The sequence below is a fragment of the Martes martes genome, assembly GCF_963455335.1.
Source record: "Martes martes genome assembly, chromosome: 9".
NCBI lineage: Eukaryota > Metazoa > Chordata > Mammalia > Carnivora > Mustelidae > Martes > Martes martes.
This window is the reverse complement of record NC_137896.1, coordinates 114,886,090-115,021,762: the sequence shown is the minus strand read 5'-3', so window position 1 is coordinate 115,021,762 and position 135,673 is coordinate 114,886,090. Positions and strand designations below refer to the sequence as shown.

The following is a 135,673-nucleotide window of genomic DNA, read 5'->3' as shown; positions in this document are numbered from 1 at the left end:
CCGATTCATTCCTCCGACAAACAAGCATGAGAACGCGCTCTCCTATGGCAAGCAGCACAGCTAGCATGCATTGAGAATTTAGAACACAACGAACCATACATCTATTTCTCATTTAATCTCTCCAACAATCTGAATTTGGTAAGTATCAATTTCCCTCTTCTATTGACAAGGAACCAAGGCTTCGAGGAAAGCCATTTGCTGAAGGCTGAATTCCGTTCCTTGTACGGCTCTAGCTTAGAGGGGCCGTAGCGAGCTGACCAGAAGACCAGCCTGTATGAGATTTGGAAGGCGGAAGGGCAGCAGTGGCCACTGATCCCGGAAGGCTGCCATGATGCCTGTGGTGTTGGACCAAAGCAAAGGTTCTAGCAGGTCCCTGCTCCTTCTCATTCTCCTTGACTTCCTGTCAGGTTTGTCACACGGCTTCGGATCCCCCGGACCAAGAGAGGCCCCACACCTTCAGCCAGAGTTGGTAGGTAGACAGAGGTGGCAGTTTCAACAGACCTCTCCACCCGTGTGCCCTGTCCATCCAGAGTAGGGGCTGGGTGTATGTGGTGGCTCGATTTTCTGGGAAGTCCAGGCTGGCCCCTCAGGCAGATGGGGTAGTGACTCTGATCCTCTGACTCCCCTTCCAGACATCCTTCTCACCAGCTAATGTTCCTTTCAGGCTGAATCCCTATAATAAGTCCCTTTGTCCTACAATCATTTTCGTGGCTCTGCGGCCCCACTTGAACCCTGACTGATAACAACCTCATAACCAGTGAGGAGATGGAAGAAGATGGAAGAAGATGGATTCAACCCCAGGCCCCTTGAACATCGATTCTGAGCTCCTAACCATTCAGCCAGACCACTGTTTTGGGTGTGGGACATACACACATGACCAAGACCCCAGCTCCTGCCCACACGGGGTTTACAATCTTGTAGATGATACAGAAACAATGTCTCAGTCATCCATGTCACTTACCCATGGCTCACCCCAAACGTAGCGGCTATGAACAATTGTTTTATTATCTCCCATGATTGTGTGGGTCGTCTGGGCTCAGCCCGGTCCCTCGTTTTCTCCATGTGATGTTGGTTGGTGCCTCTGGGCAGCAGACTGGGGGCGTCCAAGATGACTGGTTCACCTTGCTGGCAGCAGAGAGTGGAAGAGCGATGGTCAACTTGAGGGCCTACATGTGGCCCGCTCCACAGCCGGGGCTTCTCGAGGCATGGCGGCTGGATCCCAGGGAGCTCCCTGACAGTGAGCATGCCAAGAGAGAAGGAGCGAAAGGTGCACTTCCTGGAATGGGTCATTTCCTCAAAGTGGCCATGGGCCTAGCCAAAATTCCAGGACAGAGGACATAGGCCCTAGTTGTTGGCGGGGGCAGGGGTAAGCGTGTACAGGAAGAGGCACGATTGTTGGTGGCCATCTTTGGAGCCCAGCTGCCACACACATGAAATGGCGCATGGTAAGGGCCTGTGGAGACCATGGGTGCAGAGCCCTGAGGGGCCACAGAAGGGGTGGTCCCTGCTCATGCCTACAGTGGTTCTGGAGACAGAAGATGTGGCCACACGTTCCAGCTGGGTCTTGAAAGGTGCAGAGGGGTTTTCCAGGTAGAGGAGTGGGGTGGAGGAGGGGGAGTTGAAGGGGTGGAGCCAGGATTCAGGGAAAGGACAGAGCAAGTTCGCAGAGACACGAACAGCACTTGGAAGGGCTTCTGTGAGGCTCAGACACCGCAGAGGAGTTAAGGTTCCTCACTAACCACCACCGCAGGGGAAACACAAGGGTGCACGTTGTGATCATTATATTTTAGGTGGTGGCATGGGATCACCTCCTGTGGTCATCGTCCTGCAATATACACGCGTGTCTAATCATATGTTGTACACCTTCAACCTACATGTTGTACACCTTCAACCTACATTTTCATCGTACGATGAAAATACACGAAGAAAGTTTGGTTTCATACTGACCCAAAGCCCCAGGACCTTCAGCCCCACCTCTGCAGCGGAGGAGAACCCTTCAATGCTGAAGCCCAGACCTCTGGAGGCCTGATGCAAAGGCCCCCGGAGCAGCAGGGCAATGAACTTCCCAAAGCCAGAGTGGAAGAGAGGCTGGAGGACGGAAGCCAGGCACCCAAAGGGAAGTGCCAACCGGGCTCACATGGATTCCCTGAGGGTCACAGCCTAGGCCACCTCCATCCTGCTTCCCCTAGATCAGGCTGCTGTGAACTGGGGACCCCAGGTCCTGCCATCACCCTCCAGGAAGGGACAAGGCACAGAGCCTGAAGGCAGCAGCCAATGTCACCTTGGAGCTGGACTTCCAGAAACCCAGGAAGAATCAGTTAGGCCTCGATGACAGGAAGGCATCCATTGCTTCAGGCCATAGAGATGCTTCCTAACCTAGCCTCTTCGAGCTCGGCATGCCTCCGTAGTGAAGCTGGCGGTGTATGCTCAACATTTCCTGCTGGTACCTCCTGAGCTCGAGAAGTTAGGGCCTTGGTGACAAGAAGATGATGGACCAGGGGGAAGATGGTTAAAGTGCACACAAGGTCATGAAAGGTATGGTTGGATAGGGTGGGAGTAAACTTGCTTTCCAGGAGAGCCTGGAAAATAAGAGCGAGAGAAAATCAAAGGCTCTTTTCCAGGTCAGGGAAACAAGATTATGGAACCCATTAGACCATCTGGTCAACCAGGCTCCGACTCTGAGTGCTCTCAGAAAGCAAACTTTGGCTCTTTATGAAAAGAAATGAGGAAGAGCTCCTTTTATTTGAGGCCCCACGTTGTTTGACAATCATCCCTTGCTTTCCTTCCAAAGAAAGGTCCAGCCCAGGCCTGTGGTTCTTTTCATCTATGGTCCTATTTTAACAGAACTGTAGTGCCGCTCACATCTGAGAAAGGGCACCTGGCGAAGAATAAAATGGCAAGAAGGTGGAGAGGGGTGGCTGATGATGTCCGTGACTCCTCTGGCTTATGCAATGGTCACGGGCAGCATGCTGACCCTCCCAGAGTCTCGGCCACTCACAGCTCTATGTGGGGAACAGAGCCTAACATCACTCGCCTCCCTGAGGGTAGGAGGGGTTGTTCTGAGAAAACACCTGCCTCCCTCTGATGTGAACGCTCCATGCATCAGTCATTCCCACCGAGGGCTTGGGCAGAAGTATGCAGTCGACAAATAACAAAAACAGCTAATCAAGATCTAGAACATTCTTAGCTTGAAGTAAGAAATCTGCATAGACTATCGGCTTCCTCTGACCTGACAGCCGTTGTCCTGGGTGAGTTAGTTCAGGACACATGAGGCTCCTCTTTGGGTAGAGTTTTTATTAGCCCGGCGGGGAAACATGAAGCCAAGGAACACACATGCTGTTTGGATCATGAAGCTACTCCTTTGACACGTGGCCTGGGGTCCAAGTCGTGCCTGATCTGCCAACCTGCCCAAGGACTTTGGCATGTGGTGAGGGCTGGGCATTGGAGGGAGGACAGATCTCCATAAATCTCCTAAGCCTTGTGGGAACTCATGTAAGGAGTCTTTGAAATAGTAATCAAACCCTCTAATGTCATGATTAGGAATCCCCACCTACCCCCCACCAGAAGTTAGCCCCTCAACATCTGGGGAAAGAGTACCTCAGAAAAGACAAGGAACTTACCATGAGGGTGTGAGGGTGTGGGAGTGGGGCGTGGCTAAAGACAAGAGTCTCCCCTTGTTCGAGCTAATGACTTCTAACTTCCAACAAGAAGTTGGCTAAGTTCTTACTGTGTGACTAGAGCCTTGGCCTTGAAACCATCCAGGCAGGTGCATAGTTCCCATACAGGAAGGGTATGACTCTGTGAAGTTACAGAGCTTCTCACTATGGAGACCAGGGATTGTTTGCTGGGAGAGAAAAACTTCCTCTTAAAGCAGAAAGAACTGACAATGTCAAGGCTTAAGTCATGGAAGCAGAGCCTGGCAGCTGACCGTCTCCTTAAGGAGGAAGCTACAGGGCCTTGCCTTGACCTCAGAGTCCTGGTCCCAGGGATTGAGAGTGTTGGAGTCCCAAAGCAGATAATCCTGGCGGGACTGGCATCCTTCATTTGCCCTTGACTGGGTTGTGATTTCACGGTAACAATGAAACAGCCTCTTGGCCCAAAAGGAGGAGACCCCCATTTTCATCAGCCAACTCCACTGACCACAAGCTCGTGTGACTATTCAGGGAACCCCACAAAGCAGAAGTCCTCTCAGTTCCCAAGGGCACAAAGCCACTGGCCGGCTGGGCTTGAAAAAGCAGACTTCTCAGGGCATTTTTCATGTGCTTAAACTCTGCCCTCATCCCACCCCCCTGCCATCAGGCACTCAGCTAGCCCGCACCCCTGCCTAGCACCTACACACGAGCCTCCAACTCCGTGTCTGCTGTCCTTGTAGATGCTCTCCTCCCCATCCTGAGTTCTTCTCCTAAGACCTGTAGCACTTGAAGGGATGCTGACGGTTTCTCTCCCCTAATGGACTGTAAGCACCTGTGATGAGGACCCTGGCTGGCACCTTTGTCTTCTGCAGAGTTTAGTACCGGGCTCAGCACACAGGAAGAACTTGAAAAGAGCCTGTTGAGTGGAAGGTCTGAACACTGCTTAGCATAAGAGCATCTGCTGGTAGCTCCTGGGCCAAGAGACCACCACCAAAAAGAAACGATGGCCCCTGGCACCCATCAAGCCTTTCGCTTGGTGCCAGCACCATCTTTTCTCTCATTTCAATGTGAACCAAACCCAGGGGTGAAAGGGATCCCTGCAGGGGAGCTGACGGCGGGGGTGGGAAGGCGGTGGTGGGGGAGGGACGGCTCTGTGTCCTTCTAGATGCCAGTGTCTCGAAAACCAAGACCGGTGCAAACGGCCAGGGCCCAGAGCCCCGCAGTTCACACGACGGTGGACAGTGTGACCCTGGGCCCGTGTGCCAAGAGACGAAGCTCTGCTTCTTTTTTTTTTTTTTTTTTTTTTTTTTAAGATTTTATTTATTTGACAGAGATCACAAGTAGGCAGAGAGGCAGACAGAGAGAGAGAGAGAGAGGGAAGCAGGCTCCCCGCTGAGCAGAGAGCCCGATGCGGGGCTCGATCCCAGGACCCTGAGATCATGACCCGAGCCGAAGGCAGCGGCTTAACCCACTGAGCCACCCAGGCGCCCCGAAGCTCTGCTTCTTGAGGGCTCTCTGGTTCCACAGAGGGAGACCGCTGACCGCCATGCCACAGACTTCAGGGGACCTCTCAGACCCATATCCGGGGGCCATTTCTCATCCCGCTCACACCTCCGGGAAAACCAGGCCACGTTTTATTGTGTTCCACGTCCTGCCTTGGCTGCCCTGGCCCACATGCTCCGCTCGTCCTCTGTCCTCCGGGTCAGAACTGAGACGCGGGCTCATTGACTTGCATGAACTCATGTGCTCTCCCCGTTGCCCTGCACCTGCTCCTGCACCCTGGGCCACAGCAAACAGTCGTAAGCAGCCCAGAGGGGACCAAGACTCCAGGAGCAGGAGGAGGGCGAGGAGCAGGGCCAAACACTCCATTAAGGCCCGTCCTCATACAGATGTTTTTGGCCGTAAGCTGGGGGGAAGAGCAAAGCAAGATGTGTACCAGGTTACTAATGACGAGGCCTGGGCAGCGTGTGAGGGCCGCAGCGCACATGGGGACGTGGCACGTCCTGTGGCTGGGCTGGGGCTGAGGGCTGGAGGCCCCGGAGAAACTGTGTGTGTGTGTCCCGGAAGCAGACCCTGGACGTGCAGTGGGTCTGGGACGCCGAATCCCCAAATGCCCAGCCCCACACGGTGCTGTTCTTCACCTCTGACTGTCACAGTTCCTGAAATGTGTCTCCGCCTCTGACATGTTCCGGGTCTGTGACTCGGACCGTGTCTGTATCACAGAGTCTCCCCTCCAGCGAGGACGGGGGCATACACACGGCTGGTCACACAGGTCAGACTGTGTGTCGTGCAAGGACAGAGCTACAACACACAGGAGAGGCACCAAGGCAGAGAGGGACAGAGTCATCAGACTTGGGGCTAAGCAGTCGCAGCAAGGTGACCTTCATGAGTGGGGAGGATGTGGACGGACAGCAAAGGGGAAGCAGAGGACAACATGAAGGAAAGCGTTGGTGTGACGGGCAAGGCCCGTCTTGGAGCACGGTACGGTCGCGCCGTGGGCAGGAAGGACAGCCACCGTGGGAGACGGTTCTGGAAGAGGTGGGACACAGACAGAGGAAAGTCCGAAGTACAGGAATGAACAAATCACTCAGAGTGTTTCAAATGTGAATTAGGGACCAACTTGAATAAATCCAGGGATTTCATAAGCAAATCTGGTTCTCGTAAAAGCCCGGAAGGTCTGGTAACTTGAAGCCTTGGCTCTCTTGCCACTACCGTACCTGTGGCTGGGGGGTGGCTGCCTCTCACGGGGACAAGCATTCTCCAGGCGGCCTGAATCCTCGCCATTCCCTACCATGGCCCTTTGTCAACTCGCCCCCAGGCCCCTGCCCTCCCCGGTCGCCTGCCTGGTCTCCAGGGAAGGAGATGCCGGTGGAGGGTGGGGAATCGCCAGCAAGTGTGTTAGGAAAGTATGTTGAGGCCAGAGAGGAGAAGTCCGTAGCCTGGAGTCAGTGAGGGGTTCCTGGAAGAGTCCATGTGAAGGGCAGGGCAGGAGTGAGGGCAGGAGCCGGAGAATGGGAGGAAGGGCGGGCCGGGAATGAGGGAGTGAGGGAGTGAGGAGGTCCGTGCGGGATCCAGGACAGAAGGTCGAGTAAGTCAGGGGGCAGAGGAGAGGCCAGTGAGCTCTGCTGGGCTGTCCGAAGTTTGATGTGTCCCTGGGAGGTCCAGGCAGAGCAATGCCCACCACCAGGGTTTGTTTCTTTTTTTTTTTCCCCAGGCAGGGAGGGAATAGTGGGCGGGAGCCAGGCCAGCCTTTCTCTGCCTGAGTCACATGGAATAATTTTGTCTCTCGTTCCTCTGCAGCACTCCTGGGGGCCAGGGTGGGGTGGGGACGTGAGCCCTGTGAGTCCTGCCCAGCAGATGGCCGAGGGCCCTGACTCACAGCTCTCTTTTTAATCGGAAACGTATTAGAGCCCCGAAGAGAATGTGCCTGCGGCCAGGGCCGGGCGCCCAGCTTGCTGGTGGCCGTCCCTTAACCAATGACAGCCGTGGCATCACCGGCCGGGCCTCTCCGTTCGTTCAGTCATCACGTGTGTTTCCTCGCTGGGTCTCAGTTCCTAATCACACCTTTACTTGCGTGGTTATTTGGGGATCGTGTGCCTTAGCAGCTGGGCGCTGTGACAGAGGGGGCTGGGCTGGTTTTGTGGGTGCTGTATCCTTAGCACCTCGTCTGTTTGAAATGGATGAATGGACGAAGGAACCAACGAAGGAGGGAAGGAATGGCTCCATTTGGTGTTAACAGTTCATAGAATGTGTTTGCGTGTGTGTAACCTGTTGATACGCACGTGTATGCTGTTTTATGTGTGGGCTATCTTTGGAAAAATGAGGACACATGCGACATTAATACAAGAGCCTGCTTCCTGGACACACGGGCTGGGGAGAATTACCTGGGGTGATAAGAAAATTCATTTCACTTTATACTTTTATTTCTCTCCCTCCTTCGGTCTCTGTCTCTCTCTCCATCTTGCTTTTACAAGAAGCGGGAGAAAAGTTTACAAAGTGGGTCATATTAGTCACATTGTTCCGGAGTTCTGTTCCATGGAGGAACACATGGGGAACATGTTTGGTGTCTGTCCACACCATCTTGATCCAAGCGCTCTTGGAGCCTGCTGTCTGGGGGGCGGACTCCACATTGGGTTTGGGAATGCTGGTGGCACCCTTCACCTCTTGGGTATTGTGTTAGATTCTTGGGGAGACAAGAGGTCTGCCTGGCAGCCAGCTGGGGCTTAACCCCCAAAGGGGGAGAACAGAGGACGTAGCAGAGTGAGGGCTGTGTCTGAGGGAGGACCCCAGGCAGTTGGAGGACATAGTCAGCCTGTCATATGGGGTACACTATGACCTGCAGAGTCTTCTACTGTCAGGGTGCTGGCTGATCCTAGTGGACAGGGTTGTGGCTGCCATGAAGAAGGGGGACCCTGCCTGGGTGGGTCTTTGGGTCCCCTGGGACAAGAAATGGATGATTTTATTTCACTGGCTCTACAAATCCAGAACCCCCCACGCCTCCCACCTTCCTGCCAATTGTCCCTCCTGCAGAGGCTGGACAGCACCTGGCCAAGGGGGTTCCAAGTAGGAGGCAGGAGGCGGTAGATGTGTTAGCAAAGCCTTGCCTTGGGAGTCACAAGACTGGGGTATGGTTTTCGCTCTACCAGTTACTCATGCGATCCCTCCCAGCCAGAACTGACGTCTGTTTTATACAGTTTTAAGACATATTTACGTAATAGTTGTGCAAAGCAGTTTCACATGATTTTTGAATGTTCTCTTCCATATTTATTACCGTATTTCTTTTTTTGGTGTTTTTTGTGTGTGTGTGTCTTCATTTTAATTTTGCAATTAGGTTAGCTAATATCTTATATATTACATTTGTTCTTCTTAAGACACCAGCTTTTGGATTCATGGATGAGTTCTATGTTTCTCTGCCATCAAATTACTTTCTGTGTTTATATCTTCCTTTCTTCTGCTTTATCTTTTCTTTTTCTATCTTTCTGAGTGGGCTCTTAATTCACCTACTTTAATTATTTTTAACTGATAGATCGATCAAACATTATTCATTTTCCGCTGAGATCTGCTGTATTTGTGATTCCACTGGATTTAATACATGTGCTTTTTCATTGCCTTGTTTAGAATTTCTATTTGCAGTTTCACCTTTAGCCTCCGAGTAGTTTTATAAGGAGTTCATGAATTTCCAGAAGGAAAAGATCTTTTTCCCTGATATCCCTATAAATTCTTAGTTTTATTACACTGGGATTAGAGAATATTACCTATTCTATATACTGATGTTTGTGGCTTTATGTAAGATTTTCAGGAGTGTTCATACTGACTTGGGTATTGGAAAGAAGGTGTGTTCTCTGTGATCAGGGAACAGAGTTTGCCCCGTTGTTTAACTAGGGTTGACCATAACTGGATCCATTTCTTTTCAGTTGTTTTCTTGATCTTCCCAGGACTGAGATAAAAATACCCTCCTGTGTTGTTGTCCATTTCTCCTATTCCCTATAATTTTTGTTGTATGAAATTTTCTGGTATGTGGACGGGTGTATAAATATGACTAATCTGAGTGAATTACAACCTTTGGCATTACACACTAGCTCTCTTTGACCTGAAGCCTTCCTGTCCTAGTTTCAGCTTCAGGACCCTTGATTTCTTACCGGTGTGTGCCTGGCATAACATCACCTATTTTTTTTAATTTTCAGCCTTCTGGAACCACTTTGTTTCCTGTGCGTCTTCTGTATGTGGCACAGAGTCGGGTTCTGTTTGGTGCGCCTCTCTGAAAACATTCTTAAGAGGCGAGTTTAGTATGTTTGCACTTACGGACATGACGGTATACTTGCTCTGAGTTTTGTCATGCAATTTTATGTCACGCTTCTAATTTTTCCTTTTTCCTTTTATTTATCCATCTTCTGGTCTTTCACACACTGGCTTCCTTTTCTTATCCTTTCTCTTCTTGGTCTCGTTTTTTTTTTTTTTTTTTTTTTTCTGTCTGGTTCTTCTTATGTAAGAAAGGTCATTTGTTTATTTCTCTAGTGTTTATGATTAAAACTTTATATAGCATCCTTAGCTTTCTTTAGACAGAATATATTAATCTCCTTCTATAAACAGGAACACAACCTGTGTGCTTCCTCCTCCTTATCATCTTCCCTTTCCTCTGCCACATTGCACTGGTTAATAAAAGCCTCTCCCCGGGGTGCCTGGGTGGCTCCATCAATTATGCATCTGCCTTCAGCTCAGGTCATGATCCCACGGTCCTGGGACTGAATCTCGAAGCGGGCTCCCTGCTCAGTGGGGAGGCTGCTTCTCCCTCTGCCTGCAGCTCTCTTCTGCTTGTGCTCTCTTGCTCGCTGACAAATAAATAAAATAAAATCTTAAAAAACAAAAAGCATCCCCTGCCCAGTTTTATTGAGAACTGATACATATCACTGTAAGAGGCACACAGCGATGGTTTAATTTGCATGTATTGTGAAATGACGCCACAGTGGGTTTAGTTGATATCCATCATCTCCTATAGATGAAATAGAAAGATAAAAAAAAGAAAGTTCTCCTTGTGATGAGAACTCTTAGGATCTAATCTCTTAACAGCACTGCTGTCTGTCCCACAGTGGAGCTAGCTATGTTCATTGTGTACTATATCTTGGCCCTGGTGCTCAGTCATCTTATAACTGAAGTGTAGGCCTTTGGATCCTTCCTCCAATTCCCTCTTTTCCCACCCCCACTCACAAATCTGGTCTTTTTAAAATTAGTTTCCATATATAATAGGGATTGTATGATATTTGTCTTTTTCTGTTTGACTTCTTTCACTTAGCATAACGCCTTCAAGGTCCATCGTGTTGCTGCAAATGGTAGGATGTCCTTGTTTTTTAATGTCTGAATAATATTTCATTGTATTTTTTTTTAAAGATTTTATTTATTTGAAAGTGAGAAAGAGAGTGAGAGCAAGCATGAGCGGGGGAAGGGGCAGAGGGAGAAGGAGAAGCAGACTCCCCGCTGAGCAGGGAGCCCAATGTGGGGCTTGATCCCAGGACCCTGGGATCATGACCTGAGCCAAAGGCAGATGCTTAACTGACTGAGCCACCCAGGCTCTCCTCATTGTATTTATATACACAACTTCTTTATCCATTCATCCATCAATGGACACTTAGGTTGTTCCCATCTCTTGGCTCTTGTAAATAATGCTGCTGTGAACATGGGGGTGCAGATTTCTCTTTAAGTTGGTGTTTTTGTTTCCTTTGGGTGTATCCCCAGGAATGGAATTCCAAGATCATATGACAGTTCTGTCTGTAATCTGAGGAGCCTCTGTACTTTTCCATGGTGGCTGTGCAAATTACAGTCCCACCAACAAGGCACAAAGGTTCCCTTTTCTCCACATCGTCACTGGCATTAGTTGTCTCTGGTCACTTTGATGATGGCCATTTTAGGAGGTGTGAGGTGACAGCTCATTGTGGCTTTAATTTGCATTTTCCTAACAATGAGTGATGTCGAGCATCTTCTCATATACCTGTTGGCCATTTGTACATCTTCTTTGTAAAGAGGTCTATTCAGGTCCTTTGTCCATTCTCAAACTGATTATTATTTTTTTGCTGTTGAGTTGCATGAGTTTTAGAAGTATATTTTTGAACTTATCTTTGCCACATTAAATATGCACAGACTTCTACTGCTACATTTATTAGCTTTTCATAACCACAGGCGACAGAGTAGGCAATGAGCAAACTTACTCCCCTTTCAGTCTTTTGAACCCTTCCCCTTTCCTTAAAATAATTGTATCAGCTGTGTACTGTCAGGATATATATTACTTAAATTATGTTTTTTGGCTCAAATCTCTAATTATTTGAAATAGCGATTGCTCTAGGGTTTATCATAAACAGCTGTCAAGTAATAAACCATTACACAGAGAGTGTAAGAGGGTCACAGAAGACTTTCATTCCCCCTTCCCATCCTCGAGCTATTGTCGTCATGCATGTTACTTGTTGTGAAGGTATTAAAAATAAGTACAAAAAGTCTTATATTTACCCTTTACCATTTCCAGGAATCTTCATTTGTTTATTGAGATGTAAACTTCCATCTCATCATATTCCTTCGATCTGTAAAACTTCCGTAAACATTTTCATAGTGTAGATCTGCTGATAATGAACTTGCTGAAGTTTGTCTCAGAGTCTTGATTTTGCCTTAGTTTTCAAAAGATATTTTCCCTGCTATAACACTATGAGCTGACAGTTTCTTTTCCCCACTCAGTATTTTATTACTATTATTTTTTTTTCTCTTTTGAGGGGAAGGGGGCAGAGGGAGAGGAAGGGCGAGAATCTTAACCACGCTCTGCTCAGCATAGAGCCTGACATGGAGCTCAGTCCCACCAACAATGGTCACCAACAATGGACCCGGAGATCATGACCTGAGCCGAAACCAAGAGTTGGATGCTCAACCGCCTGAGCCACTCAGGTGGCCCCACTCCTCCTGACCCACTGCTTCAAAGATGTTTTACCAGCTTCTGGTTTTCCAGAATTTATGAAGACAAGTTTGCTGTAATTCAAATCTTTTCCTCCTGTATATATCATCTCTCTCCCCTGTGTTTGCCTACATCATTTTCTCCTTATCTTTGGATTTCAGCAGTTTGACTGTGATGGGCCTAGGTTTGTTTTGTTTTGTTTTGTTGTTGTTGTTGTTCACTTTGTTTTTAAATTTACCCATATTGTTCTCTGAGTTTCACAGAACTATGAACTATAGTTTGCTGCTTTTAACTAACTTAGGAAAATGCTTGGACATTATATATTCAAATACTTCTTCTGTCCCATTTTCTCTCTCTTCTGAAACACTGATTTTAGATCATTGATAGTGACATCGCCCACAGCTGTTGGATGCTTTCCTCATTTGTTGTTTCCATTATTTTGCCAATTTGTGTTTCAGTTTGGAAAATATCTATTGATTGAGCTATCTTTAAGTTCACTGTTTATTTCTTTTACCATATATAGTCTGATTATAAGCTACCAGAGGAATTCTTTATTTTTTTTTATTTTAGTATTTCCATTTGACTCTATTTATACCTTTCTCCTGGAATTCTCCCTCCCTTTGTTCACATATGTTGTCCACCTTTTCTACTAGATCCTTTTCCCCAAAATAATCATAATTACTTTAAAGCCTCTGATAGTCCCAACTTTTGTGTCATCTTGGAGTCTGGTTCTGTGAATTGCTTTATCTCTTGATGATAGGCTGGTATTTTTTTTTCTGGGTTTTTAATGTGTCTCATAATATGTGTGTGCATTTATAATTTTTAAATATATTTCAAACACTGTGTCTCGAATAGCAGTAAAGGCTGAGGTAAATAGAATTTATGAAGGAAGTAGGTGTCCCTCTTTTTCTGTCGGGCTGTCAGTTTGGGGTTTGAACCAAGTATAATCAGCAGTTGTGCTGAGCCTTAGTTTTGTAATTGTTATAGTTTACCTTGTTGCAACACAGACTTCAAATTCCTCCAAATTCCTCCAGTGGCAGACTGCCTGCTACCTTGCATTTAGTAGGGTGTCTGTGTGCTGTAAACTTTTTCTCAGTGTTCCTGCCAGCCCATATTTCAGGGAGTCCTACATGCCTGAATCATAGAGGGAGACTCTATACTCTTCCCCAGCTATAGACTGTAACTGTTCAATGTTGGGTGTGAGGCTCATGTTGGAGCAGATGGGGTTCCCAGATTCCTGATCATGCCTTTGTCCTTGACACTGTGAGCATTTGGCCCTCATTATTGCTGCGTCTCTCATTTGTGGAAACAAAGCCTTGCCTGTATTTGTGGGACATCCTGGGTGGGGAAGGGCTTCTTATGTCAACCCACCCCTTACCCCACTCCCACAGACAGCAGACCTCAGTTTTGTATCAGTGCAAGGTCCTGGAACTGAGTGCTTTCTTGCCATTCACCAGCACTAGACAGGGAACAGACAGGTTCCCTACCCTTTCTTCAATGTCAAATGGTTTTGTTTTGATCTTTTTCCAGAGGTCATGGATTTTTTTTTTTTTTTTGTCTAGATATTTAGTTTCCTGTCCTTCCACCGGCATAAGGCTCCTTTCTTATAAAAGAGTCCAGGATAAGCATGGGGTTCTGTGAAGGGCAGCAGATTACCTGGGTTTCATGCCTATCACTACCGATCTAAGGTCTTCTGCCTTTCCCCAATCTTTCTGAAAGCAGCCAGTGGAGGGTCATCGTAAACAGCATGGGAGTACTTCAAGACTTATTCAACAGAAAGCACCACAAATTAAATACAGAATAAAGACTCTACTTTTCAATGGTGTTGGAATAATCAGATATCCATATGCAAAAAGCAAAATCCAATCCATACATGAAAATTAACTCAAAATAGATCACAGAACTAAATGTAAAATCTAAAACTGTTATGTTTCGAGAGGAAAACAGGAGGAAATCTTTGTAAATTTGGGTTTGGCAAAAAAAATTTTTTAAATAGGACATTAAAAACATAACCCATGAATTGACACGTTTGTGTGCATCAAAATCAAATACTGTTAAGAGACTAAAAAGACAAACCAAAGACTGGGAGAAAATGTTTGCAAAGCATAAATCTGATAAAGGACTTCTATACAGAATAGAAAAAGAACCCCTGAAACCAGTAATAAGAAAACAACCTAATTTAAAAATGGGCAAGAGACTTGGACACTTCAACAAAGAAGACACATGATGGCAAACATATGAAAACGTGTTCAGCATCATAAGCTGTTAGGTAAATGCAAAGTAAAACAGCTACATTAAAATGGAAATGAAAACCACTACACCAAGAAACTACTAGCCATCTGTTTAAATGGCTGAAATGAAAAAGACTGATCCTATCAAGTTTTGGTGAAAATATGGAGAAACTGGGATACTACTAGTAGGAATATAAGATAGTACAACTACTTTGGAAAACAGTTTGACGATTTCTTAGGATGTTAAACCTACGGTTATCACGTGATTCAACCATTTTACTTTCAGGTGCTTACCAAGAAAAATTCAAACACACATCCACAACAAAGACTTGTATACAAATATGTACAGCAGCATTATTTGTAATAAATGCCCATCAACAAGTGAATGGATAAAGAAAGTATATCCACACGAGGGACTACTACTCGGCAAGGAAAAGGAATAGACATGAGTCAATCTCAAAATAGTCACATGGAATGAAAGAAGCTAACCCATACCAAGTACACAATCTATGATGACATTTACAACAAATTCTAGAAAGCACAAACCAACCTATAGTGATGAAAAAAACAGATCAATGGGGAAACTTTTTTAGAGATAGGGATTAGGAAAGGCAAGAAGGAGGAATTACAAACTAGAAACTTTGAAAGTTACGAGGACTCCGCCTTTGGAAATCTCTATGGATGTAGGCACTAATCCTGGGAGGGGGGAGGAGGAACCTGCCATGTACCCTCCTGCTCCCCCACAGTAGGAGAGGATCACATCGGTGGGGCACATGCTCCCAGAACACACCCCAAGACTCATCTCCTTGCATGGCTCCAGCAGTAGTCAGAGATGGTTTTGGATCCGCTGCTTAGCCAACATCAGCCCAGCCTTGGAACAGGCCAGCATCCTTGCCCTGATGCAGAAACTCAAGGACCCAGGGAATCTCTGACAATCCCCTAACCAGGGAGCAGGGGACGAACCTCTTATTGTTAGCTCCGCCCACCCACGGAAGCCGTGCCTCCCCCGCCCTCCCCCAGGCTTCTTCCTACACTGTTTGGAACCCCGGCAGGTTGGACGGGGAGAACGCGTGGTGTTTGATGGGACACAGTTCTCTTCCTGAGTCCAAGAAGGGGTTGGCACCACTGCAGGGGGACTTCTGACCCAAGAACATGGGATCCTTAGTGGCTTTGACCCTTAACTTTGGTCTTCGGCTGCAATTCAGGAACAAGAGGACAAACCCCGCTTGGCATCCTGTTTCCACCACCCGACCATGGCAGACTCATTCCCGTGGGCCTGCCTTGCCCCTCAGCTGTCACCTTTAGTGTCGACAGCGGGGTCAGCCTACGTAGCAGAAACGCCACCCCAGGCTTCAGAGCCTGGCTCTGCCACTTACTAGCAGATAATCATCTGCCCCCGTCCCCCTTAGATCTGGTAGGAGGACAAAATGAATTAGTATTTGTAAAGCACTTAAAGCAATGCCTGGCACACAGTGAGTGACTTTGGGAAGTTTGCTTTTATCTCTTCTCATCCCATTGAATAAGCCACCTGACGGCTCTCACACTCTGTGGGCGGCATCGGGGCGTTAGTGGAGAGCCCCCCCTCCCCAGAACCAGCGTGAAGCCCGGGCCGGCACACGTCTCCCTGGAAGCCACGGGGCTAGGAAGATCAGATCTAGACGTGGAGGTGAGGGGGCAGGACCATCTCTGCTTGTCTGAGCCAACAGGACAAACAGTATTCCCGCTCCCTAGTGCCTTCCTTCAGGGGGGATGGGTCCCGTGCGGGGTAGGGGGTGGGGTGGAGGGGGCTGGGGTTCTGGCCTCAGCTCAGCCTCTGAACCCTTGTGCAGGGTTTGGACAGGAGTCTGGGGCCTCTCTCGGCTGCTGCTGGGGTGGGTCAGGGGAGGGGCCCCTGGGGCTGATTCCAGGAAGCATCCGGTGCCCATCCACCTTCCTCTTCTCATTCCAGAGCTCGCTCTCGTCAGCCTTTCACCTTGAGAGGTTTGTGCTATGGGAGTTTGTCCTTCTCTGGCACAGCCCGGCGTAGTCATTCCTCCTGGATGCACTTCTCCCGGGGCCTGGAGAATGGCGATGAGATGACATCTCCATGGAAACCGGAGTGGATCCCTCCGTTGCTGAGCGCTGGGTGGCAGGATGATGTAAGCGGGGGCTCCAGTCAGTCTCCTTACGGGCTTGGCGTCCTTTGATGTGTCTACTCTTGGAGCCCTGCTGATGAGGTTGCTTCCCTTGCTTCTAGCCTTTTTATGTAAAAGGCAGAAAGAGCTGGAGATGGAGCTGTGCTGGGAGGAATGCTCTTTTTTTTTTTAATTTTTAAATTTTTTATTAACATGTAATGTATTATTAGCCCCAGGGGTACAGGTCTGTGAATCGCCAGGTTTACACACTTCACAGCACTCACCATAGCACATACCCTCCCCAATGTCCATAACCCCACCCCCTTCTCCCGACCCCCCTCCCCCCAGCAACCCGCGGTTTGTTTTGTGACATTAAGAGTCTCTTATGGTTTGTCTCCTTCCCGATCCCATCTTGTTTCATTTATTCTTTTCCTACCACCCAAACCCCCAAATTGCAGCTCTATTTCCTCATATCAGGGAGATCATATGATAGTTGTCTTTCTCCGATTGACTTATTTCACTAAGCATAATACCCTCTAATTCCATCCACGTCATCGCAAATGGCACTTCTTTTGATGGCTGCATAGTATTCCATTATATATATATACCACATCTTCTTTATCCAAGGAATGCTCTTGTAAGGAGAGCACTGTAGGGAGTCAGAGGTAAGATGAGGAAGGTGACGCGTTTCCCCAGAGACTCACAGGCTGGAGAGAGCCTTGGGCGCTGTGTCCAGGGGCATAGCTACCGACGAGGGGCCAGTACTCGGTGCTCCCCCCAGCCCTGAGGCTCTCAGGGCCTGCTCGCTCCCGAGCAGCCCTAGCATTTGGGGCCGGGAGAAGAGCACAAATGGAAACCTACACAGGAGATCTCCAGATGCTGACAATTCTAAGCCCAGCCAGCAGATTGTTAAATAGAAGACATTGATCTCCTGTAACCTTGGCAAGGCGGCAGATGGAGCAGTGGCCCTCCAGATGCCCACGTCTGAATCCCAGAAACCGGGGGGAGGGGCACGCTATGTTGCATTAGCCTTATGGACACTTAAGGATGCTCACGAGCTGACTTTAGGACAAGGAGACTGTAGGAGAGATGATCTGTGTGGGCCCCGTGGGGTCCCAGGGTCCTCAGAAGAGCAGGGCAGATTGGTGCCACGTGACAAACACCCGACCGGCCCCCGTTGGCTCTGGGGACGTCGATGGCCCTTAGAAGTTGGAGGAGGCAAGAAAACAGATTCTCCCCGCGAGCCTCCAGAAAGGAACACAGGCCTGTCGACACCCAGTCAGCCTTCTGACCTAGGAACTCTAAGACCATAGCTCTGAGTCAATTTCAGTCACTGACGTTGTGGCAACGTGCTAGAGCCCCAGGGAACTGGCGCCACCATCACACAGGGATGGCCTGCGGGGAGGGGCACAGCCAGAGGCTACCTCGCCCCGCTGCTACCTGGCATGGCCCCTGGCCGGGTCTTCTCACCTAAGCACAGAACCCACCTGACCACTAGAGGAAGAAAAGTCTTCTCCTCCCCTTTTCTTTCTTCTGTCACCCCAACAAAACAAAACAAAACAAAGAAAAAGCCCAAACAAACCCAACTAACTAAAACCTTCACCCTAAAGCCAAAGTCAGCTCTCCAATTAGCAGGAGAAAGGAATGCAGCTCTTTTGTGTTAGGAAAGATCCTGGGGCCTCCTGGACGGGCCTGCCCTGGCTCAGTGGACCTCCTAGCCCTGACCTCATTGTGCCTCAGGGTTTTCACCTGCGAGATGGAATTCAGCCAGTGCAGACCCAAGGCCCAAGCACTTCCTCCAGAAAGCCTTCTCCGAGCAAGCTCATGTGTAGCACTTTCTGGCGGTTTCCCTCTTGCAGCCTTATTTCCTTCTCTGTGTATGGTAGCACAGTATGCATACTTAGGAACACTCATCCATCTATGATTGTTCCAGGCCTCCAATTCCCTAACTGGGGAAGCACAAAGCTAGCTACCTTGCTGGTCTCACCAAATCATTGCTGGCCAGTTGATTAAGCACTCAGGGCTCAGGACAGCTGGTCACATGTTCAAATCAAAGCCTAAAATAACACATGGAACTTTGGCTTACCTTCTCTGCAGGGAGCTGTGGCCTGTTGGGTTCCGTGTTTTCCTAGCCTCCCAGACTCCTTCCCCAGGACCACTGGATCACCTTCATGTGGGCCCAAACCTGCGGTGGTCCCTGGGTGGATTTTTTCCTAAGGAGGGGAGAAATGAAAGATGAGTGGCTCGGGGGATTGGCCCTGGAGCCCGCCTGGGCAGGCTCCTTTGCTGGCCTGGGTCTCAGGCCCAAGACAGGCTGTCTTGCCGTGGCTAAGGCCTGCCTCCTGTTCCTGGTCTAGGTACCATCTGGGTGCTCTGGGCTTTGACAGCCGGCCCGAGTTCTGTTCCTTCCACAACTCACCCCGGCTAGGGTCTGGAGTCCGGCTCCTGAGGCCGTGCGTCCCCTGTATGACCTTGACATGTCTCCTGCTCTCGGGACACCTACTGACCTGCCTGCCAGGACACTCACTCACCCCCCACCTGTGGCCACGCTGCCCTGTCACGGCCTCCTTCCTGTCCCATCTTCTCTGAATGCACTCTGGCTTCCCAATAGCACTGACCTTATCCTGCTGCTGGCTCTAGGTCTGCCCCTTGACCTCACCTTGCCTAGAGCATGCATAGCCTTCAGGTGCAGGCCCCTCTTTGCTTGGCTCCCGTTCATATCTCTTTTCATTCCTTAACTTATCCGTTCACTCAGCCAGTGAGCCATTCAGCAAACGTGTGCCGATGGCCCGCTCAGCCGGAGGCTGGGCTCTGTGCTCCAAACCCACGCAGGACTGACCCCTGGCGCCTCAGCCTCTGCCCCTCCCTGAGCCCCCACTTGGTAAAACGATCTTGACCCGAGGATCTGATTGCGACCACCTGTAGAGCCCTTTGAACAATTACAGTAACAACACAAGGCAGAATACCAGATTAGAGTATAATGCTAATCCTGATAGAATTCTTTGGTAGAAGCACTGGTAATAATACACAAATTAGCCTGTGAACGTTACATTAATTAAATTTTTAATATTAAATTTCGTGTGTACCGTGAATTTTTCAAGAAGTCCTGGTTGAGACTTCTTTACCTCCAGGAGTTGGAAGAGGAATTGCCTTTCGCCAGTTACAGGGGAGGGAAAAGGCTGGCTGGCAGGTCCACGGCGAGCAGCCTGGGCAGGCAAAAGGAGCTCCGACGAGTGTGCCCGGTGAGGGTTGTAAGTGTGCATCGCAGCGTGAAGGTCAGAGTCATCGCGCAGCAGACGGCGCGGCCGCATTTGCTGTTCCTGCCCTCTACAGCCCAGCTAGAAATCCGAACATTAAACATTTTGTAACAAAAGGACAGCGCTAATTGCACATTTAAAATAAAGTTTCCTATTTATGATTGCAGCCCACAGGGTATTTATGATGGCAACATTTGGCCCCAGCTCAATGTCTCATACTTGGCCATTCCGCATTGGGCCCAGACGAGGATGCAGGGCACCTCAAAGAGGATGTAATTGAGCCTTTGTGTTTCTTTCCTTGACAGATATTTTATCCCAGTTAAATATAGCTCTTCACACAAGAGCTGAAAACAGGCGTCTTCTCTGAGCACTTTCTCACGCTGGTTCTCAGCCTCCTCTTGAATCCTCATCCCTAGTTCACGGAGATCTCGGGGAGAGGCAAGCCAAGAAACCCCACGCTTCCTCTGCGGAAGGTGTCGCAGGTGCCTGTCCGGTGCTGTCGAAGCAGGCCCAGTCACGTCTATGCAGCCTGCTGCCCCTTCCAGAACCACCTCCTTGTCTTCCTCCAGCAAAGAGGAAGGACCACACCTCTTGCTCCGGTTGAAGGAAGCCGGCAGTCGCTCCTGGGTCTCGATGTTACCATCGCCTATCAGCAGCCCAGACTAGTTCCCGGGTCTTCCACTCCACTCCACGCTCTAGGCAGAAGACGGTTTTAGAGGTGTGCCAAGGAGGCAGAGGAGGAAGCGGGAATGGAAAATCCAAACCTTTCTCCAAAATCATGGTGAACAGGCAATCTAGGTTTTCAAGTCAGTCTGGATTTCAAACACTCGGGACCACTTGCCCGATGAGTTCCCGGCAGGCTTATAAGCCCTTATAAGTTCCCAGATGCCCCCACCTGGGAATCAGACAAAGTCATGATGCTGTATAGAACCATCCAGCGGAGTAAGGGGACAGGTTCCCGAGCTGACTGAGATAATGAAGATAATCTTCCCCCATGCTGAAGCTAACAATGCCATGAAGAAAGTTCTCTCTGTTCTGGAAACCTAAAGGAATGTGTGCACGTCGCCGCGGCCAGCATTCAGCCACACACATACTCCTCGTCTTTGGGTCCTGGCACATTTCAGAGAGCACTTTGCGGTATCATCTGCCCAATGGGCTGCCTGAGTTATATAGATAATAAATCATTTCTTTCCAGAATTGTAAGACTTTCTTTTTCTTTGGGATTACATTTAATCTTTTCCATGCTGTTTGCCTTTCTGAGAGGATGTTCTCAGGGATGAGTAACTTTGGTTTTTGCCCAGATGGTCTTTCTTTCAACTGATTTCCATGTTTTAACGATCCCGTCTTCATATATATATATTTTTTTTTTCGAAGTGATACGTTTGATTTGGGGTTTGAGGCTGAAACCCAGCTTTTTACTACAAATTCCTGTGCACATGCCATCGTTCTATCTCATATAGGAGCTGACGGGGTTAAGTGGGGCAGTTACGGAGACCATTCGGGCACTGTTGCTCACAGTAAGGTCTGCGGGACACCTGTGTGCGCAGTCAGCGTGCTTCCTGAACATGCAGACTGCCGGGACTGGTTGCAAATACAAGAATGAAAATTCTGCTGGGGCAGGGGAGGCCTTGCAATCTGCATTTTTCTCACAGTGTGCTGTAGAGTATGAAAACCACTGCCCCAGCTGAAGAAGCAGGTGTGATCTTTCCAGATGTCCTTCCAGGTTGCCTTTCTCCACTCCTCTCTTCAGGCTGGGCTTGGGTCTTCTCACCTGCCCTTGTAGCTTTCAGTCACTTTCATATGGTTCAGAATCTTGTTGGCCGCGCTGAAGGGAAGCTGCGCCGTTGAAGTGGGACCCCATGGCAGTGACTCTGACCACAGGGCCTAGCATGGGTCTGAGTAGGCAGAAGGGAGCCCCTGGGAGATGGACGCTTCCCCCATGGAAGCAACATACAAAAAAATGACGACATTTGAATTGCACAGTGAGATTAACAAATGAGATTTCCCATGGCTGCAAAATACTGGTCTGGAGGGTCTGGTCTCCCCCAGCGTGGTCGGGCACCCCGAGGTCTGAGGAGATGGAACTCTCAGCACACCTGTGGCCTGTTTGTTTGGAAGCCCTGCATTAGATCCCTAGAGCTCTTGTCCAGATAAAACATGAATGGTGGCCTGTAGGATTAGAGAGGAGGGGACCACACAGCGCAGATCAAGGGTAGGGAATTTAGATTTTAACAGCTGATTAGGTGTGGAGAACAAAAGGAAACAAAGAAGGGAAGGTGTCAGGGGGCTGCGGGGTCTGAGCCCAGATGGGATATTGGGCCACAGACAGAAGTAATGACAGAGCCCAGCCTTGCTGCTGTAGGAGCTGTCCTTCCCTTCTCACCTCTCTCCTCCATGTCCTTACCTGAACCCACATGCTCTTCCCCAGTCATCTGTTCCAGGCGCTACTCCAAGAGGTCTGAGGCTGCAGAAATGGGAGATCACTGTTTTCCCCTCCCGGCCCCTGGGCTCCCGCTAGTAACGGCGAGGGACCTATGGCACATTTCCCCATTTTATTTCTTAGTTGAGTGAGGCACACACAGGCTATGCACCTGTTCGGTGATTTGTCAGGGACTGAGGTAGCGGATTTACCTCTGGCTTTCCATCCTTCAATCAATGTCTTGAGTGTTTCTGCAATCATCACGGACATTGACACCTCTGCCCACTAGAGAGAACAGATACATTTTGCTCTTCCTACTCATCTTGCCCGCTGTGGGTGGGGCAGGCTTCTCAGCTGCCTTCCACAGAGCCCGACTCCTAGGCTTGGAGCTTCCAAGGCAGCACCAAGCCTCCTGGCCTGCAGCTGGCAGAGCGAGGGGGGAACTCTGCTTCCCTGAGGAGGGCGTGCCCTCCGCTCAACAAATCCTCAGATTCCGTAGCCCAGAGTGCAATGCCGTCTGGGACTTGCACCCCCAAATCTATTTGCCAGTCCCGAACGGTAACAATAGGAGGGGGTCCACTTCCAGGCAGGGCAGACCCAGGAGACAACCCAGGGGTGGGTTTTGTGGAGCCTGAAATGTATACAATTTTGAAGCATGTCTTTATGAAAAACATGCACGCTTGTGCTACTCTTGGAAATTTTGCCGAAAACAAGGGACTGCCATGGAGGGGCCCTGAGGATGATTCTTCATTATCTCCCCAATAATCTGCTGCTGCATCACATGCCGAGCACTGCTGAGGGCGCGCACAATCTCGGTCACTTTTCCTTTCTGCTTGCACCTTGCCCGGCGCAGACGCAAAATTACAGTATCTTTGCATATGAAAGCAGGCACCGTCATCCCAGAGCCCTGGAGGACTGTTCTACATGTCAAGATAATTATTAGATGGTGAGGGAGTGACTCCAGTGTGTGCTGTCTGGGTGAGGTTGGCCCCTGCCAAAACACCCAGGGAGGCCAAGAGACAGGCTTGCAAGGAGGGGGAGAATGAAGGGTTTTCAGGTCTGGATGGTAAAAACCAGCTCCAAGCTCCTCGCTGTCAGGAACCTGCTTCAAAGGCAGAGGACGCGAGGGAGGCCGTGGCCGTGGCCGTGGCCGAGGCTGGAGGAGGCCAGGGCAGGTACAGACCTCTTCCCTAGAGAAAGCGTAACAGTGGGAATTTATGGAGCCAGCTCAACTCTTAGCATGCATTACTTCCTTCAATCCCCCAAACCACCTTTTAAACTGGGGGTTATTGGGGCGCATGGCTGGCTCAGGCAGTTAAGCATTTGCCTTTGGCTCAAGTCATGATCCCAGTGTTGTGGGCTCGAGTCCTGCATCGGGCTCCCCGTCAAGCTTCTCCCTCTCTCCTGCTCCTGCTCTCTCTCTCTCATGCTCAATCTCTCAAATAAATAAATAAAATCTTTTTAAAGAAAAAAGTGGGATTATTTTTATTGATTACCATGTGAAAACTGCAACCCCACAACCTATAAGTGACAGAGCACCCTGCGGTAGGATCCCCTCTCTCTCCTGTTTCTTTCACACACACACACACACACACACACACACACACACACACACACACACACGAAGAGGCCTCACCTTGAGTTTGTGTAAATGACGTGCCCTGACTGCAGCCCAGACCTGCCTTTAGTCAGGACCTCCCTCAGGCTGGGCAGTGTGAGGTCTGCACGCCCCCCACAAGACGACACTTCGGTCATGTTCTTCTGGCCCCGAGAGAAAGGCTGCCTGAGGTCGATGGTTTGCAGGTGTGCTCTGTGGAAACCCAGAACATCCAAGGAGCTTTCTGGAAGGGGGAAAGGGAAGGAAGGGCACCCGACGGGGAGGTGTGGCTGGGAGGGTCCGGCGGCTCCAGAAACCTCCCTCCCAAGTCTGACCGGCGCAGCTGGCTCCACCCTCGTGGGATGGGCGGGGTTTCCCCTCTGAACAGAGGGCTCTGCACCCCTAAAACACTCGCACGCCCATGTGCGTCTTACCAGACCTGCGCACTGGCTGGTTAGGTGAGAGGCTTATGCCAGGCTCCCGGGGGGAAGTGGGTCCTTCTCTTCTTCTTGAGCCGGTCTGGTGAAGTTCATGAACCGCTCTCCAGAGTCAGATTTTTAAATGCATGGAAGAGAACACATCAGACTATGAAGGAAACCAATTACGCTGAAATGCGGTTATCAAAATATTTTTTTAAAAACCTCAGATTTGTGCTACTGTCTCACATCGGTAAGCTCTAGTGACAGGTCTAACAACCACGGTCACTCTGGAGAGGCGAAGAGCTGAGACAGTCCCTTCAGCGACCTCCAGCAAGGCGCTGCCTCCGTGATTTCCACCGCGGACAAATCAGAGACCCTGCGAAAACATCCGAGGTCCCTGGCGAACCCTCGCAAGAGCAGGGAAAGCTACATTTTGGCTGAGCTCGTGAACATAAAGATGCAAAAACCTTTCCCATCCAAGTTCCCTGAATCCTTGAATTCTGCCCAAGGGCCCCACGGGGTGGGGAGGGAGGCTGGTATTTTCTTCTGGCCCAGCTGGGCCCGTAGTGTTTACGCTGTGCTGGAAACCCTGGTGACCAGCGTGGGGGAACATTTCTCCAACTTCTCGCTGGATTCTGATCCTCACGCCTCGGACCCGAGCCTGTCTCCTAATCCCTCTCTCCCCCAGGGAACACGGCGCTGGGAGGTTCAGTCCGTCTGTCCAAGGGCTGCAGAACATTACCCATTGCCCGGAGACTGGAACGTTCCCTCCTGCCCTCACCTGTCCTCACGCACGCACTGCAAGCTCACTCCCCAGGAGAAGACTCCAGAAGGATCCATCCATCAGGTGGCCCTCTCTGCTCTGTCAAAATACCAGAACATCTCTGCTGCAGAGGTGTGGGGTTAGACAGCTCGTGGAGTTTCAGAGGGCTATTTTGGGCTGAGAGGCTTCTTTTCTCTCCCTCTGATGCTTTGTTTTCAGACTCATTCACAGACCGGCCATGGAGGCCACAGGAGCGGAGGGCGGCGTGGTGCTTCCTTCCCGAGGCCGTGGCTAGTGAGGTAGGGGAACAGGGCTTGGCCCGCCTCCCCTACTTCTCAGGAAGGAAACTGCAGGTTGTGAGCAGCTTCTGGGAAAACCCATGGGGGTGCCGGACCCCCTGGAGGGTGGCCCACCCTCTGACGGGCTGTGGCTCAGGCAGGGCCTGGAGAAGCTGGCGTCGAGAATGGCGGAGCTGGAAGGAATCCCAGAGGGCTGCTCGCTCCCCGGTGACCAGATAAGATGTTGGAAGCTGGGTCCCTGGGCGTCTTGGGGCAGAGGCAACACTGGCAGAAATCACCCCGTCTCCTCTGGCCTGGCCCAGCCTGATCCTCTGGTGGCTCCCACCCATGAGGGCTTCGAGAACCCTCTGGGCTGTGCAACAGCTCCTGCCCTCTGCCCCCCCACCCCGCCCCCGAGTCTCTCAGTGAGGGGACCACAGATCTCCAGCCAGCAGCTCTCCCTGCCTCAGGCGCCCGGGCCGTGCTGGAACAATGCTCTTCTGGGGCTGGTGCTGGAGGGGTCTCCCTTCTTGACCCAGCACCACCCAGAGCCAGGGCCTGAAATGCTGACTCCCAAGGTGACTCCCCACCCCCCCCCCGAGGGGGGGGGACTTTAGAGTTCAGAGGTGTCCAGCATGGGCCCCTCCCTCCTGTGGGTCATGCTGACCCTGGCTCCAGATTGCTCTCACACAAGACCTCCTTCTCCAGTCATCCATTTGGGGCCACCTGCAAATGTCTGAAATTCTGCTCTCAGCAACTCCTTGAGACACAGTCAGCTGCTTCTTGTGACTGCCCTGGCAGGCTCCTCCCGGCCATCTCTCTGGCCCTCTCCACGCTCCTCCAGACCCTGCCCTGAGACCTGGGAGTAAAGAGTAAACGACCTTTCTCTCAACTCCCCCCAGCCTCTGGAGTGAGGCTCAGTCTGGTGCCTTATGCCCACTTCCAGCCACACCTCCCCACTCTGAGGCCTGAAACCCTGGGGTCTGGGGCCTGCGGCGGTGGTCACACAAGCTCTCCAGGCCCAAGGCCATGTAGCGTGTCAGGGAGGATTGTGGGAGGCCCTTGACTCCCTCTTTATGCATCTTTCCCCTATGCATATCCCCCATCCCCAACTCTAGGGGTCCAGTGTCTGCACACCTTCCCCCACCACCCCCGCATTTAAAGCATTTAAAGCTCCCTGGCCCAAAGCAGACATGACCAGCTCAGCTCGGAGCTCTCCACACCCCCCCCGCCACGCCCCGCTCTGGGAGACCGCCCAGGGGTCTGAGGTAAACAGAAAGAACATAAGCCCCCAACCTTGGGGAGCAGGGAAGGGGTCTGGAGCCAAGGACTCACCAGAGGGTAGACAGCGGGCCTCACTGGCCCTGAAGCAGACTTTCCAATGAGAGGAAGCCCTACTAGAGCCATGAAAAGCCCTCGCGGCCTCCCAGGGCAGTGAGTGGAGGCTTTGTGGAGGCTGTGGGCCAGCCTCTGAATAAAGCCCAGACCTCCAGATCCTCTGGGTTTCACCTGGGTCCACACCCGCCTCTGCCCGGTGAGGACAGAGAGCTGAACTTCTCCTTTCCTATGTGGTTCCAGAAGCCTCCACACCAGCCCTCTGGTCCTCCTCCTCTTGGGCTGACCATGCATGGCAAAAAGGGTGCTTCAAGTGGGCCCCCAGGTGGGAAAGCCACAGAGGCAGGACTGACCACACACACCTAGAAGCCCCAGGGCCCACTTTCTGCCAGCTGCTAGCCTCTTCACTCACCATTCCCTTCGTTCCCTCCTGGGTTCCGGCCATGGAACCCGCTCCCCAGCGACAGCCCCGCCCCCCGGCCATGGAACCCGCTGCCCAGCGACAGCCCCGCCCCCCGCACACCAGGCTCCTGAAGGCCTTTGGGCCTTTGCACACACGCCTCCCCTGCTCAGTGCCGTTCATGCCTTTGCTCATCGGCTTCAAATGGCCTAGCCACCCCCAGCCTGGTTCAGACACCAGCTACTCTGTTGGGCTCCCTCCATGAGGGGGGGCCCCATCCTGCTCTTTGAACCCCCTGTACCTGCCACAAAGCTGGACTCAAAGCAGGTGTTCAGAAAATATTTATTGGATGGTTTTATTATGCACCAGCTGCGTACCGCGCACTCTGCACTGTCTAAAGCATAAATGTCCTGTCTTCGGCAGCTCTACAGGCCCGGCGGAGAAGCAAGATACCAGCCCTGCCTGGCAGAGGGTGTGCTCGCTGCATCAGACACACGAGCAGACAAGATTCGAGAAGAAAGAAGAGCGCCGCGCACGAGCGTCGTTTCCGCAGCCGGCAGCCTCTGGAGCGCACGTGTCCATCCGTTCGCTTGTTCTAGGACGCGGGATCGAAATGTTGCTTTTCTATTACGTGTATCTACAGCCTTTTATTTCTCTCTGTTTATATCTCCTGAAAGTTTGGATATGCATGGGCGATTTGTACAGGAATTTATGTCATATAATTCAGAAATAAATATGCACTTATGGGAGGGCGTGCTGAAGGATGTTTCAGGAATGAGAGTATTGGATGAAGATGCGTTTAAATTGTCCTGGGGGAGCGTCCTCCTGCTGCAGGGAATGCTAGCAGGGCTTCCCCGGCATCCACCCCCACTCCCTGCCTTACGCCTCCGCCGGGAAGGACACAGCCCCCTCCGTGCTCTGACTGCCTTCCCAGAAGACGGGGACCTTCAGTGTGGGCTCCAGGCCCTGTCACCCGGAGCCATTGCCCGCCCAGGCCCGTGCAGTGGGTGGGGGACAGAGCCCTTGGGCTAGCCCACTCCCTCAAGGAGAGCCGCACTCGGCCCCCAGGGAGAGGTGCTTGGGGACCGGAAGGGGTCTCAGCTGAGCCAACCTGGGACAGCAGATGGGATGGTTTTCAGTTCAGCTTCCCACAAAAACCACTTGGAAATGGTGTCCCTGAACATCCCGTTCCATGTTCCTCCTCCGGCTGCCTGCAGGTGCCCTGCCCAGTGCCAGGGAGGTCGGAGCCGTCCCTCGAGACTGGTTCAATGAACCAGCCGTCCCTCGGCTGGTTCATTGCAACAGGGTTTTTCTGAGTCCCCACGGAGAGCCAGGCCCGGGGACGGGCGCTGGGAGTCCCGCAGAAAGCCAACACAGGCAGTGAGAAGGGCAGAGGCCATGCTTTTGTGGCCTCATTTTCCACTTTGCAACACGTTTGATCCTTCCACAGACCTTCGAGGTACAGATCATCACCCTGTTTTGCAAATGAAGAAACGGGTGCGGAAGATGGAATAATGCTCCTTCCCCCCAAAGAGGTCCACGTCCTAATCCACGAAACCTGCGAACGGTTTCCCATACTTAGCAAAAGGCGCTTTGCGTCCGAGATGAAGGATTTGGGGATGGGCAGATTATCTCAAATTGTACAGATGGACCCCATGGCCTCACGAGCATCCTTACAAGAGGGAGGCAGGAGGCCAGAGTCAAGGGAAGAGGCCAGGGATGGAAGCAGAGGTCCCAGTGGTACCCGGCCACCAGGGAACACGGGCAGCCTCTAGAAGCTGGAGAAGACACGGAAATGGACCGTCCCCTAGAGCCAAAGGAACACAGCCCTGCAGACACCTTGCAGAGACTGATGTTGACAACTTTCCTCTAGAACCGTAAGGCGATCCACTTGTGTTGTCGAAGGCACGAAGTGTGTGGTCATTTCAGTAGCAGTAAAAAACAAATCTACAAAGCACTGCTTGTCCCCAGTCACAGAGCTGGAAGGGGCAGAGGTGGCGTTTGAACCCGGGTCTGTCTCCCGGGGTTCCAAAGATGCTAAGAAACCCTTGCTTGGAGCCTGGAGCCCAGGAGCCACAGGGGCCCTTGCTGGGCCAGGTCAGGGAGGTGCCAGGGCCTACAGCCAAGTGGGAGGGAGGGAGGCGTGGGCGCTGGAGGGGGCTCCAGGCTAAGCCAGGTGGTGAGACACGGTTAGACCCGAGACGCTCACAGCTTCCAGTACCTTTCTCCTAGAGGACTCGAGACTCTGTGTTCCCACAGGGATTCAGACCCAGGTGCTGGCGCACCGTGCCCACCGCCGGCTGGAGGGGAAACAGCCTGGCTTCTGCCTTCCTTCATGTGGGACAGCCGCGAAGCATGGAGGCCCTCCCTGACCCCCTCAGAGGAGCAAAACCCAGCTACTGTGGCCGACCACGGGACCTGGGGTAAATCACTCCGTGGCGCCTGTCCTCAGTTTCCCTGTTGGAAAAACAGGAAGACGATGCCTACCCCAGGACTGCTGGAAGGGTCTTTTGCATGTGGGTCTCAGGGGAGCCGATTGTTGGCTGGCGTGCGGTCCCGTGGGCCTCGCACATCCCCTTTGTCAAGTGCGGGAGTCTGTCTTGCTCACAGGTGCCTTTGTTTCACCGGAGGCCCAGTGATCTTGACGGCACCCGGGGGTCCAAGTCACATGATCTCAGCTCCAATTACCTGCTCCAGTCACGGAACCTGGTACCCATGCCGCTGAGGGCTTCCCTCCTGCTCTGAGCCTCCGTCCCCCTGCAACAGAGAGAAGTAGCCTCTCGAGAGCTTTGTTGCGGGGGAGACCTCCAGCGGCCCGGCCCTCTGGCCAGCAGCCCTTTGGAAAGGGGCACACTGCTCCTGCTGCGCCCCCGTTGCCAGAAGGCTGCGGGAGGCCAGGCGCAGGTGTCCCTCCTCCCAGGAAGCCCTGGCTGGACGGAGGCCCGAGGCCCAGGGGCCGGGAGAGCCAGGGGACAGAGCCAGCAGGGACAGTCTCTTCGAGTGGCTCGTTCTGGATCGGTTTGAAAGTTGTATTTGGTGACACATCTACTTACGTCGCTATATTTATCTGTGAGAGGGGCAGGGTATTTTTGAACGGATGTAATTTCTGCCTCTTTCCCTTGAAAAGAAACTTCTCATTCCCATTCATCTCTCCCTGCCTCTGCCTCTGCTTCTTGCACACCTCTTCTGTATAAACACACACGGATACGTGTGCACCCACACACGCAGACACATACACACACGTGTGCACAGACACGCAGACCCTTGGTTTAATAGCTACTATCTCAGGACTCTCTGTGGCTGACTCGTGCTTCTCTAGCATGACAGACAGACGGGTAGAAAGGCAGAGAGAGGGAATGGAGAGAAAAGTGTGGAAGAAATTGTGGGTTTGCTCATTTTATTTATTTTTTTCTTCCAACTCGACTGCACACTCACTCAGTATGAGGGAAATGGGCCAAGGGCAGGAGAGAAGGCCCTGAGAGCCACCTGCCTGGCTGGGGACAGGTGGGATGCTTCAGGTCCCAGGGAGCAATTCGCCCTCTGGCTTCAGTCCCATGCTTGCAGCTGACCCAAAGCCGAGCACTGGGCAGGAGAGAACTTCAGGAGGAACCAGGATGGCCCGGCAAACTGGAGAAACACAAGGGGGCCCAGGTACAAAGGGTGACACCTTCTCTTTTAAATTCAAATAACCGACAACCAGGAAGTAATCAGGGAGGTAGAAGCCTGCACCCGTGGCTCTGGCTCCGGCAGCTACACTGCAGATGGGTCCTGGGTGCTGTCTCCTGAAAGCAAAGTCACAAGGTTTTCTTATATGTGCCTTTCTTATACGTGTCTTTCAGTTTTCAGTTTTACGCTTAGGTCTCTGATCCATTTTGAGGGGATTTTTGCATACGGTGTGGGGGAGATAGGGCTACAGGTTTGCTCTTTTTTCCCCCCCGAATATGGATATTCAATTGTTTCCGCCCCGTGCATTCAACAGGATATCCTGTTTCCCAGCGCCGTAGCTTCGCGGTAAGTCTAGGAAGCCTTGAAACCGATCGTGCATTTTCTCCGACTTTGCTTTTCTTGTTCAAAATTGGTTTGGCTAGTCAAGTTCTTCTGCATTTCCGTAGAAGTGTTAGCATTAGCTCGTCCATCTCTAGTCACAGTTTTGCAGGGGGACTTCTTGGAACGGCACTAAAAGCCCATGTCAACTTGGGGTGACAGGCGGGCCCTCCAGGTTAAGCGGAGCTAACCCGTTCTGATTGTCTGTTGGGCTCCAGGCTCTGCTTTAAGCTCATTACATGAATGACCTTAGTAAGTCCTCATAAGCACCCCTAAGAGGCAGGAGTATGTCCAGCCCCATGCCCGAGAGGAGGACACCGAGGGCCTAACTTCAAACAAGAGCATCTCCCTGACAGTCGCTCAGCATGGAGGCGGGCCCCGGCTTCTGGGCAGCTGGCCCGCCGCCTGTCCAGACACCGCAAGTACACGCCTGGGGCTTCTCCTCTGCTCTCAACTGGGCCCCAGGAGGGAGGAAAGAAGGTAGACTCCATGGGGGGACAAGCTGGTGGTCCCAGGCAAGCTCTGGCCCAGACCCACTGGCCACCAGGCCCCAGCGGGACACACGGCCGCACATGTACCTTCCCGGGGACATTTGGGGATGAAGAGATTAGAGGCCACTCACCCCAAATGTAATTGCTAAAGGACTTCAGTCAAAGGAGGATTAGCTGGGGATTGGGAGGAAGTTTCCCACAAACCCTTGTGGCTGCCGGAGGCAAAGATTACTTGGGGATCGGAAGAGGTCCTGTTGGATGAGGCAGAGACATGAGGACATTGCTTTCCTGGGGTTCTCAGCACCCCTCATGGGGCCCGGGCTGGGCCTCGGGGCCGTGGGGGTCTTGACAGAGTGGAGGCTGAGCTCTGCGCACAGGGCAGCTTCTGGGGTCAGGGCCCCGGCTTCTTCTCCCTTCCCTCTCTCACAGTCTGCCAAGTGGGCTCCTGGAACACCAGCAGGCCCCTGGCACAGAGGACATTGGTTAGGCAGCTGCTGGGGAGACTGGGTTTGCCCCCAGCTCGGCCCTCCCAGCTGCGCCCACTGTCCCTTCTCTGCATAAGGCAGACAGCCATGGCCCTCCACGTGTCCCTAATGCTTCCCACGCACCCAGCATGTAAGAGGTCAATCAACAGCCCTGTGGTGACTGTTGCCAAGGATGCCTTTCGGTGCACGCTCGGAGAAGGGACAGCCCAAGGTTCCACGACCCCATGCTGCCACCTGGTGGTCACAGGGAAGGAAATGACAGTGATCCAGGAGGATGAAATGGTGAGGCAGCAGATGGCGATCAGATACGGAGCTCTCCTCTGCACACTGTCCTATAACGCTTTCCATGAGCATCTCCTTTGAGGACAAGACACCTAATGTCTCACATTGAATAAAGTGTCGCTGCTGTTTGTGGACATCACTCATGTTCTTTTACTTAATCCTTACTACAATCCTGACGGGTGAAGATTTAGTTTCTCTACCAAAGAGAAGGCAGCGATTTTCAGAGATGTTAAGTAACTTTCCAAGGTCACACAGCAAGGAAATGGCAGCGCTAGTACTGGCACCATTCATGTTTGTTTGTTTCATGTTTGTTTGGGCCGTATGTGCTTTCCCCAGAGAGTCTCACGGGGTCTGGGCCAGGGGAGGGGGTCTGGTAGGGAGGACAGGTCCCACCATGAGAGAGACTCAGGGGGATCAAAAGCTGTGGTCGGGAAGCATCCCCTTTTGTCCTTGATCAGCCCTCAATCAGGACAGATACTGAGCACGAGGTCACACAGCCCTACAATCTTCAAAGTCAGCCGTGCATTTTCCAAACAAGCGTCCCGTGTACAAAAGGTGGGCACAGAAATGTAGGTTCAAAGGCACAGCCTGGGAGGAGATGCACATCTCTGGGAACCGTGATTAAGGAAACCTTTTAATTTTCCCATTTATGCTTTGTCTCTCTGTGTGTGGTATCTCTCCCAGAGCCTCTGAACTGCATCGTATGGAAAATAACATTGCAAGGAAAGACCTCGGAGGTTGTCTGGCTGAGAGTTGGCACTCAGTAGCGTGTTCAGTGAAAGAAAGAAGGAAAGAATCCAGGGAAACTGAGGCACAGAGAGGCAGACAGATGTTCCCAAGGTCACAGAACTACCAAGAGTTGGGTCTCAGACTTGGGTCCTGATACCTGCCTGTTCTCTTTCCACCCCCTGAATGGTACCCCAAGTGGCCACAGGGTCAAGCAGGTGGAGGGGAGACCAGTGTGCCAGGCGAAGGCACTAGGGAGCAAGTGAAGACTTTAGAGCAAGGGTGTTGCCAGCCAGAACCATGCCTTTGCCAGATTGCCAGGTCCTTTCCTGTTCTTTCATTTGGCTATGAAAAGGCTTTTTTTCTGGCAAGAGGGAGGGAGGAACTGATCTTACAAATCCTAGACCCGGGCCTATTATTATGTCTAGCCCTGGGCTGCCCTTGCTGTCCTGTTTCCTGATTTATTAACAAGGTCACTTGGCCCAGTCTGGGTCTCAATTCCTACACCCGTCCCCAGGCCCCAGAGGGCTCCCGAGAGAGCTGAGAGGGTGACGTAAGTGAGTCTGAGGGTCCTCCTGGCCTGCACCAGGCTTCAGGCGACCCCCCTCTCTCAGCTACCGTGGGCCTCATTGTGGGCTCCACGGGCCTTGCTCTCCGACGTCACTGTCTTAACTTCATTCTTACCACAGCCTTAAGGGGAAGTATTTTTTTCCTCCTTTCAAACAGACTTTAGTTTTTTGAGCAGGTTTAGGTTCACAGAAAAACTGAAGGGCAAGTACAGAGAGTTCCCACATACCGCTGCCCCCAGGCACGCCCACTGACGTGTTGTCCTCTCTCAGGGTGCACGGCTGACTCGAGGGTTCATTCTCGGTGTCCGACATTCTGAGTTTGGACCAGAGGTGGTGCTTGTGAGCGCCCGTTCCCAGAGGAGGGCGCCTGGGCCCGGAGAGCGAGGGTCAAGCCGCACAGACAAGAGGCGGCAGGAATCTGGGCCTGCGCTGTCCAGTCCATACGGGGCCACGGGGCTTTCTGCAGAGGGCTGCTGGCCGGAGAGAAGGCTGGGGAGGGGGAGTTTCTGAGCAGGCTGAGCGGGTGGGGAAGGGGTGAGAGAGGGGAGGGGGAGAGCATGGGGAGAGGGGAGGGGGCACCCCGGAGGCACCAAAGCTAGTCCTCCTTGCAGTCACAGGCCTCAGTCAGTGGACACCCACTTCCTTGCATCCCGCTGGTGGGGCAGCGTGACGTGGAAGGGTTGAAGCTGTTCTCACCCTTTTGTGGATTCAACAGGCTGGCACCTGAGACGTGCCTGAATTATTGCCCCCCTTCCTGGAGGTTAGTCGACAGGTGGCCATTTATTTCTACAGTGACTGGGGAGGACGGACCAGATGTTGTAATATCCATGGGCCCCACCTTCTGCTGAACTGAGTTACTGTTCCCTAAGAAGTCTCCGTCCCCAGCTTCCTCTCCACATCTCTCACCACCGGGGTGTCTGGGTACGCACCGAACCAGCCCTCCCAGGGTAGCAAATGCTCAGCCTTCCTCGGGACTGGCCTGGCTCCCCCACCCCCTGCAGCACCCCGACCCAGAGCTGCCTCTTCTCCCGAGACCACGTGGGCCCATGGAAAGAGCACGCTTCTGGAGCGACACCCCCGGGGCTGACTCTCAGCCCTGCCTCTTGTGTCCGTGTGACCTTGGGCGGGACCCCCGGTTTCTCAGCCGACAGCTGGGGCATCTCTCCTCCCAGCCAGGCGTAAGGACCGGAGATGGAGGCGCAGAGGGTCTGGCATGCGGCAGGTGCTCCGAAGCGGGTGGTCTTATTCCCGAGCCAGAGGGGACTACCTCTGGCCTGAAACACCTCCCGTCTAGACAAAGGGACCAAGGGAGCCCGGAGCCCAGCCTTCACTCATCCAGCTGATGAACGAATCCGCTCCGTCTGGGTTACAGTGCTGACAACTGCGTCACCCAGGCCGCGGATCCAGGCACCCTATTTGATTTTAATTTCAGAAACCAGGTATCAATAGTGACCTCTCCCCGGGGTGTGGGGCCTGCGAGGAGCTTGTTGGCACGAAGACCCCCTCCCCCATCAGAGGCCAGGTGGTTCCTCCTTGCCCCCTCTCACCTGGTGGAGACGGCGCTCCTCTCTCGGACTGCATCTGACCTCTGGGGAGTTTGTTGGATGTAGAGCCCAGCATGCCCCAGTCTATTAAATTGGAAAGGGCAGAGGTAGGTCCGGGAGGCTCCGTCCTCACCAGCCCTCCCTGTGTCTCTAGTCTGGGATTCTCTGCCTTGGAGCGTCCACTGGGCACCTGCCTCCCTAGGGGGACAGTCCAAGAAGCAATGGCTGTGATGTGAGCTCATGGAGGAGGAGAACAGGACCTTACGGTCCATTATCCTTTACAGGAAGAGGCCCTGTTTGCGTGGGAGAAACAGAGACTCCAGATACCCCCCCCACGCCCTCCCCCCACACATCAGGTTAAACCCTAGCTCTGACCTAAGGCTAGTGGCTTAGCCTTCTCAGATAACTCCTAGCTTTTAGTGCCTCCTCAACATTAAAATAGGAAAGCTAATATCTATTTCAGGGAATTATGCTTGACAGTCTATAACATTCCTGAGGGCCTGGCACAGAGCAGGTGCTGAACTCCAAATCTTGGCCCTGCTTGGTGACTGGATTCTGTAAAGGTGTCTCCTTGGTCAGCTGGTGCAATGCCAGGCGTGGCCAGAAGAGGGTGGTAGAGGGACACTGCAAGGCATACGGAGCAAGAGCTCCCCCTACTGACCCCTCTCCCTCCAGGGTGACTGCAGGTGGCATCTGGGCTCCCAGACCCAGGAGGAGGTTAGTCTTGCTCAAAACTCTCCATGGAGTTTTCCCGGCACCCAGCAGGGGGCCTCCTGCGTTCCATACCGGCCCCAGCTGGCGCCCCCACTGAACTTCACCACCCAGTGGGCTGCAATCTCTCCAACATGGTCTGAATCTCATCCAACTGCTTCGTTCTTTCTTTGGGTACTGTCCCTGTGCCCTGGAGGGGCACTTGTCTTCCTTAGAGTCCTCTGTGGTCCCTGTTAGTAGTTAACCACCTTTCACTAGCTACTAATTCTCCGTATTAAGCTGTCCCTATTCAAACAGCTGGTGTGATTCTTGTCTCCTGATGGGACCCTGACTAGTCCAGTGGTAGGTGTCGTACACTGACGTTCACCGACTCTCCATCTCCAACAAAGCATTTTCACGGAACAAGGGAATATTACCACACACCACCAAAAGCCGTGACAACTCAAGAAATTGCATCGCCCATGTGAACAAAAGACATCCTTTTTCTAAGGATGGCAGAGTGCTACCACGTTATACTTCCGGGGGATGGCATGGGGGAAGCTACGAGGAGTAAAGGGTCAGCATCGTCTAGCATTTTTTTGCAGTCTGCATATCAGAAGAAAAACCAAAGTTTTCCGTGGAAATCATGCATCACTCAAAGATTATACTTTGAGAAAAACGAATAAACCCAAGACCAAAAATGGATGATAAGAGCCGTGACTCAGGAGGCAGGAAACCCACCTCTTCCAGGACCAAAATGTTGTGGGACTCAGGAAAGACCCAAAAAGCTCAGCCTCGTTGTCCTTGTGTGTCTCTGCACACAACCTGCTTCCCACTCTTTGTGGTTTGTGGACTCAGTGTAGGGAGGAAGGTGTGTTAAAAAGAACCCATTTGTATCATTCTTTGGGGACACATGACCCCTGTGGATCCTACCAATAGGGTCAGATTCTGACACCCAAAGTGGGCAAAGCCAGCTGAACTGCCCCCAACCCCCAGCAGAAAGTTAGCTCAGCGAAGCTTCCCTTCTGGCTGGTTCTGTTACTTTCCCCCACTTCGGCAGCTGGCCTTCGGGAGGGAGCTGTCCTCAGCATGGAGCTTCGGCAGGCCGGATTGTGCCAGCCTGTCTCGTGGCTGGGTGGAGGTGGGTGTGTGGCAGGACTGGGCATGACCAGTGGTGAACTCTGGGCTGTGCCCTCCCAGTGGGGATGTCCTGCCGTTCGCGGGGGAGCCTGGGATCCCTGCCTAGAAGCCATAAACCATGGGGTCTCAGGATCTCAGAGGACGACGAGGCAGTTGGAAGAAGGACGTAAAGGCCAAACTCCTGACTGAAGTCAGATGGAGAGACAGTTCCAGAACACTGCTCTACTCACGCTGGGGGTCACTGCTGCCCATTTAGAGGTGGGGAGTAGAGGACTTGGCATGTGTAGAAAGCAGACCAGGGCTGTGATTCCTGGAGATGGCCACTAGGTGTCACCATCCCACCGCCCTCCCCCGGGGCGATACCAAGGCCGATGGCCAATGCGGGATGAGTGAAGGAGCTTTGGAATGTCCACGCTCACGAAGTTGTCAGAGGAGCAGCGACTCCCAGACCGATGGCGGAGAGCACGGTTGGGTTTATTTCTCCAGAGAGTGGATCTCAGGAAGAGCTGCCCCCGCCGGGGCCTTTCTCCTGGTTACATGCTGCCCCTGAATGATGACGGCGGATTGGAATCCTTAGGACCCGGCTCCTCGAGTCTGTGGTGTGGAAGGGACCTTAGAGACCTCCAGCTTCAGCCCCTCCATTTTAGAGAAGGGGGCCCAGAAAGAAAAGGCCGTTCCTTGAAGCACAGACACGCACGCGCGCGCGCGCGCACACACACACACACACACACACACAGCTGGCTGGAGGCCGGACAGGTAATCTTACACTCTGGAGTCCTTGTCCAGGGCTCTGTCCCCTCCACCACACTCCCTGTCTCTACATAGGCTCACTCTCTTTAGCATTTACTGAGCACTTACTAGATGCTGTTTTCTCTTTCTTCCATCCATCCTTCCTTCCTCTTTCCCTCCTTCCTTTTCTTTCTTTCCTTCTTCCTCTCTCTCTCTCTCTTTCTCCCTTCTTGTGGCTGAACAGAATTGGATTCCCTTAAAGAGATAAGATGATCTGCCACGTCAGTGACCAAAGCAGGGTGTCCCAGCGGAGGGTCCATTTCCTACCCCTTGGTCCAGACTGTTTGCCAACATCATCTACTCTTTATGCAAAACAGGCCTAAAGGAGACCGGGATTCAGACAGTGGTGGAGCGGGATGGACGATGGGACAATGCCACAGAGGTGGCAGCTCGCTCAGGTGAAGCCTGCTCCAGCCGGGAAAGAGCGAGCCTTTGGGAGGCGGACGCTTCCGCGCTGCAGCACCACTGTGGCCGCCAGGGGGCAGTGTTTCGTCACCTCCTGGGCGGACGGAGCCCCTTTTCCCAGTACTGAAGAAAGTAAGTCTTCTGGGGAATAGAGAGGGGTGTTTACAGTCAGAGTCTAAGTGTGGAGAAGAGAAAGATATATCGTCTGGGCATGAAATGATCTCTCGAAGGCAGTGATTTCATCGTTCTGCCTGTGTCTGCTCTCAGCAGCAGCTCTGTACTTGACACCGATCTAAAGCTGGAGAATCCCATCTCGGGGGCCAGCCCGCTGCCCACCGGCTCTTCTCCCGTGGTCCAGAATTGTTCACAACCCGAGGCACTCTCTGGGGGCACTTGGCCGTCTCAAAGGATGGCGTGGAACCTCGTTAGAGACGTCCCAGCCTGTGGGGCGTCAGGCCAGTCCCCCTGCCTCTCCTGTGAGCTTCTCCAGGCTCGGCTGCCGCCCAGGGCTGCTGTGCCGTTATGGACCGTCCCGCTGGGATATGAAGCACTTCTGGCTTGGCTGGGGATGGTTAATCAACAGCCTTGTCAGAGTGATGGATTCTTCTAGGATTATTGCTTAATTAGCTGTTTGGAGGTAAAAATAACCCGGGACATCAGTTCTCTGGGAGTGGGGAGGAACGGGAGGAGGCAGCCGGGAGCAGGGAGGAAGGACTCCAGGAGGTACCCAGGGTGCAGAGTGTGGCGGGGGTGGGTGTGCAGGTGGGGCTCTGACCCGTCTTAGGGCTACCGCGGCGGCTGCGGCCCAGAGCATGCACCATTCTGTGGAGTCACAAAAGCGGTGACATCTGAGATATTTCCCAGGGACTACAGGCATTGCTCGGGGAGCTTTCAATAAAAGCAGATTCCCAGGCCTAGCCCCAGACTTCTTGGATCAGAATCTCTGACACTTTTTTTAAAAAAAAGTCATTCCAGGTGGGGCGTCTGGGTGGCACAGACAGTTAAGTGTCTGACTCGGCTTCTGTTGTGATCTCGGGGTCGTGGGATCAAGCCCTGCGTCGGGCTCTGTGCTCAGTGTAGAGTCCGCTTGAGATTCTCCCTCTCCCTCTGCCCCTACCCTTGTTTGCACTCTCTCTCTCTCTCTCTCTCTCAGATAAATCTTTTTGGGACGCCTGGGAGACTCACTCAGTTAAGCCTCTGCCTTCTACTCAGGTCGTGATCTCAGGGTCCTGGGATGGAGCCCCATGTCCTCTCCCTCTGCCTGCCGCTCCCCTTGCTTGTGCTCTCTCTCCCTCTGTCAAATAAATACATAAAATATATTTTTAAAAATAATCTTTTTTAAAAAAGTTACTCCAGGTGATATTATGCACACTAAAGTTTAAGAGTTTACAGGCCTAACCCTGACCCGTGTGGGGCAAGTCCTTTCCGCCGGCAGTGGGCGTCCAATGATCGGACTCCATCGCCAACACACCAGTCCACACCCATGGGCCTCAGGGGTCCTCCTTCTGTTCTGATCTCCTGATTTAGGTCTCGTCCTCTGCGTCCCCCATCTTACCTCTCTGCCTCTGTTGCTCCCGGCCACGCCCCGTCAGCCCCACTCCCGGCATCTTCCTTCTCCGGGTTCTCCATATCCGTCTGCTTGTCTTTCTTCTCTCCTTCCATTTCTCTCTTCTGTTGGCACCTGGCCCTCCTTACACCCCCTTCTGTATCCTCTCCTGTCTGGAAGGGGCTGGAAGCCTGAGAATTCCCGAGACACTTTCAGTCCCCCCCAGTGAGATGCACTTATGTGACATGGGAAGGCAGAGGAGGCGCTGAAGCCTTATTTCTCTGCCTCCAGCAGGGCAGGCAGGCAGGCACGCAGGCTTCGGGAATGGTGAGCACGGTAGGGCTGTGGTTCCTTGCAGTGTCTGGCTAGGGGAGTGGCAGCAGCGCCTTTTCGTGCCCTGAAAGTTCGTGATAAACCTGGCAGTCACTGGCCACCTTCTCTGGCCTTTGCTCCTCCTGGTCCCTGTGTTAAATCCTGTTAAAACAGGAACAGAGTGGTTCCTGTTTTCCTGCCTGACGCCACCTGTTATGCTCTGTTCTTCCCATGTAACCTCCGTATTCCAGGCCCCGCTCCCTTTCTTATTCCCTCTCCTCCCCCCAACCGGCTGTTCTATGGAATGGAATGTTTAAAATGCTTAGTTCTAGTTAAGTTAGATTATCTCCATTCTTTTTTTTTTTTTTTTTAAGATTTTATTTATTCATGAGAGACAGAGAGAGAGGGAGAGGGAGAAACAGGCCCCCTGCTCGCCGGATGCCGGGCTTGATCCCAGGACCCTGGGATCACGACTCGAGCCGAAGGCAGATGCTTAACCCACTGAGCCATCCAGGTGCCCCTATTATCTCCATTCTTAATATCGAACATAGGTGAGTTGACCATTCAAGGTCAAGAATTCCCCACTGAACTGAGCTGTCTCTATGTGAGCTTCTCCAAGGATTCTATTGGAGGAGCTCAGGGCCCTTGAGGGAGCAACGGGGAAGGAGCAGGCTGGCGAGGAGGGAGAGCACAGGCCTGTCGAGTCCCCTGTGAGTTCCCACCATAAATCCTGCCTCTGTCCCCCTGGGGCCTGGAGGTGGCAAGAAGCAAGTCGGCAAAGGGCCCATTTCTGCTCTAGTTGGAAGCAAGGCTGACATCGCCCCCACGCGGGTGTGTGTGTGTGTGTGCGCACGCACGTGTGCATGTACCCTGTGTCAAAGCTTCCCCCTCACTGGGCTGAGCCCCAGTGCCAAGGAGCAAGCCTGTGCTCTCCCTCAGCCCGGGACCCACAGCCACTGAGTGCAGGGACGAGGGTTCAAGTCTAGCATCTGCCACCTGTAATGGGGCGGCTACCTCTTCTTGGGGCTTCGAGGGTCTCAGTTATGCAATGGCGAGGACACCCTGGCCACCCTGTGTCCCCCGAGGAGTGGATGCAGTTGTGCAGGCCCTGGGAGTTGGAGGCCACCCCACTGGTTCCATGACGGCTCTCGCCCCTCCTTGTCCCTCCGTCTGGTACCAGCTGAGATCTGTGCCCACTGCCACATTTCCAGAATGTCTTCAGCCCTCTTTTGGGAAGAGACTTTCTTGACCCTGGCTGAAGGATATGGGGAGACCTGAGAAGGTGCAGCCTGGGGACAAGCTAACTGGTCGGCTCTGTGCCAGGGTTAAGGATCCAGGCCCTTCCCCTCCACTGGCGAGATGGGGACAAAGCTCCCTCCCCCCACAGCTCCGTGCAAAGAAGCCAGACCCCCAGGGCCATGCAAGCCCTCCAGCCCTGGTGTGACCACGAGAGTCAGCTTTCCAATTAATCAATTGTGTAAATTCTCCCCTTCTATCCTATTAGTTTAAAGAGAAAATTAAAGACTGGTTCTTGAGCCGAGCCCTGTGAGGGAGGAAACGGCTCTGCATCCTGGGGACACCACTCTGGCAGTGCCTGGTGCTGAGGGGGCTGCCGGCTGCCAAGCCTCCGTCTGCAAATTCCTTCCAGAAGAAGTCCAGGGTAGCTCACAGTTGGGGCAGCAAAGCACGCAGGTCTGTTGGGTTTTCCACCTGGACGTCCCGGTGAAGTCCTGCCAGAGGGGGCTCATTCGTCCCTTTGGGCACCAGTTCCCCCCACTACACTTCTTTTTTTAACAGAGTCTGTGTTTATCTGCTGGCACCAGGGTTTTGCATGCAGAAAATCTTACATGAGGGACCAGGCTGACTGCCCAGGACTCGAGTCCGCAGGCATTAGCTCTGTCTGCCTCCTAAGTCCATGCTGAGCACCATCACTGGCCATCCTGGGTCACTAAGCAGAGGGCCCGGAGGCCAAACGACCTGGCCCAAGCTTTGCCGTGTGTCTATTCCTGCTGGAGTCGCTGAACTGATCATAAACTCTTTGCAGCAGTCCCCTGGGGCACAGGTTAGTGGGCTGCCTTTGTCCTTTGTGCTGGAATGTGTCCACTTCCAAACGTTGACCTTGACCCTGAGCGCGGGAGTCTGCAATGGCGTACCCCTGCCCCATCCCGTCTGCCTTCTGATGGGGTCCGCTCAGAAAGTCTCCGCCCTCCTGTCCCCCTGATGCACATATATTTTTAAGGATCCTCCCACTGGGGAACGGTTCCGGAACGCGTTCGCAAACCACAGAGTCTCCTGAGTGGGGTCTGGCTTGGTTACTCTCTGGGAACTCTTCTACGCTGGAGGGGGCCATGCTCTTCTGGAGAGACCTCTATGGATAAAGAGGGAGGGAGATACCTGCTTTGTTGGCTGGATTTCTCCTTCCCCAAACATTTTTTTTTTTTTTTAATTCAGAATTATGATCCTACTTGTCACAGAGTCCAAGACCTTTATGGGAACTGTGTTTTATTTTGCCATTTGGCTGTGAAACAATCAGGATACAGACAGGGGGAGGTAGGATTATTTTGTGACACCCAGCAGATGGCTCCCAGATCACCCCCAGCACCCTGTGGGTGGGCAGACTGCCTCCTTCTGGCTTTTCCTAGAAATGAATTGGACTGGAGGGAGGGGGTCATGAGGAAGCTTCTCCCCTTCTTTCCCACCGTGGAACATCCCCTGCTTCATCTTCCAGGGCAACCCAGGCTGGTGTCCCGAAGTGGTCAGACGACCCGCTCTGAGACTTCGGGCTGACTACAGCCTGACTCGGCTGAGGACCAGGCCCAGGTTCCTCGAAGACAGCCTTGACTACATTTCAGGCAGGGCAGGTTTCAATGTATCACACGCATGGGAGTTCACCACCGGGTGCAAGGAGAGCCAGATTCTTGAGTGATCACTGGGAGCTGGTCCTAGAGAAAGGCACAGATGTTCAAATGCAGAAGGCCAGGGGAGAATAAAGAAGCTTTTCTCTTCTTGGAGTGACCACAGAGGCCTGGACCTGTTCCCACAGATGGTGTCTGGGACCAGCAGATAACAGACGGAGCACAGTGACCCCGTGCTGGTGAAGGTGGACCAGTTCCAACATACCCAAGGCCACCCAGTGGACAGGAATATCTCCACCTCCTTCTCCAAAATTCCTTGAAGGCATCTAGGCACTTACTCCGCCCTTAGTCCACACGGCATCCCCCTGAGCACCTGAGTGTCTGTGGCAGAGTGGTGGGTAAGTTTGGGAGATCTTCTTCTGACCCCCTGAGCAGGCTGGAAGGGCTGAGACCAGGAGAAGCCGGAATGACAACAGCTCTAGTCTCTGTTCCAGCAGAGGGCTGGTCTGCTGGCTGTGGATTCCTATCGAAGAATGGCTTTTCTCAAGTGCACATCTCTTGGACTAAAGTGATATTCTTGTATGGACATTTTTTCTACAACTATAATCACCTAACTTTCCCGGCCATGTGAGAAAGACTTGATTCTTCTTTTTTTTTTTTTTTTTTTTTTAAAGATTTTTATTTATTTATTTGACAGAGAGATCACAAGCAGGCAGAGAGGCAGGCAGAGAGAGAGGAGGAAGCAGGCTCCCTGCTGAGCAGAGAGCCCGATGTGGGGCTCGATCCCAGGACCCTGGGATCATGACCCGAGCCGAAGGCAGAGGCTTTAACCCACTGAGCCACCCAGGCGCCCCAAGACTTGATTCTTCTTTTCTTGAGTCTTAAAATTCCTGTCTCAGTCTATTTACTAGTTTTGCTTATTTATTTTCATAGAAGTCCAGCCTCATATATATAATGTTGAAACTCCAATAGTATAACAAGGCAGGAAGAAAAAACAGCAGTCCCCTGTCCCATTTGTGCCCTAAATTCTGCTCTCCAGACTCTTTTTTTTGATGCGTACCTCCATATTTCCAAGGATAGGCCTGCAGGGTTCTCCCCAGACTTGTCAATGTCAAATGCCTGACTGCTTATGCTGGAAGATTGGGCTGGTGTGTTCCTAACCCATTCCATACCTGCACTTCTCCCCTCCTTTCTCTAATATATTTATGTCACATCTTTTGGTTAAATCAATATTCAATTTTTATTTTATTACAATGACATATATACTATTCACTGCTGAGTGAAAAAATACTCTAGGATCACTTCTCCTTTTTTCTTCCATAAGTCTTTGTTCTTCCAGGAGTTAATAATCATCTCATTTTAAAAATCTGCTTATGGGGCGCCTGGGTGGCTCAGTGGGTTAAGCCTCTGACTTTGGCTCAGGTCATGATCTCAGGGTCCTGGGATCAAGCCCTGCATTGGGCTCCCTGCTCAGCAGGGAGTCTGCTTCCTCCTCTCTCTCTCTCTCTGCCTGTCTCTCTGCCTACTTGTGATCTCTCTCTCTCTCTGTCAAATAAATAAATAAAATCTTACAAAAAATCTGCTTAGTCTATATCATTATCCTAATAATTCTTCCAAAACTCTCCAGCAGAATTTTAAAAATCCTTCTGAGCACACTTTACCCATGATGAAGCAATCAGATAAACTACTGGTTCCATTTTCTGCAAAGACCTGTCTTCCCGCTCCCGTTGGCCTTCCTTTCTCTTTCTACGGAACTTCCCTAGCTACTGAAGGATCCAGTGTTGGATCTTGTTTCCTGGATATCAACTCTTCCTCATTCTTGGGTTATGCCCTTGGAGTATCCAAGTCATTTTTTCTAGCTGGATACTGTTCTCTTCCAAAGCCAGATCTGGAAGGCTGGACACCCTGGGTTCTACAGTAATCACCAGGTATATGTTGGCCAAAGCAGGTAGGGAGTTTCACCTCTCTAGAGGCAAACCCAGGCTCCTAACTCTCAAAAAGGATGTCTCTGGTCTGCAGGATGGGAGAGATAGATTTACTTGGATAGGAGAAAACTGTTGTCGGTAGATCAGAAAGATCAGGACCACTGCTACTCACACGTCACCTCCATGAAGAGTGGGAGAACGTGGCCCATTCCTCAAGATAGTTCACGTCCATATCAGTGGCAAATTGTTATAAATAATAACTTTGTTAGAGTAAGGCACTTTATTACCACACTGACAGTAGACCAATGTAGATGACATTAGCTAGAAAAACTCTTGGCAGAGTGTGACTTACAGTACATTAAACCTCTAGACTTGGGGCGCCTGGGTGGCTCAGTGGGTTAAGCCTCTGCTTTCAGCTCAGGTCATGATCCCAGGGCCCTGGGATCGAGTCCTGCATCGGGCTCTCTGCTTAGTGAGGAGCCTGCTTCCTCCTCTCTCTCTCTCTGCCTGCCTCTCTGCCTACTTGTGATCTCTGTCTGTCAAATAAATAAATAACATCTTTAAAAAAAAAGAAAAAAACCCCTCTAGACTTGAAATCAATTAAGATCAACATAGCCTTAATTCTCCAAGCACAATATACCAATTCATTGAGCATTAGCATTTTTTGAAGTATGAACTTGATATTTAAAACAATTTTAATGTAAACATTGCCGACAATATGACAATGGGGGTGCGTGCTTCCTTCACAATGAATAGGTGCAATGGGAGGGAGGAAGAGGAGTTCTCTGGTTGCGTACTTCTATATCCTACTTTACTAAGTGAGAGCAGAACAGATGGGTTGAAGATGAGAGAGAGAGGAACAGAAGTGTTCTCCCAATGGGAGTACATGCCAGCTTGCCTGGTGGATCCAAGCCGACTGATGAGGGGGCTTTAGCAACCCCAAACTCTGGGGAGAAGCTCACTTAGCTCATCTGACAAGGCCTTCACTTGTTCCAGTGACAGCTTCATTGCCCAGAGGGCCAGATGAACACGGAGAGGGAATTTTCCTCTGGGTTGGATATTGGCCAATAGTGAGAGTCTCTTTGCTAACGTGGGAGTGATGGAAATCCTGGAAGAACATAGTTTTGACTTTGTAGTAGCAAAATAAGGGAATGTGCCCTGGGGGGTGCCTGGGTGGTTCAGTTGGTCAACCATCTGCCTTCAGCTCAGGTCATGATCCCAGGGTCCTGGGATCAAGCCCTGCATTGGGCTCCCTGCTCAGCCACAAGTCTGCTTCTCCCTCTTCTTCCACCCCTCACCCCTGCTTGCTCTCTTTCTCTCGCATTCATATTCTCGCTCTCTCAAATAAATAAATAAAATCTTAGAAAAAAAAAAAAAAGGAAAAAGAAGTGTGCCCTGGACTCAAGAAAGCAGATTTCAAAAGGGTGAGAGGGTCAACAGGTCAAACAATAAGCCTTTTATAAAAAAATATAGGTCATGATGTACTAGAGATTTTAACAAGATAATGTTAATTATCTGCTTTCCAGTAATCCTGATGGGCAAGAAACTGCATACATAGTCAATAGCAGGAAGAACTGGGTTGAAGACAACATTTATAAAAATTAGGACAAGAACAAACAAAGGAAGACACGAACCTGAAAGGGCAATTTCTCTCAGTCATTTGGAAAACTGTTATTGAGTGGTTCCTCTATGCCAGGCTTTTTGCTACATGCTAAGGAGATAGCAACAAAAGACATACCTAAGCTTTCAGTCCAGCAGGGAATACAGACATCAAGCAGGTAATTAAAAGTGTGTTGAATCAGCAAACTACAAATAGAGGGGAACTTCTTCAGCTTGACAAAAAATATCTATGAAAATCCCACAGCTAACATCATACTTATTGGTAAAAGAACTGTTTTCTCCCAAGATCGGGAACCCCAAGCAGACAGGGGTATCTGCTTCCTTCTAGTTGGCATTGTCCTAGAAGTTTTAGCCAAGAAAAGGAGATAAGAAAAACAAAAAAGGCATCCAGATTGGAATGGAAGAAGTAAAACTACTTGCAGTTCCACAGATGACATGACTTTGTAGTTAGAAAATCCTAAGGAATCCCCAAAAAACCATTAGAACTAATGAATGAGTTCAGCATGATGGCAGAATGTGAGATCAATGTATGAAAATCAGTTTTATTTCTATACATTAGCAATGAAAAATCTAAAAATAAAATTATTTATAGTAACATCAAAAATACGATACGTAGGAATAAATTTAACAAAGAAAGTACAGGACTCCTACACTGAAAACAATAAAACGTTGCTGAAAGAAATTAAAGAAGATCTAAAACAATGGAGAGAAATCTCATGTTCATGGATCAAAAAGCTTTAGATTGTGAAGTTGGCAATATTCCCCAAATGGATCTACAGATTTATGTAATTTCTATCAAAATCCCAGCTACCCTTTTTTTCCCCTGAAGAATTTGTCAACCTGTCCTAAAATTCATGTGTAAATGCAAGGAACCCAGAATTACCAAAGCAGGCTTTTTTTTTTTTTTAAGATTTATTTATTTATTTATTTGACACAGAGAGAGAGAGAGAGAGAGATCACAAGTAGGTAGAGAGGCAGGCAGAGAGAGAGGGGGGAAGCAGGCTCCCTGCTGAGCAGAGAGCCTGAGATCCCAGGACCCTGAGATTGTGACCTGAGCCAAAGTCAGAGGCTTAACCCACTGAGCCACCCCAAAGCAGAAAACCACGCTGGAAGACTCATACTTTCTGGTTTCAAGACTTGCTACAAAACTGTATTAATCAGCACAGTGTGGTACTGAATTAAGGACAGACATATAGATCACTGGAACAGAATGGAAAATTCAGAAATAAATCCTTACATCATGCTAAATGGACTTTTGAAAAGGGTGGTAATACAATAAAATGGGGCAAAGATTAGTCTTTTCAACAAGTGGTGCTTGGATAACTAGATATATACTTTCAAAAGAATGAAGCTGGACTCCTACGTTACACCACATACAAAAATTCCCTCAGAAAGGATCGAAGACCTAAGTGGAAAAGGTAAAGTATAAAACTCTTAGGAGAAAACCACAAGAGGATTATTCATGATCTTGGATGAGGCAATGATTTCTTGTATATAACACTAAAAGTATAAGTGACACAAGAAAAAATAGGTAAATTGGGCTTCAACAAAATTAAAAATTTGTGTTCTATAAATGATATAAGCAAGAAACTTAACAGACAACCTGTAGAATGGAAGAAAATGTTTGCAAATCACATAGGTGAAAAGGGACTTATAACTACTATGAATATTATATATATATATATATATTTACAAATATATAAAGAACTCTTACAAATAGGTAACAAAAAGGTTAAATGAACCAATTTAAAAATTTAAAAAGTTAAATAAACCAATTTAAAAATGAACAAAGAACCAGAATAGACATTTCTCCAAAGAAGATATACAAATGGCCAGTAAGCACTGAAAAGATGTTCACCATCATGAGCAGGGAACTGCAAACCTAACCACAATGAGGTATCACTTCATACTCTCTAGGATGGCTCTAATAAAAATGTCAGACAATAGTAAGCGTTGACAAGGATGTGGACAAGTCGGAACTCTCATTCACTGCTGGTGGAAATGCAAAATGGTGCAGTGGCTCTGGAAAACAGTCCCTGAAAATGTTAACGTAGAGTTACCAAACAACCCAACAATTCTACTCCTAGATATACACACAAGTGAAATGAAAACACACATCCATGCAAAAGCCTGTATACAAACATTCATTGCAGAATTATCCCCAACAGGCGGAAAGCAGAAACAACCTAAATGAGCATCCATCAATGGATGAACAGATGAATAAAAGATGGTATATTTACAAAATGAAATGTCATTTGGCACTAAAAAGAAATGAAGTCTTGATATGTACTACCACAGATGAAAGAAACTGGTTACAAAAGACCGAATATTGCATGAGTCCAATTACATAACCTGTCCGGAATCGGCTGATTTATGGATTCAGAAAGCCAATTAGTGGCTTCCCAGGACTAGAGGGATGGGGCTAACATAGGAAGTGACTGCTATCGGGCATGGGTTTCTTTGTGTGGTGACAAAAAATGTTCTAAAATTATATTGTGGTGATGGTTGCACAGCTGTGTGACTACACTGAAAACCACTGAACTCTGTATCCCAAATGGGTAACTCATTATGATGGGTGAATTACATTTCATAAGACCTTAAGAAAAGGTAAGGAGTGGACAACAATAACAATAAAGAATTCCGAATGTTATGATCCGGCCAGTGTGACAGTGAGTAAGTAACATGAGAACCCAATGGGGTTAAGACACAAAGGATCAGGACTTATGTAACTAACCCCAGGACTGAGCAGACAGTAGGGGCAAAGGACCTGAGGTTGGGGAAAGAATGAAACATTGGAGGGAATAAAGGTAATGCTAGTGTGGTGGGAATAGAGCACAGGAAGGAGGAGAGATACGAGGTATGGTTAGGTAAGTGGGCAGTAGGCAGATGGTACATGCCACATTCATGACTTTAGACTTTTCCCAAATAGCAACAGGAAGACATTGAGGGGTTTTAACCTGGGGAGGGCAATGATTGGATGTGAATCTTATTTTTTATTTTATTTTATTTTATTTTATTTTATTTTATTTTATTTTATTTATTTGACAGACAGAGATCACAAGTAGGCAGAGAGGCAGGCAGAGAGAGAGGAGGAAGCAGGCTCCCCGCTGAGCAGAGAGCCCGATGCGGGGCTCAATCCCAGGACTCTGGGATCATGACCTGAGCTAAAGGCAGAGGCGTTAACCCACTGAGTCACCCAGGTGCCCCTGGATGTGAATTTTAAAAAGTGTGCTTAGACTGCAGGAAATCGACTCGAGTGAAGTGGGTGGATATAGGGAAATCAGATAGGGAGCCAGTGTAAAGTCAGGGAGAGAGACGGTGTCTGAAAAATCTAAATTGAAGAAGTTTGAAGGGAATGTGGGAGGTGAGGATGTGGAGACAATGAGCTCTTTTATGAAGTTTGGCTGTAAAGGGAGGAGATGGCATTGTGGCTGGAAGGGAATAGGAGATGGAGGAAATTTAAGAGATAAGCATGTTTCAGTGGGAATTGCATGACTCCAGAAATGGGGGGGGGGAGAGAGATTGATTGATTTAATATTCAGAACGCAGAGGAGAGAATTCATCCTATTGGATCCTTGTGAAGGGGGAGATCCAGAACATCCTCAGAGACATATGCCCTCTAGCATAACAGGAGGAAGGTGGGAGATGGTTATAGATGAAAGAGAGTTTGTAGATTTGGAGGCAGAACTTCTTCACCCTCCTGCCTCCAGTTCTGCACAGCAACCCGTCTGCCAAGAGTGACTAGATCTACTTTAAGAGTATGATGTCACAGGACCGTGATTAATGAGGAAGACAAGGGAACACTCTTAAGGATGATGATAGACATTAGTGAAAGAGACTGAAGCACACAGAACCATACATCTTATATTATACTTCCTTCTTACATAATGTTCAGAACAGGAAGTATAGAAAGATTGGTTAAGAGGGACTTGGGACCCTGTGTAGGAGGAAGGATAATTGGAAAAAGTCCAGTTATTTCAAAAGTTCAAACTTTAGCTCCTGCATGTTGAATTAGCTCGAAGATACAACTGAAGAATCATTCCTGACATTAGAAATCATGCAGATTAGAATAGGAATTAGGCAGACCAAAAATGGGAAATATTCACATGCCCTATTTTTAGAAAGAAATGAAAGGGGAATTCATGAAAATACAGGTAAGTCTAAATAACTTGGATCTCTGTGAGGTACGTTAACTTGTGTTCATTAAGAAGCACCAAGAGTTCATCAAGGAAATATTTATGCTAAAATATTTCTTTATGGAGAGATTGTCTCTTGATTTCAAGGTACAGAGTTAGGAGATTAAAGAAATGCTATTTATAGAAATTATAGGGTCCCCAAATATGTTGATCGCAGGACGGCTGCCTAGGAGAACTATGTATTTCAAAGGGACATTGGCATATAGACATGGTCACTGGTAGGTTTCAGATGAGAATCAACAGGAATAAGTAAAAAGAGAGGCCTCAGTGAGGCAGCAGAGCTATCTTCAAGGATGTGAAGGTCTGGCTTGTCCAGTCTTTCTTCTGCAGTGGTTCAGAGTAGAGCTTGATGCATGGGTGGAAAGTATGAGGGAAGTAGACTGTTGTCTCTTGATAAAATAATACCTAACACCCAGAAATGTCCAAACATGAGGAGCACAAAATATTGAGCACCCCAGTCCTGGAAGATTCCAGCAGACTATTGGGGCTTGTGCTACAGTAGCATGGGATAGGGGCTATGTATCTCTGGGGTCTGTTCCCTGAAAATAAACATGTAGAAGAAATGCGACATGGGCATTAACTTTTCAGCACACTCATGCTAGAGTTACAGATGCTGACGGCTACAGATGTGTGCACAGCTGCAGAGTGAGGCAATGGTAGAGCTGAGACTAGACCCAGCTCTCCTCTCCCCAGGCTCTGGTCATTTCTGTTGCTCCACACATTAGCCTTTCCTGTGATGAGTGATTGCCTTTCCTCTTTGGAATTTAAAATTAAAAATTTTAGAATGAAACTGGCCTGCTCTTTTACACCACATACAAAAATCAACTACAAAAGGATTCAAGACTTGAATGTAACACCTGAAACCATAAAACTCTCAGAAGAAAACTTTAGGGTTAAGCTCCTTGACATGGATCGTGGCTTGACATGGATCATGGCAATGATTTTTGGATTTGACACCAAAAGCAACAGTGACAAAAGAAAAATAATCAACTAAGACTGATAGGCATTTTTCCCAAAGAATGCATACAAATGGCTCACAGGTATATGAAAAGGTGTGGAACATCATTAGTCATCAGGGAAGTACAAATCCAAGCCACAATGAGACACCACCTCACATCTGTTTGAATGGCCATTTTAGAAAAGACAAGAGATAGCATGTGCTGGTGAGGAGGTAAAGAAAAAGGGATCCCTTGTGCACTGTTGGTGGGAATGTAAATTGGTGCAGCCACTCTGGAAAGTAATATGGAGTTTCCTCAAAATATTAACAGTAGAACTATCATATGATCCAGAAACTACTTCTGGGTATTTATTGAAAGAAACAAAAGCACTGACTCAAAAAGATATGTGCACCCCATGTTCATTACTTACGACAGCCAAGACAAGGAAGGAACCTAAGTGTCCATCAGCAAACGGATGGATAATGAAAACGTATTTTATATATGAGGGAATATTACTAAGCCATAGAAAAGGACATCCTTGCCATTTGTGACAACACGGAGGGACCCTGAGGGCATTATATGAAGTGAAGTAAATCAGAGAAAGAAAAATACTGTATGATCTTACTTATATGTGGAATCTAAAAACAAAACAAAACTCAGAGATACAGAGAACAGATTGATGGTTGCCGGGAGTGGACGGTGGGATGGTGGGCCAAATGGGGGCAGATGGTCCAAAGGTACAAACTTCCAGTTATAAGATAATTAAGTCCTGGGGATAGAATAGACCACACTATGGCTATAGTTAACAATACTGTATTGTATATGTATTTGAAAGTTACTAAGAGAGTAAATTACAAAAGTTCTCATCACAAAGGGAAAAAATGTGTAACTATGTGTCGTGATGGATGTTTCCTAAGCCTTTTGTGGTAATCACTCCATAATATATAATATATCCAATCATTATATTGTACACCTAAAATGAATACATTATTAAATGTCAATCATAGTTCAATTAAAAAATAAATGAATTAATAAATAAGAGTTGTAAATCCCTCACTCATGACTTTCAGGCCACACTCTTTCATCAGTGTCCCCTGGTCATTCCACCCATGGTTTGGATGAAGCCTGCCGCATTGGCCTTGAAATTCAGGGGCCCTGAGCAGTTCAGCCTTGGCTCACACAGATAAGGTCTCTGTAATCTCTAGGCAGGCTCCTCCCAGGGCAAGAGTCTTGTGTGCAGTGCCTACAGGAGACAAGGAGTTGTGCTAGAAGGAAATGATTCTAGAGCTGCCATGTCTTACCTGGACTCTGGGGTCTTCTCTACTCCTCGCTTCAGTTGTACATGACCAGGTTCATCCACTGAGAAATAAACATCATCATTATGACATAGCTTAAAACTTGTTTGCTTAATACAGAGCAGGGCAAATGGTACCCCCTTCCTTGAAAGACCTCAGTCTAGTCTCATCAAAACTTTCCAGCTAATTCCAACCCAGCAGGGGGTCTCAAGCCCCCATCGCAACCTATCTTTTGCTACTCCCTGAGGAGCTAAGCAGTGAGAGGGATAGCTGAGGTCGACCAGCTGGCGAGGCCAGGAGGCTCTCTCTAAAGCTCACGGGGAGTAAGTTTAATGCACAGTGAGCTCAGCAGGTGTTCCTCAGTTCCCTCTTGGATTTATGACGCCCACATAATCCTCTGCTTTATTAAGCTATTGGAAAAAAATAAAATCTGTCTGCCAAGATCCTAAAGCAGCCTTGGCAGCCCGTAATATATAAAGGCAGTAATTGGAGGCAGCCGGGCCGACAGCTTGGCTGGCCTTTGACAGACCAGCCAATATCCTCGGGGAGAAAAATGCCCCCTGGAATCAGGAGAGGAGAGGTGACCTGGGACTGTGCCCATGTCTGGGAGGGGAAGGCACCTCACCTCCATTTCTGTCAGGTAGAGTCCTTTCCCATCCTTGGAGAGGTTCTGGAAAGTCTCTAAAGAGGAGGAGAGGAACCAGGATAGGTCAAGGGAGATAAAGGCAAATATGGCGACTCTATGTAAAGCACATACTCTCTCTCTCCGCAGGGTGCTGGGGCTCCGTCCTTGTCTGTTCCCAGCCCGCTCCACCCCTGAGGGACAGCTCTCTGTGACTACACGTGGCTGAGGGGATGTGTGGGCCTGTCTTATAAAGTATTCTACAAGCACCCTTTGGAGAACCTCCCTTGTCCAACAGAGAATTCTCTGGAGGTTTATGCCTCACCCTTCTCTCTTATGCTCCCAGGGCTCTGGTCTCTCAGTCTTCCTTAACTGCCTGGCTCAGAGCTGTGGGATTTACAGTGATGTACCATGCCAGGGATGCGATAAAGATTAGGATGAGGCCAGATGCCACTTCAACCCCAAACACAACTCTATACAAAACTATATTATGGCTTGGGGTTTCACAAAGGATTTCCTTGAAAAATAAAGGGGGGGTAGGCTGCTAAGAAGTGTCCAAATATCTGACCTACATAGTAGAATTTCTGGAGCCTTGGGAAAGCCCCCCTCCCCCATCTATCACTTGTGTGTGAATTCCTTCAGCAGAGACCGCACTCGTTGCAAGACTATAGTGTAGGTTTAAGCTATAAACAACATGGAGATGGGACACAGTGAGTTAAATGAACCTTGCTCCTGAAATAGGCATTAAATAGGGTGGTGAGGAAATGAGAGCCTGGGATAGGGGACTGTCCTGGACAGAAAGAGTAGAGAAGGGACGCAGGGGACCCAGACGGCGTCTACCATTACGCAGGCTAATGTTGGCTCTGCCTCGTGGAGCAAAGGCTCCTCATGCAAGACTCCAGCCCACTCTGTTACTGAGGCCTGGCCTAGGCCTGGGGCAGGAGTGCGTTCCTGGTCCTCTCCTATGTTTCTTGGTCACTATGATGGTCTCCAGGATGTCGCCCAGGTGACACTTACTTGCCATGGCTTCAAGTCGCAACAGGAGGCAGACCAGGCTAGGGAAGCTGACCCTGCCGCTGTTGTCACCGTACCGGAGGGTCATGAGTTCCAGCAGCTCGTTGCTGATGGAGGTCCCTGCAAGGAAACCTGGGCCGCGGGGTGGGTTAGTGAGTGGGAGGAGGCTGGGAGCATGCCCCGTCCTCTCACATGCAAAGTCTAAGAAGCCACCTGGGGTGGTGGCCTTCTACCACTGTTTCCTATTCCGTCTGGCTCAGAGGCCAGTTCACTTCATGTTTTTACTAATTCTCCAGTTGCCCCCTTCTTGGCTGCTGGGCCCCAGTGACATTGTTCTGGAGTTTGGCCGGAGACCAACTCCAGAGACTCAAGACACTGACTGCTCTGAGGACACTTTGGCCTTCACGATCCACGGATAATTCCCATGTGAACAGGCAGCTTCCAGGAAACCAGGAGTTTGCTCCCAGCCCTGCCTCCATCAGGGCTCTCTCGATCGGTGACCTTGCAAAACAACCTTGTTCCCTGACCCCATGACTGCCTGTGGGTCTCAGGTGTGAACACTCCTAGTGTGAGCAAGTGTGGTCCCTGGAAGTGCCAGATTCCCTCCTAAGTTGGCGGATCAGGAAAGAGGCTGGTCCTCCGGGAGGAGACCAGAGTCAGAAGGTGGCCACAGGTGGGTGAGACACAGGCATCTTGCTCTTTGGGGGCCTGGTTGTCTTGTGTGTCTAATTATGAGCTCTGGGAGGCACCAACCCCATAGCAGACAGCAGCAAACTGGCAAATGGACGTGCCTATAAGCTTTCAGGGGGCAGGCAGAACCTTGCAAGCCAAACCATCCATCAACTGGGTGAGCCTGGCAGCCTGTTCTCCAGTATTAATAAATAGGAATTCGAATGCCATTAGACCATGTGCTCCCCGGCTTGCCACATGCAGAAATCACCCTCTTTTCTTACGGGACCTCCACTTTCCGTTCAGTTATCTGCTTGGTCCCTGAGGACCTTTTAGTTGGATCCCAGCCATTTCTATCTGTCTGCCTTTTCTTATTCTGGAGTCATCGGTGTGGTCTCTTATAAAATTTCATTTTCTTCTGTAGCTATCCAGGCGCTCTCCAAGTGCGGTCCCCAGACGAAGAGCATCGGCCTTGCGTAGAAACCTCTTAGAACTACAGTTTCTTGAGCCCCACCCAAGCCCTCCTGGATCAGAAGTTTTGGATGAAGGATGAGGTGGTTTCACAAGCTGTGCTTCTACAAGCTTCCAGGGGGTTCTGGTGCCCACTCAAGTTTGAGAACCACTGCTCTCCGGCAGGAAGAATTAAGGGGAGGACAGGTGCTAAGGCAGGGAGATGCTTCTCCTGCTCTCCAGGCTGGGGCCCCACGGGAGGGAGAGCCGTGAAGTCTCTCCTTCCAGCATTTACCTGGGGGAACCGGAGCTTACATTTTCTCAAGGAAGGTGGCAATTTTCTGACTTAACCATTTTATAATCCATTTCCCCCACTGGGACAAGGCAGATCACAACTCCTGATCACAGGGCAGTGGAGACGATCAAGTGAGAAGACAGGAGTACAAGTTCTCCCTGAACCCTAAAGCTCTTAGACAGCCTATGGTGTATCCTTGTCATCATCCGAGGACTGAAAGCTCTGGCCTTCTTGAAGCAGACAGATTTCACTTCGCTCCAACCTCTGGGAGGACAGTGCATCCACCTGTTCATAGGGCTTTAACCCCAACAGACCAGAGGTTGAGATGGAAGAGTCTCGAAGGCCAGCTCGAGTTCTGGGAGGGGTCAATTATGTGGGGTCATCAATTATGTGGGGTCATTTTAGCACAGTGAGAGCTGTTTGGAGGCAAAAGGCAATTGGGAAAATTGACCAGCACACGAGAACTCAGGTTGGGGAGGATGAAGGTTGAGTCGTGAGCCCGGAGGCCCGCAGAGGCTGGTGTAAGCCAGGGGAGGCCACAGGAGCTCTGTTCTCTCCTGACCCTCAGCTCTACTGCAGCAACCTTGCATACGGCATGCAAGGGGTGTGTCTCTCTCTCACACACACCCCGCCATCACCACGGCCCCGATCATGACAGCTCCAAGGGGCCCCTGCTTTACCTGCATCCCTTACAGCCTTCCACAAATCCAAACTCAGGAAAACTCCGGAGCGATTCTGGATGTTCTGGAAAACTCTCTGTTTCAAGAAAGGAAGTAAGAAGTCCAAATGAGTGCTCTCACCCACCTTAAAGAGGACGTCCTGGGGAGAGATCCTGGAAATCCCTTTCCCATTCCCGGAGACTGTTTCAATAAACTTTGAGGGGACCCAGCTCAAAGCAGCTCATCTAAGGTCCCAGGGGGTGGGCAGCAGTGGGCGCCGCCTGGTGAGGCCGACCACACTGGCTGCCTGCTGTGGAGCTGTGGGGCTGTGGGCCTCTCTCCCAACCCCCTTCTGTCCTTCCCCATCCCCCAGACTGGGCTCCTGACACGTGGCCGCTTGCTGCGTCTGGGAGGTGTAGAGCTCTCTCAAGACTTTGCATACAGTGGTGGTTAAAAGCACAGAATCTGCAACCAAAACACTGGGTTTAAATCAGCATTGACTATCAGCTGTGCAGCCGTGGCCAAGTGACTTCGTGCACCCTGGACTTTCCGACCTCTCCCTGCTTCTCACCTGAGCCCTGATCAGCCCTGCCCTTCTGGGGTGAGAAACAGAAGCTCGGCGTGCAGCCGCCCCACGACGGCACTCGGGCTCCCTGTCTGGGTCTCTGCTCAGCTGCCCCACCGGAGCTGTTTCAAGGCAAAATACTCCCAGCAGGGATGCGACCCAGGCCCGTGGGGGCAGCGATTACTGTGAAGTAGAAGCCCAAGAACGTTTTCTGGCTTCAGTTGGCTTTTGGCGAGTGTACGGAAGGACTTCAATTGGGAGTCCCTCGCTCATTCAGTAATTCATTAGTTTGGTCATTCGTTGGGCATTTTTGAGTGCCTGCTGTGCACGAGGCACTAAGAAAGGCACTGGGGGAAGCAGAGGAACACGACAGTGTCCCTGCTTTGCAGTCCAATGGGGGAGGGGGGACATATCAGCCATTACAGTGCCCTGTGAGTCCAAGTCAGGGACTAGGGGATAATTCCTGAAATGCCCCACAGGAACACCTTATTATTGTGGGTTCGGGGGGATGTAGCCAGGCCTGGGGGCAGGTGAGCCTCCCCATGAAGAGTTTCCTGAGGCTGGACAGTCAAGGGTGTCGGTCCTGGCCGGACTCTGAGCCTCCCAGCTGGGGGGGAAGGAGCGAGTGGGAAGAGTCCAAGGGCGCCTCCTGGACCCCAAGGCAGGGTCCCAGCTCCAGGGACAGCTCTGATGAGCTTAGACCTTGTCCTGAGAACAACAGGGAAGCCACACTGAGGCCACAGGCCACATGTGTGATCTTGTTGTGTCTGGCCGGTGGACAGGAAGGGAATGAGACAAACGGGTGCACTGGGGGAATGTCTCAGGGGCTGGGAGCTGGGAGCAGGGGACAGGGGGAGGGAATTCTGGCTGGCAGTCTTAGCTGCCACCCATGGTAACCCTCTCTCCTTCCACCTCCCAGAGCACCCTTCACCCTGCCACTTGCTCAGCCATTGCCTCGTGTCTTCTAGTGGGGCGTGCAGCCTCCCTGAACAAAAGGCGAGGCCTCCTGAGGGCAGGGCTGAGTAGCACTTCTTTCGCACCCCTCAACCCTCTGCAGGTCGGACACCCCGTAGATATTTGCTAAACAGGACACAAAGAGAACAGGCCGGTACCTGGCAGTGGACAAGCCGGCCCCACAGCCTTGCAAACTCCTCTAGCTCAAGCCGCCCGTTCACTTTCAGCTGTCGGGGAGTTAAGAGTGCACGTGCATAGTGTGAGGGCACAGCGGTGAACAGGGCCCCGCCCTCGGCTCCAGGAGAAGTCCCTCCATCAGCTAGTAGCACCGTTAACCATCAGCCCGCTGTCACCTGGGTGCGGCCCCACCCCAGTGGGCCTCCACTGTGTCTGCAGGGGCCCGGCTTAGCTTCATTTTGCAGAGGAAAATGGACAAATTGGAAGGAGAAAGAAGCCCTGAGAAAAGGGGGCCAGCATCACATGCACCCAGGGGAAGAGAGATCCAGGACCACAGCCTGCACTGGCTGGAGGGGGGCAGAGGGGAGTGGGGAAGAGCACAAGGGGGTCCCTGCAACCCCTGAAGCAGCACGAGGGTGCAGATGAGTGGAGGGAACCTGCTAGAGCCAACCCTGGTCACCCCACAGCAGGAGGATGGGTTTCACCAGAGCGAACGCCAGGAAAAGCATCTCTCTCTACGTTGCTGGAGGGGAGCAGTGAGTGGGCAGAGGGAGAGCAGAGCAGACCTGTCTGCTTTGCAGGGCTCTGGTAGATACCACATTCCCCAGGGTGAGCTGCCCCAGGCTGTGGGGGGCCGCAGGGCCCTTCTGCCTCATTTTTGGGGATGGGCACTGTCTCCAGGTGACTCCAAACCAGGGCCAGCAGGCACAGGGCTTGATTTAGGATTTCAGCAAGAAGGGCTCTTGTGCGACCATGGCGGCCTCCCGTTCCCGATGGGGTCTTGTTAAGAGTGAAGGAGCCGGGATCGGTCTCACTCCAGGGAGGCCGCATAGGCCCACTGAGGGGAAGGTCCCAGGGTGCAGCTGGGAGCCAGGCTCTCGGGGGCGGCCAGGGGACAAATGGCTCCTGGGAGGCGGCCGTCGGGACCGGAGTCGGGAGCCCTGGGTTTAAGCCCCAGGCCAGCTGCTGGTGCCCACGGACAGCTGTGACTGTAGCCGTGCCACGGCGGCGCTAACGGGGTACTGTGTAGACCAAGGCGTTTTCTCCAAGTTCCGGCGGCTGTTCTCTTTACTGAATTGGGGCTCGTTGAACAAGGGATTTAAGGAAGACTCCCCCAGGGTAAGGGGAGGGGTGGGAGGAAATTGGCCCCCATTGGTGCTGCCGGGAGGCCCTGCAGAATGAGGTTAGAAGAACACAGATTGGGAGGCTGCAAACTCTTTCAAAACCAGGCACAACTTCGGGCAGGCTGTGGGATGACTTAACAGGCTGCCTAGGCTCTCCAAACTCCTCTCTCTCTCCGTGTGATGGATCTAGTCTTGGCACGCCAGGATGCTTGATAAGTGCTAACCATTGACATTGTCACTGTGGTTGTTCGGGAGAGGCAGTGAGTTCGCATAGAATCGGCAGGAACCCAGGCGCTTCTGCCAGCCAAGCCCTTAGAACCGAAGAAGAAGAGAAAACACTGCAAAGCGAAAAGCGTTCCTCACGTCCTAATGAGACCCCCCAGGGCAGCCCAAAGAGCAGACAGGCCCTTAGAGCTGCCCGAGGAGGGGAGGGAGCACAGCAAAGGATACGTCCATCAGCGCCACGATGCTCCGGCACTCATCCAGAGAGAACGTGTGCCCCGGCGTTCCTGGGGAACAGGAAGGATGGGAATGTGGGGGGTGGGGGTGACAGTGGATGGGTTTGGCAGTGGGGGGAGGGTAGGGACAGTGGGCTTGTGGGGTCTGAACTGACCTGTCAGGAGCTCCTGGTTGAGAAGGCTCTGAAGCTGGGCGGCATCCAGGTTCAGTCCCTGATCCAAATGAGAGAGGAAGACAGGAACCCGCTCAGTGCCCAGGAGCCAAGCGGCACACCTGCCTTACGCTAGAGAAGCGCTCAGACTTCCAAGCCCTCTGTTCCCACCCCATGCCCATTGAGCCTGCCATGAAGCCTTTCCCAATTGCTCTGGGTCATGAATGTCTGCAGTGCTCATTGCTCCTGACATTTGATACCACCTGTGGGTCGCCTCGCCTTTCTCTCTTCCTTCATTATTGGACTGAAAGCAGCAGTTGCCTCCTCCCCACCACACCTGGCACTTGGGAACCCATGGGGGAAGGAGCCAGAGTGAGGTCCCTCAGCAGGTGGTTTTGCAAAGCGGGGCTGGATCAGGTGGAAGAAGGGGTCTCGTTGGGTTCTTCCGAGAACACACATCACATAAACCCACAGACACGCTGTCCCCAGGGTTGGCCTCACCACCTAACTGAAAGCAAAAAAGCAGCCCCTCAGCCTGTCCTCTGGGGAGGACCCCTTTGAACGTCCCTGAGAAGAACATGTGGCCAGTGTTTGAAATCGGCCCTCAAGTCATCCCTCTAACATCCCACTGGCTGGGTTATATCAGGAAATCCAGCATTATGTGCCCACTATTGACAGAGTTTTTTCCTCAAAAGAATCATGGCACCCAACCTGCAGAGCAGTTGGCAAGGAACTCTAACTTATGTGGAGTCACCTCCTAGAATACAAGTAGCTTTGGGACATGGACCATGTCTCCTTCCTTCTGCATGTCTCTCCACCCTAGGACACTCCCTGACCTGGACCAAAACGTCTGAGGAGATGAAGATAGGAATGGAGATGAAGACTGCCTTAAACAACTACCCAAAGAATCGCACATCTCTCTCCACCACGTCAACATAAGATGCCCGAGGACTGACGCTTTGTGTTCTCAAAGCTTAGCATGGAACTTGGAATGTCCTAGGTATTTGGTACATTTGCCAGTTGGAAAAATGGATAGATGGGCATGACTCGGCTCAGAGGCTGAACATGTCCTTCCTTTCTCCCAGGCAGACCCTGGGTTATAGGACCGTCACCACTGTCATGGCTGATGAAGGTAACTGCCGGCAGTGGTAGTGCATCATCGCATTCCCTTAAGGCTAAACGGATACAAGAGATCTGGAGATAGGACTGAGTGGGTGCATACACCAACATTTGCTTTCAACTTTCCTTTGAGGATACAACCTCTGAGGGTAGTTCACAGATTGTGCAGAATGATGCCAGCTGGGCTCTGTTCAAGGGTGCTCAGCCAGGGGGTGAAAAGGGGGTGCGGTCCAGTCTATTCCAATTCTGAGCTGTGCACCTTGGTGCAAAGCTGCCTGTGTCTTTTATTTTAATTCCTACAAAGGCCCCATCTGGGCTACCAGTTACCCTCTATGAGGAGACATTTGGTGGTTGTTTGGAAAAACCCTGATTAGAGGGAATCTGTACCATTTGTCGTATGACAAATTATATTATTTATTTCAAATGTGCAGGTGCCTGAAACATGCCAAGGACTTTGCCATCTGCCCCTGAAGGAAGCCTGGTCTCAGGTATCCTAATTAGGTCCTGCTGATTGCCTTGGGCAGTAAACTTAGTTTGGACATCTGCTCTGGGGAAGCTAATCTGTCTTAATTCAACGCAGATTGACTGAGCACCTTCTCCGGGCCAAGGACAATGACAGATATTGGGGACAAGGAATGCATATGATGCCATCCTGGCTTTGGGAGCTCACAGACTGGGGATAATCATCTGGGCAGATCTTGTCTTGCATCAAGTGAAGTGTCTTCTGAATCAGCCCAGATGTGGACCTGAATCCTGGGCCCATATTGATGTCAAGGAGGTCCATATTGAGCGGCTCCTTGAAACGTATTCCCCTCGTGACAGGCACATTCTTCATTTCTCCTTGTTTTTCCCCTGGGCCCAGGCTTCCTGAATAATTCCCTTTTAAGCTGCCTCCTAGCTACCCCATTAACCCTCTGAATGACTGGCATCCTTCCTGTCCTTGGCCTCTGCCTGGCACAAGAGTGGCAGGGTACACATGGCCACGTCTATCTATCACTTTGCTCTTCCCAAACCAACATGACTATTAATGGCAAAAGGCCCATCGTGCAGAGCCCTTGGCAGCTGTTTTTATCCTGGCACGTCAAGGAGTTCTTTATAACGGTTTATTAAACCATTAAGAAAATCCTCTGTGCACATAGGTGGCTTGGCAGGAAAAATACCATTGGTGCTTTCTGGAGCTGGCTAGCTCCTGGGAGGAATGATGCCAAGGAAGGTGGCAGAGCAGAAGGAAAGATTTCAGGGGGGATTGACAATTACTTGTTTAAAGATTTAAAAATACCACCACCCCTGACATTAGCCCCACCCTCACCAAGGTCTGCTTTCCAGCCCGGATGTCACCCAGCTCGGGGTGTCTTCTCTCCAGTGTTTGGAAGCCAGATCAGTTCTGGAGACATTCAGGGAGAGAGGCTGATAAAATGACCCACCAAGTCACTTTTCTTCTCTGTATCCTGATAAGGGCCTGGGGTCCCTCCATCACTCGTCCCCGTGCTAGGTACTGTACCTGTTGAGTGTATTTGTGGAAGATGCTTTCCTGGGAGCTATTTTCTGGAAGACTCGCCTGGATCAAAGGAAAAATAGTCAATACCAAATTTATGGGGAAAGAAGCTATCCGTCTGGTGCAACGAAGGCACGAGAACCATTCCCCTGGGTCTGAGACAGAGGCTTCCTCCAGCAGTCAGATAAAACTTGTAGGGGAACGAGAACACCAAAATTTGTGGAAGGAAGATGACTGTTTCCAGCTTGACCTTGGAGGCTTGGTCTTTCCCACTCTGCCCTGCCCATTGGAGCCTCATTAGCTCATTATGGTGTCTCTATTTTCATCCGTCAATGAGGTAAGAAGGAGACAGAAGTTCTTGGGGTTAGGATGCAGCCAATGAAGCCCGCCAGTCAAACCTTCACATACCTACCTTTAGTGCCGTAAGGTTGAAATGACTGTCCAGGTTCCTAGAAGAGCAGGGAAACAGTGGGACAAGGATGAATGACTCACTGTGTAAAGGAAGGTTGCAGTGGAGGACACCCGAGGGTGGCACTGGACATTTACACCCAGGATCTGAGGGAAGGGCCCTCAGCACAGAGGGATGTGAAGGGGACAGCCATGACAGCAGACAGCTCAGCACCGTCACCGCGTGTCCAGTCTTTTGACCGGCCTTCCTCTGGTCTGCACACCGTTTAGCCAACGGTTCTTTGCACAACCGGATACACACATACAGTGACCTCCACTGCCAAGACGGCAGATAAGCTTGGTCTTATGTTCCAATTTCGGTGGAGCTGTGGCTATCTGGCAGACTGGACTGAGGCACCAGCCCTGCTCAGTTGGAAAGATGGCCGTGACTGCAGTGATACCTGCCTCATGCCCAACAGGGGCTAAGGTGCCCAGCAGGACGTGTACTTGCTGACCCCAGTCTTGACCACTGACTTAGCACTAAAGACTCTTCACCACTGAACTCTGTCTTTCAGGCGCATATTTCACTGTCTCCTGGATGCATCCCGCCCCCGCTCCAGTCACATTTCAGACAACCGCCATGCCCGCCACGGACAACTTTCCTGTGCATGTGGCTGACGTTGCCTATACTCCAACAGGCCCTGGGCTCACCCCTGTCCCTGCTTCTGCTCATGCTTTTTTTCTTCTACCTGCACTACCTTTTTCTTTAAACATCAGACTACATTTTCTATCAAGGACTAGCTCAAATGCCATTGTCTCCAAGAGGCGTTCCTCAATCCCTCTTGCCCGAGATGGGTCCCTCTCCTCTGTCCTCCCGTGTGACTCTGCATTTCGGCTGAGCAATGGCCCCATCCTGTTCATGGTCTCCTTGTTGGGTCAGACTCTCTCACCACCCTTTGTGGTGAGCTTCTTGCAAACAAGGCCCGTGCCATGTCTCCTGCTGACATAGTACCTGCTTCCCAAGATGATGCCACGGGTTTTTATAAAATTAAGCGAAATCAAACATTTAGAAGCCCAGAGTTTCTGTACCTGTCACCACCTGGCATTTTCAGGAAGATTCGGAGCAAAAACTCAACAGCTTCGCTGTGGGCAGAAGTAACCACCACGTAGGTCCCAGGGCTCAGACTGAAGCGCTTAGTGAGGCTGCTCTTGGTTTTGGAAACTATGCCCTCGATAGCATTTCTGAATTTAGAAAAGAAGGTGGGTGGCAACTTCTCGTACGGCTGGAACTGGAGGAAAACATGAAGATGGTTAGAAAGCCCCATGGGTTGTGTGGACCCAGACCCCAAGAGAGACCCACCACCTTCCAGACCTCTCCATTCACCAAAACTGCATTACAGGCCCTGAAAAGGGAGACGGTGCTTACCTGGATTTTCAGAATGCCACAAAATTTAGACTAGTATTTAATATAGATGCTAACACCACAATGAATGCAGAAAAAAATACGGTACATGGTTTTATCTCATTAAATCCCACAGAATCCTGGGTTTGGGGGTTTCTCTCTCTGCTTATAAAGACTTCCGTGGAAACCAAGGAAATTTTCGCAAAACTGAATTACTTTTGGAGCCCCTGACATCCCTTCTCTCCTGAACCTTCTACAGGACCCTTTGGACTGTGTAGCTCTGCAGAGTTGGACTCCTTCATTCCCTCCATTTTGTCTTCCCAGCAGAGCCCCGGAATTCCTTCTCATTGGAGAATAACCAGCTCTGATCATTTTCCTTTTCTTTCAATATTTTCTTAGAGACAAAACAATAAATATAATGCAGTTCCCATTACCAGATGTCACATACATATTACATAATAAAAACCCCTTACTAAATAAATTTTCCCCAATACAGTCAAGCACGGGGATTCCATTTAGAGTGGTTACGCAGCGTGAAATGATTATTTGTGAGCTCTGCCTTGGGGAGCAACAGGGAGAAAGGGGGAGTTTCTTTTCAGGGGGTGGGAGCAGGGCTGGTCTACAAGATGAGACAGGAGACCCGTCACTGCCCCAGGTAGGCAGCAAGAGCTGGGTGCAGCCTCCAAGGTGATTTTGCTGATGCTAACCATGGCCCCAGCAGGTTTGGAGTCTGAGTTGTGTGAGCCCTTCTGGCAAAAGCAATGATGGGAATGATTCTTCTCCAGAAAGCCAGCACTGTCCTGTGGCTCTGGGTATGTGTGTGTGTAAGCACACGCATGTGCACGTGGGGAGGCACTATGTACAGAAGAGTGTGGGCCTCCTACAATCCAGAATTCCCCTGCTTCCCTGCTCTCCTGCCTTCCTCTCTCCATTGGACTTCTGCAGCCTTGTCCGGGCTCCCTATCCCCCAGAGCAGGCTTGCTCAGTGGCAGGCAAAAGTGTGAGTATGTGGCACGATGGGAGGTTCTTGGTCTAGTGCACAGAGACCCAGCATCCAATTACTGCAGGCCTATTTGCACACCGACTTGACCCTGTAGTTCTAGGGATGGGGCTTGTGCCTTTTCCTGGGTCAAATCTCTACTCCTCTCTCTAGCTCTGGAGATTTGTTCCTTCCACCCGGGTACCTCCCTCGAAGCCCTTCCAGAAATTCTACTCCCATGACCCAGGTGCTGGAAATAAAGATCAGATCCTGAACCCAGCTCTGTGGCAGGGCCACTGGTGTCAGCGGCTGCCTCGCTACCCAGTTTCTTCCTGGGCTTCTGAATTCCTGCTTAGAGAACCCCTGTCCTGGCCTCTGTCTACTTGTTGGGGTACCCCTGGAAAGGCCTAGAGGAGCTTCCCTGGACCAGAAGCATGCTATGGATAACACGTGTTGGCTGTGGCTACATCCTTGGTCCCCAGGCACACACACTTCACCTGGCAGCCATAGCCCCGCAGAGCCCACATCCATTTAACTGGTCTGTGTGCCTGGAACTACATCTGTCCTCCATCCTTACTCTTAAATCACCCTGTACCAATGCTGAGAATACCGGCTCAGGAGAGGTGGCAATTTGGTTGTAAGAGAAGCTAGCTATGGCCTGCAGGTACATTTGCAGAGGGCTCACCCTGTCTGTGGTGGATTTGGGGGCTCACAAAGAATAGTAGGCTAATGTCCCCCCAAGATGCCATTAGCTCTGTTTCTTAAAGAGGAAAGAACTGCCTGCATCGGTCTTATCCATCAGAGGCCAAATTCTCGAGGATGGTTTCTTGGTTGCAGCCCCTCTTAGATTTCAAACCAAAGAACAGCTCGAGGGGTCCAATCTTTCGACCAGGACAGCAAAAATATGTCCCGCACGGTTGATCTGTTTGGAGATTCTAAGTCTGTGTCGGCTACAGACAGACCAAGACTAAATTTGCAGCCACGGAACAGCAAGAGAAGTGCTGAAGATACTGGTGTTGGAAGGTGCGTGAGGTTTACCAACACACAGCAACACAGGCGAGAGAAGGCGCTGAGTCATACCTGGGGGTCGACCTGCAGGGAAGAAAAAGAAAGGCAGGTTCAGGAACCTAAACCAAAACACAAAGGTAAGCAGATCGCAGCAGGCCGGCTCCGGGCCCTGCGTTCCTTCTTCCTACGGTCAGCCTGTTCCCTGCACACCCCACGGAATGGGAGCATTACTCATTCCTGGTGCAGAGTTGCGAAGAGAACACCTAACCTGTTGTAGGCTGTAGGGAGCTCAAGGGGGAAGGCAATGGAGGGGGAGAATCTCCCTTTGTCAGCTCAGTCACGTGTGGTTACTCTTTACAGCAACGGTGATAAAATCAAGGGGAGAGTGAGATGTCGATAGGGTGGGGGTAAGACAGACACGGGATCAGATGTCAGTTTCCCAGCGTCAGGAGCTCCAGTGCGAGGAAACTTCTTTTATTCCACCACGCCCCTGTAAAACATGGCGGGAATTTGTTCTAGGCCTCCCGGTGTTGGTAGGGAATGTATGTGTGTGTCTGAGTAGGGAAATACCTACATTCTGTCTTTCCGTGTGGCAGAAGGAAATACTGAGATGCAGGCCCATTTTTAAGCCACCTTGCCATGCGTAAGGTGCTTCCCTGTAACCCTGAAAGCAGACCCCGGGACCCTGTTTTATGGATGTGGAAACATTCCCAGGAGTGTAAGGAGCGGAGGTGGGAAGAAAGCAAACTGCTTTGCTTCCTTGGTGACTAAGATCCACCGCCCAACACTGCCATCCACTGTTGGTGTGGGTTTCAGTGCTTTTCCCTTACTGATCCTACCCCCCAGTCCCCCACAACCATGCGCACAGACCACTTGATTTGCCCAGGCAGACTTCTCTGGAGACTGAGAGTGAGCCGGAAGGGAGGTGGAAATTTCCAGCCTTGGAGGGGGGAGGTTTGGGGTGAAGTTGAAGTGGCTTGTCCACCCTTGTCCTTTTTCCCCACCTATTGGTTCACCACCCATGTTTGTTATGATGGAAGGAGAACGGTGCTCACGTAGGAGTTGGGAGTCACGGGACCACCCAGGACCAGAGCACTGTACGTAGCGGTCATACAAGCAGCACGTACCCACAAACACCAGCAGAGCCCGCAGACTTCTGAGAGTCTGGCGGCTGGCATGCACAGAGTATGTTTCTCAGCTAAACTGTGAAAGAAACCCAAGTGTCTCTTGAGTTGCTATAGCCTGGACAGTTCTTTTGTGTTTAACTCAATCAGGATCCTGAAAGCTCCACTGGGACCTGCAGGGAGCCTGAGGAGACCACAGGTCTGAGTGCCTTTTTAGCAAAGAGCACAGCTGAGAAACGCATCTCAGGCTGAAGAGTAGACAAATGGGCTTGGCAGCATTTAAAAATAGGTAGGATTACAATTGGGCCAGGTTCCTGAACTCTAAAGATTTCAGGAAAATCAGTTAACACAAGTCTGTTGTGATGCCCAGCTCTGGGGCACCAGACTCATAGATGGCAATGGGACCAGCATCCCTAGCTGTGCACTGAGGCAGCCCTCTTTCCCTCTCTGGGCTTCTGTCTCTCATCAGAAGAGGGCAGTGGTCCTCATCAGGAGAGAGCAGCCGGACTACCCTCTCCTGCTACTCCTTCATTATGAGAGAGAGAACTAGTCAGTCCTGGCTGGGTAGACCAGATGGCTCAATTCCTCCCCTTCCCCTTTCTTTTGTTCTTCTCAGAGGTGAGTTAGGAGACTCTAAGAATGAGAGTCCTTTCAGAATGCACCTGAATCACTTGGGATTCTTGGCTGGAAGCAAAGGAAACCAACCAGGGTGGGATGAGCAAAAGTTATTCATGAGAAGTCTAGAGAACGCAGCTGGGAAAGTGGGTGGGAAGCAGGGTGGAGAGCTACGCCCAGGATCTCCCTGCATGGATGCTGCTGGGCCCCAAGATTTGCTGTGGATAATCCTTTGGCTGGTCCCACCTCAAGAGTCCAAACCCAGAATGACCAAGATTCTGGGGATGGAGGAGGTGGGCATGAGAGGAGCACCTAACTGGACAACCCTGGCTCACACATCTACCCCTTTGCATCCAGGGTCTGGGGAGAGAAAATATTTGGTCTCTTTGGTTGCTGTGGTGGGAAAAGAGGTCCTGCCTTCCACCAAGTGGAAGAGTGTTTAGGTGCCTGGTGGTGAGGACAATGACAACCGTCCACTGCTGCATCTTTCAATGTTCTTTGGTGGCCTCAGGAGGTTTTAGACACCTCAGAAGTACTGTGCCAAACCCCAACCATTTCTTTCCCATTCATTTCACAAAACTGGGAAGTAGAAACATGGTTAGAACAGAACCCAAAGAGCTCTCCTCCTTTGAGAGCTGGAATCATTGTTTTCCTTCAAGCTGTGAGCATCATGAGGAAAGCAAGCGTCTAAGCCCCACTGAGAGGCTGGAACCTGGGACCAGGAGTTCTGGTATCAAGTACTTCCCCATCACCTCCTCACTGTACCTTGGGTGGGTCGCTTACACTCTCTCAGCTTTGACTTCCACATCTATAAAAATGGTTTTTGAGGCAATGAATGTGAACACACTTCAAACTCTGAAACACGGTATCACTGTGAAGTCTTCTCACTGGCGTGAACTACAGCCGGGACTCAAGACTGCTCCAGCATGAGCAGAGCACCTAGGAGCCTTGCCTGGCACACATGGGCTGACCTGGGGTTCTGACTGTTGCCGTCAGCTCAGTGAACAGGAGTGGAGATTATTCCCAGAGATGCTAAATTCAGAGCCCCAGCCACAGAGGTGATGGCTATGTTTGACTGAAGGCTTGGGGGCAGCTGGTGCCCAATCCCCAGCTCTGCCATTAACTGAGACCTTGTCCCTCTACTTGCTAAGCCTCAGTTCCTTCAGTCCCACCATAAAGACAGGGAACCCCAGAATTTGATGGTTTTGGGATCTTAGTTACCTTAGTCCAGAGAGGGTGCGGACTATATGATTTAAGAACCATTTACTTTATCTCTGGGTTGCATTAAATTAGCTGGTAAAGGAGGTGGGAGCAGAGGTATCAGATTTTCTTTTACAACACTTTTAAGTAGTATTTTAAAAAACGAACTCCCTGATGACCTCCTCACAGGGGTGTGTGTGAAGACTTGTGGGTGGAAGGATGGTCCCCCAGGAACTGCGAAGTTTGTTGGGAGTGCCATGAGGGGAGGGGAGGCCAGGCGGGGAGGAAAACCTGACCATGGATGAATGGCCAAGCAGATGCTTGCAAGCCAACCACCAAGCTATGACTGAAAGAGAAAAACATGCCTCCTGGTTTTATAGCCAGGATTCGTTTTTTAGCTTAAACTCCTCCCAAAGTTTAGTCAATGACTATCAAACTTTCCTGCACATAAACAGCACCCAGGGAACTTGTTACAAGGTGGATTTGCAGATTCTGTTCAGATTCAGAAGGTTTGGGATGGTCCCAGGAATCTGCATTGTTACAACAGCTGGTCTTGGACTGGACTACTTTTTGGCTGACAAGCATCTGAGCCTGCAGCATACCAGGAAATGCTAAATGACACCGGAAGGAGGCGTGTCCCACTATAAGCCTGGTCAAGACTGATCTCCTGTTAGATTTTAATTTTAATTTTAATTTTAATTTTAATTTTAATTTTAATTTTAGAGTTGAACTAGGTGAACTCTAGGGCCCTTTGGGTTTGATCTCTGAGGTAGTTCAGTGAAATCTCCCAGACTGGTCAGCTGCTCTCTCTGCCCAAGGAATGCACAACTGTCTGAAAAGGTAAGCCCTGATGCAGGCCGCCTTACCTTGAACACCTTGAGGCTTAGTGGAAATTTGTCTTTTGCCTTTAAATTTTGCAGGATGACGTTGATGGACATGAAGGCATTGTTGCTTTCCATGCCCTCTGGCACAGAGAAGATGTACTGCGTGTCCCTCAGAAGTCCTTCTGCATGAGAAAGAGCTGTCATTGGAGCTCAGTTTGGCTTCTTTAAGACTCCTAGACCAGGGCCATTGCTAGACCAGGGCCATGCTGGTTCAGAAAGCTCTTGTGGCTTGTGTTAGGAACTCTGGATTTGGAGACCTAAGGCTTCGGGTCCCAGTCCCCACAGTTACCAGTTGTTGCACAAGCTTCTTCATTTTGTGAGCCTCTGTCTCCTCCTCTTAACAGCAAGGAGGGGAAGTATGTTCCACACTTGGTGAAAATATTTCCTTAACTGTAAAGTTGAGGGCTATTTTTATCATAAGTGGAATGTCAGAATTCTCAGGTATGTATGAGCTTGTGCATTGGTGATAACCATCAGATCCCGAAATGCTAATCCCCAAGCACCAATGGAGACAGAAACAAACAGGCAGAGGGATGGCCACTCACGGTACTCTACTACCCAGGTGTGCTCATCAGAGCCAGAGCAAGAGACAGAAGTAAGGTGACTAATTAAGGTAGATTCAAATACATGGAAGAATGAAGACAAGTCAAAATAGAGAGGAATGAATGCACATCAGCAGGGTCGCAGGTTGGGAAGCTCTGAGAGGGGAATGGGGAAGCACAGAGGCTCCTCCTTGTGAGGGTTGAACAAGATGATGCATTCAAGGGTACCTAGCAGTGCCCAGTGGGTATCTGCTTGCTGGCTCCCTTCCCTCTTTTCCATGCAAAGAATATCTAAGAAGAGCCCCAGTGTATCATTTTGCATAGTTCATTGATACGTGCTATATCCAGGGAAGGGAACTTTGGCCCCAAAGTCAGCTGAAGCTCTGGAAGGTCAGTCAGTTGCCCAAGTGTGACTGGGAAGTTCCTCAGAGTCCACCCATGGCCTCCTGGTGCCTAGGTTCTCTGACCAGCAGGGTGAAGATCCTGGAGTTGAAGAGAGGGGCACCTGGGGGTCATTCAAGCAAGCCATTCTCAACAGGCAGGTGCCAAGGAGAGGGAATGGTCATGTCTAGGTGCAAACACATGCGTCCTCTCTCTCTCTCTCTCTCTCTCTCACACACACACACACACACACACAGACAAACTTGTTTGCATAGCTTCCCCTCACGAGGATGTGTAAGGATACTCAGGTTCATGTTCACGGGGAGCTAGTTCATTCATCTGTGTGGCAAATGGGGAGCAGGAGGTGCGGGGAGAACATGTGACCCTCCCAAGGTCACACTCAACAAAATTCATCTCAGGGGAACCCAAGTCCAGGCTCTGAGGTGCCCACCTCCAGGATCGCAGGGTGCGGCGGCAGGATACACCCACAAACATGGGGCAGGAACATTCTCTTATGTCTGGATGGTGCTTTATGGGGCAAAGTGATGGTTTAACCCAAGCCCTGACTTTTGTCTAGTGTTCTTTCCATAGCTCCCCAGTCCCGAGTAATTACTGAAGAGCAGTGAGCCTGTCCTCCTCCTGGGAGGTAGGTGAGTAGGACGGTGGGAGAGCATGACAGGGAAGGGGAGGCCCATGTGAGATTCTCCCACCCAGCCCACCAGCAACTGTTTCCCTTGGAGAACAACTACGGCCCCTTTAGACTGGAAGATTTCTCTCAAGTTCAGGCTGATGATCTAGAATCAAAGGCCACTGATGGGGCGCCTGGGTGGCTCAGTGGGTTAAAGCCTCTGCCTTCGGCTCAGGTCATGATCCCAGGGTCCTGGGATCGAGTCCCGCATCAGGCTCTCTGTTCAGCAGGGAGCCTGCTTCCTCCTCTCTCTCTCTGCCTGCCTCTCTGCCTACTTGTAATCTCTGTCTGTCAACTAAATAAATAAATAAATCTTAAACAAACAAACAAAAAAGGCCACTGAGACTTGAAGCCAGGGCAGGGCTAGGGCTGGCTGCTTCCATCTGTCAGAAGAATTGCCGACATCATAACTACCTGTGGTATTTCCAAGAGTTGGACTGTTCTTGAACATCATCTGGGACCATCTTTCATGAGGCACGTTTCCTTGGTTTAGACTGACTGGAAATTGGTTACATATATGCAGGCAGGAGAAGTTGTCTCGGAAATCTTGACATGACATCCTGTTATAAGCAGATTATAAACATCATTTTACTGGTTTTGTCCCTAGGGTGGAGGTGCCCTTCTCTCCAGTCCACCTTTGTCTGTCAGTTCCAGTATTTGTGGACTGACCCCTATCCTACCCAAAGACCAGAGCCTCAGTTCGCCTCACGCACTGTCAAGGATACTTCTCCCTCCTGCGGGAGAACATTTTAAATGTTCTGACTGAATAAAATTCTGAATAAAATTCTGGGTGAATAAAATTCTGGGTTCTGCAAATCCCTCTCATGGCTGTGAAGGACGGCTGTTGTCTCTCTCTGCTCTGCGTCCCATGTGGTGCCAGGAAAACTACTGTTTCCTCAGACCCACCACCAAATTCATTGTTGAGATCCTTATCAGAATAAAATGGTCTCAACATCTAAAATCCCACCTTGTATTGGCACCCAGTGCCCATCCCGTTATCCACAACTGACAAGTTGTCGGGCACTACACCTGAAACTAGTGATGTGCTTTATTGGCCAATTGAATTTAAATTTTAAAAAAGGGCAAAAAATAGGAAAAAAAAAATAAAATCCCCCCTTCTACTGTGACCAAAGTAGAGATATTGGCAATATTTTTCTTTTCTAATTTACATTTGTCTCTCTGCTTCTTGATTCTGTAGACCCAGTCTCCTTTTCACACATGCTAAATCCATTTGAATATGTTACTAAGTAAACAGTGTAACCTCTCAGGGAAATGTCCTTATTATCCTTTAAGATGTGAGCACATGGCTGAGAATGTGTTTTTTAAAAAATCTGGTCCTCTATAGCTGCTGGGCGAGGACACAGATGTCTCACCCAGAGCTCTAGAGTCAGGGCTGGGAGATTAAGACCGAATTGCTCTTTTGGAAGACTGTGGAGCTCCAGGGGGACACTGTGGGTCCTAACACACAGATGTGATAATCAGGAAACTATTGATTTCCAGGAAACTATTGATTTCAAAGCTTGGGGGCCAATATTCCCTTTACCATTAACATTTCCTGGAAGTTCCAGTATTTCAGAAATGAAATCCCTTTCACACAGAGAGAAAGCACACAAATAATTTCCCATCCAATGCTTGTGTGTCTTGGTGGAAAAAAAGAAATAGTCTCCTTCTACCTAGGTCTCTGCAAAGCTAATCCCTAGTCCCACCAAGGTTTAGGAAAAGGGGTAGGGATTGAGGGTGTGGGCAATAGGTAAAGCTTTAAAATGTAGTTTTAAAAGAAAAATACCAAAACTCGCCATCTTCCTTATTCTCATACAGCCGTCTTCTTTGTTGGTCAGGGATTTTCTGCCATTCCGGGGACCTGAACGTGGAGACACAGACCACAGGGTTGAGAGCTCCCGAAGGACTGCATCTCTGCAAAACGTACCCCAGCAGGAGGCTTGTCCTCCACAAGTTCTCGGGGTGCGGGTGGAGGGTGTCATTCTACCTAGTAACAGAATCTGTCATTGTCTGTATGCTGGTGGCTTCCAAATGGTCTCCGGTCAGATTCTCTTTCCTGAGTGTTAGTTAGATGGATACATGCTATGGGCTAAGCCACGTCTCCACCAGAGCCCGTAGTGACCTGGAAACCAGCCTATCCCAAACTGCCCTCTGCCTTCTCCCAGTGCCAGAGTGGGACTGCGAGAAGCCGCTCCTCCCTTCAACCCGCCACAGGCAAGCAAACGCCAAGTCATGGTGATTTACAATTCCACCTCTGAAACCCCTCTCAAAACCACCGGCTTCCTTCCATCCCTCCTGCTACTCTCCTGGTTCGTGAACCCTCATCCCCTTTTTGAACTTCTCACTAGTCTCCCAACATGCAGTCCTGCCCATTTCCGTATCTGCTCTCCACATGGCCATCCAAAAGATCTTTCTAGAACAGAAATCAGATTCTGACATCTCCCCGCTTAAAACACAGCAGGGGTTCCCTTGTCCTCTCAGGATGAAGTTCAAGCTCCCGAAACACAACCTTGGCCTCTGCCTCCCTCTCCAGCTTTCCCTGAGCAGCTCCGCACTTCCCCACACACCCCACACTGAAACTCTGCCCTCAGAACGTGAACGTCGTCATCTCCTTGGAAATACCTGTCCTGGTCTGCCCTGGCCTTCGCGGTGAGGCTCCCTCTGCCTGGGATGTTCTTCCTCCTTTCAGCCCTGTAACCTGCGGGTGTTACTCAGCTTTCCTCCTAAAAGCCATCGCTGTTGGAAACCCCGCTTGTCCCCCCGGGGTACTCCCAAACCACCTTGGGAGTCCTTGCCCTTCCTCAGGACGCACATGGCAGCCATACCACTCCTGCCTCAGCACTTGGTACCCCGTGTTTCTGGTGCCTCTTTATTTCTTGCCATCCCTCCCTGGACTCTGAGCTCCACGAGCCCAGTGACGCGTTCTCACCATTACGTCATCACAGGAGTGAACCCACTGCCTAGACACTTCAGACATGCGATAGTTCTCAGCGTGCCTAATGAGTAAAGTTGCCCAGTTCACTAGGGTAATGTATTCCAGAAGCTAGGCCTAGGGTGTGTGGTAGAGGAGGAGGCCCTCACAGGCAGAAGCGAGCAGCTGTCCCTTCTTTTTTTTTTTTTTTTTTTTAGCTGTCCCTTCTTCAACCTGCTCCCCATAGCAGAGACAGGCTCATAAGCAACAGCCCCCGGAAGCACAATGTGTCACTGATCTCTCTCTAGGAGTGGTTTGCATCTTTCTTGGAGGACCTGGGTTAGCTCTGTGCAGGGAGAGCAAGGAAGGGACCACCACCCACGCTTTGGGCCGTAGGCTGAGCCAGTCGGATGTGTTATTGTAAAATGGCAATTTTATAATTAAGTGATAATTACATTTTCTGCAGTGTGTAAGGGAAAATAAATGTAGTGTAAATCAATATGCCATTGATTCATGCAAGTTTGCCTTTAAGTGTGTGCGTCTGAAATTTCAATTGTGGCTGAGATTAGACCACCCGGCTCTCTCCATCCCTCTCCATTCCTTGGAAAGCAGGGAGACGGTGATCATCTGATCACCTGTCACTTTCTAATGGCTCCGCTTCTGGGGGGACCTGGTGAACCCAAGCACAGCCAGGTATGTGACCCTCAGAGCTAGCACGGCCTGGCCCGCCTCCCCATTCCCTGCTCTGCGTGGGTCTCGCCCTCTTGAAGGGCCTTCAGAAATCCCATGCCCATGGGGTGGAAACCCAACTTCCCAAGCTGCCATTGGGCTCACTGGTCCCAGCTCCCAGCACTTCTCTCCTGGGTTCCTCTGTTGGCCCTGAACACACCATAAGCCTTCCTGGCTCAGCACAGTGGTCTGCACATCCCTGACCACCTGGTGATACTTTTCTTTTTCCTGCTTGAACTCAAGTTCGACTCTACCTATGAAGCTTGCCCTGAACATGTCAGCCCACGGGAAACTCTTCCCTAATGCCTGGTGCCCTGCTGCCTTCACCAGTCACGAGATATTTAACACAGGAGGCGAGGTTGAATCTGTTGCCTCATCTCCCGCCCCAGGCAAACGTGTCATTGACATTCGCCATTCTGGTCCCAACCCCAGCAGCCAGCCCTGAGTCAGGGATTCTGTTAATCTCATCGCCCACTGGGCCATACCGGCAGTTTGGGGTGGTGACTGAGAAAGAGAACTGGCAAAGGCCAGAAGTTGCTAAGGTTTGCTTTGGAAGAGGCAAAGGAAGGAAGGAGGCGTAGAGGCAAGATAAAAGGAGGAGGGGGAACAGTGAGTGAAAAGGCAACACTGGGGCGCCTGATTGCTCAGTGGGTTAAAGCCTCTGCCTTCGGCTCAGGTCATGATCTCAGGGTCCTGGGATCGAGTCCCGCATCGGGCTCTCTGCTCAGCGGGGAGCCTGCTTCCCCCTCTCTCTCTGCCTGCCTCTCTGCCTACTTGTGATCTCTCTCTCTGTCAAATAAATAAATAAAATCTTTAAAAAAAAAAAAAAAGCAACACTGTTCATGGTTCATGGTGTTGTAATTTCATTCCCCTTCTGGGGAGGCGTTCAGCTGCTCTGTTCTCCAGGGGACATCTGAGGTCCCACCAGGTTCATTCTATGAATTCATGTTGCTTGCCCCCCCTTCCGCCTACTCCCCCTTTCTACCCCCACCTCAATGTATGTTCATGTTCCATGTGACGAGTGTCACCGTTGAGCAGGCACACGCCAGCTGTTGGGGCTCAAAGATGATCAGAGTGGGCCCTGCCATAGCCTGACTTGTGGCAACAGGTCGGCTTCTGGGCAGCCTGGAAGTAGGGCAGGGACGCTGGCCAACTCTGCATTTGTCTTCCGGAACTCGCTTCTCCCTGTATTGACTTTCACTGCTGTTGGGTGCCGCTCACCTGTCTGAATGCTCGGCATTTCTTTTCAAGTCTTACTCTCTTTCTACCACTGCCTCCACCTGCCCTGCTGGCTGCCCGAGGAGCAGGTAACCTGTCCCCAGCTGGCCCTCTAGGGACAGCCATCTCATTCTTAGCAAAGGATGGGGACCAGGGATCAGTCTTCTTGGCAGCTGGGAAATGTTAGCCTGCCTCCAGGGAACCACTGACCACACAGCTGTGTTCCCACTGGCCAGCTGGGGCAGAGCGCAGCCATGTGGCACATGGCCAAGGGGCCTCTGACACTCACTCAGCTCTGTTCACTCCTCCTACATGAGAAAGGTGTGAGTCCAGATACTGGTTATACATCAGAGTCCAGATCACTAGGGAGGACGGACAACTTAGGTGGCCAGAACTTTGCCTCAGTTCCCCAGCTCCCCCGAGAATGAAGTCTTTTCCTGATGATGTCATCAGGATAAAAATCCCATGGGATCCCTTATGGGATGAGGCTCCTTCTCTCCATTGCTCTCTGCCAAGTAGGACTTAACATATGTCCTACTCCTTCCCCAACCCTTTAAAAAAACAAGTAATTCTGGGTAAGTAGGTTCACAGTGGTTAAACTGTAACCTTCTGGGGGCTAGACACCAGGTCTCATCATCTGTACATATCCCACAGCACCCCTAACACAGTATACTTAGTGCAGGGAGCCCACAGTAGGGGTCTAATAGATGCCTGGTGAATGGCATCATGGGAATGGGAGGTGGACTGACAGCCACACATAGGTATGAAATGGACAGCGAGATCCGCAGCAGGTGAGACAGAGGCTGCCCTCCTGGGGCAGGGGCTCTTGGCACACCAGGCCCTCGGGAAGGCTGGAGAGAGGTTTTCGGAAGCCATACCTATCACTCCAGCGTCCTCTCCACTCAGTGTGGCCCCAGGGGTTCCACAGGCGGATAAGGTCTTCCCAGCTCCTCCAGGACTGAATCTGCAAAGAACAGAAAAAGAACCTGTCAGTGCTCTCCAGCAAAAGTCAGCAGAAAGAGGGGATATGAATGCAGCTGCTTTTTACCTCCAAGGACTAATTTAACTTCTGACCTCATTTGGCTGCAGCCAGAAAAAAAATTGAAAGGAAAAAAAAAAATCAATGTCTCTGTGCTGCCTGCACGGAGTTGGAATGAGGGAGGAGAAAACAGCCCCTCCTTCTGCTCAGCACCTCGAAGGGCAGACACAGCTTCATCATTCCGGACGAGACCTCCCGGAACGTGGGTGGGCTGAGATGTAATAGCAGATACACAGCACAGGACGTTGCTGCGGGCTGCAGAGGGGAGATCTTGATGGGTCCCCAACCTCCTGCAGGCTTTGTTTCCCGCTCCCGACCCCCCCCCCCCAACCAGCATCTCTGTTCCACAGATGCAGCTGCTCTCCTGCCCACGGCGCACTGGGAGCTGTGTCGGGGTCTCCCACCGCGTAGGTCCTGAGTGAGGATATGGAGGAGGCTGATTCAAGCAAGAGTGGGACAGGCTGGGGTCAAGACAGTCCAGGTTAGCCCTCCCACACCTGCACCCTGGCACTGCCCCAGGCCCCTGTCACCCTGCCACTCTCGGCAGGCAGGCACCTTGATGACCTGAACTTTCCTTCCTTCCCCAGGCACCATCAGCACTAGTCCCCTGATCTGGAGGCTGGCTCCTTCAGACCACGGAGGCCAGAGTCCAGGACCGTTGATAAGTTACAACAAAACGAACTCAACCATTTGAACCCACATTCCCAGATCCAGGAGCCCTCAGCCTGGTGAGAGGAATTAAAGTGTGGTTGTGTATTGCGGCTGGACGCTGATGGGTGCTGAGGTCATCTGTGGAGGCCAAGTCCTTGCAGGGGCCAGGGAAGGGACCCACTGGCTCTGTGGTTCCAGACCAGAGGCAGCAGAGACAACCCCGAGGGCAGTCTCACCACGTGAAGGAGAACCCCACATATGCAGGTGGGGCTCGGAGCCCAGCGTCGCCGGAGCGCCTTCTGTCCTTCAAACTGCCAGTGGATATTTATAGAACCCCTGTCTTGCACAGGAGGAAACTGAGCACCAGAGAGGTTAAGCAACCTTCCCAAGGCCACAGTGTAAGTGCAGAAGAAGAGTTCTCATCCTATGCCAGGCTCTGAATTTGGAGATGGGAGCAGATAAAGGTTATAGCTGCTCCAGGGCCCAGACCACTCTCGGGTGTGGCCACAACCCTGACCTCTGCATCTGACCCCTGTGCCACCAGGCCAAGGCCCATGTCATCACCAGTAGGGCAATACCATGTAGGAACAACGCGGTCAGACGGGCCCAGAGAACTTGGCTTGGGTAAGGTTCTCTTCCATCCACTTCCCTCTGGCTGGCCCTATAGGGAAGGTGCTTTGGCTTTTAAAGCTGCATGGGATTGGGCGGGGGGGCTCCTGGCACAGACCGGGGTTCCCCACCCCCAGGCACTCCAGGTCTCGCACTCAGTGTATTTATTAACTGTCAGTGCCCGGTGGAGCCCACGGAGCAGGGATGTGAGAAATGGTTGCCCGGTGGCCCAAAAAGCTTAATGAGCCACCCTCAGTGCCCACCATAGTCGGGGCCAGGATGGGCATAGGGGAGAAGAACAGCCAGCAAGTGAAGGAGCTGAAAGCGGGGCTCAATGAAGCATGCAGATAAACACTTACCCCCTTGCCCAGGGGAGTCACCGCCCGAGCTAGGTGCGTAATAAAATATGCCAATTTCATTTATCTTCCTGTCTGTGTCCTGCCCAGAGGAGGATGAGCAGATTAAGAAACACACTGCGTTTATGGGCTGGTTTAATCTTAGCACTTGAGGTCAGTTGTGACCTCCTCGTTTTGGAGGAGAAATCTTCAACCAATTCGAGTTCCTGGACCTTGGCGGAGAGGTTCAGGGGTCACACTCAAGGCCAAGGTCATGACTACCTCTGAGAACTCACTCTTGCTTCACCTCTCCTGGCCCCTCACTGTACCCCTGGCCCTGGCCACGCTCTCAGAAAGGGTCCCCCCAGGGAAGAGTTGATGCAGGTTATCTAGTTCAGGATGATTATTTCCTCTGATGTATTCCCTTAAACGCTAGTCCCACAGGTTGTGAATGATCAGTCCTAGGAGAAGTGGTTTCAGGGCTCATGGCAGATTAAAACCAAGGGCTGTCTCATTATATAAAGGGCCTTTCCCAGGAAGGGCAGAGACATCACACCCGTGCCATGGCTCCTTTGTTCCAGCACAGATCACGTGTCGATCACAGCTCTTTCCCCAAATTTGGAAGCAGTGCCAGAGTCTCGTCGACACAGTCATCCAAGCAGCATTGTCAATGGATCAAGGCTGACACACAAGGAAACCAATCTGTCATCCCTAGCCTGGACTTTGCACATCTGGGACGGGAGTCGTGGGAAGCAGCATGTCCCTGTGTGGCCTGGTGCGACGATGGCACTGGCTGCCCCCATGGAGAATTCTAAGACAGGCTTGGGAGCATTTGGAGGAGGAGAATCTGGGGCCACTGTGACTGGTCTTCCCTGCTTAATCAGGGTGACCTCTTCCTTGCTCACGGGAAATGTGTTCTGAGCGCCTCCCATCCATTCTGTGATGGACGCAGAGGTTCAGTGACGTCATCTTCACAGGCCACAGAGGGATACGTTTACCCACTCATGCAAGTGCGCTCATCCATAATCCCACGAACATTTATTAGGTGCCTACTGTCTCCCAGGTACTGTGCAGAGGAAAGCATTTTGTGATGCATTTCCTTAAGGAGAAAAACAGGAGGCAGAAGATAGTGTCTCTATTTTGTGGAAAACTCACCAAGACACAAAACAACAGAGCAAGTGGCCTGGGGACGGGAGACAGACTGATACAGAGAGAAGGAAGGAAACGATGAGAACCCATGCCAGAAACAGTGCCTGATGCTCGGCGTTCTGTGGTCATAAACACCTGTGGAAAGTGTACCCTGGAGCTTGGGATGGCCTCTCAGGGCTCAAGGACACGATTAGGCCTCAAGAGTGGTGGGAAATAGAGACGGGGAACGTGTGTGGGATATTGTCTCAAGGCCAGAAAGCACAGTTACCACACAGCTGGTGTCCAGGCCCAGCGGTTTCAAGTAGCTGGGTTGACCCTGACCTTCCCCTCTCAGGCTTCGGCTTCTCACTTAGGAAAGGAGGAGGCTGGACGTCAGTCATGTTTTCAGGACCAAATGACACTGCACACAGTAATCACATACGCTTTTGTCTATCCCAGGTCCATGCCTGCCTCGAGGGGGAACACTGTCCTCCAACAGGGGTCCTCCCCTTTGCCATGGGAATAAAGTCTAGACAGGATGTTTCCCAGACTCCCTTGGGCCTCAGAGGACATGGTGTGTGTGTTTTCTGATGGGTGCCTTCTATATGAATAGATAAGCATCCCCTGGCTTCTTTTGCTTTCCCTGGATGGAAGATGGTGGTCCTCGGAGCAGCTGCCCTGGGCTCACAGGGAGAACCCACGTTGCCGATGGCGGAGTCACCTATCAGCTATCAGCTCTGGGTTTACCTGCTTCCCTGAGATAGGAATGAACTTTTATCTTATTTAAGACCCTGTTTTTTGGAGGGCCTCCGTGGTAGTAGTTTAGCTGGTACATAACCAACAAAACCCTTCCAGGGCTTGCCCTCATCGCCTGGGTGGTTCTTTCTTCTTCCTTTTTGGGCTAACCCCACAGTCTAGCGGGACACTCAGCCCGTCTGCGATCAGCACAAGGACCGCAAGAGCTCTGGTGGGTCCCTGGGGGAGGAAGATGCTGGGCACCAGAATTTCTGGATGAGTGGAAGGAATGAGGCTGGGTGGGGGCTTGCTGAGGGCATGGGGTGCTGACTCCTGTTTTGAGGAATAAGAAAGCCAGACACTCCCCATGGGAGACTTACCCGCTCGGCTCCAGTCACGGTGTACGCGTGCTGACTCACCAGGCCATTCTTCAGGCTCCTGGCCACACCTGTCGGCTTCAGAGGAGGAAAGCAGACCAAGCATTACACATTCACAGGTTCCTCAAGGAACAGAGAAGCACAGTTCAATCAGCAGCTAAACTGTGGCACTGGAAAGGCATAGGCTCCTGGAAGTCTTTTCTACAGGGACGGAGTTTGCAGGCTGCCGAGTGGTTAAGGCCCCAGGCGTGTCATATTTCCGGAGACTACCCCGTTACTGACAGAACCCCAGAGTCCCGAGGCCAACATGGACTGCTTCCTCCTCCAGCCCCTTGTCCTCAATGACACGCAGCACAAAACACGTTGGCTGGGTGTCTTGTAGGAGCCCGGAACACCCAGCACCCCTACGCTGTGAGCCACTAAAGTGCATGCTAGTTTTTGGGGGGTGTTTCAGATTGCGGGGTGTGACCCAAAGCCCACGTGTTTAGAGAGCGCAGGAAATATTCTCATGGATAGGGAGCTGGCTGTCTCAGAATAGACTCCAAAATAATTTGGAGGGTCGTCCAAGCTTTTCATAATAGGACATACTGACCTTGGGATGTTGCCCTTGGAGCCAGTGAGAATCAAAGGGCTGCCCAGTCCCTCCGGACCCCATTATGCCTGGTCACACGACTGTGCTAGGCAAAGGCCTCAGGGTCAGGCCATAAGCATTCGAACCCAGCTCAGCCACTTACTGGCTGTGTGAGGCTGAGAGTTTTCCTCAGCCTCTCTGAGCCCAGCTCCTCTTCTGCAAGTGAATTCTGCAGCCCCTGTCTCAGAGGGAGGGCTGCTGTGAGGATGACATCAGGCACAGGGCCAGAGCCCCACGGCGCCCGCTTGGCCATGCCCCTTACTAGCTGAACTGGCTGGTGGTAAGATAAACCTGGGCGAGGAGTCGAGTCAGTTCACCTCGGCCGGGGTGGCACAGGTAATCAGGGAGCCTGCCTTGGCCGCGGACTTCACCATCATCACCAGGTCAGAAGGAAAGTGCAGGTCGATGTTAGTGACCACACCTCCCGTGAGGTCCACCAGGGCGTCAGGAAGGAAGCCGTAGTGCAGGTTGGCATAGGACCCATGGAACCTAGAAGAGGGAAGTCACATCAGCCCCTCTAAGGCCTTTGGTGAGACGCTCCAGGAAGGGAGCTTGCACACCTGACCTCTGCGTATCGCCCGGTGAAGGACTGCCCAGTCTAGCCCCGGACCATGGCCACCTGCCATCTATTTGCCTGGATGAAGATTCTGCTGCTGTCCTTCCCCTGGTCTCCCGGGGCTGGGCAGCCCCACGAGCAGCAGTATCGTGCAGGGGTTAGGAGTGCAGGTGCTGGAGCTTCAGGCCAGAGGTCGAATCCCAACCTCTCCATGTGTTTAGCTGCCTGACCTTGGACAAATTACTTCCCTGGCACGTGGCAAGCCCTTAATAGACATCGGATATTAGGATGATGAATATCCACTGTTTCCTGTTCTGCTTAACAATAGTGACAAGTCCTTGCTGTGTGAGGGGTACCGTGCTAGGCGTGGAGTGTTCAAAGGTGGGCGAGACCTCCCCTCCAGGAGCTCAGCCAACAGCCTGGTGCCCGCTGTGGCCCAAGCAGCCTCCATTCTCCTGCAGTGCAAAGCGTGGTCCAGATCTCCCACTCTCAGAACTAACCCCCTCACCCCAGGACCGTCAGGGAGGCCAGTCGACTGTACTGAAGGTAACAAAGGTGAGGACAAGTCTTACCTAACACATCGTCCAAGCAAGCCACGTGGAACCTCATACGTGTCCTCTACCGCACCTCTTCCCACTCCTGCGTGGGGTTTCTGCTCCTGCCCGGGCTTGTTGCCCCATCTCCCCTCCTCTCCATTCTCCCCCAAACCTGAGCAGCCCCAGTCACTCACTAGGGAGGCCGAGAGATCCCAGATTCAAGAGCCAAACCGCTCCGGTTCAGCTCCTGGTTTCCCCTCTCATGAGCTCCCAGTCATGGGCAGGAGGCTGAGATTTTCTATGGCCCCCTTGGTCGGCAAGGGAAGGGGCATTGGACAGTCCCCACCTCCACGGGCGGCTGTGATGGGTATGCTGGTCCTGGCACATGTGGCTCGCAGTGGGCGTGCTTGTGGCTGTCACCGTTGGGCACAGCAGAGCTGCGCTCTCCTGCTCCTACCTGCACTTGTCGCTCCTTCCCAACGGCACTCTGCCACAGGGACACTCTCCTTAGAATAACTCGTCTAGTTTCTTTGCATCCCTTGAGGATCTATTTGCTCTGAAAACATGTGGATCATCTTGGAGCAGAGAGGAACTGCCCGACGGTCTGGGGGGCTGTCGGAGGGGCACAGGTCTGAGCTGAGTTTATCCGGGTAACGCCAGTGGGGCGGGCATTCCAGGCAGGAAGGATCCCCGGAGCCGGAAGAGCATGGCGGACCGGGGCCTTGTGATGGTGCTCCTGGGAGAGAGGCTATGCTGACCAATGAAGAAGGGCCAGACAAGAGCAGATTTGTTTTTAAGTTCCTGTCAGTTGGGGTGAACTGGAAAGGCTCCCAGGGAACCCCAAGATACAGACAGGGCAAACCCACAAAGACTTGAAGCTGAGGCCAGGCAGGGAGAAGACCCTGCCTCCTGGTGTCAACCCTGCCCAGCGGGAGCCTTCCCCACCACTGCCCCAGTCACTCAGGCTTCTCACCTGCGACCTTCTCATCTGTCCCCAGCCAAGGCCGCGCCCCTCACAGGCCAGGGGCAGTAGGGAAGCTCTGACCAGGGCTTGCTTCCTGGTAACGCAAATCCTGTGGGGCTCTGGGCCCGAGTTCCTCCCTGCGGCTCCTCTAGGCGGCCCGCAACCCTCCCTTCTGGGTCTTTCAACTGAGAACAGCGAGGTTGACTGGGTAGGCTCCTGGGGCCCCTCAGTCCTTTCTCCCATAGTCCCACCCCTGCCCCTCTCTCCTCCTGGGCACCGCCCAGCATTCATGTAAATTCACTTCAGCAAATACAGGTCAAATAGCCACTGAAAGCAGGACAACCACCCAGGCACAAATGCCACAGATGCTTACAAGTCCTTTATAACAGGAAGCTAAGGATATGCAAAAGGCCGTTCTGCAGAAACTGCCATGTGACAGGTTGATCTCAACTTGTTTTTAAAACTGGTTCTAGGGGTGCCTGGGTGGCTCAGTGGGTTAAAGCCTCTGCCTTTGGCTCAGGTCATGATCCCAGGGTCCTGGGATCGAGCCCCCACATCGAGCCCTTGCTGAGCAGAGAGCCTGCTTCCTCCTCTCTCTCTCTCTGCCTGATTCTCTGCCTACTTGTGATCTCTATCTGCCAAATAAATAAAAATCTTTAACCAAAAAAACCAAAACAAAACAAAACAAAAAAAACTGGTCCTAAATCTTATCTTCCTGTCTCTCCCTCTCCCTGACCCAGGGTTATGCCCTGACCGACTCTTATCTCTGGGGTATTTACTTAGTCAAAGGCAAAGCCTGCCTTTGATAATGGTCATGCCCTATTGGGTCTGAACGTCTGACTCCTGATTTCCCATAGGTTATTCTGGCTCTGGTCCTAGAGTAGGAGGGGCTTTGCTGAGGGTCCTGGAAGTTCACAAAGACTGGGGTTCTGGAACCCATTCTGGAGCCCACCAGCATGACCTCCCCAAGACCGAGCCCCTTCTTGGTGAGGCACTCAGGGGCCCTCCCTAGCTTTCAAGTGGGCTGCCCTGGAGCCATTCCAGAAAAGAGCCAGGACCTGGCTCGGCAACTTCAGGCCCACTGCCTCAGTGTCTGGGGGCCCCATCTGAGGTCTTGGATTCACAGCACCCCACAGCTGCCACAAGAGACCCAATGCATGGGGAAGGCCAGCAGCCTCTCTCTCACTGTCTCTACACGATGCCCACAAACCTGTTTCAGCTGCAGCTGGGTATTTGACAAGGAGCTGTCTCTCTGCTTTATAAACATGAGCTCACAAATCCCGCTGATGCTTCAGGAACATGGCAACTACTCTTAGCCCCCTTTGCTGACAGGAAACAGAAAGGGAAGGAAAGATAGAGACAACTGTGTTCACCACACCTGTCACTACACCTTGTCACCTGAGCCCAGGAATTCGGAGAGTGCCTTGTTCTCATCTCTGGGCTGCGGGCTCATTTGGGGGAAGTGTCTATCTGCCCAGCTATGCGAGGAAAGAGGGAAGAATTCAGACATCTACATCAGAATCCGAAAGGATGCTAAAATGCCGGGATTCTTAATTGCCCAGATTCTGTGCAGGGTGATATGCAACCTGACAGATGTTGTCCTGCGATCTCCTGTGTTATGACCTCTGGCGGGGTGTGTGTGTGAAAACCTGCTGATGTAGATCTGACAGACTCAACCAATTCATTTCCAGACTTCCCAGTTGCCAGGAGAGTTGAAAATTTGGGATGTGTGTGTTCATTGGCCTACATTCGTGGGTGGGGAGGATGGTCATCTCCACGGGGATGGCTGGGTTCTCCATATTTGCGCCTGACTCTGAGTTCCAAAGAAGCAAAAACATGAAACTTTTTAACAAAAAACTGACAGCACTAAGAGATGATGGAAAAACAAGGGGAACGGTTCTCATCCCAGCTTGGTCTCATACACCATGTTACCTTGGGTTGCTCTGCATATCAGTTTCTTCATCTTTTTTTTTTTTAAGATTTTATTTATTTATTTGACAGACAGAGATCACAGATATGCAGGCAGGCAGAGAGAGAGAGAGAGAGAGAGAGGAGGAGGAAGCAGGCTCCCTGCTGAGCAGAGAGCCCGATGCGGGGCTCAATCCCAGGACCCTGAGATCATGACCCGAGCCGAAGGCAGAGGCTTTAACCCACTGAGCCACCCAGGTGCCCCAAGTTTCTTCATCTTTCAAAGGAGGAGGCAGGACTTGAGGCTGACAGAGGCCCCTTCCAGCCCTGAGAGCTCTCATTCCATTGCACTCACTCCTTCATTCTATGATTCCCTTCTTCGGATAGAGGGGAAAGCTTTTAAACAGCTTACTAGTTTGAAATATTTTATCCTCCACTAGATTTCTTTAGGCGGTGGAATGTGGATTCCGGGTCCAGTTTCCCATTTTCTTTTCAAGCTGAATGATTGCTTTAGGTCGACTGTTAACAAAATGGGGTCAAAGCCATCATTTCATTCCACGAGGTTTCTAATTCTCCAAGTGAACTGGCACGCTCCCCTTTTCACAGAAGGAAAAAAACAAAGTCCTGAAGTAGTGAGAGCTGAATCCATACTGGAAAGAAATGGCAGTGTTTGGGTAAGTAGCTTAGAAGCAAATTAACCTCCCCAAACATATGGATCGGTTCAACAACCTTGGCTGTTAGCTAGGGTTCCTTCTCAAACGCTAATGAACAGCTCTTCTTGACACTGGAAATGAGCAATAGCTTTAGTTTTCTACAAATAGGCTCAACAGACAGAATGCAAAAAAAAAAAAAAAAAAGCTCTCAAGATACATGGCTGTTCAGATCATGACCTCTAGAAGGACAGGGACTGGAGTGCTAGCATGGTCTGTGGGGTTTTTAACATCCTTCAGGCCCAGGACTGGACCCAGCAGGGTCTTCAGTCTTACTAAATAATGTCCCTGGGCAAATCACTGAAAACCAGAGCAGATTCAAGCTAGCGATTACCATCACGTGACTACTGAGCGTCTTGGCTTCCCGTCCTGTAAAATTTGGTTGGTGATGATGGTCTTTGGAGAACCTGATTTGGTGATACTCCACTAATTCATTTTCTCCTAAAAGGGATTGTTACTTTGTCTCTTAGCATTAATTTCTAGCTCTGATGTGTCCTCCACAGTTCTCTGTGACATTGACCATTTCCACTTAACACATACTCTTGCTCACACCTACTTAAGCCAGTCTCAAAATCTTTGTCCCCGTGCCAAGCACAATGCCTGGCCTGTGGTTAAATGCTCAGTACACATCTTCTGAATACATGCAAATCAGAGAGTCTAAATAAAACATATGAATTGGGGTGAACTTGAGCTTGTTAACACTAGAAGGTAGTCCTTGCATCATGACGCTTGGACCATAGAATAACCAGCGACACCTGCGCTGCCTACCCCCCCCCCCCCCAGCACAGATACCATCTCATAGTAGTCATATCAGGCCCCCAACTGCCCGACCTCACTTTGAGCTGTCTTGCCCCTAGGTCTTTGCTTGAATCAATCCCATGGTTGGGAAGAACTCTCCAACACATCCCTTTTCTTCTTACCGAAATTCTATCCAACCTTCAAGGCCTCACTCAATGCCCCGTCCTCTATACAACTGCAGCCTGACTCTCTGTGAGTCAGAAAGTCAAGAATGTTCTCTCTCTCTGTCCTTCCCTCAGACTTTGACCATCAGCGATGCTATTATATTTTACTTGGGCTCTTATCCCAGCCCTTGCAATAACAGTATTATTAGTACATACCTCTGTTCAGTCCTGCCCTGCCCACCCCTTGCTATATGTCTCTGGGTTCCTCCCTTGGCCCCAACACAGCCTTACAGGCAGTGATTTTTTTATGGGGGATGCCCAGCCAGGTGGCAATGGCTCTGATGCTCCCAGGGCATCACATGCATGCAGAGCTGCCAAAAATCCTAGGGCGAGCTGCTCTGCAGCATCCATCAGGGCCGGCAGCAGGGCAGGCAAGGCAGCGCTGAAGCCCTGGTCAGAGGGGTGGGCTACACTTACTTGGCATAAGCTTTCTCCAGCAGGCAGGGCCAGAACTCTTGGTCATTGCTTCGAGGACGCACAAAAAGGTACTCCTTTTTCAGGACAGGCAGGCGATCATCAACCACCACTTCCACCCACTGGCCACATTGCCAGAACTGGAAGAGAGATGAAATATATGCCTTAGTGGAACTGGAGCAGAAGGGAGCTTCTGGACCCCCAACCCATGCCAAGTGATAACCACTGTCATGACATGACCTCATCAGTGTCACAACAAACTCTATCCAAAACAAAATCCTGGCCCAGGTCAGTGGACAGGGGCCAGGCACGTCAACTGCACTGGACAGATGAGTCACAGATCAAGTGAGTCAAGGAAGATACAGGCTGCATGGAGAGAGACTTGGGTTTTAGTTAGACTTTGCTGCTAACTCTGGCCTCACTTGGGCAAGTCCTCTAGAAGCTTCAGACACACATGAGACTTTCCAGGTATACCTTGGGCACAAAATGACGATCGATGGAACAGATGCTGAATAATAAGGAGACTGGTAGATACAGAGTGTTATCGCAGGGGACAGGAGAGCCTACTGGGAGCCAAAGCCTCGAAGGAGGAGGCAGGACTTAAACAGGTGGCAAGGAGGTAGGAAAGGCATCCCAGACGGCAGGGACAGTGTGGGCAAAGGCCTGAAGGCTGGATGATGAGGATTGCTCAGGAGCACTGAGCAGTGACAGGCTTGTTCTGGCTCCCTTCAGCCCATGTGAAGCTGGCCCTGTCATCAGAGCAGCAGAAATGAAACTGAGTGGCACCGCTACCGCTAAGCGTGCAAATGAACCAGATGCTCCTCTCCAAAACAGACCGCTTTAATCTTCAGTGTTCAACTCTTAATGGTTCAGCGGGCGACATCACCAAATGAGGAAAATTCCTAACAAAGCCAGCCTTTTGGAGTTTCCTCATTGGTCTCCCCTGTGCCGGATAAGCAGCTGGCCTTCCAGCTTCAGGTCTGAGCCTCGATGAAGACAAGTCTCTGACAGGTGGGCTCAGAGTAAAGCCGGGTGGATGTGATCTCTCATCTGTTTGGCAGTGACGGGAAGCCATCCACATGGCCTTTTCCACAGCTGGATATCCCAGATGCTGGGCCACTGCATCCAGCTGAGGACGCACTTTCCAAGTAGAGTTGGAGACGAGACAGAGATGTCAGTGGAGACAAAGCAAAGATGTTTTCATGGTCATTAATGAGCTCAGTGCACTGCTGCTGGTTCTGGTACAGCTGCGATTTGAGTCCCTAATGCAGTCAATTGTGTAGAGAGGTTAAGAGCCAACAGGGGTGTTACCAGGAGCGAGACCAGGAAACATGTTTGAGATGTCAAGGAAAACTAGAAGTGGGGTACTGGAAAAACAGCGTGATCTGGATAGCAAATTGTAGCAGACAGTGGCCAGTCCCCGGAACTGTGCTCGAGTCCTGGTTTTCCCTTTAGTTATCTGAACAACAGATATTGCGTAAGACACTGAATTCTCTGTGTCTCAGTTTCTCTGTGTTCTCAGTTTCTCATCTGTCAAATGGTGATAAAGTAAGAACGTCCTCATAGGGCTGTGATTGGGGTCAGATGAGATTGTGAATGTGAGATCCAGCTTTGAACATAGAAACTATTTTTCTATAGCTTCTTTGTTCAGCACCTAGGATAGTGCCTGGTGCAGAGCAGACTATCAGGAATGAGTGAGTTCTGACTTGAATGAGCTCCTCTGGTTGGTTCTCACTTAGAAGTCCCCTTCACCCCAGTATTCCCTCATGAGTAATGCTGACCAAACTTGCTATCCGTATACAAAGGGAGCACCAGATAAGATCTTGTTCCCAGAATGGGTCGAGAACGAGGCCACCGATGTGCATTTCCTGGTTCATCCCGTTAGGTGAGGAGCGCTGGCATACGAATAATGTTTGGACCCTCAAAGAGGCATGCTGGTGCCATTTTGTCAGCACCCACATGTCTGAGGGACGCCAGAAGTGTTTTGGGCAAAGCAGCCATGTTGCCTGAGCATTGGATTCTTTATTTTATTTTATTTTATTTTATTTTTATTTTGGGGGGGGGGCACTGGATTCTTTCCAGAGTGTAGTGCCCAAGCTCAGAGTGATGAGAACAGATGTATAGAAGTCAACACCTCAACTTTTTCTGGAGAACTGTGGAAATTTCTCACCATTCAGAAGGGCAGAGAGAGTTCCGTCTGGGCCTCAGTTTCTTCTAGCCATGTGTTACTACCAATACTTGCAGGCTGAAGTGAGCTCAGACAGTAAACCTTGTATCTTCTAGCTTACTCCTTGTTCAGTTCCTTGGACCACCAGGATCAGCATCCCCCGGGAACTTGTTAGAAGATCCAGTATGCAAATAGTTGAACTTCAGGAAGGGAGATCAAAATAAAGGAGGACACCCAGAGATAATGAAGGGATGTTTAGTTGAGCAGGAAAAGGAGATAGGTCTTCAGAATGAGAGGGCTCACTGAATTCCAGACAAGATTAATTTCAAAAAGGCACACATCGGGACAAATTCCAGAGAAATTTCTGAACACCAAGGAGACAGAGTACCTCTCCTAAATTTGCAGTTTGAAAAAGCATGTTGCAAACAAAGCCAAGAGCGTAGATTAGTATTGGATTTTTCTTTTGCAACATTGGAAGTAGGAGACAAAGGAATAGTTTACAGATATTTGAGGAAAGGGAATGGGATCCAAGAATCCCAAGTGCAACTGGCATATTATTCGTTAAGTAAGAGCAAACAAAAAACACCCATGTGACTGGAAGAAATTATTCAAGGAACTACTTACTTAACGAGGATGAAATTAGAACAAAAATCTTAAGAGGGAATGAAGGGTGAAAGCAACAATGGTGGGCAGAGGTTTAAATATGCTTTGTATAAGAAACATGGTGACAGTGAAATTGAGGATGAACAAAGATGTAACAGGAAAACATAAATGACAGGAAGCTGGAGTAGGAATATGGATATCAGATAAAAAAATAATTCAAAGCCCAGTACATTAAATACAAAAAAGAGGGATATCGTGTGAACTTTATTCCAACCACAGGATAGCAAGAACATAAACCTTTAGGCATCACAGAATATAACAGGAAAAGTTTAAAGCCTAAACATCTGAAAACATAAGAGGAACCCTCCAAGGTATAGCTTTGGGGAAGAACTTCAATTCACCTCTTTTAGGACTTGATTAAATCAACCAGACAAAAAAATAAGCCAAGATTTTAAAAAAAAAGTTAATTGCAGAAACAACAATCTGCAAATTGGAAAGCTTGAGTCCACATGTAAAATTTTTGCCCAACGGATATTCTCATATGTCCATGAAGCATTTGCAAAAACTGTTGTAGAATTGACATAAATAAAACCTTAATAAATCCCTCAAATGTAGAGATTTTATGAATATATTCTCTGATCATAATTTAAATAATCTAAAACTCTACAACCAAAACTTAACCAAAACCAAAAGTATATTATCTTAAAATTAATACAGGTAGTTCCAGATGATTTAACTATTGTCTGTTTTACTTTGGAAGAACAGATAAGCAATGATTAACAACTAATTGTTCAAATTATTTCAGATCAAGGTATGTAAAAGTCAATGGGCACAGTGTAAAAAGCCAGCATAACTCCAACATAGTCAAAATAACTAGAAAACAATTCTATATATGACATTGATGCAAAAATTCTAATAAAAATTTTATCAAATTGAATCTCACAATGCATCAAAAAAAATGGCACAGCAGGAGAGTACATCACTAAAATCAGGAGAACGTAGGACTTTGCTCTTGTCATTCTTATTTAGGATTGTGACCCTCTAACTAATACAACAGAGCAAAGAGAGTTCTAGAAATATTAAAAATAGAGAAAAATTATCTTTATTTGCAGAGAATATCAGTTAATTAAAAAAACACACACACAAAAAATAAAACTTACCAAGGAACTTGGTAAGGTGGTTGGATATAATTTAATATATAATAAGGAGTGGCTTTGCTCTTGTCAGCAACATCTAGTTAGAAATGAAGGGGGAAAATCTCATTCATACTAGCTACAAAATTGTAAAATACTTGGGAATATATTTAATGAGAAGGCTGTCACACCAATATGGAAACATAACTATAACATTTTATTGAAGGTCATAAAAGCATTTTATTGAGGTTCTGAATAGAGAGAAAGATAGACCACGTTTCTGGGAAGGAATAATTAAAATAATAAAAATGTGATGTTTCCAAATTAATACATAAATTTAATGCTGCTCCACTCTGCATCACAGTGGCGTCTCCTTTTAATTAGACACAACGATTTTAATATTCTCATGGAAAAATAAATGTGCAAGAATTACCAAGATATTTTTGAGGAAAGAATAATGAAGGAAAACTTATTCTACCAGATGTTGCATCTGATTCTAAAGCTCCTGTAATCCAAATAGCAAAATATGGCACAGGGATCAACAGAGACAAAGGCTCAATGATGTACAGGGTTCTTGATTAATGACTTTTTTTTTTTTTTGCTAATTGTTTCTGCCATTTCTTTTTATTTACATGAAAACATTTTTACTCTCATGCTTCCTATGTGCTGCCAGATGTTGAGCTCAAGTCCTTTAATAGAGAGAGACAAAGTAATTAACACATAGGTGACTCTTCCATCTTAAGCTAGCAGACCACAAGGGTGTTCAAGACACTCGCCTCCCTGTGCTTTCAGAGAACCCATCCACGTAAGGAGCGTCCCAGCAGTGCACATACCCGGAAACGGAAGATCCCTGCATACTGGTGTGAAAAACTTTGGTCCATCAGGATCTTCTGCAGATGCTGGCGGTTCAGAGTCAAGGAGCCCAGCGCTGCCAGGAACCAGCAATCTCCTGCAAGGGAATGTAAGCCATGAGAGTTCTACTGAACACATCTCGAAGCCCTACCCCACACATTTCACAGGTCTCCATATGCCTTCTTCTGAATAATGCATTTTTTTGTTTTTCCTATCCGAGTGGTGAGAACTGGGGAAGGTCTCACTAGGGCCAGTTCCAAACAAGATAGAGAAGGAGCTGGTGGTGATGGGGGATAGTGGTGTGGGGATAATGGGGGTTGGCATGGCTGGAATGAAGGTAAAGGGAGCTCGACGGATGGTAATGGCGATGATGAGGGAAGTGAAGAGAGCCCCAGCCAGGCTTCAGCAGGGCTGGTGGGCCAACCTGCCTCTGATTCTCATTTTGCCAGAGATGCCCAGAGCTGAAGTTCTAGGAAATGTTGTTGCTGGAGTGAACAGTCCATCCACAGCAGCACCAAGGATGCGGATCTTGCCTCCTCAGAAGCTGGGGTAGAACTCTGGGGTCTGGGTGGGCACCCCCCTTTGTCTCTCCCTACCTGGAGGCTGACTTCAGGCAGCCTGCTTATTCCGGGCCCTGAGGAAAGACGTTGAGTCCTTACCAGCATCTCCTTGTTGGATGTCAAATCTGCTTGCACCTTCCAGGATGAAGTGAGGCTCTGATTTCCCGTTTAATATATCCTTAGGCAAGAGGGAGAAAAGCCATGAGCATCTTTCACTCCTCTGTGTCTCCACGTGGTACCTAAGACATCACTCACTTTGTCTTTGAGGGGTAGAGGTTAATTCTTAAATAGGTGCCTAAAATCTGAGTTAGGAAAGTTCCCCTCATTCTTCTGGTTTGATTGCTATCAGGAAGGCAGGTGTCAAAGGGGTGGCATATGTAACTGACAAGGCAGGCAAGACATGCATAAGCAAAATGCATGAGGACATGAACATAAATAAGGACTCGGGATCCTTACATCAATAGCCCTCCCGGTTCCAACAAGCAGTGTTTTAGTAACAGGTTATAAATAACCCCCCCCCAAGAGATATATTTATTACAGGACACCTGTATAAGCATCATAAAGCTTTCCTTGTGGAATGCCCCCTCTTGGAAGTCAGTATAGGCTTTCTGGGATCCAGGTTCCAGCTACAGGATAGATACAAGACGTGTTACTCAGACCCTCGCCTACTCCCTGGCTAACTCAGAGACTGATTCTGGAAGACCCTGGATCCCTCGTCTTGGATGCTGTTACACCGCGCCCAGTCGTGTCCTGAATTCTGACACTCGGAGCCCCTGGCAGCCATAGAAAGGGGTTTGCTAGAGGGATCTGCAGGGCTACCATGTCTGGGGAGAATTTGCAGGAACTCTCAGCAGACACAAGGACTGTGAGAGCTCCTGAAGGGGCTTGCTTGGGCCCAGGGTCCCCAGGCACTCCCCAGCTTTCCCCTACTGGAAGTCTGCAGGATTACCTTCAGCGCCCTCTCTGTGCCTGGGGCTCTTCTTGCATTTCCACTGCATAAATTTGCATTTGCATACTCTGGTAATTGTTCCTGTATCATTTCTTTTCACATTGACAAATAAGTCCCCAGAGAACAGGTCCACAAAGTGGAAATGGATTTATTTCCTCAGCAGCCATGAATGTGCAGAGCCCTGTGCCTTGAGACACCTGCCAGCCCTTTGTAAACTGCCAGTTTCCTGGTGGGGACGCCAAAAGGCAAACAAAGGTGTGCATGTCTGCAAACACCTCAGCCCAGCTTGCCCCACCCTAAACATGCTCCCACTGCCTTCTCTATAAAGAGCTGGCCTCTCCGGGGAGCCAGGAGAGATGCACTCATGCCCAGACCTTCCCCAGGTGGAGGTGCCTAGGTGCTCACCAGGTACCTACATCTGGGCTCCAAGCCCTTCCCCAGGGAATACCCATGACTGGGCAGACGCGGGGAACTCCCCCAATACAAGTGAGCGGGGCAGCCTACTGCAGGGCCAGAGAGGGAGCAACTTGTCCAGTTCCAAACAATTGGGGGCACTTCTACTAGCTGTCCCCACCCTTGCTCCTGCAAAAAGGAAATGAAGGTCTCCCTGGGGTTTGTGTCAGGGAGCAGATGCTTAAGATTCTCCACTGGTGGGAATTAGAGAGAGCAGAGGCCACTGGGCTTGGGACTGGGAGCAAAGACAGCTTTGCTCAGCTTCCCTGACCTGCCCACAGTCCCACCTCTCCTCTGCTGTTTGCTCCTGGTTTCCCTGCAGGGACGGCAGAGGGGGAATGGGTGTGCTGAGAGGCATTCACACAGACCTGGTGTGGCATCCTGCCGCTCATTCTCCCCGCATGACCTTGAACAACACCCTTGACTTTGCTGAGGCTTAGCTTCCTCCTGTGCAAAATGGAGACTCGAGGGGTAAAGCGATCGAGGCACTGGTTGCCTTGCTGGGGTCTGGGGGCTTTATATGCCCACCATCTCCCATTAGCCTTGCAAAGCAGGAGTCTTTCCATTTTACAAATGAGGAAGGATGTGAATACTTAGCAGAACATCAGACAAGGTACATGGTCAATAAATATTGATTCCCTTCTTCTGTAATATTTGCAAAATTAAAAAGGCCATACTCAGAGCCGCAAATGCATTCATTATTAAACATGATAGAATAAAAACATGAATTAAACAGTCAATTCATAGACATTAGAAAGATGAAAAAGGACTCAAATATAGGCAGAAAAAAATGATAAAAGAGACAATTAGCAAATTCTAATATAGAAAAACAGCAAGATTAAGAAAGCAAATAACTCATTTCATTTGGGGGAGAAGGTTTACATAGACCTCACCTTTGGCAAAGATGGTAAAGAAACCCAACTAAAATTAGAAATACAAATGAGGTTTTAGCAATATAAAAACATGCTGTAAAATTCTATATGGATGAATTTAAAAATAGTGATGATTTTCTGACCAAAAGGAACACGATCAAAAACGAGTCAAGTTTGTAAATAAACTGAAAAAACAATCAATAACCTTGCGATAGTATTTTCAGATGATAAAGAATATATCCCTAACAGCTCTGTAAAGGCTTCTAAGGGCTCATGATTTCCTACAGAATTCTCTCAAACTTTCAGGGAATAGACAATTCCTATGTCACTTAAATTTTCAATATAAGAAAGAAGGCAAAAAGAAAGTCATTGCCACCATTTATTTTAAGAAGCCAGCATAGCCCAAGACTGCGAAAGCACAACACACGTACGCCTACACCTACACACACACACACACACACACACACTACTGATTTAGGATACCAGGATGGTTTCATATCAGGATATATATTAATATAAAGTAGCATTTACATGGGCTAAAGGAGAAATAATTTATATCCTTCTAAGAAATACACCACAACTTTCTCTGACTCACTAAAATGATAAAGATTTAAATTAAAAAAGTGTAGCTAATCAGGGGCAAAAAGACATCCTAATGCTGTGAAAATGAAGTGGCAATTATTGCAAATCAATATTCAATATCAAGTCTATGGGCAAACCCTGGAATCGTCTGCATCAAAGTTGGGCACAAGATCTTCATTTGTGTCTCCTGTCCTCTGAGGGGACTGTTTCTTCCCCAGCCTGGGCTTTAGAGGGGGTGTTGGGTGATCTAACAAGAGCTCAGTGTGCAAAATGGAGACTCGAGGTGGCTCAGTGGGTTGAGCATCTGACTTCGGCTTAGGTCATGATCTCGGGATCTTGTATGGAGCCCCTCATCAGGCTCCCTGCTCAGCGAGGGGTCTGTTTGTCTCTCTCCCTCTGCCCCTTCCCCTGCTCATACTCTCTCTTTCTCTCTCAAATGAATAAAATCTTTTTTTTTTTAATTTAATTAAAGAGAAGTAAGAGGGAAACTGAGTGGCTCATTGGTTAAGCATCTGCCCTCGGCTCAGGTTATGATCTCAGAATCCCGCATCAGACTTCCTGCTCAGAGGGAAGCCTGCTTCTCCCTCTTCCGCTCCCCCTGCTTATATTCCCTCTCTTGCTCTCTCTCTCTGTCAAATAAATAACTAAAATCTTAAAAAAAAAAAAAAGGGAAGTAGGGGGGCGCCTTGGTGTCTCAGTGGGTTAAGCATCTGCCTTTGGCTCAGGTCATGGTCTCAGGGTCCTGGGATCGAGCCCCCCGTCGGGCTCTCTGCTCAGCAGGGAGCCTGTTTCCTCCTCTCTCTCTGCCTGCCTCTCTGCCTACTTGTGATCACTCTTTCTCCATCAAATAAATAAATAAAATCTTAAAAAAAGAGAAGTAGAAAGAGGTGGAAATTATACCCAGAAGCATTTTCATCTCTGGGCTGACTTGCTGAGAGAATAGGTAAAGATGAATGGATAAAGATGTGAGATATATATATATATCTCACAATATTACTCAGCCATCAAAAAGAATGAAATCCTGCCATCTGCAGAAACATGGATGGAGCTGGAGAGTATTATGCTAAGCAAAATAAGTCAGAGGGAAAAAAAAAGGGGAGAAAAAAAAAAGAGAGAGAGAGAAAGGCGAACCAAGAAACAGACTCTTAACTATCGAGAACAAACTGATGGTCACCAGGGGAGGGAATGGAGCTATGGGTGAAGCAGGTGATGGGGATGAAGGAGGGCACCTGCTGTGAGGACCGCCACAGGGTGTGGTCTGGAAGTGTTGAGTCATTAAATCGTACACCTGAAGCTAATATCACACTGTGTTAACTAGCTGGAATTTAAATTCAAACCTAAAAAAAAAAAAAAAAAAAGAGAGAGAGAGATGGCCGTGCTCTGTGGGTGTCACCGGGTGGGACAAGCACACCAGGGCAGTGAAGTGTGACAAGATTGGCAAGGAGCAGTGTCCACCCTGAGTGTGACTCAGTCTCCAGGGACCTTCACAGACAGGCGGACTGCTGGGTGCTGCCTCCCACAGCCGGGATTCAGTGGGTCGGCAGGGGTTGGGTTCAGGTTGTATACAGCAACACCAAGGATTCAGAGGTCCCACCAAGGGCTGGGGACAGGTTCAGGGAAGCTGAGCACTTTGTTCCAGAGGCCACAGGAATGGGCTGTGAAGCAGGCAATGGGGCTCCACAGCGCCTAGCTCTTCCCCGCTGACCTCACCAGCAGACAGGGGCTTCTCCCTGTCAGTGTTTTCCGATTCTGTGAGATGGGCTCTTTGGGGGCTCTGAGACATCACTTGTATGGAAAGCAGTCACGATGGTTACTTTTATCACCTGACTGGATCATAGGGTCCCAGATATTCAGCTAAACATTGTTTCTAAGTGTGTCTGTGTTTCCAGATGAGATTAGCATTTATTTGAATCAGAATTCAGGAAAGCAGGTTGTGATCCCCAGGGCCCACAAGCACCGCCCAATTCACTGAGGACCCCAATAAAATGAAAGGGAGAGGAAGGGAGCATTTTCCCCTTCTCTGCCTGACTGCAAGATGGGACATTAGTCTTCTCTTGTTCTTCGACTGGGAATGACGCCATCAGCCCCCAGTCAGACTAAACTACACCACTGGCTTGACTGGGTCTCCAGGTTGTACAAGGCAGACCTGTGGGACTTCTCAGCTCCCATAACCACGTGGGTCAGTTCCTCACAGTAAAAACATCAATGGGCTAAGTCTAGGTATTTCTTCTATAATAGATGGATACACACACACACAGAAGCCACATATCTTATTATTACTGTTCCTTTGGAGAACCTTGATTAATACAGAAGCCACGAGAAACAGTCATACAAGTAAACTTAACAACTTTCACATTGAGAAGTCCTTTCTCAAGGCAAACTTTTGGGGCAATCTGTGTTATATCAGGTATGACAGAAGCACATGTAAGGCGAGAATGGCTAGAATCTTAGAAAATACTCTCTTAGGCGGTCCCAGACCAGGCAGTCTCCTGCAATTGCTTCTGGACATGTCTTTTCCAATGCAACCTCCCTTGGTATACTTTGGAGCGACTCTTGCATTCATCAGAGGCTGCTAATGCACTGTCCCAGAGGGTGTGCTGCCTCCTGGATGAGGGAACACCAGGTTTAGCATCTTGGCATTCAGAAACAGGCTAAATATATCTTTCATAGGATGGCCAGAGTTCAGGCTGGGCCAGATGGCAATGTTACTCCCTTTCTACTTTTGCTAGAGAGCTTTGTTTTATTGGTGTCAAAGTTCTTTGGCTCAATGACATTTGGTCTGGGCATGATCACTTTGTCACTTTCAGTTACCTGCTGCTTTTGTAACCTACACTCATATGACCGTTTTGTTAATCTCTTCCTTTTCTGAAGAACTCATTTTGGTCCCAAGATTAATCATTTCTAGTGAATGATCCTTTTAGAAACTCCACTCTGGCTACTTAAAAGTTGAAAAGTTGTTACCTGGGTAGGCGATACTTCATTCTGGGGTGGCCACGAGCCAGAATCCACAATGGGGTTGGGTTTGGAGCTCTAAGCACCCATCAGAGAATGTGTTTTGGGCCCACAGATCCTTCTTCAGTTGAGAAGTGAAATGTTTGTCATGAAAGAATGGGGGCAAAAATGAAACTGCAGCCTCTCAGTCTGATACATGTTGGTGACTCTGCTGTGAAGATCTGTATCTATGATTCTGTGCTGTCCAATATGGTAGCCACAAGTCATATGTGACTACTTTAAATTCAATTTAATCTTCAATCCCTCAGTTGCACTAGCCATATTCTAACTAGCCACATATAACTAGTGGTTACTATATTGAATGGTACCAAAAGACTCCGCCATCATGGAAGTTCTACTGGACAGTGATCATCTATTGAATAAGGATAATAATATTAGCTACCTTACAGTACTATGATGGTAATTAAATGAAATGTCATATGTAAGGTGTTTAGATTAATACTTAATGCATGTGTATACTTGATAAATGGGATTTGTTATTATTTATGAAATTAAAATTCTAAAAGGAAGTCACTCTAATGTCAACTTTCATTCAGGGAAATTATCAAATAGATACCCCATGTACAAGTCTAATTCTCAGCATTGTTTCTTGCTGAAATGGGGGGTTTATAGGCTGTGCTGAGGCTGATGAGGATTTGGGTCTCATCAGTGCCATTGGCTCAGAGCAGGGTCACAGGCTGTTCCAGAACCTGATCGCCTGCCAGTGGGGACAGTGTGAGGGGTGGGTTGAAAATTCCTTAAACAAAGAGAAGCTGAATGAAGCAGGATATGAAGGAACTTCTATTTCAAAATTCCAGCAGCAAAATGGATTAGGTTGACTCTTGGAGGGAGGGAAGGATGGAAGGAAAGACAGAGTCAGAGACAGAAAAAGAGAGGGAGAGGACATTATGGGACATCAAACACCTTTTTTTGTACCAGGCATAAAAAACTGAGTCTAGTTTTATGCCCCTGACTGTTGGGCTATTAGTGAATCTACCAAGCCCAATTAGTGAATCTACTAATATCAATTTCAATGATATCCATGATGGCTTAACAATTGCCTAGAGGATGGAAGGTCCCCATTGTCTGGAAAAGCCGAGGATGTGAAGATGGCCTCAGAAGCCTTGGTATCATCTCAGCCATTACATTGTTGAATTTGAAGGAGTGCCAGACAGACCTCTGGACAGTGACTGGGCAAACTCTAGATTGCGAGGCAACCTTCTGAAAGTCGTGAGAGTTAGCAGAACACGAGAAGAAAAGTGATTCTCCACACTCCCTGCCAGGCTCCCCTATGTTCTCAAATGGTTTCATCTGACCTACATTTCTCCCCTTAAAGTGTTTGTTGAAACTATTTGAGGGCCGAAGCTGACTGTAGTGTGAAAACCCAAGGGATCCAAAAGGACAGCCCCTGAGGCTGCTTCCCTATGCCATCCTTCCCAAATTATTTGTAGTAACAATAGCTAGTGTTTGGAAAGTGTTTACAATGTGCTAGACACTCTTCTGAGTATTGTCTTCGTTCCTTAAAATAATCATGAGAAGTATCCATACAACATTTCATTTTTACTCCCATTCTTTTTCACCTAAAAAATGGAAAGTAGGACACGACATGGACATTGATTCTTGGTTACCAGACAAGCGAGGAGTCTACTGATACACAAAATATTTGTGGCCCACGGGAGCCCAGAACACAACATGACCTTATTATTTTTTTTTTAATTTTTTTAATAAACTTTTTTTTTAAGATTTTATTTATTTATTTGACAGACAGATCACAAGTAGGCAGAGAGGCAGGCAGAGAGAGAAGGGAGGAAGCAGGCTCCCCGCCGAGCAGAGAGCCCGATACGGGGCTTGATCCCAGGAATCTGGGATCATGACCTGAGCTGAAGGCAGAGGCTTTAACCCACTGAGCCACCCAGGTACCCCGACAACATGACCTTATGATGAGGCCTGATGGAAAACAGCATAGTGTGGTGATAGAAGGACAGGTCTTGGAGACAGAGCCCAGAGTTCAAATCCCAGCTATACCACTTTGGGCATGTCACTTAAGTCTGTTTCTATTTCACATCCATAAAATGGGGTTAATAATTGTACCTCCTACATCACTGTGAGGATTCAGTGAGTCAAATCCCCTAAAGCCAGGCCTGCCATATAGTCAGCAGTGTGTAAGTACTGGCTTTTACAACTAGGATTGAGCCACACTGGCCATGGCTCCTCCTCTAAGGCTCCTTCCAGGAACAACTATAAGTTTTGGCAGTTGAGGATGTCACCATCTTGTAAGGGTGAGTTCACTGGCCTTCTCGTCTACCATCCTACTTGTTAAACAAGTCAACCTACGGATTCTCAATTGCACATATGGAGCTTGAAACCCACGTCAAGGACCTGCAGATAGAGTCATTCCTTCATCCATTCACACAATTATTCATTCAAGCAAATCCTAACAGGGTCCTACTGGGCACACAATCCCCTGTGAAGAAAAGTGCACTGTGTGGAATGAAGAATCTTAATTTAAATCCCAGGTCCTTCCCTCACTAACTGCCATCTTATGCAAGTTGCATCACCTGTCTAAATCTGTGTTCTTCTTAATGAAATGGAGAAAGAACAAAAGAGACAAAGCAAGAGAAGACACATGGAAAACTCACGGAAATAGAAATGTAAATGTTGTGACGAGGGACAGGAAGGCATTTGTCTCAGCTTTCGGCTGAGAAGAAGAATGGAAGTAAGACATAGCTGCCTCTGTACGCCCCTGTTTCAGGTCCCTGGCAGGATTCTCAGGAAGTCAACTCACTTCCGTTTGCTTCAGTTTCTCCTTGCCCCCAAAATACAAAATTTGAGGTGCTGCTAAAATCAGATAATAAGAAACTCCCAACTCTTCCTCTGAAACCCTTCCATTTCAACATAGAAATGTTATAAATTCTTTAACACTATAAATATGATCTCACATCTATTACTCAGCACCTTGGGGGGGGGGAACACTTTCTAAAAGAATCTCAGCTCCTAAAAATAACAAAGGGAAAAAATATAAGCCTTCCAAACTTTAAATAGAGTTCTCTGTTCAGCTCTCTGTAGGAGGGGAAGGCCAGAAGAAGAGAATCATTGCTGGGAACTTCATGCCTCTCCTGGTGAGATGGATCCTGGAAGCCTGATGTACCACCATTTGATGCTGAGCCCTACCTGATCCCCACACACCCTCCCCTCCCTAAAACTCAAATCTGTCTCAGGTTAGGGCAAGACTTGACAACTCCAGAGTTCAATGTCTTATTGTATGTCATCAGAAAATGCCCTTTCTGTATAACCTAACCTGGGTTAACTGAAAGTAGAGTGCTTGGAATTTAATCAGTGCTTAGTAGCATTTGCTGATATTGTAATTATTAGCTTACTAGAAATTATATTATTTTCTCTTGTCCTACATTCTGCTGGTTGCTTTTGGAAGCAAGAACAGCAGAGTTGGGCATTAAGGCCCCCAGAGTGGTCCTCACCTGGGTCCTTTGCATCAACAGTAGCCTCTGATGAGATTATAAGAATGTTAAGTGGGCTGAGAAATTTTTCTTGGGGATTCATGCCCTGAAATGAATATTGTTTGGAAAACCCAGAGGGCTCATCTCACTACAGAGCTGAGTTAGCAGCCATCTGTTGGACTAGGGGAAGAGGGGGTTTTGAATGTTGCCCTGAAATATTTCCCTAATTGTATAGCTGATATCTGAATTCTTTTATAAGTGATCAAGCCTTTGCAGGATTGAAATTACAAATTTAAAGAGAGAGGTGAGGCAATTATTTAAATTTATCCTATTGTACAAGTGATGGATGTGGATATCTTGCCTTTAAGTTCCAACAGGGAAAAAGAAAAAATAAGGACAGTGATAAGGAAGAGAATAAGGAGTGATGGAGACAGATGGGCTCAATTGTGGAGATGAGACCAACTATTACAATCTTCCTACCCATGGTTTCTCATTTTACAGATGAGAACATGAGGCATGCAATCCAGTGATGTGCTCAGTGATAGAAATGGGTTAAAATGCAGGGGTCTTGGTTCCTGGTACAGGGTCCTTCTGTCCCACTGAGGATACAATACTATAGCTGAGGGACCCAATGAATCTCATTCTCCTTCCCATTAGGTTTGGGCCATCCTTGAAAATCAGGTCACAGGCCCATCCTTTCAGTGAGAGGTACCATGGGACGCAGCTCGGTGGTACTGAATGTGTTCTGGAGGGGCTCACTCACCTTTGGCCGCATCCACCTCAGGCTGGAGAGGTCTTTTCCCTGGAGCAGCTGCAGACCTATGGAAGAAGTCTCTGCAGGGAATGTCTCATCCTCAAATGGTAGGCCTCTGCTTAGGCAACGATCCCGCAGGGAGGTGAAGTCCTGGCCGTTGAATTTGATGACAGAGGTCTTGGCTAGAGGCTCTTGGTTGTGTGCCATGACTCTCCTTAGAAGATGGGTAAGGCCTTTTCCTTCTGGCAAGAGAGAGAGATATTTTTAGGAATAAACTGTCAAGTCCTTTGCATCATGAGATGTGAGCCTTGGAAGGGCACTCAGATGTCCCCCGCCCCCTTTTACAAGTGACAGTACTGAGACCCAAAACACTTCTGTCCCCAGTGACGGAGCCAATTGGTGGGTGAGACCAAACTAGAATTCAAGCATTCTTTCTCCCAGTTCAATTCTCAATCTGCTGTGCCCGAGAGCTGCTCAGTATGCTGCTATGTGCATGAGAGACTATGGAGGGGGGGTATTTGTACATTAACGAACATTTATTGAGTGCTGACCTTGTGATAGGCACTTTTCTGAATGCTGGCAATCCAAAGATAAATACGACATGATCTTTATCCCTAAGGGGTTCATTATCAAGTGGAAAGATAGTTAAGATATTTTGACAGTTTGTTATCATTCAGCAGAAACTGTCTAATTAAAAATGTGTACAAAGTCCTGTGGCTATAAAGGGGGAGGAGCTATGAACTGCCCGGGAAAGTCTGGGATGACTCTCCCACAGGCAGTGACATTTGAATGGGGCCTTGAAGGAAGAAGACTATGCCAGGTGGAGAAGTGGTAGGTGTATATGTATAAATTATTATAAATCTGTCCAGGTTCCCTGAGTAGCAAGTGCATGGAGGTCCAGGAATTGGATTGGAAAGGTCATGGGTGTTAGAGAGAATGAGGGGGGCAATCTGGAGGGGTCAGTGAGGTAGAAGCTGGGGATAAGCAATGTTGGCAGAAATGTCCAGGAAAGTAGGTTGGAAAGCTGGACTGTGACATGTTTTATGCCCTGAAAGCACCACAGGGACATTGAAGAGGTCAGTCTTGATCAGATCTGTGTAAAAGATTGTGGAGTGAGTCAGAGGCCACATGAAGGGAATTGGTAGGGACTGAGACAGGGAGAAGATTAGGATGCTGCTACATGTGTTCATGGTAGAGATAATGTTAGACCATTAGTAGTGAAAATGTTGGAAAACAGATCCTAGTGTCATTTTACAGGTAAAAGCTAATAGGATTCCATGATGAATCAAATATGGGGGCAGCGGAAGGAGATGTGGAACAGGAAAAAGAAAAGGCAGTATGGTGAACAAATGAGGTTTTTTTTTTTTTAAGCTTTTATTTATTTATTTATCAGAGAGAGAGAGAGCGCGCGCACAAGCAGGCAGAGTGGCAGGCAGAGGCAGAGAGAGAAGCAGGCTCCCCATCAAGCAAGGAGCCCGATGCGGGACTCAATCCCAGGACCTAGGATCATGACCTGAGCCAAAGGGAGTAGCTTAACCCACTGAGCCACTCAGGCATCCCTGAACAAATGAGTTTTAAAGTTTGCCTTCTGCTCTCACCACCTTCCTACTAGTCCACAATACGGAGTAATATTTAAGCCTGTGAACCTACTTCTCCATCTGTACAGATTAATGGTACCAAACTCACAGGGTCTGTTGTCATATTAAATGAGAAGAACGGCTGGCATACAATGGGCACCCAGTAAAAGTCAGCATCCTAATTTCCCTAAAGAGATGTCAAGGAAGTCTGGAATTTCTTGTTCAGGAAGCCAAAAGTGTGTAACTGATGCCATTCACAAAAATGTATATCACATCCTCCATCTGTGAGGGAAGCTGACTTGCACCTGAATCCTTACTGACTGTTGGACTTAAAAAGCTTGTCTAACCCTTAAAGTAGTACATGTCAAGCTTCTCAGACTAGTGCACAGAAGACCCTGAAGTCTAGAGGTCCTATCCATTCCCACTGCACAGGGAAAAGGGAATCAGGTGATGACAAAGAACTAAAGAGGGACATAAATGAACAAATCATGAAGAAAGAATATGAACTTCCAATCAAGATCTTGGATCATACAAAAAACCATGCAAACTTAAAATGACTTAGCAACGTTCTTACAGTTAACGTATAGTAACAGTATGTTGTGAATTATTTAGATAATACAGATTCATAGAGTATCATCTATAAAGTGTCACTACAGTGTATTTGGAGAGAATCACACACACAAATGTCTAATGAATGAGGTAAAAATAATTTATATTTGAATTTGAATAATTTGAAATTTGAATAATTTATATTAGTTTGGACCATATGAGACTGTCATCTTTTAGGTCAAAAATTATTGAATATAGTCCATTTCATATGGTTTCGCCTAAAGTAAAATTGTTTGGATGTAGGCTATTTCCTTTGGTTTAGCCCAATATGTTATATGCATTTTTTTAATCTAGCTCTTGGAAAATAACAGTGAAAATATGTCAGTGTACCTTACCACTCACTATAGGGTTAAGAGGAGAGCCCACAGTAAATTATATAGAAGGCCAAAATAACAGTAAGGTATCATTCAAGAGCAAAAAAACAGTAATAGACATTGATTGCCAATTCAAGAAAAAGGCAATGACACCTGATAATGGAGAGTTGTGAAAATTATGGGTCTCCCAACTCCACACATGCTCAAGGACAGTGGAACCAATATAGCCTTGCCAAGCCACCTACCTTTCAGTAAAATATTGAATTAGAGTGTGTGATAAATTCCAGCAATGAGCTAATTTTAGTTTAGGAAAGCCAAATAGTAGTTACTCTTAATAACACAATTACGGGGTGTAAGAGGGAGTCTGCATATACAAGTGAGTGTGAAGAATTTGGCTTGACCTCTTCTTCAGAATCTTGCAAAGGCTTTACTTCCTTTTGGAAGTCAATTCCCAGGCCATCTGTAGGGCCCTCACTGCTCACCATTGGGTAGTGGGCAGTTGGGAGTACCCATATAATATCCGCTTTCCTCATTTGTGAAATGATGACAATAATGTGCATGTTGTAGAACTCTTTTAAGACTCAGATGAAACCATGATTGTCAAGTACTTAGCACAGTGACTAGTACACAGAGAGTGTCACTAAGTAATGGTGATTAGCAATATTATCATTTTGATTATGAAAGGACTGTGCAGAAAGCCCTACACCTTCTAAGATGAGGGCTTGCTTTTATGAATGACAGCTAGTCTCAGATGGGCCTGCAGGGGTGAGGGCCAGGGATGAGACATCACACCCACGTCCTCAGCTCTGCTACTGCTCTGCACTTGCTATCTGACAGCCCGGGAAGGAAAGTAAAGACTCTGGGGACAGGTGGCAGGTCTGGGTGTCTGTTGGTGGAGGAGGTGGTCCACTGCTCTGAGAGAGAAGAGAATCTTGATGGGGAAAAGAGAAGATAGACAGGAAGGGAAGGGAGTCTCCCCACTTCACACACTGACCTCACACCTACCATGTTCACCCTGTTGCCCCCTGAATTGCTTATGGCTTTGCCAGGAAACAGTCTGCAGACTCACTTTCTCAGGCAGGAAGTGTCTACAGAACTTGACATTTCACTTTTGTGTGCAGCAGAAAAGGCCAACCAACTCTCCTGTCTGTCATTTTAGGGAGGGCTTTTTGGCTTATTTCTTTTTCTGTCATGCTTCACTGTGAAAGGTAAACAAAGGCAAGAGAAGACTTAACTGCGTAGGTAAAAAAAAGAGAGAGAGAGAGAGAGAGAGAGGAAAGATCTTCCTGATATTTAGGATAAAAAGAAGCTGTCTTACTAATGGTTATGTCTTGAGTCTGGCAAGAAAAATGGCAAAAGAGGAACTAAAAAATGGCAGAAGGGTTTATGTAAACTTTTTGTAAAGTTTTTTTGTAAAGTTTTTATGTAACTTTTATAAAGTTTTGTAAAGGGACTTATGTAAAGTCCCTAATGTGAGAGATGGTGTGAGCTGATGCATCAAGCCTCAGAACTAGGATGAGAAGGAGGCAAGGGATGCACTTGGTTGTAAAACCTGTTCTGCTCCCCACAATGTCTATAAAGTGAGTTTGATTCAGTCCTTCCTCATGTCCTCTGCTGAGCTGGGTGACTGTCTTAGACTGTTCAGCCCACAACAAAATACCACAGAGTGGGGACTTAGGCAACAGATGTGTATCTCCTCACCGTTTTGGGGGCTGAAAGTCCAAGATCAGGAGGCCAGCATGGCCAGGTTCTGGGGAGGACTCTCTTTCTGCCTTACAGTTTTGATGTGTCCTCCCATGGAAGAGAGAGAAAAAGAGAGAGAGGAGGAGGGGGGTAGAGGGAGAGAGATATCTTTCTCTCCTTATAAGGCCACAGTCTTGTTGCTGGATTTGGACTTTACTTTACAACCTTATTTAACCTTAATCACCTCCTTTCTGAGTCCTCTTTCCTGGAAGAGTCACAGTGGGAATTAGAGCTTCAAAATATTAATTTTGTAGGGGGAACACAATTCAGTCCATAGTAGTGACTAACCCCTGGCTGTTCCAATAACTCCCCTAGCACTGGGTGCATATTTTAGGCAGCGTGCAATCAAAAAGGAGTGGTTAACTAATGAATCATTGACTACTACAACAAAAACTTATGACGTATACTATATGCTGGGTAACTGAACATAATAAAAAAAATTAAAAAATAATGAAAATGTGGATGAAAACCTCAAAAAAAAAAAAAAGGAATGGGGGCATATCAATAAGGACCTCAGGAAGAAGGCAAAGGATGTTAGTAAACACAAATGAAAATGACCTAACAGTGCTGAGTATGTAAAGATTATTGAAATTCATGGAAAGATGATGAGGGCTCCCAAATGGTAGAAAGGTCTTGGATACTTAGATGATAATATCTTTGGTCTGGTAGCACCTAGTGCCAGGCCCGGCATATAGTAGGTATTCTGTAAAATTCTTACAAGTGTTGGTGGGATGAATGCTGCAAATCAGCTATTTTCAAGTATGTTCTGTGGAGCAGAAGCCTCCATAAATAACAGATTATGAGGTCAAATGGTTTGGAAAATATTTCACATCAAATAGTCTTTATGGAGATTCACAAAAGCTTCCAAGAAGGCCTCAATAAAAATTTTTTAAAAAGTTTGTTTTCAGGGTCTCACACACATATATAACCAGCAAGTCCTTTAATGAAAAATTCTTATTAACATATGGGAAAGATGCACAGAAGTTAAATGACTCTAGGGAAAAAAAAGAAAGAAAGAAAAGCCCCAATGTTAAATGGCTTTAGAAGATCCCAACTCAAGTCCTCATTCTGCCTCTTAGCCACATGATCCTGAGAAAATTTTCTAAGCACTTAGCACCTTACAGAAGGTGTACTTGAATGCATAGTCTGAACCTAATCATAATGATTCCTGCTTTTTTTTTTTAAATCAATGTTCTCCAGAGGATTATACTAGAACACAGATTCTATGTAACACTCACTTTGCCCAGGATAGAATCATAAACTACTCAAAATTAAAGAACTGTGACACAATGATCTATTCTCAGGAGAAAACACAATTGACAGGTACCAGCTTTGCAATGATCTAGATGTAGAAATTATCTGAAAAAAATTTTTAAGGAAGCTATTATAAAATAAAGGAAACAGACTTGAAATGAATGAGGGTAGTCTCAATGGAGAGATGGGAGTTATAAAAAAGAAACAAATGGGAACTTTAGAGTTGCAAAATACAAAACTTAAAACAAAAATTCACTGGATGGGCCTAAGAGCAGAATGAAGATGACAGAGGAAAGAATAAGTGAAAAAAGAGGAAAGAATAAGAAAGGATCCAATAGAAAAGAAAAGAGCCATAGGTGGACATGTGATATAATACCAAAAGGTGTGGCTTACACGTAGTTGCAGAACCAGGAAGATGAGGATCAAGACATTAGAGCAGAAAAAGTATTTTAGAAATGGCCAATTGCTTCCCAAATTTGGTGGCAGATTTATGAATTCAAGAAACTTGAAAAGTCAAGAAAACCATGACTGGCACATCATAATCAAGCTGTTGAAAAACCAAAGATCAAGAAAAAAATCTTGAAGAAGCTAGAGAAAAATGACATGTGAAATCAAAGGGAACAATGATGTGAATGAAGGACTACAGATTTGTCACCAGAAGACATGGAGGACAGAAAGCAGTGGAAAAACTTTAAAATTGCTGACGGTAGGGCCCCTGGGCGGCTGTTTGTTGGGTGTCCAACTCTTGACTTCAGCTCAGGTCACGATCTCAGGGCACGTGATCGAGCCTTGTGTTGGGCTCTGGGTTTAGCGGGGAATCTGCTTAAGGATCCTCTCTCTCTCTCTCTCTCTCTCAAATAAATAAATAAACCCTTAAAAAAAATAAAATTGTTGAAAGAAAGACATGCCAAACCAGAATTCTGTATCCAGTGGAAATATATTTCAGGAATAGTAGTGAAATAAAGACATTTCAGATGAACAAAATCTAACAGAATTCATCATCCAAAGACATGCTTCAGAAGAAATGTTAAAGGAAGTTCTTCAATTTGGACGGCAAGAATAACAGGGAAAACTGAATTTGCAGGAACGGTACACAGTAAATATATGAGTAAATACACAAGACTGGTTTTTTTCCTCTTAAATTCTTTAAAACACATGTGTGTGTTTATTTATTTATTTTTTTTAAAGATTTTATTTATTTATTTGACAGAGAGAGATCACAAGTAGGCAGAGAGGCAGGCAGAGAGAGGGAGAGGGGAGCAGGCTCTCTGCTGAGCAGAGAGTCCGATGCAGGACTCGATCCCAGGACCCTGAGATCATGACCTGAGCCAAAGGCAGCGACTTAACCCACTGAGCCACCCAGGCGCCCCACATGTGTGTGTTTAAAGCAAAAATTATAACATTGTCTGGAGAGATTTCAAAGTATGCAGATATAATTCATACGACAACTATAACATAAGGAAGAGTAGCAGGGAATTAAAGGAAGCTATATGGCTGCAACTGTTCTGTATTTTACATCAAGTGGTACAATAGAATTAGGGAGATTGAGTATGTGTATTATAATCCCTAGACAACTACTAACAAAATAATAAAAAGTGATATAGCCCCAAAGACAATAGAGAAGTTAAAATGGGATACTAAAACATATTCACGTAATCAAGAGAAGTCAATAAAGGGGGAACAGTGGATAAATATACAAGAAATAGACATAACTCTAACTATATCAATAATTACACATTAAATTCAATTAAAAGGCAGAGATTTACAAAGGAGATAAAATAGTGAAATTCAACTATATGCTGCCTATAAGAGACACTCTAAATAAAGGCAGAGATAACTTGACAATAATGACAATAAATGGATGAAAAGAAATATGCCATACAAACAGTAAGCATAAGAAGGCTGGGGTGAATATTAATAGACTGATCAAATAAACTGCATGGGGCACCTGGGTGACTCAGTGGGTTAAACCTCTGCCTTCGGCTCAGGTCATGAACTTAGGGTCCTGAGATCGAGCCCCACATGGGGCTCTCTGCTCAGCCTGCTTTCCCCCTCTCTCTCTGCCTGCCTCTCTGCCTACTTATGATCTGTCAAATAAATAAATAAAATCTTAAGAAAATAGACTTCGTAACTAACAGTATTGCCAGGCATAAAGTGGGCCATTTAATATTGATAAAATTTTATCAGAAAACAAAATCATTATTGTGTAGGCACCTAAAAAAAAGAGAAAATATGTGAACCAAAACTTAACAGAATTAAAGTGAGAGAGAAACAATTCCACAATTATAGTAGGAGAGTTTAGCACGCATGTTTCAGCAATTTGCAGGCCAATGAGACAAAAATTTTAAAAATCAGTGAAAACATAAAATATCTGAATGACACTGTCAATCACTTTGATGTAATTGGTACATACACTGTACTATATCTAAAAACTACAGCGTACACATTCTTTTCAGATGTATGAGATATAGTCACCCAAACAGACAATACACAGGGCCATAAAACCATTTATTTCCAAGGACTGAATCACGCAGAATATTCTCTAACCACAACAAAACAAAGATTAGAAGTTAATATTCCTAACAGGATAGTTAGGAAACCCCCAAATACCTAGAATTAAACACATTTTTAATAATTCCTGAGTCCAAGATGATCTAATGGGAAATAAGAAAACCCAACACAAGTAGGAGGAAGTAAATAATACAGACAAAAGAAGACAATCATAACAGAGGAAACAGTAGAGAAAAGTAGCAAAGCAAAAACTGCTCCTTTGAGAAGATCAACAAAATGGACAAATCCAGAATTGAGTTAAGTTGAGGACAAAAGAGTGTGAACACAAATCATCAATATCATCATTGTTGAAGGTTTATCACCGTAAATCTTATAAATATTAAAGTGTTCATAAGAGGCTACTGTGAAGAAACTAATGTCAAAAAAAAAAAATGCCGTAGATGGGATCAGGAGGGAGACAAACCATAAGAGACTCTTAATCTCACAAAACAAACTGAGGGTTGCTGGGGGGAGGGGGGTCGGGAAAGGGTGGTGCGGTTATGGACATTGGAGAGGGTATGTGCTATGGTGAGCGCTGTGAAGTGTGTAAACCTGGCGATTCACAGACCTGTACCCCGGGTGTTAAAAATACATTATACGTTTACAAAAAAAAAAAATTAAAAATTAAAAAAAAAATTTGCTGTGACATGAAATGGATGAATTTCTTGAAAAATACCATGTATCAAAGTTGACACAAGAAGAAACAGAAAATCTGAATAACCCTGTATCTAATCAAGGAATTGAATTTGTTAATAAAAGCTCTCCCCAAAAGAAACCCCTAGACCCTTGGGGTTTCACTGGCAAATTCTCTTATTCTTTCCAGGTCAAAAGAACACCAGTCTTGCACAAACTTCTTCAGAAATTGGAGGAGAAGGGAAGCACTGCTGAACTTATTTCATCAATTCAACATAACATTAACAACAAAGTCTCAGGAAAGAATCCACACCACAGGAAAAAAAATTATGGATCACTATCCCTCATGAATAGAGACAGCAAAGATCCTTCACAAAATTTCAGCAAATCAAATCCAACAATGTAATAAGAAAAGAAAGAACAGTAACATCAAGGCTAAGTGGGGTTTATTTTAGGAATGTAAGTTTGGTTTAACATGAAAAAATCACCAGTGTAATTAACCATATTAAAAAGATTTTTTTAAAAGTCAATAATTACACTTATTTGGACAAGATTCAACATTTATGGTAAAAATTCTCAAAGGAGAGTTACATGGAAAAAGTAAATAACATTCCCAAACTAACGAAAGGCATCTATTAAAAAAAATCTACAGCTAAAATAATTCTTAGTGATGGAAAAGTATTTTTTCCCACTTATAATCATATTTATGGCACGAATGCCCATTGTCACTTTTTTTTTAGTGTCTTTTTTTTTTAGTGTCTTCACTTTTATTTAACATTGTACTGGAGGTCCTAGACAGCTCAATAAGAAAATAATTCTAGAATTATTTTATATGTTTATATCTAGAAAGATACAAGATTAATATAAGAAAATCACTTATAATATTATACACTAGCAGCAAACAATAGGAAAACAATAGCATTCTATTACAAATACGTGGGGAAAATGTCTAACTAAAAACATCCAAGCTCTCTACGTCAAAAACTACAAATCTTTGCTGAGAAAAGCTGAAGACCTAAATTAATTGGAATTTTCAGTATTGCCAAGATGGCAATTCTTTCCAAATACATCTACAGATTCAATACCATTGCACCTGAAATTGTAGAATGCCTTTTTGTTGTTAAAGAAATTGACAAACTTATTCTAAAACTTATACTTAAGTACAAGGGACCTAGAATAACCAAAGAAGTTTTTTTTTTTAAAAGAAAATGTTCGGGCTCCTGGGTGCTTCAGTTGGTTAAACGTCTGACTCCTAATCTTGGCTTAGATCTAGATCTCAGAGTCATGGATACAGGCCCTGCAATGGGCTCCATGCTGGGTGTGGAGTCTACTTTAAAAAAAAAGGAAAGAAAATGTTCGAGGACTTAGCCAACTTGACTTCTCTTGGTAAAAAGATATACAATTAGATCAATAGTGCACAGTGGAGAATCCAGAAACAGACCACAACATAAATGGTCAATAGATTTTTTGACAAACTTTCCAAGGTGATTCAATGGAGATAGAAACACCTTTAAAAAAAATAATGCCGGATCAACTCCATATGGAAAAAGGTACAAAACAAAATGAAACAAAAAAATGGACCCTTACTTCATACCATATACAGAAATAAAGTCAAAATGATCACAAATCTAAAAATAAAACTTAAAATTAGAACACTTTTAGAAGAAAACAGAAGAAAATACTTGCAGAGTGGAAAACAGGAAAAAAAATGCAAAGTTAGGGGTAAGAAAATGTATCTTTTACAGAATGCAAAAATATGAGCCTTACAAGGAAAAAAAAAGGGGGGGGGATCAATTAGACTTCATCCAAAACACGAAAGACACCATTAAGAAAACAAAAATGCAAATCACAGACCAGGAGAAAATACATGTAACACAAAAATCAGAGAAATAATCAGGGAAATGACTTGTATCTAGAATACATAAAGAACTCTTTTAAATCAATAAGAGGAAAAGAACTCATTGAAAGTGGTCAAAATGGTGCGCCTGGATGGCTCAGTGGATTAAAGCCTCTGCCTTCGGCTCAGGTCATAATCTCAGGGTCCTGGGATCGAGCCCCACATCGGGCTCTCTGCTCAGCAGGGAGCCTGCTTCCCCCTCTTTCTCTGCCTGCCTCTCTGCCTACTTGTGATCTCTCTCTCTGTCAAATAAATAAATAAAATCTTTAAAAAATAAAAATAAAAATAAAAAATAAAAGTGGCCAAAAGATATGAACACTTCACCGGAAAACAAAAACAGGCAATTACCAACATGAAAAAATGCTTTACATGTTAAGTCACCAGTAAAATGCAAATTGTTACTGCAATGAGATAATCACCACGCACCCATTAGGAAGGCTAAAATTTTAAATGCTGACCATACTAAGTGTTGGTAGGGAGATGGAACGACTGAAACTTTTACATGTTTTGGTGTGTGTGTGAGGTGGTAGGACCACTGAGTGGAATTTCCGGGTTTAGTCTATGCCTGTTCAACTTCACTAAATATACCAAATTATTTTCCAACATTGTACCAATTTATAATCTCACCTGCAATGTAAGAGTTCCCATCTCTCTATCTCCGCACTAGGACTTGGTATCAGCCAGCATCTTATTTGTACCCATACGGTGGGAGTAAAATGCCAACTCCTTGCAGCCGCAATTTATGTTTCCCTGATTACTGGTAAGATTGAGCATCTTTTGATATGTTTACTTGTCGTTTGTCGTCCCTCTTGTGTGAGATGAATATCCATATCTTACGCCCATTTATTTACTGCGTTGTCTTTTTCTTATTGATTTGTGGGAATTCTTTATTTACTGTGGATAGTCATCTTTTGTTGGTCCTATGTGTTGCACATATCTTCTCCTAGTTGGTAGCTTACCTTTTGACTTCCTTGACAGTGTCTTTGGATGAATACAGATATTCCTTACTTTATACAAATAGAAATGTGTTATGACTGTTTGCTTGGATGTCTAAATTTTATAAATTGTGCCAAACGTTAATTCTTTGGGGAACTTAATTTAAGAAACTTCAGGAGAGATGCTCTTTTTAAAAGAGAAGTTTATTTGTAATTAACAGTCATTCCCCTGAAGCATTGCTTTAAAAATTGTTTATAACTCTATAATAAGATTTTTAAGAAGTAGGATTCTGAAATGGACTTGCAAAGAAACACTTTGAACTCTGAACACTTAGGAAATAATGCTTGGGTTTCCAGAAGCAAATATAGCCTTATGAAAACCAATTACTTGGGGCACCTGGGTGGCTCAGTGGGTTAAAGCCTCTGCCTTCGGCTCAGGCCATGATCCCAGGGTCCTGGGATCGAGCCCCACATTGGGCTCTCTGCTCAGTGGGGAGCCTGCTTCCTCCTCTCTCTCTCTGCTTGCCTCTCTGCCTACTTGTGATCTCTGTCTGCCAAATAAATAAGTAAAATCTTTAAAAAATAACAACAACAAAAAACCCAAAAAAACCAATACTTAACTTTCCTTCTCTTTTTCTTTTTTCCCTTCCAGAAAAAAGTTCTGACTTTAGAGGAACAGAAGAATCCCACATCTATGTGGTCATATGTATTGAGATATGTATAGAACATACCTTGATTTTTTAAAAAAGTATTTGATAAAATTTACCTTTATTCTCTCTATATAAGATGGTGAAACAAGATGAGACTGCAAGCCTGGGTAGGTTGTAACCTATGTTATGGTATGATAGAAATCTAGTGTTATATATAGTACAGGAAGAGTATACAGAATTCAGAGTCTGAGCCAGACATTGTGGATGAATAATTTTGGATTATCTCAAAATCACTGTGCCGTAATAGCCACAGAACTCCAGCCCTTGTCCTGTCCCGTTTAACATTTTTATCTTGATCCTGGATGAAGACGTTGAAATGAAAATGAAGCTACTTCTCAATTTTTTCATCATTTTTAATGATATAAAGGAAGAACAATTACCCAAGCAGATGGCAGAATTAAAATTCTAAAGGACCTCAAAACCGAGAGGATGGAAGTTACCCAAGGAAACTGCGAATCTGTCTTCTCATTTAAAAGTTAACCATGCAAGTAAACAGTGAGTGGGATTTGCCTTGGCTCAGTTTCATTTTGAAAAGATTTTGTATGGCTTACTTGGCTTCCTATTGTAAAGGGACAACGTGGTGAGATGTCTCCGCTCTGAGCTGCTGTCCCTGCAGGAAGGCGCTGTTGTACAGACCACTGTAGCCGCCCGCCGCCTCCCCCTCTCCCTCATGAAGCTGGTCCTGAGCCCTGCTGGACATCCAGTCCACTAGTGTTCAGTTCTGGGGCCACATTGCAAGCAGCACATCAGTGGTAGCCAAAGCAGGGTTTTAGGGTAGCCCAGGGCACCTGGCCAGGACAGAGCCCTTTGCATGTGAGTAAGGTTTCCTGGTGGGTGGTTTTATCTGCTGGGAAAAAGTGGGGATTTTTTTTCAGTGGCACAAAAATGCCATCAGCTAAACATATAAGGAACCTAGAGATCACTTTCTGGGAAATTGGAAATCTAAAAATGTTTCCTGGGAGAAAGACAGACCAAGGGACTTAATAGTGACTGTCAGACCCAGCCCAGAAGTCCTATTTCCAGCCCTCCAGAGAAAGCAGGGATTTAACCATCCTGGTCCCATGATCAGGATCCCACCTGCTGCTTCTCTGACTTCCCAGGGTTATGTTCCTGTTCAGAAAACTGGGCTCTGCCTTGTCCCTTTAAAAATTAAAAAAAAAAAAAAAAGAAAAGAAAAAAAAGAAAGCCATCATAGGATGGTGGTCAAGAGCATGGAGAATCAACTTGAAACTATAAACTTAAGCTTGACATCAGATGCTGCTTTGGGGTTGAGTGATCTTTAGCAATGCTCTTACTATCAGAGCCTCCTTTCCCTACAAATACAATGGGCTGGAGGTGGTAATGAACCAGCCTCAGAGCACAAGGTGGGTATCAAGCATGATTCTTATAAAGGGCTCGGATGGGACATAAGCGAAGCTATGTGGTAGGTCTCCTGATGATCAGCCTGTCAGGATCTCCCCGGTGCCCACTGACCTAGTCCCAAACCTGAACTCGGGAGCCAGTGCCCTATAACCAGGGCATGCCAGCCACTGGCCAGTTGCCTCCTGGACTTCCCGTGGGTCTCTCCTGATCTGCAGAGGGGTTCCCAAGAGCCTAGCACACATGGCTATTGAGCACTGGAAATATGGTGAGTGCAACTAAGGAACTGAATTTTAAATTTCATCTTATTTTAATTAATTTACATTTAAGCATGGGTATCTACACACGCCAGTGGTTGCCTCACTGGATAGTGCCAAAGAAAAGATCCGATGGTGGCTTGAATGGCAATGAGCACTCTTCAGTGGCGATGGTCAAGTTGAGGTTGAATGCTCTTAGAGGGGGTGGGGTGCAGAAGAATCTTTGCATTGGATGGATCCTTTCAACTTTGACCTGCTGGGCTTCTCTCCACCGCTTTTCCTCCACATCCAAGCTTTGCCACTAAACCACGCTGTCACCGGCCAGCGGCTCACAGGCTTCACAGTGACAGGTGCAGGGCCTGCACTGGCTGTCTGTGCCTCCAGGAGGAGCTTAGCACGTCCCAGCAACAAAGGCCGATGCTGTTTGCATTTTGTTTTCAATCAGCTACGAAACAGGAAGCCTGAGTTCAATTGTTCCCTGCCGGGGAGTGATGCACGCAGCTCTCTCCTGGCTGGTGTTTTTCAGAACAATGGAAATAAATCTGATGTAATGTAGCAGAACATGACAAGGGATGGTTTTCCCCTTAACAAATACTCATTTGAAATGGTGCCCAAACCCTGCACGAGGAGCGATCTATTTCCCACAACAGTGTTCCAGCAAAACCCATTACTAATTCCACAACTCAAATTAAAACTAACAGAGCTTGAAGGCGGGGGCTGACACTCTCTCTGCTGACAAGGAGCAAGGAAGGGGGGTGGGGGAAGGGGCCCGGCGCACTCGCGTGTGTATGTGTTTAATTACACTGTTTAACACATTGAGAATAATTTAGCCACCCGAGTGGAGAAAATAAGCCACTTAACTGCTCTCTGGCGGAAAAAAGCCCCGTGCAAACCACTTTCAGCTATCTGACACCTAGGCACACCTCAGGGCTTTGGAGAGGGAGAAGGGGAAGCGGAGGGAGAGGTAGACAGGGTACGGAGAGGCAGAGGGGGAGGAGGAGTAGAGGAGGAGGAGGGGGAGAGGGAGAGGTGAAGGCAGTGGGAAACAGACGAGGGCAAGAGGAGGAGGGAAAGGGGAGAGGTAAATGGAACAAGAGGAAAAGCGAATTTTGAACATACATAAACTTGACTATGAGTTGGGAAGGCATATGATTATTTCTCAAGGAGACCTAGTATGAGGTGGCATAAAGGTCAACACGGACATGGATTTTAGGGTTTAGAAAAGAACCTAACATCTAGGCCCATGCCTCCCCCACTTCAGAATCAGCTCAGTGAGTTTCCGGCCTTTGTGGCCTGAAAGCCGTGAGTGGGGGGGTGTATGGCCCCTAGAAAGGCAGGCCTCAGAGGAAGATTCTGTGGGCTCACTATGCAGAAGGAGAAACTGAGGCTTATGGTCAGAGAAGTCTGGCCAGCCCTTGGCGGAGACTCCTGTCCAGCCCCCAGCTTCGTGGCAGACGGTCTGGCCTACAGGCCAAGCAGGTCACAGTCCCTGCCAAGGGGCATCTTCTTTTCTGTGTCATTAGGGCTGAGAAGGGTCAGAGGTCACCTCTCACACACCAAGGGCCATGGAAGCCAGAGAAATGGAAGAAGGTTCTGGCATGGCTTCAGATTTGGAAAGCCCCTAGACCTGGAACCGGCAGCAGAGAAGTAAGTATGCAGAACAGAACCACGCCTTGCCTTCCAGGGACTTCTGGGTTCAGCCCCAAGGCTGACAGCCCGGAGATGCGGGGCCTGGTATGGGAGAGGCAGGAAGCCAAAACCACCCCTTCTGGCCCAGAGACAGTGCAGCCCTATCCTCCTCACTCCCTGGTGCCCGCACCAAGTGGACCCAGCTTCTCCTGGGACCTAGGGTCTCAGGGAGCTCGGAGACCTCAGCTGATGGGCCCCTCGCAGAAGTCCCCATGGGGTAACAAACAATCCTTGCCAGGCAGGGGGAGTCAGTGCCACTCCACTGAGGCTGTGAGCTGCAGGCACGCCAGCCACCCTCCTCCCCTTACCTATTTCCCCCTTCGGAACTCTGGGAAGGCTGGACTTTCTAGTAGCTGTAATGTTACGTAATGTTCTGTTTCTGGAACGGAGAATGTGGGTTATGTACCCTAATGGATATTGCTGGGCAGAAAATGAAATAGCAGCCCACTGAATATATTATTCCTTTCAGTTAAATTGGGTTCATAGTGTGCAAACATAAAAAAAAATGGAATTTGCCTTTGCATGGAAAGTATATACTTCCCATCCCCGAAGTTCTCCAGTAGGTGTCATTTAATCACAGAGGAAGCCTAGAAAGTTCCTGAGTAGACTGAGTAGACTGGTGATGTATTCTGAGGACAAGATGGAACATTCTTTCTGGGTTCTAGATCATTTGGTATGATCTTGGATTTCAGGGCACAGGTTGTTTTTTTTTCCCCCACCCATCAAGAGAAAATATACTTTCTACTTAGCTAATTCCAGCTCCTTCTTAAGCAAATTAGGGGGCTTTAGGACACTGGAGCCTGTTATCTATAATCCAGGTCTTACAAGCTGCTATTTCTGACTCATTCTCCCCGGGTAGCCCAGGCTCCAGACCGCTCACCTCCCAGAGGCAGGAACCAGAGTGGGTGTAGGCAGGCCCTGCGGGTTTAGGGCCTTTTCTCTTTTTTAAGATTCTTTGGAAGTTGATACCACATTTAGATAATCAATTCCTTTGAAAACAGAGGAGATAGAGACAGGGAAGGAACAGAGCACCCCGATGGAGAGGGGCAGGGAGACAGAAATACAGACAGCCGGCGGGTCGGTGGAGATGGAGACAGACAGACAGCCGGCGGGTCGGTGGAGAGGGAGCTCCTGAGGAAGAACAGGAGGGCAGGAAGGCCAAAACCTGCCAGGGAAAGTCGTTCTCATGCAAGCCCAGCATCTTGTGGTGTTGAATCAGAGCCCAAACATCTCTGGCTCTCTTACCTCTCAGATGTGAGCACTCAGGTATCCAATGGCAGAGACACCCTTCCTGTCCCAGGGACCACTCTGAAATCCCCTATGACAACTGGTCCATAGGGTGAGATCCAGGGCACGCTCCGGCCATAGCCCAGGGGGGCCAGCAGTAGGAGCTTGGGCATCCCCGTGTGCACCTGGCATTTCTGGGCATCTCAGGCCTGGGGAGGCCACAGAGGCGACAGGGCAGAGTGTGGGACTGGGAGCCTGGTGCTGGCTCTGCCAGGGGCTGCTCCCCGCCGTGGTGTGGGGATGGCAGGGAGGGAGAGAGGGTCAGTAGCACCAGCAGCCAAGCACTCTAAGGGAGAGACTCCTTTGGCCAAGCCAGCTCCAGGACTTAGGACAATGGTGTCTCCCAAGAAGGCCCAGGCCAAGTTGCTTGCTCAGAGCCTTTTCTGAAAATCAAGTGGATTTCAGACCCTGTTAGACGGGGTCCTGCTTATGGGGACAGGGACAAGGCATGGGGTCAGTGGGAAATGAAAGTCTTTTGAGAGGATCTTCTGGATTAAGTAAGTATTAAGTAAGAAGAGCACCATGAAAGAAAATGCACGTGTGTGTGAGAAGGTGAGGGAGGCAGAGAGAAGCAGGCTGAGGGGGGTTTAGGCCTCTGAGATTTCCCATGCCTCTTCCTTCATTCTTTCTCATTCCGCCCTTAAAAAAAACCAAGAAGGTCGGAGCATGTGAGGAGGGCTTCGGTAGGCAGAGGAGACTGGAGAAAGGGGAGCAGAGGTCTAGAAACCTGCCTGCGAGGGGTATGAAAAGGCCCTGGTAGAAAGGGAAAGGGCAGGCCAGGAGGGAGAGAGACAGTGCCTGTAGACCCTCAGCCTGAGCCAGGAGGAGATGCCGCCCTGGGAAGCCTCCGCCTGCCCCTGCTGCCTGGGCTAGCTATCAGAACAGGCGAAGCCCCAAGGGAGTTGGGCCGGGGTGGGGGGGTTCGGGGAGGAGGTCTGTGCCCATCTGGAGAAAGTGACTTGGTTCCAGGAAGAATGCAGTGTTTGCAGACAGTGTCAGAGGCAGACAGCAGGGCTCAGAATGGCCTCGGAGTTGAAGGGATGTACCCGCGGTGGCCGGCAGTCCAGAGTCCTGGGAGCCAGCCCATCCTGAAGGCCTCTGCCCAGAGTTTCTCCCCAAGGTAAGGCCATCTAAAAGTTTCTTTAGTACTTAAGAGGATGCTGGGCATTTGGGAGATGGAACATAGCAAAGTAGCTTACTGGTTGGAAGCCACTTCTGGGTAAGGATTAGACTGGGAACAAGACGTGATGTTTGGTGAGGAGAACCAAGGAAACGGTCCTAGGACCTCCCCTGTGCCCAGCAGTGATCCAGATGGGGGTCACTGGCCGCGTCTCCTGAAGCAGTTGTGTGGTCACTCCCAATGGAGACAGCCCTCGGGGGGTCCGGCTCCAATCTTGGAGCTGCGGGAGGTCCTGGTCAGGCCTGATCGACAGCTATGGGAGGCGGGCCAGCAGGGCTGACCCAGCTGGGGATCGGAAGGCAGAGTACCGATCAAGGGACCATTGTTTTAGAGAGAAATGAACCAAAGGTCCTGGCGACTCTCAGTTTTAAAGGTCCCTTGTGGCTATTTAGCAGAGTGAGAATGTGAATCCCAGAGTGCAGGGGCCGAGAGGCAGCCCCTCCCGTGTCACTCGACACTTGGTACAGGACACGGAGCATCCTCCCTGTGACTCCGGCAGAGGCGGCCGCCGCGGGACCAGACTTCATTGCCACACCCCTATACCAGCTCTTAAAAACTGGCACTTGTTTATCAGATAACTAGATGGTCGCTGAGCAGGACGAGACGACCCTCAGCTGCCTTTCAGCAGGAAGGGCTCAGCTCCCAAGGAGCTGGAAGACCCCCTTCAGGATCACCTTGTTCAACTAACTTAATTATTAAAATGACGAAACCAGGTCTGGCCATGCTCTCCCGGTTGCTTAATGGGGGGACCAGCTTTGCAGACTGGTGAACGTGCACAGCCTTTCCATTAGATCACAGAATTCTTTCTTCAGAAACAGTTTGTGCAAAGCAAAAAGCAGTGCATGGTAGAGAAGAGTCCCCTGAGAATTCGAGGACCAAGACAGAAGCCAGCTGGAACCCTGGATGGCCAGGGTCTGAAGCCATGCTCCCAGCCAGGCGTTGGGGATGGGAAGCACTGGCCTGCTCAGTTTGACCAGTTTCTCTGTTTTGGCCCTTCTCAGAGCCTTTCTAGGAGAATCTGCATCATCACTGTCCTCGGAGGGAGGGGACTGTAGGAGGCACAAACACCTGTGGGGAGTTAGACTCTCATCTGCTGAATATGGAGTCCTCCTGAAGCTATCACCCAGCAAAAATAGAAAAGAAAGAAAAGAAAGAAAAGAAAAAGAAAGGGTTTAGGTCTAGCCAGGACAGGTGGGTGGGACAGGTGGAACCATTCAAGAAGATCGGCTGAATCACTCTGTTTATGCCACCTGGGGGTCAGCGAAGTTTGGTTTCTATCCCAGCACAGGTCATAACCCCACTGTAACCACAGAGGGAAAATGTCTGCACTCACTCTAGTCTGGTTAGCTTGGGTTCAAGCCAAACATCGAGAGCTATCTCCCTAAGCACAGAATCGCATCTCCAGGAGGACCCGGCCTGAGCAACCCGTGAGGCACAGGCATCGACTGTCCACAGCTCTAGGGTCCGTGGAGCCGCCTCGATCTCTGACGCGGTGATCAGTGTTGTGGTTAACCCAGATTTCTCAACTTTGTTCCCGTAATTTTGAAGCTAGATCATTTGAAAAGAAAAGGCAAGCCCTGGGCCCCGTTCCTTCCTTCAGCAAATATGAAACATGGACTACGTGTCAGAAATTGAACATGGGTGAACAAGGAGACAGGATTCCTCCCATCGGGGTGTCCCTTATGGTCAGCGTAGCCCTTGAGGTTGGGACTCGGAGCACAAAAGCTAAGGTGACTCGCTGTGAGGGGACATAGGCCAACCGTGAATGATCTTCTCTTATCGAGGCAACTCATCCTTTGCTGTAGCTTTCCTTCAAACCTAACCTTGGACCCTTTGGGCCAGAAGTCCTGGGTTTTTGGAGCTTCCGCAGACACCTCTCTGGTGGGGAGACGTAGAATCTATGTAATTAAGATGCTCTTTGGGGGAATTCGTTTGCTCACTGAAGTTTGGACCACTACCTTGGTCCAAAGCCCAGGGAGGTCACCGCGCACATCCTACCTGCTTCCTAACGGGTGTATCTGATGTCAGCGGGAGCCAGGGGACGGCAGGCCAGGTACCCCACACTCAGCAGCAGCAGCTTTGTGGGAGGGAAAGTGGCCGTGATAGACGAGGGTCGCGTCTCCAGGGAACACGCAGACCGGCAATGTTGGTAGAGTCCGGAGTCCGGGTTTCTTCCCGCAGTAGGTTCCTCCTTATATGTGCTCATCAGGGAGTGCCCCACCTTGGTTAAACAGTGACTCCTGGACCAGACCTCGGGGCCTCCGGAGGGAGGGTACTGTGTTCCACTGCAACCGTCTTCCAGTCCCCTCCTAGTCTCAGCTCACTTCCTGGAGCCCCCAGTGGAGCGGCTGATGTCTTGGTTGCCTGTGCTGTGGTTTTTTCATTGTTTCCAAGTGTTTACACTGGGAATCAGGAACGGGGAATGTGTGCTTCTACAGAAGCCTTCTCAGAGCCTTCTCAGTCAGGGAGGGGCGGTGGCCAGGTGTTGCGTATCAAGAGGAGCCCCTCCAAGTAAGTCACACCACATGGGCCTTCTGCCCGAGAGAATATCTACTTTCAGCAAACAGCTCGAGGAACACATTAACCCCTGTGTTTGGTGAGCCCCCCTGGCCGGGGGGGGGCAAGGTCCGCATCCTCGCCGCCACTTAATGGATCTGGGAGAAAGAGAGGAGAACACCCCACCCCGGCCCCGCCCTCCCCCCCAACAGCAGGGCTCACCCTGTGTTCCAGGTGAGAATGATAAAATAGGGAAAGCAAGAAGAAAACTGTGGAAATCACCAGGAACTGATGTGACTGGATCCATCCTCCCTGGGATAGCGGGGAAAGGTGGATCTGGAACTCAGAAGGAAGAATTGCAGCGCGCGCCAAGTGTCCCAGGGAGGCCGCCAGGTGGCGAGGAGGGGTCCCTCAGCCGTTGGAAGGCGGCTCTTATTCCACTTCCCCAGTTCCTCACGGTCTGACTTGGGCCAGTCCCTTTGCCTCCGAGTCGTGGTTGACTGTGTGATAGGAGGGTTATGAGGCTTGCCTGGTCTTCCCTATTTATCTACTGGAACTCCTGCACCCCAGGGACACATGCTGCTGGAACTTTCACTGTAAATACAGTCAGCAATAAACACACTGTTGAGTGACTATAATTAGTGAATACATAGACCTCTCTTGGTGGTGTGTGATTCTACTAATAAGGCAGGCAATCCAAAACATTCCAAAGCCAGAGTTTCAGAAAAACATGGTGTGAAAATGCTTTAGAAGGTCCTACCCTCGTCCGTGTGTCTTGAGAGTCCCTAAAGAAAACTCACTGGGAGTTTTTCTGCTTACTGATGATGATTTTGTCTTCTCCTATGTCACCAATTTTTTTTTTTTTCTCCTTAGAGCAGGAACTGTTGCTCCAGAGCAAGATTTGGGGATACTGAGTTAAAAGGGGGAAATTTTATTACTGAGTTAAAAGGGGGAACTGTCTCAGGATGCCTGGGTTGGTTAAGCGTCTGCCTTCGGCTCAGGTCATGATCTGAGGGTCCTGGGATGGAGCCCCGCATGCGGCTCCCTGCTCAGCGGGAAGCCTCCTTCTCCTCCTCCCCCTGCTTATGCTCTCTTTCTCTGACAAATAAAAATCTTTTAAAAAGTCGGGGGGACTGTCTCCCAAAGGTGTGTTCTTGGTGCCAGGAGTCACACAAGTCACTGTGGATAAAGTGGGGGCCTCTGGAAAGACTCGTTTCCAATCCAAGGGCTTGTTTTCTTTTGGGAGTTCACTGGGTCTTTGGTGTTCTCTCTCCTCATTCATATGTGCTCTACAGAAGCCAACTCTCAGGGGTGTGTGTGTTCCAGAGAAATCCAGCCTGGGGCTGTAAACTGGGTGACCTCTCTCCTAATTTTCTGGCTGGTCTTCCTCCAGGTCAGAAGGGGCAGTGTGGCGTGCCCCGAGCCTGGGCAGTTCGCATCTGCCCCAAGACGCAGGCCTCTGGTCCCCAAGTAGGACCCTCCTCTTCTACCAAGTCAGGCCTGCCTTCGGGGCGTGTGATGGCCCGCCCAGGCCTCCGCCATCACGTCCAATGCTCAGACCCCGCTGTGCTTGCTCATGCCTGGGCTGCGGTAGCCCACCCCTCCTCGGCCAGCGTCACGGCCATCCCTGAGGCTGCCGTCTGCACCCCCGTTGCTGACACCGCCAGCTCTCAGTGTCCTGCAGACTTGGTGGATTACTCTACACTGCCACCTCCTCTGAGCCCAGAGAAGCCCCGAGCCAGGCTGGACTCGGGGTCTCCCCCCTCCCTTTGTGACCCCAGGTTGTAGTCCCGGAGCCAGTCTCGCCCCTGCTGAGTCTACCTTCGGGGTGACTTCTTCCACAGGAGGGTCTTCATTGGTTCAAGTACACACTCCCGAGGGCTCCCCCGTGCCAACCTCTAGCCACGCCCAAGACGCCAGATCCTGCGAGAAGCAGCTCTTCCCCTCCCTGCCGTTGCTTCTCCTTCATCTCACTTTCTTCCCTCCGCCTCTCTAGTCTCGCTCTCTGCCTGCTTCCCTCCCTCCCCCGCCATCATTCCTTTACAGATTCCTTCATGATAGCCACCTGGGCCAGGCCCGGGAGACACAGCAAGGCCCGGCTGCCTGGAGTCTAGCAAGAGAGACACACAGGAAGCCAGCTGCGACAGAAGGAGCCGGAGGCTTTTACTTGTGATCTGAGCTGTGTGTGTGAGGCCCCTAAGGAGGGATGGTTGGAAGAGAACCTTACCAAGAGAGGAGAGTGGTGGAGGTAGTCCAGGCAGGGGTCAGAGTGGTAAGAAAGTGCAAACCCCAGAGGACGGCTTGATGACTGTTTCACGCCATGAAATCCAGGTTACCAGGACCCGGATGAAGAGACAGGTCATTACCAGTACCCCAAAGTCCCCTTTGCACCCCTTTCCTATAACCATCCTCCAGGTAAACTGTCTCCAAGTGTTGATTCAGGGGATTAAATCAAATGTCCCTGCAAAATAGGACAGGGGACTGTTGTGACAAGGCAGACAGGTACTCAGAGAGCTTGCCATATAGTTAAAAGATCATCTGACCGATTTCATTATTTTTACATTCCTCGGTGTGTGGAAAAAACCGAGTCAATAAAGTGAGTTGAGTTTTTTTGAAGGTTTTTTTTTTTTTTTTTCTTTGAGAAAGAGAGAGAGAGTGAGAACACGAGAGGGGGTAGTGTCAGAGGGAGAAACAGACTCCCCACCAAACAGGGAGCCTGCCTAGGGACTCGATCTTGGGACTCCAGGATCATGACCCGAGACGAAGGCAGTCGCTTACCAACTGAACCACCCAGGCACCCCAAGAGTTGGTTTTTGTTAGTGCCAAAAAGTATGCAGGGGCCAGAGGCTCACCTAGCTCAAGTTTGCTGGACATTGGACTGTATTCTGGGTGGATTATGACATGCCCTAGTCACGATCTCAGACTCTGAGCAGTAGGTGACAGATCCAGCATTACCTTTAAGAGAATCATCATACACACTCAAGCTTCCAAATCATAATGTCTGGGCCCAACCACTTACTTATGGTGGAATTTTGGACAAGCTACTTAACCCCAAGTTGCAACCCCCAAATGGTGACAGCAATAAACTCTAACTCGGCAGCCATCATGAGCATGGAAAAAAGCAAAGGCCATTCGGTTGCTTCATGCGAAGCTTGGTACCCAGGAACAACTCAGTGAGTGGCGGCTACAAGTTAGTAAAATCAGACATAGTATGTGGCTGGCGGACATTGAGGAAAGCCAGGTGAGAAGAGAGCTGGGGCTTCTCGGCTGGAAACCACGGACATGTGTGGGCAGGACAAAGGTGTTAACCCAGGCCAGAAAGGGAAAGCCAGCTCAGACAAAGAGAAGGTCCAGAGAGGGAAAAGGAAGTCATTCTCATGTGTTTGGTCAAGTTCTGTCTTAATAGCAAGTCAGCCTGCCTGCGTACGCTAAGTATTGCCTGAAGAAAACAACAGAGACAGGCAGGATATGTGTGTGTGTGTGGCCGCATGTTGCCGAACAGAAAGAGACAGATGCATTTGGCCAAGGAGAGCCGAGCTCTGCTGCCGATGGAGAACCCTTATTCATGGGCACCCTGGAAAAAACCATCCCCTTCCCTGCCTTCTAATGTGCTGCAGAGGGCCTGGGGAGACCCAAGCCCTGCTTGTGCTGAAGGAGCAGGAAGGCAACACCCTGGGAGATGGGCCTCTGCATCATTGCTGGGCACTAGCTCTGCCCCTTTCAATGTTCTAGCATCCCTCGGGGTGAGCTCCTTGGGTGGACACCCGGGGCTGGGAAAGCACAGTCCGAGGGTGGTCACTGTCACGAGGCACAGAGCAGGACTGACCTAGGACAACACATAGCAAGGGAACAGGAGATAGGTCATTGCTGCTTCCTTCTTTGATTCACCTCCAGTAAACAAGTTCTCAGGGATTTGAGGCAAGAAGGCTTAGGCAAGCCAATGCATGTGGGGGAGGGAGGGGGGGTTGGAATAAGCCGTATTGCTTACTTTCATTCTTTAGCTAAGCTGGGGTCCTGCGGAAAACCCATCCCTCTTCCCGAAAGGAAATTAAAATGAGATGGAGTGGGGACAAGTGCAAATAATGTGTGCAAAGTTAATGCAGAATGGCTTGAAGACAGGGGAAGGGCATTTGGTAAGTGGGTGGGGAAATCTTCCCCCTTCCCAGGAAAGTCTGTGACTGCTCTCTGGGGTGACAGACCTTGAGAAGGAAGAGTAGGTGTGCCCAGAACAAAGGACCTACCAGTAAATTCTTACAGGGATTGAGACTCTACCGGATCTAAATCACCAACTTCCCAACGGGCTCTTTGTTTTGAGTCAGTTGCCTTGAAAAGAGGTCTCCCATCCCTCTCGATGGGAGAGACCCTGAGACCCTCAAGAAAATCTTCTTGGAGGACCAGTTACACCAGTAGAGCTTCTTCCTGTGGATTTCTGGGCTTCTCCATCTGTCCCCCAACATAGTGAACAAGAAAACTAATTAAGCTCAGTTGGGGAGACCAAAAGTAGGGGATGTCCCAAAGAGACTGTCTCCATCTAGGCCAGTCTTGGGTGTGACAAAAATACTACAACAGGGCAGATAAATGAATCCCCAGAAGGAAAGAGGGAATTAGGCAAGGGCCTTAGAGAAAGGAGGAAGGGGGAGATCCTGGGGCCTGAAGCCGCCCAGGATCCTCGTGGTGTCCTTGACGGGGCTGCTAACTGCCCACGGACACACTATCTATGAAAGATAATCAAAATAATTTCATTAATATGGATGCTGGCACCATTGCAAAGTAATGAAATGAGGAAGTTAAAACCGCCAAGCACTCCTGCAGATGAGGAATCAAGACATGCCAGTTATGATCACAGAATGCCAAGACAGGAGGTCCGAGAAATAGTCATGCCTCCTTGATAAGGCGATGCTGCTGGGAGGTTGTGTACAAGCCTATTAATATCTATTTTTATCCATCCTAGAGCCATACTTCCATCTAGAGAGGACAATCATTGGACAATGGATGGAGCATGAAGATAAGTACAGTGTGCTCTGTTGCAAATTCTGCGTCTGAACAATCAAGCTTCATTCATTTCTTGTTTGCTCATCATGTTAACCTTTTATTATGCAAAACTGTCAATTCAATTGCACAATGCAAAAAAAAATATTTGGGAAGACTCACAAGCAATGTAGCGATGTTTACCATTGGTGCTAAAAGGAAAAAAAAAAAAACTAACCAGAAAGAATCTGGGAAAGAGGATTCTCCCACTCTGCTCCTCATTAGCAAGCTGATCAGCTGGGCTCACCGGGGGAACTTGAACTGACTCCCACCCAAGCGTGCGCTGGGAAGGAGTTGGGAGGCTTCCTTATCTGCACAGAAAATAAAATTTCGCACTGTGAACTAGGATATGAGATTTGAGAGAAGGCTCTCTTGGGCAGGGAGCTCTCGGCAGCGGTTCTCAAACTTAGTTACAGAAGATTCACTGGGGGAGGGGGTTGTTACAAAATGGAGAGATTTCCATTGGGAGGTTTGGGGTGGGGTGTGAGAATCCACGGATTAACAGGCATCCCAGGAAACTGTTTTGAGGATGGATCTCTGCGGTAGCCCTGGTTGCCGCTGGCCCACTGCTTAGAAAAGGCAGCCCCCGCCCCTCGTGGACGCTGGTGCTGTCAGAGGGTCGTCGGGCATTCACAGGGTCAGGAGGTAGGGCTGTCTTCTGTGAGCATGCCAGGAGCCTTGGAGGGGATCCTAGTGGTAAGTCAGGGCGCTTCTACCAGTGGTCAGAGTCAACTTGTAGATTTCAGAGGCCACCGCTGCCTACCTCTGTTTGCCAGATGAGTCTCAATCCTGGCTGTGCATGAGAATCAACTGGGGAGAATTTTAAAAAATACCTTCCCCCAGAGCAATCAAGTCAGACACTTGGGGCTGAGTGAGGGCGCTCCTGGTAGGAATATACTTAAAAAGATCCTTGAGCAACTGGGATGTGTAGCCTGATGGAGAACCATGGGTCTAATCTCCTTACCTGCTGGGTCCCTCTCTCCTGCCTCCTTCATGGGTGGGGTCATTTCCAATTGTTCAGTGCACGCATCCCCCCCACCCCCATCTGCCAAAAGGCCCCAGCTCAGCCACCCCACCCAGTCTGCTATATCTCAGAGGGCTCCATCCCCCTACCCCAGCCCTCTCTTGCAGAGAAGACCCTCTTCCCTCAGTGTATTAGAGGAGTAAGTTAGTTTTCAGGAGCTGTGGAAGGAAACTGTGTATATCTGTATCCCCTTCATTCATAGCATGCAAATGATTAGTGCTCTAAAGTCTTAGGGCAAGTTCCCTGTGAAACTGTGATTCCCTGTGAAAAGAAGATTCATGTGCAGAAGCTTTACTGGGGACTGCTGTTGGATCAGTTCCTGTAGGGCAATGAAGGAAGAGGGAGGTGCTAGGCAGAAGGACCCGGATATTGGCCGTTGCCACGAAGGTCTCAGCGGACCCCGTGGCTGGTCTAGACTCTGGGTGGACCTTCAGAATTGTTCCATTTTAAGGGATGAAGGCAAGCCTTTTATATCCCCCACAAGGACTAGTAACTGGATGCAGGCTCTCTTGGGGGAGGCAGCATGCCCTTGGATGGGGTGACTCTTCTTCAGTCAAGGACAGGTCAGGACAATGCCTGGAGTCTCCCTACTTGGCAGAACCACCGGCTCTCATTGTGCCAGCAGGCGACTGTCAGTGGAGTCGGGCACTGCCTGTCCCAGTCCCGAGCCAGGATCTGCCTGTCACACCACTTCACCCACTATACCAACCGTACTTGGGTAAACCATACTTTATTTTCTGAGAGAAGATTTTCAGTAGAAATGAATATCTTATTAGTGTGCGTGAGGAAGGAAGCCTTCTCAGTGGCCTCAAGAGGCAACAATGGTTGTGGTGTAAAGACCTCCAGATTGGGATTAGAGTCCCAGCTTGACCCCTTACTTTATTTAGGCAAGTCATTAACATATCTAGGCCTCCATTAAATGGTCCTAGCAATGGGGCTGATCAAGAAGTACCTTGCAGAGTCACTAAGCACTAAATGCAGTGGGTGGGCAGCCGCTGGGGCAGTGACGTTTGTGTGAGCTGGTCCTTGCCCACCTGAGCTGCCTCTCGCCATCCATGACCCCCCAGGACACTTTGGACAAGACTTGTCCCCAATTCATGCTGCTCGTGCTGGTAGCTAAGATACTGAGAAAACTCTGGTGCCATTCCTGGCAGGGGGTGGGGGGTGGGGGCTGTTGCCCCATACTTGGACCGAGACTTGCTCAATTCTCCAACCCCCCCTTTTCTCATTGAAGTACCAACAAATGCCTTGCCCAGTTTTTCTTTAATCGGTGGCCTGGCAGGAGGGCTTGCCACCTGCAGGGAGGGTTGTAATGGTAAACAAGACCCCCCCCCCCGCCCCGCCCAGGAAGAAATCTTAAAGTCAATGTGAAAGACAACACCAATGGGGCCGAAGAACTAACACGCACTGAATTTCTGCTTCATCAGTGGGGCTGCCGATCTCCCAAGTGATATTCATTGTGAAGCTGACTAATAACCAATGTTAGCAAAATGCTGTGAGACTATCAAGTGAATAAAAACTGGGACTTAATATGCTCTATATGATTTCAACTATGTTTTACAATAGTTCAAAAATGGAAGCAAAAACGTCAAGATGTCACAATGTCTCTGTATGGTAAGACTGTGGCTGATTATATTCATGCCTTCTTTACATGTTTCTAAAGTTTACATTTTTTTTTCCCCTGAGGAGCTGTGGGTGGAGAAAGAAAAGGAAAAAAAAGATGGATCATGTGCTCCCACCGGGGGGAAGGCACATGCCAGTGTTTCCCACCAGCTTTTCCCACAGGCCGCCATGGTCCTGTCCATCTCACTTCCCCAGGGCTCAAGATGTCTGTGTGAGGAGAGTTAGCAAAGCAGACACTGGTGCTAATAAGCACTTGCGAGCTTGGCTCCTGGGTGTTTTGGGGGAGACTTGTCAGCTGCAGGCTGCCTGCTGTGTGGGTGTGTTTCCCTGCTGTCACTGGATAATTCTGTCACCAAGGACAGTATTTGTAGATCTGCATGAGCAGCTCTCCTGGTGAGACCGAAGGGGCTGTTGTGACTTGGGTACCAGGGCTGAGGTGAAAAGGCTGGTATTCCAGTTGTGTGAGGAGATGGGAGGCTTGAGTAGCCCTGAGGGGTATGTGGAGTCCCGAGATGATGGAAATGGGGCTTGGATGGGTCCTGGTAGGTCCCTTCTCTCCTCAGAATATACCCGCCTTCTGATGGCCCACTGCCAGGATACCTGGAGGCCAGCAAAGAGGAAGTCATGGCCGGCTACTGGGGAAGTTAGAAGCCTGTCCTGGCAGCCCGCAAAAACAAAGCCACAGGATGCCAGATCAAACCAGACAGGCCCAAGATGGTGGGTGCCATGACAGGAACCCCCTGACCAAATAAGGAAGAAAAGGCATGAAATCCTGCTTCCAAGAAATCCCTACAGCAATGAATATTCCACCCTCTTGTGAACAGATGTCAATACTTTATAGAGACCAGATAGAACCTTGAACCCTGGTGCATATAGCACACCCCCCCCTTTCTCTCTCTCTCCCCACCCCCCTCACCCACTCTCGCATCTTAAGAATGTACTTTGACTGAAATAAACTTTCTGGCTTCTACTTCTCACTCACTGAGCTATGTCTGATTTTGAATTCTTTCTCAAAATGAAACTAAGAGCCTTTGATGACATCCTTGAGACAGGCTGGATTGAGGCTTCAGGGCCCGAGGTCTCCCCAATTCACTTGGCAACACTGTGAGCCTTGGGACCTTTGGGGGAGGTGTCATTTCACTGGTTTCAAGTGTTTTTCAAATGTTTAACTCATTATTGAGAGAATCCTTAGTAGAGAGCAAGGCATCTGGGGAATGGACACCAAACAGGTAGGTATTGATGAAAGGGAAGAGAGATTTTAGACCCGGAAAATGATCTTTTCTTTTCTTTTTTTTTTTTCAGCATAACAGTATTCATTGTTTTTTCACCACACCCAGTGCTCCATGCAATCTGTGCCCTCCCTAATACCCACCACCTGGTTCCCCCAACCTCCCACCCCCCGCCCCTTCAAAACCCTCAGGTTGTTTTTCAGAGTCTGTAGTCTCTCATGGTTCACCTCTCCTTCCAATTTCCCTCAACTCCCTTCTCCACTCCATCTCCCCATGTCCTCCATGTTATTTGTTATGCTCCACAAATAAGTGAAACCATATGATACTTGACTCTCTCTGTTTGACTTATTTCACTCAGCATAATCTCTTCCAGTCCCGTCCATGTTGCTACAAAAGTTGGGTATTCGTCCTTTCTGATGGAGGCATAATACTCCATAGTGTATATGGACCACATCTTCCTTATCCATTCATCCGTTGAAGGGCATCTTGGTTCTTTCCATAGTTTGGCGACCATGGCCAAACTGCTGCTATAAACATTGGGGTACAGATGGCCCTTCTTTTCACTACATCTGTATCTTTGGGGTAAATACCCAGTAGTGCAATTACAGGGTCATAGGGAAGCTCTATTTTTAATTTCCTGAGGAATCTCCACACTGTTCTCCAAAGTGGCTGCACCAGTTTGCATTCCCACCAACAGTGGAAGAGGGTTCCCCTTTCTCCACATCCTCTCCAACACATGCTGTTTCCTGTCTTGCTAATTTTGGCCATTCTAACTGGTGTAAGGTGGTATCTCAATGTGGTTTTGATTTGAATCTCCCTGATGGCTAGTGATGATGAACATTTTTTCATGTGTCTGGTAGCCATTTGTATGTCTTCATTGGTGAAGTGTCTGTTCATATCTTCTGCCCATTTTTTAATATGTTTATCTGTTTTGTGTGTGTTGAGTTTGAGGAGTTCTTTATAGATCCTGGATATCAACCTTTTGTCTGTACTGTCATTTGCAAATATCTTCTCCCATTCCGTGGGTTGCCTCTTTGTTTTGTTGACTGTTTCTTTTGCTGTGCAGAAGCTTTTGATCTTGATGAAGTCCCAAAAGTTCATTTTCGCTTTTGTTTCCTTCGCCTTTGGAGACATATCTTGAAAGAAGTTGCTGTGGCTGATATCAAAGAGGTTGCTGCCTATGTTCTCCTCGAGGATTCTGATGGATTCCTGTCTCACGTTGAGGTCTTTTATCCATTTCGAGTTTATCTTTGTGTACGGTGTAAGAGAATGGTCGAGTTTCATTCTTCTACATATGGCAGTGGAACAGAGTAGAGAGCCCAGATATGGACCCTCAACTCTATGGTCAAATAATCTTCGACAAAACAGGAAAAAATATCCAGTGGAAAAAAGACAGTCTCTTCAATAAATGGTGCTGGGAAAACTGGACAGCCATATGTAGAAAATGATCTTAAGATCATCTTGTCTTGCCCATTGCAGGGGAGAAGTTGAGCCCCAGAGAGGTTAATAATGAGCCTGGAATGACCTCCGTCTGAATGAAGACCAACATTCTGCTATAGCTTTTGGAATGTGTTGTGAGTTGAATTATCTGCCCCAGAATAACATATGTTGGAGTTGTTACTCGCAGTACCTCAGAATGTGACCTTATTTGGAGAGATGGTCTTTACAGAAGTGTGTAAGGCAAAGCACAACTCTGAAAGTTGACATACGAACCCACCTGAAGAGCCCTGGCCTGTGCAAGGGAAGATGGAATAGATTAGTCATTCTGAACATACTTTTTCTTCAAAAAAAAATTGGAATTGTTTCTTCAAATTTTAATTGGAAGCCCAAATAAATAAAAGTCAATAATTAAAAAAAAATGAATTGCTCTGTTTAAAAAGTGGGCAAAAGACTTGAACAGCTATTTCTCCAAAGAAGATATATTAATGGCTAATAAGCATAAGAAAAGATATTCAACATCATTAGTCTTCAGGGAGATGGAAATCAAAACCACATGAGATATCATTTCACACGCATTCCAGTGACTATTATATATAAAAAAAGGAACATAACATGCATCGGCAATGGTTTGGAAAAATCAGAAGCCTCATACACTGCTGGTGGGAATGGAAAATGGTGCAGCCACCATGGAAAACAGTACAGAAGACACTGTAGAAAGCCATTCCTCAAAAAATTAAATACAGAATTATCACATGATCAAGGGATTCTACTTCTGGGTGGAGAGCCAAAAGAAGTGAAACGAAGGACTCAGATGGATATTTGTTCAGAGCAGCTTATCCACCGGAGCCAAAGAAGGAAATAACACAAATGTCCAATAATGAATGAATGGATCTTAAAAATGTGGAATATACACACAACATAATATTCTTTAGTCTTCAAAAGAAAGGAAATTCTGACATAGGCTACAACATAGATGAACCTTTTAGAGACATTATGCTAAATGAAATAAGCCAGTCATAAAACAACAAATACAGGGGCACCTGGGTGGCTCAGTCATCAGGCATCCACCTTTGGCTCAAGTCATGATCCTGGGTCCTGGGGTCCTGGGGTCCTGGGATTGAAGCCTGCATTGGGCTCCCTGCTCTGAGGGAAGCCTGTTTTTCCCTCTCCCACCCCTCTGCTTGTGCTCACTCTCTTGCTGTGTCTCTTTCTGTCAAATAAATAAATAAAATGTTTAAAAACAAACAAACAAATACAACATGATTTCACTTGTATGAGGTACGCAGAGTAGTCAATTTTAACACACACACACAGAGACACACACACACATACACAGGCTCTTCTCATGGAAGTGTAGAATTTATGTA

At 48.8% G+C, this 135,673-nt stretch overlaps 1 protein-coding gene across 1 annotated transcript; it reads right to left on the bottom strand.

Annotated features, from left to right (window-relative positions):
- Nucleotides 1-52,762: 52,762 nt before the first annotated feature.
- On the bottom strand, nt 52,763-103,709 carry CAPN13 (calpain 13; the record flags this gene model as incomplete). Its single annotated transcript, XM_080813666.1, has 20 exons — nt 103,482-103,709; nt 93,516-93,594; nt 92,838-92,953; nt 88,105-88,241; nt 82,369-82,540; nt 81,424-81,498; nt 77,425-77,510; nt 73,475-73,549; nt 72,103-72,248; nt 70,060-70,199; nt 66,327-66,338; nt 63,955-64,154; nt 62,891-62,927; nt 59,868-59,925; nt 59,705-59,763; nt 58,112-58,180; nt 56,456-56,531; nt 54,365-54,493; nt 53,351-53,406; nt 52,763-52,789 (listed from the first exon to the last, which is right to left on the bottom strand). Exons 1-20 carry the CDS (start codon nt 103,677-103,679, stop codon nt 52,763-52,765), a joined length of 1,947 nt encoding a protein of 648 aa, XP_080669792.1. The 5' UTR covers nt 103,680-103,709.
- Between the last annotated feature and the right edge of the window lie 31,964 nt (nt 103,710-135,673).